General features: G+C 39.1%; 1 protein-coding gene across 2 annotated transcripts; it reads right to left on the bottom strand.

The window, feature by feature from the left end:
* Positions 1-70,080: 70,080 nt before the first annotated feature.
* Positions 70,081-140,494, bottom strand: Ibtk (inhibitor of Bruton tyrosine kinase). 2 transcript variants are annotated; one of them, XM_004660392.2, is made up of 28 exons: positions 140,351-140,494; positions 131,384-132,069; positions 127,601-127,697; positions 126,241-126,365; positions 124,943-125,053; positions 123,106-123,276; positions 121,282-121,399; positions 121,018-121,198; positions 119,016-119,139; positions 116,429-116,606; positions 114,346-114,523; positions 112,571-113,173; positions 111,693-111,779; positions 110,879-110,961; positions 110,756-110,793; positions 110,235-110,331; positions 103,314-103,415; positions 100,241-100,358; positions 97,434-97,494; positions 96,858-96,979; positions 93,758-93,870; positions 89,791-89,939; positions 87,538-87,698; positions 84,801-84,893; positions 84,092-84,235; positions 82,754-82,903; positions 72,093-72,222; positions 70,081-71,021 (listed from the first exon to the last, which is right to left on the bottom strand). In XM_004660392.2, the coding sequence occupies exons 2-28, from the start codon at positions 131,702-131,704 to the stop codon at positions 70,890-70,892; spliced, it is 3,987 nt and encodes a 1,328-aa protein (XP_004660449.2). In that variant the 5' UTR covers positions 131,705-132,069; positions 140,351-140,494; the 3' UTR covers positions 70,081-70,889. The 2 variants fall into 2 exon arrangements, with proteins under 2 accessions (XP_004660449.2, XP_045016193.1); XM_045160258.1 differs by having other exon boundaries at positions 114,346-114,520.
* Between the last annotated feature and the right edge of the window lie 3,685 nt (positions 140,495-144,179).

The raw sequence follows: 144,179 nt of genomic DNA, 5'->3' as shown, positions 1-144,179 counted from the left end.
TGAAATCATTTTATTTCCAATATCTTTATTTTCTTTGAACACTACATTTAATCAAGTCATCTCCTTTTCAGTAAAAATATACCATTTCCCTCCATATATTATCCCCAGTAGTTTTTCCATTGTAATTCTAGGAAATATGTTTTAATTTAGCTTCTCATTTATTTGTTAACATTATTTAAGAAGCACATGCCAATTAACCTATTAATATATGTTCACACATGCACACAAATGTAATATACATACACACATATATACATAGATATGTATATGTTAAATATACATAGATATAAAAATAAATGTAAACACCACCCAGATCAAGATATGAATATTTTCAGTACCCCAGATTAAATGTTCCCCAATAAACATTTATTAAACTCATCAATGAGATACTCATCTGTTTTAAAATGTTTTGGTCTATTATCTCTTCAAATAATCCTTATTTTCCATTCTCTTCTCTGCTCTGAGATTCCATTGAATGCTTATTACCTTTAGGTTGGGTCTTACATATCTCTTATATTTGATTCTATTTGCTCCATCCATTTTTTCCTTGCTATGCTTTAAATGGATATTTCTATGAACTTCACTCATTGTTCTTTCTTCTGTGTCTAAGCTGCTATTAATGCCATTACCTGTAAAGTCACTACTGTAGAAGTGATATTTCCTTGCCTTCTATGGTCTTGGTTACCTTTATTATATAGTGAAACATTGTGTAAAAGTTCTATAAAGGATATAGGGCTGTTACTTTCCCAGAGTATGTATCCTTTTCTCCATTAGATAGATGGAATGTTTTAAAACTAAGAGGTTGGGACTGGAAAGATGGCTCAGCAGTTAAGACACTTACCAGAAAAGCTTAACAACCCAGGGTTCAATTACCTAATACCCATGTAACACCAGATGTACAAAGTGGTTCCTGTCTGTATCTGGAGTTTGTCTGCAATGGCTAACGGCTCTGTTGCAGCCATTCTCCCACCCCCCTCTCTCTTCCTTCTCTCTTCTTGCAAATAAGAAGTATTTAAAATATAATTTGTTTTAGGTTGCTAGGTTGTGGGGGGTATTCTCATCAGTGTGATGTAGCCACTGATGAGTTTGGCAATTCAGGTGAAAATGCAAGTGACCCTAATTAAACTCACTAGGTCTCAAAAAAAAAAAAAAAAAGACACCAGACATCAAAGCATCAAAGTAGAAGTAAGATTACTTCAAAGTGAGAAGTGGGAAGAAAAATGGGTTCAGCAGGAGGATTGGGGGAATGTAATGGGTAAGAATTTAAAATAAAATAATAATTATTTTTATGCCTGCTATTATACATAGTATAATAGCTAGTTGTGTCAAAGAAGACCGATAAGGAGATGACTGTCATTAGAAACAAGATTTGTTATTCACGGGTCCCGAGAGAAGGGACCACATCATATGGAGAAGCAAAACAGGAGGCATGTGGTACCACATGGAGACCTGTTCCCTGTTTTTTAATCCACAGCCAATATTTGCTAACTTTACATATGCATTAGAAAAGGGTTTCTGTCACTACTAACTGGTAAGAAGTGGTTTGTAATACTGTGATGGATAGTAATTGACTGTTTTGATGAAACATTTAAATTGTAAACTAGCTAAGGTTATCTTAAAAAGATTCTCCATATAAGGTGCTTACCTGAAAAACCTAACAGTCCAGGTTTGATTCCCCAGTACCCACATAAAGCCAGATGCACAAAGTGGCACATGTGTCTGGAGTTCATTTGCAGCAGCTGGAGGCCCTGGCATACCCATTCTCTCTGTCTCTCTTTTCTCTCTTCTTTCTCTCCTCTTCTCTTCATTTCTCTTCTATCTTTCTCTCTCTCCTTACAAACAAATAAATATTTCAAAAAGCCATTCTCTGCTTTTAAAAGGAGTAGATAGATAAACCCACTAAGAAGGTCTATCCCTTTCTTCCATAGGTATGGGACTTAAATACCGCTGTGCCTAGCTGTGAACCACAGAGAATTCTGTTCCCTGATAAGACAGCAGATGAGCAAATGTTATACACAGATCATCTATAAGGATGGGAGAACACTACCTCTCGGATTGGGGCACTAGTCTCTGATAATCTCTCCCTATCTGTGATGTCAGAGCCCCTCTTTTCCACAAAGCTTTTTACTGACATTTTTATGCATGTACATAATGTATTTTTACCTTTCTGATATCTTTACTTTTTATATGTCTTATCAATGACTTCCCTAAATATAAATACACCATAATCATAAGCCTCTCCCACCATCTTGCCTTTCCCCTCCCAACCCCCCTTCATCGAATCCAATCCCTTTTTCTTTCTACCTAGTTTCTCTTCTGTTCTGATGTCATCATTGTTTCCTCCTATTATGCAGGTCTTGTGGAGGTAATGTCAGCCACTGTGAGGTCATGAATAATAAAGGCCCCTTTGTGTCTGGAAGATAATTTCATAAGCACTCTTCTCCTTCCTTTGGCTCTTACGTTGTTTCCGCCACCTCTTCTGCAATGGTCCCTGGAGGGCATGATAGAGACGCATCACTTAGCAATGAAGACTCCACTGTCACTTCTCAGCACTGTGCTGAGTTTTGAGTTGCCCCAGTGCTCACTGCCATCTGAAAAAAGAGATTTCTCTAACCAAAGGTGAGTAGCATTAATCTATGCAGAGCTCCTCTTGAGAGATTAAGAACTGGGAATAGGCTGGATGCAGTATTCCACCGCCACAGGCCGAGGAAGAGAGCTGACCAGCTCTGGTCCCTGCAGCTTTTGTAGCATCCACATTTGACAGCAACAGATGAAGAGGCCGGAAGGTGAGAGCAGCGAGTGGCGTCTTTAGTGTCACATGGTAGGCATTAGTATCATGATATCAAATTCCTTAGTTCCATAAGTGTTACAGCTCTTTCTTCTCCTCCTTTTTCTCTCTTTGGAACAATCTTGCCTGGAACACAGTGCATAGTATAGGCTGATGTTGAACTCATGATACTCCTGCCTTGGCCTCCCAAGTATGAGCATAACGGGTGTGCACCACCAAGCCTGGTGACAAGTCTTACAGCTCTTGTTGGACCCAGGAATTCAGGATTGCTTCGCCCTTGGCAGCAGCTAGTAGCACAACTCTAGGAAGCCTGGAATTGAGATTTCTTGGCCTTTGACACTTGCCCATTTTACAGTTCCTGTCTCTGAGGTGTTTGCCACCTGTGGTCCTAAAGGCCTGATGGCTTTCTAGAACTCTTTCTGCAACTAGGGCCTACAGTTTCACCTACTGGCTCCCAACAGCCTTCAATCCTCCTTTAGCCCAAGCTGTCCATCCTCCCACTTCTGTTTGCTTGACCTGTCCTGGCCACCCTCAAACTGTCCATCTGCTTCCTTAAACTTTTGGGATGCTGGCTAGCGTCCCAAGTTCACTGCTCAGCCTGCTGACTGCTCAGCCACTCCTGCCACTTTCTGCTGCTCCTTTCTTGCAATGCAGGCCACACTACTGACGGGAGATGAGAAAAGACCACTTAAAAGAACTTTCTCGGGTCCTAATGTAGCATGATGAGAGACAGCACAGGAAAGGATCTCTCAGCCAACACCCTAGGTAAGCCTGAACAGCCTTCTTTTGTAGCCAGAAATGTAGTATTTGGACCAATCACAGCATACCTTACATGCAAATGAAGGTTTAGGTTTGCATCAATCACAACATACCATGTATACAAAGGAGGTTTGAATTTGCACCAATCAAAGGCACCTCTTTAGCACTAGTCACAGTCCCTACGCTCCTCTTGAAAGATTAAGAACTGGGAATAGGCTGGATGCTGGATGCAGCTAAGCCAACAGTAGAGGTACTACCTCTCTGGCCTAGATAGGTATTCTGGCTGCAGGGTAATCTCTAGAACTCATTAAAGTCTGTGATAGCAAAAAAGACAATGTAAACTGAACCAGTCCTCCTAGGGCTGTAGCTTCTGGAGCCAGAGCAGTATGCGATGCTCACTGTGCAGTTTCTCAAGGCATCCATGAAGGGTTCTCAGCTCCTGATATCATGGGGTGGGTAGAGGCAGCCAGGATAGTAAGGGACACTCCAACAGTTTCTAATTTGGGGAAGAAACTGCCTCATCCTCCAACATCTTGCCTTATTTAGAAGAAAATGAACATCAAAGGAGTGTTTTTATAAGTACAGAAAGCACCTACCATTAACACTCAAAAGTATCTTATCAGATTTTAATAATTTTACTGGAGGGGTGTTTTGAGGTAGGGTCTTGCTCTAGCCCAGGGTGACCTGGCATTCACTAAGAGTCTCAGGGTGTCCTTGAACTTATTAGATCCTCTTACCGCTGCATCCTGAGAGCTGGTATTAAAGGCATGCATCACCACACCCAGCAAATTTTAATAATGTGTAAAACCTGCCCAGTGTCCCAGAGAGAGTCAGTTCCCTCCCTCTTTCTCAGCTAGGGCTTAGCAAGTAATTCTGATATCATGAGAGCATAATTTGGTTGGGTGTCATATAGTACAATAAATAATCTTTATTATGTATTAATAATAGCACTTTCAGGCACTGTTCCTTAGCAGAAGCTAGAAAATTCTCTCAAAAGCTCAGATTAGTTTTATGGAACAGAAGGCAAAATTGAAGATATTATTTAGGCATATGTATAACCATTTTAAATTCAATAATTTTTGAAATGTAAAGAAGAAAAGGGTTTGTAGGTCATGGGTCATACAAAACAGACTTCTGGTAGGATTTGGTCTATGGAGCATAGTTTGCTGATCCCTGTGCTAAGCATTTTGCATATATTTACTCATTTAATCATTTAGCCTCTTAAAAAGTAAGCATTATTGTACCCCTATTTGGAGATTGGCAGTGGTGCTTAGTGATGGAGTACTTGCCTAATATAAATGAGACCCTATGTTCCAAAACCCACACAAAGAAAGAAAGGAGAGAAGAAGGAGGGAGAGAGGGAAGGAAGGAAGGAAAAAGAGAAGGGAAGAAAGAAAAGAAAGAGAGAAGGAGGGAAAGGAAGGGAGAAGGAAGCAAAAGGGGAGAATGGAAGAAGGTGGAAGGAAGGAAAGAATAAAGGAAGGAAGGGAGATGAAACCTGGAGAAACCACAAGCTAATCTATTTTAGAAGAGAGAAAATGGCAGCAGAGAAGTTGGTTCTTTCTGAGCCCAGACAGCTACCTGCTATGAGTAGAGAGTAAACAGTGAGATCTGGTATAATGGATGCTTTTTCTCCTTGCACATTTCCTTGTTTTGAAAGTCCATGTGCCACTTTTCTCTCTAAAGGAAAAGAGAGATTGATTGGAATGTCCCTATTGTTGAATAAACTTTCTGTCATTAAAATTTTGAACCACTGAGAAACAAAAGGGATTCACATGAAGATATGGAGGGAGTGTGTAGTTTTTTTCCCACCCATTACTACCTTTCATAACCCTCTCAGCCTCCGTAACTTCACTATGCTCTCAACCAGGTGCAAAGTGCCAACATCAGACATAGGTTAGTAATAGGTCACAGAAAGAATAGAATAGAGGACTCTATTCCCTTAAGATGGACAGGAAGGAACTGTGCAAAATAATGAAGGTTTTATCAAGGATCTCTCAGTGCCAGTAATAATACAACCTCACTCATGTGTCCAAGTGGCACATCCCGGTTGTTTATCTTTATATAACTGAGGATTTGCACTTATGCATTGGAGAAAGGACACAAAGACTGACAACACAGGGATTGCCTTGAGTCCCAAGTCCTAGCACCAGTGAAAGGGCCTTATAGGACAATATTCTGAAAATGTTAGATACTTTTATACTTTTCCTGGCTAATGGCACAATGATTCTACATCATTGCTAACCTCATTCTTAGCTCCTATTGTTTGTGTGTGTGTGTGTGTGTGTGTGTGTGTGTGTGTACATGTGCATGCATGTGGAGACCAGGTTGATGTCATGTGTCTTCCTAGATTTCTCTCTACCTTATTGACTGAGGTATGTTCTCATTTCAATCAAAAGCTTTCTGGTTTCACTAGAGTAGCCAGCCAGCTTGTCACAGGGATTCCCTCTCTCCACTTCCCAAGTACTGGAATTATTGGTGGGTCACCACATACACCTGTTATTTATGTGGGTGCTAGGATTCTGACCTCCAATCCTCACCCTTGTATGGCAAGTGTCTTATCTCCTGGTCCCTTTCCCCAACCCTTCATCCCTGGCTCTTTAATCATCAGCAAAACCAAGTAGAAATAGCTTTGTATTTTGTATCCTCAAATCAGAAACCCTTTGGCTAGGCAAACCATCACTCTGGGAGCATTTCAAAAACGTTAAACACATTGTGAACACAGCTTATTTGGCACGGCCAGGCAATGAGGATTCTAGTTTAATTATAGACAATATTCTGAGTATGACAGTGAGGAACCACATAATCTATCTGAGGATTTCAAACTTTAAATAATTTCCAATAATCAATAGCTTTGGCTTAAATACATCCTCTAAGCAAAAAGTACTATGTACCATAGAATCACACAAACCTTACTGACATGCTTCCTGTACAAAGATTACTTGATCCTAAAATCATGCTAAATAATTCTACTATTCAGTTGCCACATGGGATTAACCCATCTTAGTTGGAAGATCTTTGTGGATATTAGAATCATATGAACACACAACCATTTAAATCAGAATTAGCTGAATGTCAACAACATTGGATTGTCCAAATTACTCTGAATGAAGAGTTTTTAATTAAAATAGTGAATACTTACTGTATTATTATTATTAAAATTCTCTGGCACAGGAAACTTCCTCTACTTTGATATTTTGATATATATCTACTAAGAACTGTAAGACTTGGAACCCCTCAGGTCTTGATTGTAGAATATGTACCCGGTGGTGGTTGGTGTCTTGCTATCTAAGCCTACAATGCCTGCATGCTCCCGGGTGGCAGGAAGGGTAAAGAATCACAGCTAGCAAGGAGCTCTGTGAGCCTTCCTGCTGCCACCCCTACAAGACACCAACGATCCAGTCAGTGTGACTTCTGTAGAACATGGCTCCAAGACACAGTAACCTGGGACTGAGAGACGGGGAGATGGGGAACCCTAGTACTTGGGCTGCTGCCTGTGAGAACTGAATAGACTGGGAGATGGAAGCCGACAATACCCTGCAAACATGCAGACAATTAGATTCCCTTGAACCAGTGATTTTCCTAAATAGGGTATCATCTTACTGTAAAGTAACACATATGCTACTCACACTTTGGTAGGTAATAAGAATGTGAGACGTGGGTTTTTTTTCTAGCATTAAAAAATGAAAGATGGGGGTGGGAGGGAGGGAATTACCATGGGATTTTTTTTAGAATCATGGAAAATGCTAATAAAAATTTAAAAAAATAATGAAAGATACTTCCTCCAGACACATATGCCAAAAAATACTCCATTGTGTCATCTCACTTATATGTGAGATATAAAAATATCAAAATCATAGAAGCAGAGAATGAAATGTCTATCTGAAGCTGGCAGGTTGCAGGGGCTTTGAGTCCTGTTGGTGAAAGGACACAAAAATTTCACTGAGATAGGAGAAGTGAGCTCATGTATTTGTATGGCTATAGTTAATAACAATGTTTTATTAGAGAATCTGTGTGCTCCCTACAAAATAACTACGTGTGGTAATACATGTGTGTGTTAGCCTCATTTAGCCCTTGAACGAGATGTAGACTTTCCAAATACCACTTTTGTCAATTTAAAAACTAAAATCAGCTCAACACATGATGTGTCCATACGAAGCATCTTGTTAATAATAATAATAAACATGAAAAAGAAAAAAAACTAAAATCAATTCTTTTGGTACCCATTAACATTAAACATCTGATAGATACACTCTGCCAGTCCTATTGTCCTATTTTCTTTTTGCTTTTCTGCAACAGTAACAAGGAAGAGGTTAGATCGCAAGTTTGTGAACTGAGCATGAGGTACTGAGGTGCCACATTGGCTCTGTGACCTTATTTTGAAATCTTTCTGAGGACTCTTTGGTAGACATTATGTAATATGTTTTGTAAAATGAACCAACTTACCAAAACTGAGAACTAGAACAGTTTGCTTTTTCATTTCTTTCAGAGAGATTGTGAGGAATTACAAGTTCCTACTTCCAGCACAATGGGACTTTTCACGCAGGCACCGAGTGCAAGCGACCTCGGAGAGCGCTGTCCAAGGCCACTATTTTCTTTAGAAGAGACGAGTGAAGTTCATGATAATTGCCCCCTCCCCAAAGGAACCCAAACCAAACCACCCAGTTTACCTTCCCTCCGGAGAACCTGCGTCAGTGGAATACAAATATTTACCTAAATGAAAGTGAAAAGGAACCTGAGACTGCTTCCGGGTGTGGGTCAAAGCTGGGCCAAAGAGCTGTGCAATGACAATGCTGCGGTCATGAGCCCCGGGAGGCCGTGCGACTTACAGGACGCGGGTGTTCCGAGTGCGAGCTGGCATGAATGTCGCGTAAGTAAATAACAGGAAAGGTCTAAGAATACCCAGCGAAGATTTCACAGGATTTTCTTCTTTTACTCCTCTATTTTATGATATTGGGAATTTTCTGAGCATTTGGCTCTGCCAGATAACTGCAAAGACATGTTTGCCTCCCCCTCACAGGTCAGCTGACACTAATCTAGGGCAAATAATGCAGTTTGGATGATATTTAGGCTGGGGCACAGAGGGCCTTAAGGATCCTCAAATAGAAAACTGCCACTTGACAGAGTCAGGGCCTCTGGGAGGGAGGGTGATCTAGCCCTCCAGAGCCACCAGATCCCCCTGGAACCCTGTACTCTGCATTGTCCAAAATGGAGTTCCCATGTCACCCTTAATGGGTTACACAGCTCTCAATAGCAACCCACACTTTGGCACTCAAGACTCCACGACTGAGTAGTAGGGTAAGTGTTTTTCACTGGGAACATGCCTAATTGTCAAAAGCACCTTTCATCATCCTCATGGTACAGGAGGGAAAGGGCTTAGAGGGTCCCTGGCCCATAGTCACACAGGTTCAGAGGGGGAGAGCTGGGATGTTCTTGCCCACCCTGCTCTCCTGATCCGTACTCCCTCCTACACACAAGACTACTGTTTCCCCTGAGGACACAAATAACATTTGTTAAGCCCTGTGTCCTGATTTTGATTTGGAAATTGTAACCACTGAAGCAAAAGAACTCAAGAAATGTAGCTAATGAGAAGCAGGTAGACTGTGCAAAAGAGAAGTTATTGCCTCTCCTTGTTCCTCTATTTTTTCTGGTAGAGCTCATGACTCCTATCCAAAGACCCTGTGTCTCTTTGTAAAATAAAACCAATAATGAAGTTTTCCACCTACTTTTGCTGTGAGAGTCAAAATAGATTTTATATAGATTGCTTAGCATGGGCCTTCATGAAATCCATGATTATGACCTTACTATTAGTGTTGGTATCAATTTTGCCATGGAAAAGAAAGCTGAATGTGTGCAGAGAACTGCTTTGGTCTCATAACAATCCAAGAAGACACAAAACAGAACAGCCATATGTCAAGGGGATTCACACAGACTTTTAAACTACAAGTCTAAAGATAATTAAGACCTGTGTTGTGTTATAAATCCCAGGAAACCCATTCTGTGTTCTCCTAATTAAATTCTTCCAAGGCTCCTCTGAACCCACATAGTCACACGGAACTGATTAGTAATACAAGAGTGAACCAATAGAAGAACTAGACTCCGATATATTGGAATCCAGTGGTTGCCAATCTGTCAGCTCTAAAATTCATTTATACATGTAAAGAAAAATCTTAGGGCTGGAGCAATGGCTCAGCAGTTAAGACACTTCCTGCAAAACCTAACTACTGGGCTTTGGTTCCCCAGTACCCACATAAAGCCAGGTGCACAAAGTGGCACATGCATCTGGAGTTTGTTTTCTCCAGGGCTAGATGCCCTGGAATGCCCATTTATTTATATTCATTCATTCATATTCCCTCCCTCCCTCCCTCCCTTCCCCCCCCCCTCTGCAAAGAAAATAAATTTTAAAAAACTTATTAGTTCAGATCACTTAGTTGGGTTGTTTTACTTTCTATCTTATTGTTTCACTTATTATTCTTGGGGATTGGGCCATGCTCATTTATTTTACTTGTCATTTCATGTAAACATTCAGTCTTTTAGAATTCCTAGCACAGTGATATGTGAAAGAGGATGCATGACAAAGAATTAATTAATGTAAAGTTAGGTAACACTTTCTCAAACTCCATTAGGGAAATTGCTCTCCGATCTCCTCAAATTGAAAAAGCTGTGTTTTCAGAATTTGAGGTACTAAAGGGAAAAGCGATTCACCCAGAGACATAGCAAAACTCCCCCAAATACTAAGCTGCCTATGCTACCAACTCAGTCTATGTGTAGCCAGGGGCCCTCCTGGGCTTCCCTTTAATACTCCTTGTCCAGTGAAGATGCTTGGGATACAAACAGTACCCATACCTGAAAACAGGAATTGAACTCCTCGGAGATAAGAGTCTCTGCCTCCCACTAGGGAAGCACCACAGACCAGCCGTGGATGGTGGGAAGTTGATCTTTGGTAGAGAAGAGGGGAAATAGTTAATATTTGTTACCTGGAAGCTTTTTTTTTTGGGGGGGGGGGTTTCGAGGTAGGGTCTTACTATGTAGTCTCAAGGTGGCCTCCAACTCACAGCGATCCTCTTGCCTCTGCCTCCCCAGTGCTGGGATTAAATGCATGCGCTTGCGCCACCACGCCCTGCTACCTGGAAGTTAATTCCAGTGATGGAAACTACTGTTAGTCTATCTCACTAACCAGCATTTTACTTGTTTCCCTCAGGACAAAAGGGCTCACTAGAACCTTCCAGAATCCTGAAGGGGCTTCCCACAGAACTCATCCAAGTAAAGTGTACCTAAGCCCCATATGAATTCGACCATCATGAATATTGCGACACCAGCCCTCCCCATTCTCTTTCCATATGATGTGGTGACATGAGGGATTCCTCACGCACTAGCTTAGTACTGCCAAAGACAAATTGAGAAGTTTATAGCTGTTCATATTACTTAGGCTTAAAACCTCACAGTACACTTTCCACTGTTCTTTCATTATGTCCCTTAAGGTGCGACATGGGCCCAGTGATCACTGGATGTCATAGGGTCAAGAAATGGCTGATATCCAAGATGAATTGAAATACATGGAAAGTAAGAAGGAGATAAAGTCTCAGTTGAACTAGAAATCAGAAGTTTACATTTGAGATTGGAACAGACTGAGGTATGAAGTAACTGCAAACGATGCAAGATTATGAATTCTAGACAAGATATTATAATAGAGTGGGAAAGGAATATTGGAAATATTGGGTCAGGGAGTATTTAAGATAACATAAAATAATTTTCATTTTGGTGTGTTTTTTTGATACTCTAATAAAACATCTAAGGCAGGTTATGATTTACACAGATTTATTCACACTTTGGAAGGTTCAGCAGCGTGCTGTAGCTGACTCACACATGTGGGAGAACATGGGAGTGGAAACAGTCACCTGGGCAGGCAGGAAGCCACGGTGCCACCCACAAAGTTCAGGGACTGAAGAGATGGCTCAGCAGCTAAGGTGCATGTCTGCAAAGCCTAATGACCCATGTCCAACTCCCCAGTATCCATGTAAAGCTAAATGTACTAAGTGGCACATGCATCTGGAGATTGTTTGCAGTGGCTGGAGGCTGTGGTGCACCCATTCTCTCTGTCTGTCTGTCTGTCTCTCTCTCTCTCTCTCTCTCTCTCTCTCTCTCTCTCTCTCTCTGCTTGCCAATAAATAAATAAAATAAAAATAGTTTTTAAAAATGCCCAGTGTGATGGCACACACCTTTAATCCTAACACTTAAGAGGCTGAGGTAGGAGGATTGCTGTGAGTTTGAAGCCAACCTGAGTCTACACAGTGAATTACAGACCAGTGTAGGCTAAAATAAGACCCTACCATGAAAAAAATTTAAAAAGAAAAGAATTAAGTTCCATGTGATGACAATGTGCTGTCCTGAAACTGCCTCAGAGCTCCACAGAAACTTCCTTAATTACATCCAGAGCATTCCCTCAGTGACCTAAGGAGCTCCCAGTGGACCTCAACTCAAAGGTCCACAGCACCTCCACAGCACTCACACTGACTAAGTTGCCAACACTTGAACCCTCGGGTGAAACAGTCAAACCATACGCAAACCATGGCAAGCTCCTTTTCAGTTTAAACTTTTGGTAAATCAACCCCTTCAAGTTGTAGTTCGTGATGGCTCTGAGTTATTAGGATAAATAATGCTTACCCGTGCCAAAATTGAGGTTTCCATCTGAAGAGTATAACATGGCAACTATTTTACATTTATTTCATTTTTGCCATAAAATTGCAAAAAGTTTGCATATAAGCCCTTCCAGTGTTCTGTAAATCTTTGCAATTTTTCTAGATCTGGAATTCCTGGAAAAATAAAGTGTTCTGTGGTTCACATCCACATGCTGCTCAGTTTTGAACAGATTAAGGAAAAATTGTTTGGAATTTGCAAAATCTGTTAAATATTTTCTTTAAAGCTGGGCAATATGTTGGAATAGATTTCTAAAGTATCATCAGGAATCATATAATAATTTAAAATGTTTACTATCAGGGAAATTCAAATTAAAGCTACTTTGAAATTTCATCTGTCCAGTCAGAATGGTTATCATAAGGAAAATGAATGAGAACAAATGCTGATGAGGTTATGGGGTAGGGGGACACTCTTCTTCACTGCTGGTGAAAATGTAAGCTGGTACAGCTGATACAGGCATTTTGTGTTCCCTGTATGCCAGTGCACCAATAACTTGGTGTGTTCCTTGATCCTTGTCCTATGAATTCAAAGAATGAAATCCACCAACCAGAGGATAAGGTTCAGAAAGATTTTACTATAAAGCTTTAGGAAGATAAGGAGAAGGGGTCTTAAGCCTAGACCATAAGAGAAGGAAGGAAGGTGGAGCTCTTGCCCAGAGAGAGAAGAGGAGGTTTGAGATGAGCATCCTGCCTTGAGACTCAGATCTGTTGGGTTTTTATTTTATTTTACTGGGAATGGCTACATGAGGAAGACCAGGTCGGCAGGTTGTTATGGATAAGGACCAGATTTTACAGCATTGCCAGTAATCTAAGAAAGGATCAGAATTTCTGTCCCCTAGGAAGGGTGAAAGTTTAATCTAGAAGTCTTTCTTGGAGGGTGTAACATCCAGGTTTCTGCAAGTTTAGTAACATTTCCTGCTTTTAGTCAAGGAATAAAAATCCATTCACATTTGGGGTTCTGTTACCCTGACTGCCTAGCCAACTTATGCCTCATGTCATTCCCCCCTTATTAGGGGATTGGGACAAGACAGATCTGGCTACTTCAAGCTGAATGGGGCCATGGGGTGTGGCAGTTAGGGCTACCTCTCATAGACTTAATGAAAATCAATGTGAGTGTTTCTCAAAAAGCTAAAAATTGAACTATCATATTCCCAAGCTATAGCACCCCAAACCATCTACCTAAAGGACTCAATCTCCTACCACAGAGATACTTGCACATCTGTGTTCACTGCAATTCTATCCTACTGACAAAAGCTAGAAAGAGAAATAAAACTAGATTCCCATCAACTGATGACTACATCAGGAAAATGTGGTACATACTCATAATGGAATTTTATTCAGCTGTGGAGAAAAATGAAATTATAAAATTTTCAGGAAAGCAAATGTAATTGGAAAAGATTATACTAATTATCCCAGGCCCAGAAATAGAAAAATCACTTGGTGGATCTCATATGCAGATCTAGTTTTAATGTGTAGATATAAGTAGATGAGGGTGTGAGAGAATAAGTAGTCTACAAACCTAGATAGACAATAAGAGGGGAATAAGAGGTGATGGTAAGTATGGGAACAGAAAGAAAACTGTGATATGGGGAGGGCACAAGGGGAGAGGGGAAGGATAAGAAAAGTAGTAGGGAAACAAAAAAAAAAAACAAAACAAAATTTGTTTGAAATGCAACATCATAAAACCTAATTCTTTGTATATGATAAAAATAAATAAGGAAAACAGAAAAATATTTACCTATAGTGGTACCTTTAGATTTATTATCCTATTCTATCTTTAAACTACAAAATGAGATAAACTTTATTGCCTCCATGAAAAGAAAATCAAAGCCTTTATATCAACTCTCTTTTACAAAAAAAAAAAAAAAAAAATCTTTTGGCACTTGCCTGCAAATCCTAATGACCTGGATTTGATTTCCCAGTACCCATGTAAAGCCAGATGCACAAAGTGGTACAAGCATCTAGAGTTCAATTGCAATGTTAGAGGAGCTGGTACACTCCATACTCTTCCCCCTTCTCCCTCTCTCTTTCTCTTTCTCTCTCTCTCTCTCTCTCTCTCTCTCTCTCTCTCTCTCTCTCCTTACAAATAAAAAAATTTAAAACATCATTCAAAATATTTTTATTTATTTATTTGCAAGAGGGAGGGAGAGGGAGAGTCAGTGTGTGTGTGGAGCCTGCTAGGGTCTCTTGCCACTGCAAACACTAACTGCTGTGACACACAGAGCCAATCCCTGAAGGGGAGCCAACACAGCCCTCCGAGTCCATTCTCTTTTTACCATTTTTAAGTACATATATATTTTTATTTATTTATTTGAGAAAGAGATAGAAAGAGGCAGGTAGAAAGAGAGAGAATGGGTGTGACAAGGCTCCAGCCACTACAAATGAACTCCAGATACATGTAGCACTTTGTGCACCTGGCTTATATGGATCCTGGGGAATGAAACCTGGGTCCTTTGGCTTTGCAGGCAAGTGCCTTAGCCACTAAGCCATCTCTCTAGCCCTCTCTTTGCCATTTTTAAGTTGACACCTAAATGTTCCACCAGTGTGGAGATAATGACAAGCAGTGTACAGCTAGTCTCTTCGGCAGAATATCCATTGTTGTTAACCTTACTAGTAACTCATGCTCCTATAAACAACCCCCCCACACACACCAGGAGGCTCCTGTAAGCAATAATAATGAAACTAACTGGGACACACATACATGACATGAAAGTAGAATGGGCAGGTTGGGATGAGGAAGAGTCAGTGGGAGTGGCACAAGGACACAATTGTAACTAGAACTGAACATTATTTGAAATATACATGTATATGAAAATATACAAATTAAACCCACTATTATGTATAATTCATAAAAAAGAGCAGTCTTGCTGGGCATAGTGGCACACACCTTTAATTCTCTCATTCAAGAGGCAGAGGTAGGAGGATCACTGTGAGTCCATGGCCAACCCAAGACTACATAGTGAATTCCAGGACAGCCTGAGCTAGAACGAGACCCTACCTCAAAAAAAAAAAAAAAAAGTCTTAAACTTGATGGAATATGGAGTGAACTCTGATGAGCATTTCACAGGGGAAAAAAAAGTTGTCAAAAAATGAGAAAAGATCTCCGTTCTACCAGAAGAGATTTAGAAGTAAGAGGGTTATCCAAAGAAACTGAGTGTTAAAGGGATGGAAATGACAGTTGTCATTAAAACAGAGTTCCAGACGCCCTCTTGTTTGCTACTATCTTCTTTATACTGGAGGGTAGGGTCAGGCATTCACAGACCCTTCGGCAGAGGGTGGGACTCGTAGCGTGATAGATGAAGCGCATGCAGCCCTGTCATACGCTACCTGAGCACCCGTTCCCTTTTGGACTCTTCCACTACTGAGATTAACAGGGAGTTTTATCACCTTCCTCTCTCTCTCTCTCTCTCTCTCTCCCTCTCTCTCTCTCTCTCTCTCTCTCTCTCTCTCTCTCTCTCTCTCTCGATAAATAGCTTAGATTTATCTCCAACTCCCAGAAGCAGATATTCTTCCCTGCTCTTTGCAGGTGTGCTTTTTCCTTAGACCCTCTTTCCGAGACAGGAAACTGCTGAACGAAGCCAGTCCAAGGGCAGCCGCACAGTGCTGGGGGCAGTGTGGAGGCCCCTTTGGAAGTAAAGGACTTACTTCCCAGCTACTGGGAATGCTGATGGAAGATGTTCTTTCATTGTCAGCTCTCTTGAAGGATAGCCTGTGAACTGCTTCCAGAACATTCACATAACAGTGTGGTAAGACAAAGAGCTGGCTCTCTTTCTGCTCCTGAAAATTCCAAAGAGCCATCCCAGTGTGGGCGCAGGCTCTCGTGGGGAGAGCAGAGACTGCATGAGGATGACTTTTTAGTTCACCTTCTCCCACTGCCCCGCGTGGTCCCTATCCTGTCAATGGCCTAATAGCAGGAAATTGTGAGTGTCCTATCCATTGTCTTAAGTGGAAACAATTCCTGATTAGCAAGCTACATGAAAAGAGGTAACAGCCTGATTTGGCTCATGGGCTATAGTTTACTTTAGTAAATTGTATCAGCTCTAAGAACCTTAATATAAAATTATGTCATTTAATGCCTATCTCCATAATTATTTTTTTATTTTTATTTATTTATGATAGAGAATGGGTGTGCCAAGGCCTTTAACCACTTCAAATGAACCCCAGATGCATGCGCCACCATGTGCATCTGGCTTACTGGGTACTAGAGATTCCAACCTTGGTTCTTAGGCTTATAGACAAGTGCTTTAACTGCTAAGCCATCTCTCTAGCCCCCTAAGTAAAATTTAAATCTGAACTTGTTTACAATTAAGTCATTGAGGGGCAAACCCATAATGCTAGCAGCTTGGGACTATTAAGCAAAACCATTCTCACAAATTAATATATACTTAATCTCTGTGCAATATTCGGTTGTTTGAAATAAAGGAAGACTGCTTTGTTGGTCTGAGGGTCAAATATTCTTGAAGTGACATGTATAAGTCACCTGATATGATAACATTATGAACAACTAGATATAAAAGTTTGGACCTATTATAGAGAGTAATTTTCTACAATTTTCATTCTAAGTTTTACAGACTGGTAGCAGTCTTCAAAGAGAAAGAATAATACACACACACACACACACACACACACACACACACTCCTAACTTGCCACTGAAATCAGGCTACATGGAAAGGGATCTCTAAGCACATTCTTCAGGATACCCTGTATCTACTGAACAACTATTGAGATCTCAAGTCAGCTACTCTGACCATAAAAATAGATAAAACAGATAAATAGATAAAAGTAGATATTTCACTCCTGTTGTCCATCATTTTCCATGTGTAGAAGACCCAGCAATACACAGTGTTATCACCCTAGAAATGGAGGACTTAATAATGTGAATTATGTTACTCTGAGTGGGTGAGGGAGGGAGAAGCTCTGGAACCAGCTGGACCTCCCCACTGCTCTGACTTGTGGTCTGCCTCCTGCCCAGGTTTTATGTAAGGTATGAACATAAACATTTTTCTTAAGAGAGTCTTTGACATTGATTCCTGATCAAAGATGATTTCTTTGAAAATGGAATTTATTTTCAGTTTTCAAATTCTAATTGGTTTCATATTAAAACAACAGTTTTTTTTTTTCATAGAATATAGCACTCAGACCAAAACATTCTGAACCAGAATTCTAAGGATTTAGAAAAGGAATGTGATTTAACTTAAGATTTCCTTTTTTTTTTTTTTTCCACTGCTCTATTGTAGGTACAATCACTTTAGAAGAATTTACTGTTGATCCCTTAATGATATGTGAAGGAAAATCAGTAAGGATGGAGTTAGGTCTGATTCTTTTAACCATGAATACTCTCCGTTCAAAGCTATAAATGACCTTGTGAAACCATCACCACAAAGACTATGGTTAAACTGAAAATAATGCAATATAATTTGAAGGGGATGGATAGCTGTGGTTGAGATAAGAATTTGGGTTCTTTATTGAATGTTTATAGACAAAGGCCACTAAAGAGCCAATCACTATAGTCTCCGGCAAACCTTCTCCAACTTCTCTAGCTTTACAACTCATGCACAATGCTGACCAAAAGACCAAGACACAATTAACTTCATAGTCCATGACTGCCAAAAATCTTATCTGTCCCATATCTTATCCCCCTAAAGTTATTCCTTCATATTCACTTGCTTGTGGCATTTGATGTGGTACCATCTTCACTTGAACCTAAAACATGGAGCATCAGGAACAAAGCGGAGATTCTTAAAGGACCGAGAGGAATAAGGAGTTGAGCACTACATGTGATTTGCTCTTAAAGCGGTTTATAAGGTCCTTCTTTCATCCTTATTCATGGCCAACCACAATAGCTCAGATCTAAGGGATGATAGGACTCCAGGAAAAACTGTCGGTGGGGAGTACTGGTGACATTACTAGATTTCTATAGTGCTCTATGAATCAGCTATTTAATTCTATACAGAGCACAATTGTGTTCTACTCAAAAGAAAAGAATCTTGGTCGTATAACAAAATTACGTAAGGACACTCACCATTCTCTATCCCACTTCACTGTGATAATTTCAAACATGAATTGAGCAATCATGCCTTGTGTGAAAGGATGTATGATTTGAAACAGTGATATTGCCTGGTTATTTAATTATAAAGTCAACTTATGAACTGAAATGGTGAAATACAGAAGAAACCTGAGTTACAGAGTAACCATGGAAGTTGAGGAACAGACAATAGAGGACCCTGGGCTCTGAGCTCTCTTGATCCCATGTCCCCCAGGATGAATATTTCTCTCACTGCGGAATATGCAATTATATAGTACCTCTTCTTCCTTTCTTACTAATGAGAGATTAATTTTGTTTAGAGGATCAGTGTGTTAAGGATAAACCCACAGATACACACTCATATGCACACACTCACATTTGTACTACCAGATATCTATATGACACTGTTGTGATCAGTAAGATATAAGTGGTGGCTGACTGGTGTGTTCCTGGGTCCTGTGTAGTGGAACCCTTTTACTCTTCACCTTCTTTCTTACCTCATTTGGTGGTAGAGAAGCTATCTTACAGCCATGAAGAAGAGAAGGTGAGATAACGATGGTCAGGGAGAAAGAGTCCTGGGCTACTTCCTGTGGACTGGGTTCAATGTGCATCATTCTGATCATTGAAGCCAAAGGACATCTCTGGTTGGCATACTCCTCTCACTGGGTGAGGAGCAGAGACTTTTCTTCAGCTTAACTGGCCAGTCACATGCTGGTAAACTAAAAGCTGATTCAAACACTCATCTATTTTCAGGGCATCCATTGTATTTTTATTTAGTTAGTTAGTTTTGGTCTATGCTATTGCACTCTTGTTTCCCCAAGGGAGATCTAATACTTTGGGTATTTTTCTATAATTTCTATAATTTGAACATATGGTAGAAATTCTTAAAAATGAATCCCTTCACATTTCAAATGACAAACTTTTCACATACAAAGTAAGCCTGGGGGCTCTTCCAGAAAGAGAGGGTGAGGACAAGTGTTAGAGGCCTGCAAACTGGACTGTGAAGATACCAGTCCACATGATAACCCCAATGAGTGGGTTGAAAGAAAGGCTTTTGAGACAAAAAGGATACTTTGAACAAAAGCATGAACACAGTCAACTTCAGCTTGGCAAACCAAAGGTTATACAAAAAGCCATAGTTATTTATGTATGTTTCTGTATGTGGTAAGCTATTAAAATTGAACATAATAAAATATTGGTTTGTGAAAAATACATTTATGCAATTATCTACAAGCAGAAATATAATATATAGGTAATCAAAATGGTAACTGATGAAACAGGAAAAGGTAAGTATCCTGTGGTGAGAATGAAGAATAACATTGGTCATGTGTCTACATACCTACAATTAGAGAAATGAACCAGAACCTAAGGATCACACCTATCTGACTGTCCCCACCTCTCAGTTACTGGTGAAGTCATTGCTGCCAGGCCAGGCAAGGTTTCCAGAGGTTTGGGATGCATGTGAGTATGAAATATGATTTATCCAATGTTTCCTAGCTCAAGAGAGCACTGAAAGAGTTGTCCAGAATCCAAGTCAAAGTGTCTCTCCAGAGAGTCCAGGCATGGACAGAGGCGGTGCCTATGGCCTCCAGATGAACAGAGCTCAATGGGAATTGGGGCCCAACTCTGAAGAGATACCCTGAGGGGTTTTTAGACTGTCAAAGATTTCACCCGTAAGAGTGGTGGGGAAAATAAGTTAAGGGCCTATAATTGGCCTAAACAACCACAACTTCTTAGCCCAAGAAGTGAAATAGAAAACTCACTCTGTGTTCATATGCTGTTCTCATAGTTCTCACACACAATCCATTTCCAGCAGAACAGCAGGAGAGACATTGCACTGCACTAAAGAGAGCATAACTTTATCTCAAACTTGTACCAACTCTAGGGCCTCGATCTGCCATGGCAGAAAGGCATTAGCCAGGACCCAGATAAACTGGAGTCCTTCCTGTAACCCTACACTTCTTACAGCATGTTCTAGATAACAAGAAGATATGAAGAATGCATTTAGCAACAAAGTGAGGACTTCTACTGTGGAGTTATGCATGCCAAGGGTGTTGCGGGGTATTGTGCTTTCAGGCATAAAGTTCTTGGATCACGTTTGCCGCTCTGAGAGTGAGGATGTGGTTAGTTATGCAATCACCCATTGCAATCTGAGAGGCACCATGGTGCACAGGAGCCCCAGAAGGCCAGCATAATTTTACTAGCTGTGTCACCTCTGAAAAACCATTCCACTGAGCCTCAGTTTCCCATCCTATAAAATGAGAGTCATGCTACTTTGTCATAATTGTGATAACTATTAGAAATATGTTAAACATTTATACAAATGCACATCTTTAAAAAACCACATTGCCGGGCGTGGTGGCACACGCCTTTAATCCCAGCACTCGGGAGGCAGAGGTAGGAGGATCGCCGTGAGTTCGAGGCCACCCTGAGACTATATAGTGAATTCCAGGTCAGCCTGGGCTAGAGTGAGACCCTACCTCGAAAAACAAAAAAAAAAAACAACAAAAAAAAAACCACATTAAGATAATGTTAAAAAAATATACTGAGGGCTGGAGGGATGGCTTAGTGGTTAAGGCGTTTGCCTGCAAAGCCAAAGGACCCAGGTTTCATTCCCCAGGACCCACAATAGCAGATGCACAAAGGGCACACACATCTGGAGTTCGTGTGCAGTGGCTGTAGGCCCTGGCATGCCCATTCTCCCTCCCCCCTCTCTCTCTTGCTGTCAAATAAATAAATAACAATAAAATATTGTAAATATATATATATTGGATCCCATTCCTGACTTCCACAGAGACTGCTAAACACCCAGATAAACCTTGGAGTCAAATAAAATGCTGATGATTCACAGGTCCATTCATCCACTAAACCTACCTTCTAAGTTCAGAGCCCTATCTCACTACCTCACAAGCCTCAAACTCAAAATGTCAAAGATGTAAGTCAAAGCCTGTTCACTCCAGTGTGTTCTTTCTTAATGAACGAGATCGCCAACCATCCAATGTCAGGCGCCAACAATCTTAAAGTTATTCTGCCTGCCTCCACCAGTGACTCTAGAATTCTGTTTCTACAAATAAGATTTGTGTCTACCCCACCATCATCACCTTAGTTTCTTGTTTCTTCCAGTTCCTCATAACCCTTCATTAGTCCTTTATTGTTGCTGCAAAGAACATCTTTCTAAAGTTTAAATCCAATGATGACACACATCAATTCTTCAATCATTTGCTATGGTTCACAGTACAAAGCCAAAGGCCTGTAGCAAAGCTCATAACCCTTTCAAAAGTTTTACCATTCTCCTCTCAAAGTTCTATGCACCTAGCTCTCTTCTGGATACCAAATCCAGATACATTAGTTTTCATTTCTCCCAATCAACCATGTCTCCAGCTATATGAATTATTAAAATAAATGCTAGCTCTGGAATAATATTACTACTGAATTACTACTGAGCTTATGCTTATAGGTCTTTAAAGAAGCCTTGAAGTATTTGTCTCACTTTGTCTTGTCTTTCTCCTGTCTTGTTCTATGGTGCTGGGAATAGAACCCAGAGTTAAATAAGTGCTCTACCACTGAGCTACATTCATATTCCATGGCTTGATCACCTCTTCTAGTAAACCACTTCACCATGTACATACACACACACACACACACACACAGCCTTCCCTCTTCAACGGGCCAGATGAGCTCCCTAAGGGCAAGCTTTCTTTGTTTTTTTTTTTTCCTCCAACAACTCATTCTGCCCCAGGAACAGAGGGTTGCCTCTTACCATAACCAGGTATTAAAGGCTGGGGAGACCCATCCTCAAAAGAAATTTTCTTTTGAATCCCTGCCCAGACAGGAAAAGGATCTCTTTAATTAGGTATGACCTTGAAGTTGGCCAGCAGATGAATAGACACAGGTCAACGTTTTAATAAAAGGCCCTCGCGTAGACTAATGGCATTTTGAAAGAATGTACACAGCTATGTGGTTATCCTTCAACTTCAAGGTGGAGAACAACTACAGCAAGCTGGAGAAGGTTCCTCTTCCACTAATGGCCAGAAGTCACTGAGAGAGTTTGCTGGAAAGGCCCAAAGCAGATCTGGCCCTGTGAGTATAAGTGAAAAGCCCAGCTTCGTCAGAAGAGCCAAAGAAGGACCAAAGCTGTGTGCAATAGCCCTTCTCTTACCACAAGGAACGTTCCTTTTCCCATCTCTGAAAAGCAACAAAACACCTTTTCCTAGGGTACTTTTGTTCTGGGGGAGACCACAAGGAGAGTCTTGAATGCTTGCTTAGAAACCGACCCTTGCTTAGCAAATTAAAGAAACCTATTTGACTATCTCAATTTCTTCAAGAATCGTTACTAAGCTGATAAATATTATGGATATTCTGATATAAAAATATTACTAGAAATCCCAGGAACTGTGTCCCCTCCACATTAGGCCTTGCTGTCTGAGGAGGAGCCATCTCTACCCTAGGAACTGTTCTGCCTGCCCAAATCACAGCCACAACCCTCAGCAAACACGCACAGAACCTTCCGCTCCAGGAAGCATGCTGGTATCAAAATTAGCACGAAGCTCCCATTTTCATCTTAAAGTGGATAAATAACCTGCCTGGATTATTCTTTACAGGAAGTGAGAGGGAAATCTGTTCCATTGTGGGGGTGGAGTGTGTTTTCTTTCTATTTCTACTTGGTCAGTTGCATTTCTGTCAGGAGGAACAGAGATGCCCGCCCAAACACGGCCTCATAAGCAAGTGCACGCCTCGCCATTCTGCCAGCTGCAAACTATGGAAATAAGTTATTTGTAGCTGCATCTCCTTGTAGATACATTAGCAAATTCTTAGCAGCCTGACTGTCTTTGCTTTAGCCTTCATCTGCCATCAGTAACTCTCCTTATCAAGATATTCTAGAGGTAAAGAGAAGGAAAACCCAAAGGAGGTAAAGAGGCCATTGCTTGTTGAAAATATATCACTCAGAAAATACTTGAGTTCAAAATAATTTGGGAATTGCCCAGATTAGTTCCAATTTTACCTGGAGTTTATGAAATGTATTGGGGAATGCAAAGGACTAGAGTTTCTCTTGTGTTATTGTTTTTATTTGTTTGCTATTATTACTTAGGGTTGCCAGTCTTAGCAAATAAAAACAGAGGATTCCAATCTAGCTAAGTTTGGATTTCAAATAAACAAAGAATTCTTTTTGGTATAAGTATGATACAGGTAATCATTGAGACATACATACACTAAAAATGTAATCACTGTTTCTGTAATATTCACATTTAACTTGATTTCTCTTTTATTTGCAACCCTAAATATATTGTTTAAGGACATAAATGTTTAAAACAAAAGAAAAATAAAAATGTGCAGCATATACAACATGCTAGCAACAGTTCTCTCCCGTAGGGAGGGGGGATTTCTTCGTTATCTACATTAACTTTAAATCTATTGCTATCACTCTTATATGTGAAAACAAAATGAAAATAATATTTTTTAATATCTGCATCAGGCAACATGGTGGCTTACACCCAGTGCTCTGGAGGCTGAAGTAGGTGGATTGCCATGGAGTCAAGGCCAGCTTGGTTTATATACATAGTAAGCTAAGGACAGACTGGGCTACCGAGTGAAACCATATCCCAAAGAAACAAAATGCAAATAAACACAAAGGGTCTGCATCATCAGGCTCATAGTTTCCAAGTTGGCTTTGAACGTGGATAGTACCTCAGCTCCTCTTCAAGACGGTAGGCAGGGTCAGTGGCTGAGGCTCTATAGTTTCCATCTGGAGCTCATGCAAAGGAACTTTACTCTTAGAAGAAAATATGTATAACCCTCATGAAACATTCCAGCAAATGAAAGCACAGAAGTGAATTGCAAACGGGGGTGACTTTCAAAGTGAAGTAGAGAATAGCAAGTTGTTTTTATTTAAACCATCAAGGCATGTGAATTTAAAATGTATGAGTTCACATTTCCTGATTTCCATTAATTCTTATGCTTGAATTTGCATCAAATACATTTTCTTTAAATTTGTTCACTGCTGTGTAAGTACTTGGTCAAAGCGAAGCAAATTTAGCAAATTTCATAGCCACAAGCAAGGAAAACTCTCCTCACTTCACACACCATAACTAATCCCACTGAGACATTGTAAACTATTCAGGTTCATGAATATTTGAGTGAAGTTGCTTTATTGCTAATATTAAAACCTCATGCTATTCTTTCAATGACATAATGAGCAGCATCAAAGAAATTGCATTAATGGTGCACTGAGGTTAAAATCAGGCGCCAAATTTATTTAGATTTACATCCTTTTACATTATTTTCACTTCATGGAATAATTCGTTAAAATTCCATGGTCTCTGTGTTTTATAAATCACCCTAAGAAATGGTTCCTCATGAATGTTGAGATTCTTTGTATGTTTACATGGCTAATGATGATTAGATATTATTAAAAATTTACATGACAAATATTAAGATATTTGTGGTAATTACTGGTTCTCATTCAGAGTCATTTTTGTCATGAGAGATGCCTTAAATAGTCTATGAAGCAAAACAAGATGCTAAGCACAGACCTGCCTTTTAAGAGAACCCTGGGTCAACTTCTGATTTTCACTGATTAGCTTCTGACCTATTTCTGGGCTCACAGTCATAGATCAGAAGTTAGCAAAGAGCCAATAGGGAACATTAGGGGTGAGAGAACTATTCAGTTGTGGCTTTTGGGGGTATTTCCATTTTTATTTTTGATATCTTCAAGCTTCATTATTCTAAGATAAGACTTATTTAGGAACAAGGTATGAAAATAAAAGGGAAGGACATTTGCTGGGGAGAGTTTTCCTGATGACACCAAAGCTCATCTCACCTCTCAAATATACAGGAGAAACAGCATCGCCTTGACAATCTAATGACAGAAGAGTGTGCCTGCTCTCCTGCATATACAACGAGGGGACAGTACTCCAGCTCTTTATATGATGAATACTCTGTCTTTCTGAAGTTCAGAGTGTTAAACAGACATCTGCTTTGTTCAGCATATAGACTTGATGCCCAAAGTCCAAGGTTTCTGCAAATCTATTGTTGGGCATGTGTTGTCACTATTTCAGCATTAGAGGATGGCATAAGCCCAGGTCTGTCCAAATTTGCAGTGAATATGTTGTCTAGTATGAACTAGTGGAGCACCTAAAAAGGGGAGTTCACCCCTTCCCAAGCCTCTCCCTATAATTGGAATACCCTGATGGTTCACCCTCAGTCACTGAGCTGTGGTTTGGCACTATGGGATTCTGCCCAGTTCTGGGAAGAATTACTATGGAAGGACCAGCCCTGGACTCTTATCCCAAACTATGGCCACCAATACTACAAACTAATATCACAAAACCTCCAATAGCCGTGTAGTTCCAGGGTAGGACCAACCACACTCCCATGGGCTGCATTTTGCTGTGGTAGAGTCATGGCACAGAATAGTGCAACCAGCAACAGGAAACTGTGGCAAGAGTAAGAAAGAATCATACAGACTAGGGCCACCTGACTCCTCACGTAGCAGAGCTGCCCCATAGGCACTCTGAGGATGGGGTACCAAGGATGTGCTGAGTTAAGTTTCATTAAGTTCTAATGAAAGTCCTAGGCTTCCCTACCCTCTCCCATGGAGCATCTTACTTCACACTATGCTACTTGAAACTGAGGCAGAATGAAGCAATGTCAGTCTCTGTGACCCCAAAGTTGGTTCCAAGTTGGATCATTCCTGAGTCTCAGCTATAAGGACCTGCACAGTCTCAAGAATGCAGTCAGGGGCTGGAGAGATGGCTTAGCGGTTAAGTGCTTGCCTGTGAAGCCTAGGGACCCCAGTTCGAGGCTCAGTTCCCCAGGTCCCACGTTAGCCAGATGCATAAGGGGGCGCACGTGTCTGGAGTTCGTTTGCAGAGGCTGGAAGCCCTGGCGTGCCCATTCTCTCTCTCTCCCTCTATCTGTCTTTCTCTCTGTGTCTGTCGCTCTCAAATAAATAAATAAATATTTAAAAAAAAAAAAAAGAATGCAGTCAGACCCTTGCCACAATTAGTAGTCATGCAGGTCAGAGCACGAGTATGTTTCACTTTATCTACCTTCTGCTGCAGACCAATCTAGAGGCTCCATCTATGAGCACCAGTTTGGGGATAACTGTGCTGTCTGAGATGGTTGAAAGAGCTCTTTGGTCACAAAAACTGGTACTAAGATAGATCATACCTGAGGCTCACACTTGCAGGGAGGGATGCTTGAAATTTAAGTCTGTCACACTAGTGATGTCAGGGAAGTCTAGACTTTCCATTCATTGACTTTGACCTAAGTATTGGGGTTCTACCTGGTGCCAGTTCTCATCACTGAGAACGTACTTCTGAGCTACCAGTCACAGCCCTAGGCTAGCTTTCATGACCTGCTCCCCAGCAGGTAGAGTCTTACTCTCGCTCTGCTGTTTGAAGTAGAGGTGGTGGTGGTGAAGGCAGGAAGCCACCAGGTTGATGTAGTTGTGGTGACTCAGTTTGTGGGTACTGGCTTGATGTTAGGGATTTGTAGGCTTTCCACCGGCATGGAGATTGCCATGGTGAGACTGCTTTCCAGCTTCAAGACTAAAACCTGAATTTAATTCCACTTTCCTCCCACATCAGAAGCCTCTCTCACATATGTTTGGAGTTGGGGAAAGGCTGACATAGGAAAGTGCCCCTCCCGTGTTGTTCAATGCATCTTTTCATTATAGGAAGGTCCTGTACCATGGTCTCTTACCTGGCTTCCTTAGCTCGTGTGAAGGTAGCTTGTTAGTCGAATCACAGTTCATACTGGTTTGCTTGTGGGAAAACCATCACTGAAAAGTCAACTGTCATTTTGCTCTGCCTGATCTGTTGGAGGACTTGGGAAAAGGTATGTGTGCCGAGGGCGGGGAGGTAGGAGGCCAGCATCAAAGGTCTACTGCAGTTCTAGCGCAGGAAACTGAACTTGCATAGACCCCAGTGGAGACAGCTAGACCACATGCTCAAGACTACAGGATTGTAAGGAGCCAGGCAAAGATTATCAACCCACTTCCTATGCTGGGAAACAATGCCTGAGCCTAGGGGCTTTAGGAAGAAGTGCATTCAGAAGCCCAATGCTGAAGGCTTCCTTTGCTCAGTCTTTGGAGAGAGTGCCTTTGCCTGTGCCACATGTGCTGATAGTATGACTACAAAAGCTTGTATGTGAGGGAGACGTCGCATGATGAAACACGAACCCAAGGGTTTCATGGGTCAGGCTTTCTCTTTAGAAAAACTTATTAGGGGCTGGGAGAGAGATCTCAACTGCAAAAGGTGCTTTCTTACAAAGTTTGACATCCCAAGTTCAATTCTGCAGTACCTATGTAAATCCAGATGCACAAGGTGGCGCCTGCATCTGGAGTTCATTTGCAGTGGTGAGAGGCTATCAATCATCATCTATCACTCTCTCCTTGCAAATAAATAAACATAATTTTTTTAATTAGCAGGATACAAAACATTTTCATAACAGTATTATCAAACAATTTTTTGTTTCCCTTTTTCCCCTTATCCCCTCTTGTCTGCCCCTCAACTTAAACATTTTTAAACTTTCATACTACATGTTTCCTCCTTATCACCACCTCCTTTTTTTCTCTCATAGTCTACTACTTCAGTTCATAGCCTATATTCAGTTTTGTAACCACATATTTACATACGTATAAACATTAAAAGTTAGGATCCATATATGAGAGAGTACATGCAATCTGTATCTTTTGGGGTTTGAGTTAGTTCACTTGGTATAATTGTTTCCAATTCCATCTGTTTTCTGAAAATTTCATAGTTCAATTTTCTTTACAGCCGAGTAAAACCCTATTGTGTACAAATACAACATTTTCATCATCCAGTCATCATTTGATGGATATTGGAACTTTATGTTAAACAAGAACAATAAACATTGAAAACATAGGCAATACATTGAAAGTTGTAAGTATAGGCTTGCTGTATTTTTATAAAACCATGCTCATTATCATTACATAATATAACCAAGGTCATCTTAGAACAACATTCTTCCCTTCTGGGAGCAATGCCTCCAATGGCCAAGTTATTTTTCAATTACCTGTATGCTTTTTTTTAAGTTTCTATTTATTTATTTGAGAGAGAGAGAGAGATACATAAGTAGGCAAACAGAGAGAGAGAGAGAGAGAGAGAGAATGGGCGTGCCAGGTCCTCCAGCCACTGCTAACAAACTCCAGATGCATGTGCCCCTTTTGCATCTGGCTTATCTGTGTCCTAGGTAGTCAAACCTGGATCCTTTGGCTTTGCAGGCAAGCACCTTAACCACAAAACCATCTCTCCAGCGCATGCTGTATGTTTTAAAGGTCATACCATATCCCAACATCTCCAAACTAGGTCTCAATGTTCCAGCACATAAACTTTTGAGGGATTCATTCAAACTATTTCCAAACTATACACAAAGATATCCACATGCCTCAGGTTTAGCATGAAACTAGAACAATGCCAAAAAGCCTTATTCTTTTTTATGTATTTATTTATGAGACAGGAGGGCAGAGAATGGGCATGCCAGGGCCTCTAGCCACTGCAAACAAACTCCAGACACATGTGCCACCTTGTGCATCTGGTGGCTTACATGGGTTTTGGGGAGTCAAACCTGGGTCCTTTCACTTCACAGGCAAGTGCCTTAACTCCTAAGCCATCTCTCCATCCCAAAAATACATTATTCTTGAACATGTCATGTAGACATGGGTACTGAGCAGTGAACAATTTGGACATATGAATAATAACCAACAGTAACTATACAGTTAAAACCTACTGCTATCTCAGAGCTTGAAAATGGAGTCTGATACTTACCCATCTAGTGCTGGAAGGCACTACATGAACTTCCAGGGGAAAGTGGCCAACATCTGTCTGAGAAACTCAAGATCTAAGCTACTCAGAAGCAAACAACCTAATGTGATGCTCACACAAGTGCAACAGTGGCATACACCCATGGTGGGTAACCAACTATTCTTGGATTGGCTAACAGAACCACTTAGTAGAAAGGAACCCATATCTGGAACTGCAAAACAAGTCAGAAGCAAATCCAGATAATGATTTTGCTTTACAATATCAAGCTCCCACTAATCTTGGGCTATAGGAGGGTCTACACCCATTAAATTCTTTCTAAATTAATAATGGTTATGCCATTTAACCTGTGCTGACTTCACTCTTGATTGGAGAATCTGCTTCTCTTTTTCAGATTGGAGTAGGACCTGAGGAGATAAATGACCCATCACACTTCACTCAACACCTACCAAACCAGAGATCTAGAGGCTCCCAAGAGCCTATCACTAAGGTAGACTTACAATGCACCCAACATGCCTCAGGGAATTTTATGGAAGAGGGGGGCAGAAAGATTTTTAGAGCTACAAGCTGGGACATTATGCACTGAGACATTGCCTCTTCCCCATAACTGACTGCTGCCCCCACAACACCCAACCCACAATCCCCATGGGAATAACCTGCATCCCCAGTGGGGAAGGCCCCATCAGAAAAGGGGCAGGAATGAGGGAAAGGATGGTACCAACATGTGTTGTTTATACACTAAGTATGTCCATAACTAATAAAGATAAATTAAAAAAAAAATAAAATGGAATCTGGTCAAAATAAGATGTAGAAAGTAATGACAAAGATTCTGACTTGTTTCGCAGTTCCAACTATGGGTTCCATTCCACTGAGCTGATCAGTTAGCCAAATCTGTGTGCCACGATTGCACTTGTGTGAGCCTCACTTCAGGTTGTTGGCTGCTTAGTAGCTTAGACCATGTGTTGCTTAGACAGATACTCATCATTTTCCCCCAGTTGCTTAAGTAGCACCTTCTGTCACTAGATGTGCTGACGCTTTTCCAGCTTCCAGCGATGTCACTCCATGTTACGTGCTAACAGCATATGACGCCTTCTGCATTAGGATCTTACCACTAACCTTTGGTAGGTCATCAAGTACTCTGACAGAAATCTGTATTCTTTTGGGAAACTGTGTAGGTATCTCTGATCAAGAGCTCATTGTGAATGATAACCACCTGCTGGTACTGGGAGTTACAGGTCAGCGCCCAAGAATTTCCTGTGGAAATTTTTATACCCTTAAAAATGCCAATGTATACTACTATTTTCTGAGTACATATCTATTATTTCTCAGTAGGATAGCATTTTCAAACTTTCCAAAATTTGAGACAATTCTTTTTATTTTCTAGGAATGTGCCAGAAAGGTAGCAGTAACAAAGGCGCACATTCACACACATGCGCGCACACACACACACAAATCTCAAAGGTTATGATAACAGTATTTTACTTCCTGCTCGCTTTGCATGGGTAGGTTGTAATTGGCTGTAGCTCTATACAACAGTTCATGCACTTATGGATCCTTATCCCTTCCAGGGTGTGAGTGTGCATGCTGCGTGTGAGCGCATGTGTTCGTGTTGGTGTTTGAGGTTGGGAAGTAATGGAACCAAGGAACAGTCCTAAGGCTTTGGTTGGAAGTAGCGAGTGGTGACTCACGTGCCATTTCACTGGCCAAATAAAGTCACATGGCTAAACTGGTATAAATCGGGTGGAGATCCAGAGTGCAGTCAGCAGAAGTGATTCTGGTAACCTACTTTAAAAGGCTTGTATATTAGGGTCACAGAAGATGGGACTCTCTCTGAGCTAGAACACCCCATATTCTCCCATGATAGAGGAAGGCATCAAAATCATAAAGCAATGCAAAATTGGACCTTGATGACGTCTTGGATTTCCTCACATATTTGACATGTACGTTTGTCTTCCCTTTTGAGAAAACAGCAAACAAAAATATAATGTTATAATTTTTGAAAATTAACCCTATTTTTTAAAAAAAACCTTATTATTGACCAGTTGAATAATTCTAGACAATATACTATGATAACTCCCTCCCCTCCCCCACTTTCCCCTTCACAAATCCACTCTCCATGATATCCCCTCCCCCTCTCAATTATTCTCTCATTTGTTTTTGACATCAGCATCTTTTCCTCCTATTATCATGGTCTTGTGTAGGCATTGCCAGGCACTGACAGGTCACAGATATCAAGGCTGATTTCTGTCTGAACAGTTGCATTGTAAGGAGTCCTACCCTTCCTTTGGCTCTTACATTCTTCCCACCACCTCTTCTGCAATGGACCCTGAACCTTGGAAGGTGTGATAAAGATATTTCAGTGCTGAGTGCTCTCCTTTTCTCAGCACTATGATGACTTTTGGGTAAACCCAGTTGTCACTGCCATCTGAAAAGAGAAGCTTCTGTAACCAAAAGTGAGAGTAGCATTAATATATGGGTATGAGAATTAAAAAAAAAAAAATGCTTACAGGGCAGTTAGGTGAGAATAATATACGAATTTAGCCAGATAAGAGCAGGTGTTACACTAAGACATAGCCAAGAGGAAAGAGAAGCCTTCTTCTCTAAGAATGGAACAGGACCGCTTGGTTTTCTTCCCTGTACTCTTCTTGCCCAATACCATACATGATACATTTGTGTAGACCACAGGGCCCGGCATTCTCTAGCGCAGCTCCTCTTTCTCAGGGCAATGGAAGCTTTTCCACGCGGCCTTGCCAATGTGTCACTGCAGATGTGTCTGGATGACTTGATGAAAAGCAAACAGTTCCATCTGAATAATGACTTGACTCTGGACCATCTCTGATCTGCTTACAAAATTGGTGAATTTTTTGGTATCCCAGTGATAAGACACAGCATGCTCTTGTTGCTCACGTGAAGTCAGACAGGGAAGCACAAATTAATGACTGGGGTTTTCTTTACCCCCAGAGATAACTTGTTCCACATAAAAAAGTAAAATAAAAATAACCAGCATGGTAATTACTAATTTGCTAGTTAGTCACTGATCTTAAACTCCATTGCTGGTTAAAACCTAAAGCCATATGGAATGTCTTTAATGATAGTCCCCACACTACTCCATCCCAACAAATCCATATCAAACACTTCAGGAGAAAGGGTGACTGAAGTGAACTTTCCTTCTTCAAGAGTACCTTTATGCCCATGGCCTGAGGCTGCTGGTCCACTTCAAATCCTGATCGTAACTGCTTTGACTCTAGCTCACTCACTATTGTCCCAACCAAGATATATATATATAGCAGCATAATATACATTCATTACTTTGTAGTTCTAATAATATGACCATATATTATATGTCGCTACAGAGTGTTTTATATTTATAATAACATATACAAATACATCATATCTGCTGCTATACAAGACTCATGATTTGGAGAAAATTATATATATAGAAAAACATAATATAAACTATATAATACTTAAGTGGAAAATTACATATCTCACCCCACTCTTTATAAATTATATTGGCATCTTATGTACAGTTATTTAAATCCAAAAAAAAAACTGTACACTAAGAGAGGCAGAGAACAGGACTGAAGTCTTGTATTTGAACTAAACATCTTCAACGTAGTTTGGTGACTTGAGAATGTGTAGTTTTCTTTTTTCTGAATTGTGCTTTGAACAACCTAACTAACGTGCTTTACATTTCCTTTCTCGCAATACAGAGGAGCTAATCTGGAGTTGACTCCACCCAGATGAAACCGATCTTTTTCCTTGGCCTCCTGTCATGAGCATAGGCAGCCACCATGCAGGCAGGGCTGAGGGACAAGCTGGCTCTTCAGAACTGAGCAGCCAGGGAAGCCACATGGAAAAGAAGCTGCATTTAAGTCCCCAGGTGGCTTTATGCAAAACAAGCTGTTTGTACATTACCTAAACCAAGCACAATCACAGCAGTGTGTTCACAAAACAATAACCCACGCTCTTTCCTCCTCCACATGGTTTCATAATAGTCTAATTAACTTAAATTATTTTGTTATCTAAAACCTGTAATTGAGGCGGAATAGGAACCTCCCACTGAATTAGAACTAGAAGTCACAACTAATTATCTTGAAATATCATGTAGTTTCTCAACTTTATGCTCAATTATAAAACTGTCCAGAAAAAATGGAAAATGATATTTTTATCCATCAGCTAGTTATTGAGAATATGTACTTTAGTTATAGCTTTGGATAAGTCCTAAAATTATTTTTCCAGCTTTCGACAAAGGTTTCTTAGTCAAAAAAATAAATAAATAAAGTAAATTTAACCAAAGAAGAAAAAGTAGGAATTGTGTCCATGAAAAGCACAGATGTGAACTAATTTGGCCGTAACAAATAGGTTCTCTTGGGCTGGGGCTAGGGATGTATCTCAGTGGAAAAGTGTTTGCCTAGCATTCATGAGACCTAGGTTCAATCCTCAGAATTGGGGGTGAGGTAAGAAAATAGGTTCTCTGTGCTAGAACAGAAACAATGTAGGTCCTTGGGTTATCAATATTTCAGGTAGATTTTTAAATTTTCCTTTTTAACAAAATGAGCTTTAGAGAACCTGAATCTAGTTGCTTGCAACTAAAATAAACTGATAGCAAGAAAAAAAAATAATAATTGCACTCCCTCACCTCTCCAATACCATTTATGCTTAATAAATTTTTCAAAACTTAACAAAGCAAACCTTTACAAAATGATGTTTAATAATTTTCTAATAAGTAATTTTGTAAATCTATGAAGAGAAAGATTAACTTTCCAAGAGCCTAATAAAGAAAATTCAGAAATAAAGGGATTATTTTTTAAAATTAGTATCTAGTCATTGTACAAAATAATAGTTTTCACTATGCCACTTTTTTGGGGGGTTGAGGTAGGGTCTCATTGTAGCCCAGGCTAAACTGGAATTCATTCTGAAGTCTCAGGGTGGCCTCAAACTCATGACAATCCTTCTACCTCAGCCTCCCAAGTGCTGGGATTAAAGGTGTGCACCACAATGCCTGGCCACTATGACATTTTCATATATGTATATATGTACTTTGATCTCTTCACCTCCTCATTACTCTCCTCTGCCTTCCTCCCCTCCTATGGACCTCTTTCTTCTTCCCAAACAGTCTCTCATATTTTCATGTCTTGTTTTTGTTTTTTTTTTAATCTAGATTCTACATATGGAAGAACATTGATACTTGTCTTTCTTAGTCTGGTTTATTTCTTTTAACATGAAAATCTCCAATTCATACATTTTCCTACAAATGGGATAATTTCATTCTTTCTTACTTCTGAATAGAACTCCATTGGTCCATTTCTTTTATCCATTCTTCTGTTGGTACACATTTTGGCAGATTCCATAACTTTCTTGGCAAATAAGGCTCATTTGATTAGGACTCAAAAAATAAAATTAACCATGTCCATCTCCTTTTTTCACATTCAAATCTCTGCTCTCTCCCTAGACAATGGAAGTGCCTCTGTCCCTATGAATTATCTCTGTTATTCTCTAGAACCCATTTCTTTTCTAACTGGTTATTTGTTGGGAGCCGTGCTAGCTTCGTCAGGCTTTGCTGCGTCAGCTTGTTTACTGCTTTTGCATCCTAATCGTTTGCACACGAGCATATGACGTTATCCTAACATGGCTGCTCACCTATCCCGATTGGGTGATGCAAAGTCGTCTGATAAGACGTAAGCCAATCAGACAACGCTTCACATCTACATGACCACAAGTGTATAAGCTTGGCGCTCCGTAGGGTCGGGGTCCTTCTCTCTATCAGCTAGGAGCTCCCAATAAAGTGTGCTTGAGAAGAATCCTGTTGTTGTCGTTCTTCCTGCTGGCGGGAGGGGCGCAACAGTTATTTCTTCTGCAATTATTTCTTCTTGTCTTCATTATTCTCCTCTAGATTATTTGATCCACACATAGACATGTTCAAGTTTTCCTGATTCAAACATACAACCAGAAGGCTAGAAAAATGGCTTAGTGGTTAAGGCACTTGCCTGCAAAGCCTAAGGGCCCATGGTTGACTCCCCAGATCCCACTTAAGGCAGACACACAAGGTGACACAAGCACACAAGGTCGCACTTGTATACAAGGTGGTGCAAGCATACGGAGTTCAATATAGTGGCTGGAGGCCCTGGCATACCAATTCCCTCTCTCTCTCTCTCTCTCTCCCTCATAAAGAAGGCCTGCCTATTGGGCTTGCCTCAAAAAATAAAATTACAAACACCAACAGCAGTCCATGCAAACTCCCCAGGACTCCACAATGGCCTCTATACCTGGCTCTCCACTCAGCATCTCTTCTTAGAAAAAGTTCTCAAAGCTTGGGTGCATTTACCCTTCTCTTCCAAAACTTTTCCCTCCAGCCTCCTCCAGCCAGTTTCTCATCCCACTACTCTAGAGACACATTAACACACCCTACGTTCATTTCCAAGGATCGTCTGTCTGTCTGCATGTTAGCAAACTCCCAAGAACTCTCAAACAGGTGACCTCTCCCCTCCTGAGGAACTGCCCTCTTTATAGTCTGTGATTCCATCATGTCTGCTGGTTTCTTGTCTCCATGTACTCTTCCTCCTTGGCCAAGTCTGTAAGGTGATAATTCTCATAATTCAGTCTTCCTTCTCTATATTTTTCTTATTGGTACATTCCAACCAGCTCCATGGCTTCAAATACTATTTATAAACTAATGACTCAGGCAGGAGTCATTATTTAGGGCTGTCATAACCAAAAAAATCAAATTCTTTCCTAAATACTATAAGAGGGTTACTGTCATACATAACTGGAAAATCCAGAAGCAAAGTGGTCCTTGAGGTTCAATGATGCCATAAAGGGACTAATTCCATTCCAGCCCTCTGTCTTGCCTCCAATGATATTGGGTCCTTCCTCAAGGAAGTGTCCCTTATGGTGACAAAGTGACCGCAGCAGTTCCCCATTTCACATCTGCAAATTCTGCAATCCACCATGATCAGGATGTGTGATTTTTGGTAGCTTTCTTGGTGCTCCCGAAGAGCAAGACGCAATTTTTTTTTTCCTCAGAATATTCTAGAAAATGAGACTAAGCATGATTGGTTTGTCTAAATTTTTTAACAGACCTACTCTTAATTTTATTCCTTTGGACAGGGTAATGCCATGTAGAATCCCTTAACTCTATATTATGTGAATTAATGACCATGTAGGAAAAGAAGGAATACCCTGTTTGAGAAGGGACAATCAAACCATGCCAGTCTCCACATAAATTCAGTATCCACAAATATCTTGATGTCACAGTGGTGTTGAGAAAGAAAAAAAATGGTATAGAGGAGAACACTGTCTCCTCATAATCATTTCCAAGTTTGTCTGTTTCACATCTCCATGTGAAGTGGCCAAACTAGACCTCCCTCACTCTCACTGTCATTGTGGATTTGGTGAATTCTCCAACATTCCCAATAAATCCTAACACCTGTCCCTTTGCTAATGACCAGAATTTAGAGATTATCTTGATTTTGACTTTTTGCTTCTCCTTACCTCATCATCTATTCCATCAATGAGTTATATTGGCCCCACAGCCTATATCCATACTAAAGCTACATTTCTCAGTCTTCATTATCCAAAGTATTTCTATCATGTAGCCTTTACTCTGTTTCCTTGGGACCTGAAAAGAATTTCAGGCTAAGTGTTGAGTGAGATATAAACACTAATAGTGACGCAAAAAGACAGTTGCCTATAGAGAGATGAATAGACTTTTAATATAATTTTTCTCAAGATGGTCACATCAAAAAGCACACATTTGGGCTTGAGAGATGGCTCAGTGAGTAAAATGCTTCCCATACAAGCACAAGAATACGAGCTCAGACTCTGCACATCCTGTAGTGCAGCTCTGGGGAGGTGGAGACAGGTGGACCTCTAGGGTTTGCTGAATAGCTACTTAGTCTAGCCAATTGGTGAGATGTAGGTTCAGTGTAAAAACTTGTCTCCAAAAAATAAGGTAAAGACGTGGGGAGATGACTCAAGAGTTAAATGTGCTTGCCTACAATGCCTGACTGCATGGGTTTGATTCCCTAGTACCAATATAAAGCCAGATGCACAAAGTGCTACATGCATCTGGAGTTCACGTGCAGTGGCAAGAGATCCTAGTGTGCTCCTTCCCTGTGTCTTTCTCTCATTTTTGCGCCCTCTCTCTCTCTCTCTCTCTCTCTCTCTCTCTCTCTCTCTTTCTCCTTGCAAATAAATAACATTTTAATATTTTAAATTTAAGTGGTTGAGAGCAACTGAGGAAACACTGGAAAATGACGCCTGAACTCCCCATGATGCATGTAATGCACCCACATACACACACACACACACCTCACACATAATTGACTCTAGCTTTAATTAAATAAATAAACATACATTCAAATTATTTTGAATACAAAAATAATGGTGGCACACATCCTTAATCCCAGTACTTGGGAGGCAGAGGTAGGAGAATTGTAAGTTCAAGGCCAGCCTGGGCTACAAAGTGAATTCTGGGTCAACCTGAGTGAGAGTGAGACTCTACCTCAAACCCTTATCCCTGCACCCCCCCCCCACAAAAAAATTCATTTAACAGTTGTTAAAGAGGCCATCTTTTCTCCAGTGTAAGCTTTTGGCTCCTTTATTGAAAGATAGGTGGGTAGAGATACGTGGATTTCCTACTAGGTCTTTGTTTCTGTTCCATTGGTCTATGCGTCTTGTTTATGTGTCAATGCCATTCCTTTATTCTACTTTTGTCTGTCAGGCTCTGGAGCCACCACATCCAACCTAACAGTTAAATAAAATAATTTTAAATATTTTATTTATTTATTTGAGAGAGGGGTTGGGGAGGAGAAAATGGGTGCACCAGGGCCCCTAACCACTGCAAATGAACTCCAGACACATGTGCCACAATGTGCATGGCTTACATGGGAATGGGGGATTGAACCTGGTTCTTTAGCCTTTGCAGGCAAGTGCCTTAACTACTAAGACATCTCTGCAGCCCTAAATGAAATCTTAACAAAATTATTACAGTTCGATCTCAAAAAAAGAATAAGAAAAAAATTAGTTCTGATCCTTCATCTTCTCCCTAGCCTAAATACCAACCAATAAGACTGAGAAAGAGTTATCTTTTCAACCTTGTTTCTGACATCAATGCTCCCAGGAGAATAATGTCCTGCTCTGTGACATAGCAGTGACATCGGATGTGTACTTTGAGGTCCTCTGGTTGAGGATAGAAGACAGAACCTGAGAGGAAATGATGAGGAGAGAACATTCCTGCAGAGACCCACAAACATACAAATAGGGCCTCACAAGCAAAGCTACAAACAATCTCCTGTTCCCCTCCTTCCGTCTTCTAGGAGAGCTCTCTCATACCTAATGCTTCTCAAGGGTGTGGGGCGAGAAAGATGAGGCAATTGGACATTGTGACAAGCCTGGAGCCCTAAAGCCTCAGAGCCCTATATTATGATGCTCATTTCCTATTTTTGTTTTCCAAAGAGAATTAAGATCATGCCATTCAAACACTCACTGGCTTACCCTTCTATTTGAGGTGGACAAGCGGTAGCAATGGAGACAGAAAGAGATGCTTTGGGGATATATTTTGCAAGTAGATTGACATATATTGTGGTTGGAGGAATAACAAATAAAAAAAGAACTAAGAATTACCCTGAGGTTTTTTTTTTTGTTTGTTTTTTTGTTTTTTTTTTTTCCTTTGAGTAACTAAGTTTCTTTGGGTAACTACCACTGACTGGGAAAGAGAAATATAGTCAGGAGATAGGATTGTGAAGAACAGAAATTAAAAGTTCTGTTCTTGGCCATGTGAATTTTGCAGTGTCTTTAATGGCTTGAGAATACAGGCCCTGCAGTTTCCAACACTGACCTTAGGCTGACACAGCCTCATATCAGGGGACCACCACCACTGTCCACAGTGTCTCCCCAGGGGCAAGCCGTTGAGGTCCTCACGGACCACAACTATTCTTCTTGCCAGCAATTGTCATTTAATATTTCAAGCTTGCTGCATTCTATCACTCTATTACTGTATCTGAATTCCCACACCCAGCTTACCTCCTCATGTCTGTTCCCACTGCTCTATATTTCCTCTAATCACTAGCACAAAAAAAGAACAGAATTGCATAACATCTATTTGCTGTATCCATCATGATGCAAGGAATAACTCAACAGAGGATGAAAATTTAGTGCTCTGAAGTATGATGAGTTCAACTTCCTTTAGGTCTTTCCTTTTTGGATCTAACATCAGCATTGTTTCTGCATACAACAATAACTCTAAGTGGTATTGTCCTCCTAACATTGGGTTTTCTTGACCACAGAAATAAAGCATGACAACAGCTAATGCTGAAAAGGTACTAGCAGAAGTCGGATTGCTCAGAGCTCCAGGTCACACATCAAAACTAGTTCCAGAATCTGGAAAAGTCTCAGTTCATCCAGGTCAGCCCAATGTTTCCAGCTCGTTTGTTAAGGTGAATAAGTAAATAGAAATTGCTGAAGTTCCTTTAGGAAAGGTTCTCAGGAGAAGAGGTCCTTCACTAATGTTGGAAGAGGGTGGCGACCCCAGCCAGAGAAAGAATGGGAGAAGGTACTCGTCGAAAGTGTTTTGGGCTGAGTTAAGGTTAAAGCCCATCGGATCAGCAGCTCAGGTAGAGGTGAGCCTAGGGAGGTGAGGACACCTACATGTGCCCTTGTAGTGTTCAGCGGGAATCAATACATGCTGTGGGCAGAGATTGGAATTTCACACCCGAGAAAACAGGAAGTGACACAATTATAATCAACCCTAATTGAATAGTCAGAATCAGAAACACTTCCATATTGCTTTACAGTGCTTCCCCCCCATATGAAACTAATTTGTATTGTGCAACTCAGTCTTCTGACTTAGAAACATTTCATTTTTTAGAAATTAATAAAAATATTTATAGCTTGACTAAACTAATTCAAAACATATAGCAGGCACATGCTCTGTCATAGGCTCTCGGCTGCAGCTGCAGGAGCGGAGGCTTGTCTCTGAGCCTATATCGGCTCGGTGAGAGGACCGCTGTTCAAGCAGCTCTCTCTTCATGAGGACCATGGTGCTGACCACGTCAGAGCCTTTGTGCTCATTAGGTAACTGACTCACAGGGAGATGAAATGGTCTCCTGTCACATTTTCTTAAGGCCATACCTAGACTTTCTTGAGGCATCTGGGCCCCCAGCAAGATCTTGAGTTCATCCCAGGATGAGGTATCTTTTTGATCTGACCCAGCCAAGTATTTCACAGTTCACTTCCTAATATAAGAAAAACTTGGAAAGCAGCTATGTTCACCACTATACTACCAATCCTGCACCACCCGAAAAAAAAAGAAAAGAAAAACTTAGTCCTCACACTTATTTAAAAAAAAAATAAACTAAACTTCGTCCTGAAAAAAAAAAAATGTAATTAAATAAAAAAGTTGGGAAAATATTTCCTTTCTTGAGCTAAGAAAATTTAAAATTGCCTGAATATCACAGTCAGGTTGAACATTATCGGACACTGCCAGGCACAGGCTGGAGCCTTCAGGAAAGGGGCCTGAGCTTCCAGGCAGGGCTAAGGAACCCCAGGCTACAGGAGGCCACTCCCTCTCCCAGCCCAGCACACCTGAACTTAGGCTCTGCCCAGAGCCCTGTGACCTTTAGCTAGTTGCCTAGGAAACTCATTATCAGCCTTCACACAGCCCATCACCTGACCACCTAGATCACCTGACCCTCCCTCCACACCCCCCATTGACTAGTGCTGTAATGAATGTCCCCATATACTAATTAGACATAAAAAATAAGCTTGGTATGTCCAATCTCCTTAGGACCCTTCCCCCCACCCTCAGATGTTTATAAACCCATTTCACTGACAATAAACTGAGAAAGCTGTTCAACTTTCTCCCAGGAGAGTTTCTCTCATCATGCATGCACTCGCCCACCCCTGGTTGTCTGGATGCTTTCAGGGGAACCGCAGCCGGCCCCCAGAGCAAGAATCCAAGAACCCACAGAACATTAGGAATCATGGCCAATGCAGAACAGCTGCCACACTTCCCCGGCCCACCTGAAGCAGACATCACACATTGCTACCTCTTAGTGATTATCATTTCTTTCTTCAGCATGTAACTGTGACAACACAAACTCCTTGCATCTCCAGAGAAGATAATCCTGGGCTGGGGAGATGGATCAGCAGTTAAGGTGCTTTCCTGCAAAGCCTAACAACCTGAGTTCAATTCCCCAGTACCCATCATAAAGCCAGATGTAAAAAGTGGTGCTCGCAGCTGGAGTTAGTTTGAAGTGGCACTATGCCCTGGTGTGCCCATCGTCTCTCTCTCTCTCTCTCTCTCTCTCTCTCTCTCTCTCTCTCTCTCTCTGCCTGCAAATAAATCAATATTTTTTAAAGAAAGATAATCATCAATTGTAGGTGTACTAGACAAACTCATATTCCTGATTTCACTGGCAATGCTTTTGATAGAACAACATTGTCATAAATTAGGGAAGGCACACAGGAGAAATAATTTGTTTGTTCCAAAATGTACCAAGAGGAAAGGAAAATGTCAGAGGAGTGAGGACAGGAGGCCATTAGGAAATGGGAACAGCCACTAATCACATTTGCTTGGAGTATTTCTTTAGGCAGATGTTGATTTCACACTGTGCATTTGATACACATATGTCCCTTGATAAAAGCAAAGGGAACACAATTATAAAGTCCAACATTGTCATCACCATAAAGATATATGCAAATTATAGTCTTAAAATAAGAGCCTGAGAGGACTGGATCTTTTCACCCACACACAAGAAATTTCTTTGTTATGTTCTCATTATTTAACTGCACTATCTCCAGTGAAGTAAGCAAGAGGTTCCTACAGAGTTCAATGTTGTGGACCATGACATTTAATAGATGAGAAATCCCCCCCCACACACCGCTCCCGCCCGCAACAAGCTAAATGAGCCATTGCATTGAGACTGGGCAGAAAATAGCCTGCAATGAGTCATACAACATACTATGGCACAAGAGATGACTCACCAGGGCCTAGGGAAAACAAGTCGGAGCGATTCCTCGTGTACCCCAGGAAACTCAGTCGCATTGGGCAGGGTGAATGGATCTGCGTCACACAGCCACAGAGCTTTGGAATGAGGACATAGTGAAGGAGATTCTAGGAGGGTCAGCACAGAGGGGCAGCTCATTTTGTGGTGGTGGTACTGTCATGGCTGCTTGTTTTTGGAGGCAGGGGTGCAGTGTGTGTGGAGGAGAAACTGCTGCACTGAAGTGTAGGCTGTGGAATGACCTAGCCAAAAGGCTGCGTAGCTAGCATCACATAAAACATTTGTAATCAGTTTGGTTGTATGCTACCTAGAGGCAGCATTCCCTCCTCAGTGCTAAATTTAAACTATTCCTGTCATTTCAGACTCTTTAATGAAATCTGTTTTGCATAGGATGTCTGTCTTGGAAAGAATATGTGACACCTCCCCCAACACCAACTTGAAGGGAATTTAAAACATCAGTCTTCTATCTCTATTTCCTTACATGCACTCACACATGCACACACAGACACACACACACCCCAAACTTCCCCTAAAGGAAAAATAACTTCAAGACTGAAGTGACAATGATGTCCTGTGAAAGACAAGACAAGGACATGAGAAGAAGGCATCTCACTGACTCATACAAAAGCCCCAGGGGCACTGTTTTCCTCAGCTTCCTTTTAAGCAAAGAGGGACAGAAAATATGGTATTATCAATGTTCCACAGAACCACAGCTGCAGTAGACTCAAGGGAATCCAGGATTGCCCCTCTGCTCATCAAGCTATATTATAAATAAGCTGATAGACCCGACAGAGCTAAAACCCTAATGGGAACTCTTTAGTGTGTGCACATGTGCAAGCGCACACACAGACATGCACACAGAGGAGTCAAGATCCCCTATGAAAATATTGATAGTTTGTGAGTCTACCCTGCTTTGTGTGTAAATGTTAAAATAAACTTTAAAACCGTCTGGTGGGGCTGGAGAGGTGGCTTAGCGGTTAAGCGCTTGCCTGTGAAGCCTAAGGACCCCGGTTCGAGGCTCGGTTCCCCAGGTCCCACATTAGCCAGATGCACAAGGGGGCGCATGCGTCTGGAGTTCGTTTGCAGAGGCTGGAAGCCCTGGCGCGCCCATTCTCTCTCTCCCCCTCTATCTGTCTTTCTCTCTGTGTCTGTCGCTCTCAAATAAATAAATTAAAAAAAAATTAAAAAAAAACCTTCTGGTGTTTCTTGGTGAAATTTAAAACCAAAGTTAATACTGTAACATCCCTACCCTTATCTCAGCTATAGATTCAAAGACTATTTTAAGACATTCAAAAATAAGTTTAAGCAAATCCCAGGAAGAGTTCTAGTTCAGAGACCAAAGATGATCACTCTTTACAATTGGTAAATGAGCAGCTTGTGTGCATCTATTATAGCCCACAGGCACACCACATCTTTAACTTTTCCCATATGCCCTGGTTTTGCATGGTGACAATGCTACTGCTTACCACAGTTCTTTACCCCATCTGGAAATAGACAAAGAATTGGATGCTATTTCTAGAATGCCAGGAAAGATGCCTAGGGCACTGGCCAATTAGTAACAGTGTTAACAAATGTCTACAAGTGCAAAGAAGCGTTAGCGAGCCTTCTGCAGTGTGAGTGAACCCCTTCCCTCCCCGGCTGCGGCTCAGGGAAAGTAGCTGACCAGGGCAGGCATCCACATGCCTCCTGTGAGGTGCAAAGATGAAGCAGTTCAGCAGGAGATCCTCATCAAGATAGCTCGGCGAGAATGGAAGAGCCTTTGTCTCTGGTAGGCCCAAAGGAGAAGATCCTGTGAAGCTATCCACAGAGACTCCAAAACAATTGGGCTGCCTGGGCTTGAGAGATTCTAGTGGAATCTTATCCAAACTAATGAATCCACTACGAGCTTAGGCATTGTGGTGGAACTTGAGTAGCTAATGTTGATAAAAGGAAGGTAGGATCAAATCATGGGGGAATGCTGGTTATTCATAGGAAGCTCTGCAATCCTACCTCACTTCAGGTGTCCAGATGTCCTCTTCTTAAACAATCCACCCTGATCAACACACAGAAAAACACCGACAGTCCTCATTACCTAACAAACACCAAAAATATCCTGAAGTCCTCAACATCCAAACCAATATTCTTCATTTTCCTGGAATTCTACCATGGTTTTCATCTGTGTTAAATATTACTGAAATACCTCATGCCCTTACATATTTTGGGATGCATGCTTTTCTATCTAAAAGATGCTTTCTAAGAAGTTGAGCATTACTAAAATATGGTATATGTCAGTAATGAGCTTGTGAAGGCAAATACCATATCACCATGTGACAAACAGTATGTGCAGTACAAGATCAATAATTAAGTCAGCTACAGAACAAATCCACATCTGTGAAAATAAAAAGACATTTTACATTAATGAACCGAAGGGCCCTCTTGGTTCTAGCCTACAAATTGATGTGCTCATTACAAACATCTTCCAGGTGGATTTAATGAAATAAAAGTTATCTTAGGGAAAGTGTGTTAGCATGAGACAGCTCCCTATCTCCTGTCAATTAAAGTCTTTACTCTGGGACTGGAGAGATGGCTTAGTGGTTAAGGTGCTTGCCTATGAAGCCTAAGGACTCATGTTGGACTCTCCAGATGCCACATTAGCCAGACACACAAAGGTGAAACAAGCTCAAGGTCGTGCATGCCCACTAGATGACACAAAAGTCTGGAGTTTGATTGCAGTGGTTGAGGCCCTGGTGTGCCACTTCTCTCTCCCTTCTGTCTCTCACTCTCTTGCTTCCATAGATAGATAGATAGATAGATAGATAGATAGATAGATAGATAGATAGATAGATAGATAGATAGATAGATAGATATCTTTACTCAGTACTCAGGATGTTTGATTGATTACTTATTGATCTGAAGAATGTTTACAGAATTCATATTTTGAGTAAAGCATGAACTAGTTAGCAAAGCCAACTAATCCCAACTCAGTCACTCAAATCTTTTAGAACATACTTAAAAATGTTTTGCAGGCAACTCATGAAACCAAACCATCAGAGTCAAATATAAATCTAGGCACAACTCCTAAGCATATGCTTTTCCTAATTAAAAAAATATTTTCTCATCTCTTCTATTGATACAGGAAATACTTTCAGGTCTTCTGACAGAAATCTATGATACTGGCTAATTCTTTTAGGTTTCCAGAACTGGGGCCATTATTCTAGAATCATTCTATTTTAGAATATAAATGTGGAACAATAAATAGTGCTACATTAGAAAAATCTCAAAGAGCTTGGCCTTATGTAAAAAGTAACTCTGGTGCTAATTTACTGAAGTAAGTGATTCTTCGTGGATAATCACAGTACAAGGCAGGAAAGAGCATACTAGATCTGGAAATCCTCTGCAGTACAATTATACCCATGCCCCAAAGCTTGGGCTCCTGCTGAACCATTCACACCACACACTTGCTACAGTTTGATCATGTAATACTGAGGAGTGGAGCCTGTAGGACGTGACTGGGACACAAGAACTTTTCTTTCATGCGTGGTCTAAGCCATTGATGGACTAATGGGTTATTTCAGTGGTGATTTTGTTATTTTTTTTAAAAAGGGAGTTTTCCCAATTGCTCTGTCTCACCATGTGATAACCCTCTGCAATGTTAAGATGCAGCAAGAAGCCCTTGCCAGATGCCAGCCCCATACCTTTGTATATATCACCCTCCTAAAACATGAGCTCAAATAAGCCTCTATAAGTGACCCAGACCTGGGAATTCTGTTACAGCAACAGAAAATGGACTAAGACAATACTAATCCACTATGTGAAACTAAATTCTGAACTGAAATTAGTGGATAAAATATTTACTAATTAAAATCCCAACCTTTATAACTATTAATGCCATTCTTAAAATATAACTACTACAATACCTAGGAGCACATAATTGTATTATAATACAAATACCTATGAGAAATAAATGCCAATTTGTTTTTCCTGCTTTTACATTTAATGAAGGTCATACAAATTACATAGTTTTCCATGTCAACCCAAGATGTTGAAATACCATTTATTCAGTAGCATATAAATACTGTGGACAATTTGTCAATTTGATTTTTGTCTCTAATAATAAAATAGACACATGGAAAGCCTTTGGCCTACCTTGCAATGTGTTTACAAGCTATCCCAATGGGTGTTACCTATGAGCAGTAATGAAAATACACAGGCTGTCTAAAAGTGAAGTGGAGCTTACTTACTTATTTAGTTTCCAGGCAGTAAAAAAAAAAAAAAAAGCAGTCTGAGAGTTTTAGGGCTGCATCAGGGTGGTTGTGGGGTAACATAACAAATTGTTTTAGCCATTTAGTGGTTCTGGTAGACCATTCCATTCTTCTCCTGTCCTGCTTATGACTTCCTTCATGAATTCACTCCCTGTCCTCCCTCCTCTCCACAGAATAACGAGGACACCCATAGTGAGAGTTCAGACACATTTCATTCTAAAGATATGCTTCTCCCTGTGCAAAGAGTATAGATCCAGTACTGAACATTTCTAATACCAAACAGGAATAGATCTTTGAGTCCCACCCATGTGAGGGCATAAAGATATTAAGGAGGGCAAGTGAAGGCCATAGAGCTTTTCTATACAAAACACACTTCTCAACGGAGTGGGAAGGAAGGCACACAATAGACCAGTCAATGTTTCACAGAATCATTCAGAAGTGGGCATGGACTTTCACAATTACTGGAAACACTGGGCCTACTCCAGTATCCTTGGTACAGGAAAGGACAGAAGGGAAAAGTCATCCATCCCTGCTATTGTTTTGGAAAGGAAACAAGAGCTGCTTCTTAAGCCCTTGTGTCAGCACAGCTCAAGTACGGGGCTCCTGTGTTATTTCCCAAGCTTTTCTTCCTTAAAGAAAAGAAAAGAAAAAAAAAAGAGGAGATAAAGCACTTATACTCAGTAAACCCCACATCCAAAGAAACAAAGTGACTTTCGTCACCATGTGTGGTTTGATTTCATCTAAGTACAGCCTTCCATTTCTTAGTAAATCAGTGTCTTAGTTCTCTGAGAAGAAGGCGAGTACTTTGCAGTCACTTAATTGAAAGCATGTGGAAGAGAGGAAGTAAAGCAAGGCTCCTTGGGAGGAGAAAATCCCTGCTTTACCTTTGCCTCTGGCTTGATTTCCGTGGTCTGCATTCACTAGCCCTCATTTTCTGTGAGCTCTGTCTCGGTGAAGCTTTGAGACTCTGTCTCTCTACCTCTGAGGTGCACCAGCAGCATCTGGCAATGTCACACGAACCAGCATAGGGTTCCCTGGCTCAGACTGCTCCTGAGGAAATCAGTTGCTGCCAGAACCCCTTCAGTCTGCCTCACCCAAAACTTGCTCTTTTCCTTCTTTAGTGTGGCCAGGTTTTCAGTATTGGGTCTCAGCCAAGGTCGTACTTTCATTTTTTCCATGAGTTTCCCTGTCCAGTAGGCTCTTGGCTCTCAAAGACAGACATAATGTAGTTAATGGAGTTGGCCCCAATGGTTCTTGCCAGCAAGTATAGAGAGCCATCTCTGGTTCCCTGTACTCTTGACAAAATATGGGCTCCTCCTTGGGTATCTCTATTTCCATTCTCTGGCTCTAAGACTCCCTGGACATAGTATCTGAAGCACTGTTTCCTCTCTTACCTGAGGACTGTGTAACTTGTGTCCAGGACAAGTGGCAATAATCCCCACTATTTTAGAACTCTCTGTAGAGAAGCAAAGTCTCACAACTTGTCATTCTGAAATTATTATAGTGTCATACAAGAAGCAGGTAATCTTTTTTAAGATCTATTTTTATTTATTAGAGACAGAGAGAGGGAGAGAGGGAGTGAGAATGAGCACTCCAGGGCCTTAAGCCACTGCAAATGAACACCAGCCACATGGGCCCCCTTGTGCATCTGGCTTATGTGGGACCTGGAGAATCAAACCTGGGTCCTTAGGCTTCGCAGGCATGCCCCTTAACCTCTAAGCCATATCTCTAGCCAAAAAGCAGGTAATCTTCAGCAAGCTTCCTAAATTGTACTATCCAGAGTAAAGCTGCAGCATGAGGTCACACAGACACGGTGATGCAGTGTAACATCCAAACCAGGGAAGTTGAATCAGTCTCTTACTGTTAACCTGACTTCACACCATGCTGTTTGCATTTTTTATCCTGTACTCATTTTATGTAATTTTGTAGCTTATGAGTTTTTTGTATATAACCTCTAGAGAATGATTCCGTCATCATGGGGGCATTCTTTTGGGGTATTTATTTGTATTTTTGACCCCTCTTCACTCCAGAATCTGTCCCCTGGCAACCACAGACCTGTTTTCTTCCTCTATAGTTTTGAGAACGTTATTTAAAACTTAGATAGTATACAATCCTTTGGTATTATTTTTTTCACCATGTAAAGACTGCTTGAGGTCTATCCAGATTGGTACCATATATAATAGTTCATTCCCTTTTATTGCTGAGTATCCCACTGTAAGAGAGGATCAAAGTTTGGTGAGTGTGAGAATGTAGAGATTTTTTCCCCCATCTCACAAGGAAATTACACTGTTCTCCAACTAAGTAAATTAATAGTGGCAGAGGCTGAGACTAAGTCACCCTTAAAGCAAGGGATTTGGGTTGAGAGGGATTTGGGCAGTTTCCACCATTTTTCTACAACCTAATCTATTATGAACATTCATGTACAGGTTTTGTGTGAGTACAGATTTTTACTTTATTAAGGATAAATGTCCAAGAATATGATTGCTGGATCACAGGAAAGGGACACAATCGGTTCTGCAAAAAGTGTCCAAGTATTTTCCAGAATTTCTGGATCATGTTACATGCCCACCAGCAAATAAGAGACTAACTTTCTCCATGTCCTTACCAATACTTGATGCTTTCACTGTTTCTTGTTTTACTTTAGCTATTCTAGTGTATGCTCCCCACACTCTGTTTTTAAAAATATTTTATTTATTTGATAGAGGAAGAGAGAGAGAGGTAGGAAAGCAGATAGAGAGAATGGTCAGGCCAGGGCCTCCAGCCACTGCAAACAAACTCCAGACACATGCACCACCTTGTGCATTTGGCTCATGTGGGTCCTGGGGAATTGAACCCGGGTTCTTAAGCTTTGTAGGCAAGTGCCTTAACTGCTGAGCAATCTCTCCAGGCCTCTCACTGTGGTTTCAATTGGTATTTTTCCACAGGTTAATGCTCAACATGACTTATTTGCCACCTGTATCCTCTTACATGCTGAAATATCAGTTGTCTTTTGTTTGTTTTACCACTGGATTATTATATAGTCCTTTATATATTTTTCAACTTGTGACTTAATCTTTCATGCTCATATATTTTGCTACACACACATTTTCAAACCAATTGATTTTTTTTCTTTTCTTTTTCTTTCTTTGTTGTTTTTGGTTTTGTTTTTTAAGGTCGGGACTTGCTCTAGCCCAGACTGACTTGGAACTCACAGTGATCCTCCTACCTCAGCCTCCACAATGCTGGGAACAAAGGCATGCACCACCATGCCTAGCACTTCTTTTTTTCATTTTTAAATAATGCTTTTGGTGTTGTGGCTAGCTATTCATTTAGAAGAGAAACTAGCAGCATACATTTATATGTGTTTGATTTATGCCTAAAGAAATTGGAAAGGCATCTAATATAATAATGGTGGGGAAACATGTGGTATTAACTGGAGGTTTGGGCAGGGATAGAGGTGTGAATTTCATCTTTTTATACTATTTGATTTTTGAATTATAGGAATGTGTTAATTTTAAAAATAGAGCCTCGTCTTTGGAGTCAGATCAGTTTCAATACAAGCTCCACATGTTAGTTGCTGGTGTTTGGAAAAATAAAATAACTTTTCTCATCTGTAAAATTAAATGTAAAAATAGATGAGGGTTTAGCAATATTATGAAAATTAAATGATATGTGCAAACACAGCTGAATTTTGAAACATGAATCTAGGCAACTTTTATATTGTAATATAAAATAGATCAAATTGTTTTCTGTTACATCACAGTTGGCTCTAGTGACATAGCCCTCTGCTTATATAGGCTGGTTTGGGCCAAAGAATTATATTGGCTGCACTTGTAATCACTATTTCAACAACTACTGCTTCTCTGACAAGTACCTTTACACTTACAATAAACTGTGCTGTTTATATTACTGAGCACTTGTTAGTTCTAATCATGGAAGTATTGTTCCTGACCTATTCCAGGCTGACCTGGAATTCACTATGTATTCTCAGGGTGGCCTCAAACTCATGGTGAGCCTACCTATGCCTTCTGAGTGCTGGGATAAAAGTCATGCACCACCTTGCCTGGCTTGATTTTTCACTTTTAATGGTTTATCCTGAAAAGTTTGGCATAACAAAGTCCAAACTGGTTACTATACACCAAAATAAATTTGTTTTCATTACATCTCAGTAAGATCCTAGTACTTATTGCCTACACAGCTTTTATAGAATATAACACATTATTTCTTGCCACCTTCACGTCAAGGATAAGTTCCTGCCTTTGAGTCTTACCTTCTACAGAATAGCCACTTAACCAAATGTTGGGTAATGAACGTGATGATATAATTAACTAAAAATCCACAGTTCTGTACATACATCCAACATGACATCCTCCTTTCAGCCTTTTCCCCTAGAAGTTTTCCATTTCTAATATGAATGGAAAAATGACTCAAATGCACTATTCTATTATACAGTAATAGCACCAAAGTAATGAGAAAACCTAGGCTTCTCACTGCTGTTATTCTTAGAATAAAAAGGAAATTTACTTTTTCTTTCCAGTTTACTGGTATTTCCATTTTACTAGGCTGGAAATAAAAGAAATACTAGAATTATAAAAAAAAAAATGAGGGCTTTCTTATTGATAAACATAATTAAATAATTTATCTAAAAAATGTTCAAATCCCTTTAATGATATAGTAGCAAACAACATTTTAAAGATATAATAGCTACTAACTCTAATAACTTATATTAAATAAATATTCAATTAAGTTAATTACTAAGACAATACTGTGATATCTTCATAGAACTATATGTAATATTTGCACATAAAGTATATTAAGAAGAGCTAGGCATAATAGTACATACCTATAATCCCAGTACTTGGGAATCAGGAAGATAGTGAATTTGAGACTACCTGGTCTACATACAGAGAGACCTTGTCTACAGACCAAAATTAAAAGTTTTAAAAAAAATCATAAAGGGCAAAAATTAAAAGGGAAATAGGGTGTGAGTTGCATTGCATGATAGCACTCATCTTTAATCCCAGCCCTTGGGAGGCAGAGATAGGAGGATCTCTGTGAGTTCATGGCCAGCCTGAGACTACATAGTGAATTCAGGTCAGCCTGGGCTAGAGTGAGACCCTACCTCAGAACAACAACAGCAACAAAAAAAGTTTATGTTAAAACATTTAATAATGTAGGGCTGGAGAGATGGCCTAGCAGTTGAGCGCTTGCCTGTGAAGCCTAAGGACCCCGGTTCGAGGCTCGGTTCCCCAGGTCCCACGTTAGCCAGATGCACAAGGGGGCACACACGTCTGGAGTTCATTTACAGAGGCTGGAAGCCCTGGCGCGCCCATTCTCTCTCTCTTCCTCTATCTGTCTTCCTCTCTGTGTCTGTCGCTCTCAAATAAATAAATAAATAAATAAATAAAATTAAAAAAAAACATTTAATAATGTTATGCCCTTGTTGCTCTGAACTTGAGTAAGATGCTTTTCTGGTTTATTTTTTAAAATGTACTTTTGTATTGTTATTTATGAGAGAGAGAGGACATGAATGGGCACACCAGGGCCTCTAGCCACTACAAATATTCTCCAGATGCATGCTCATCTGGTTTACATGGGTCCGGGGGAATTGAACCTGAGTTGTTTGGCTTTACAGGCAAGTGCCTTAACCACTAAGCCATTCCTCCAGCCCTTTTCTGGTTTATTTTGATTTTATAAGTTTGTTCATAGTATTTGCTGTGGCTTTCCTGTCCTGATAAGAAGTAAGCTTGGTTTTATGTTTGTAATTCTTTATTCATTTAAAATTTTTAATTATTGGAGATGGGGACGCTGGCTCTTCTGGACCAAATTTGATTTCCCAGCCATCTATGTAAGCCAGATACAAAGAGTGGCACATGTATATGGAGTTCATTTGCAGCAGCAAGAGGCCCTAGTGCACCCATACACATTCTCTCCCTCTTGGTCTCTAATAAGCAAATGACAATACATTTTTTAAATTCAGTTGTTAAATCTGACTCTCATGTGTCCACCCTAGTTTTGTACTGTTTTAGAGTATCCATTTCTCAGTTTATAGATGCAGAGCTTTCTCATATGAATTTAAAGATGCTAATCAGATTCTTCGACATTTTCTCCTGCTCTTTTAGTTGTTGTCAAGTGATTTTGTTAAAAAAAAATGTTTTTGGAAAGTGGTTTCTTTTCATGTTAAAGTGATTAGCGACCCTTGGCTGTCCATACATCAGAAAGAGTAAGGTCACAAATGCTGAAGTTCTAGGAAAAGAGAAGGAGAGGAAGCTGGGGCATGCCTTTCAGTTGGTCAACCTTACTTCTTCAAGCAGAAGAACCAGGTGGGTTTTTATCATAGAGCTCACAGGGTCTCTCTCACAACACTATGCCAGTTGGTAGATTTTGAGTGCAGGAAGAAGACAGGGTCCTACAGATGATCCATCTGCAGGTCCATGTGCCTGGTGAACTAATGCCTCTGAAGCTCACTTTCTTGGAGCATAAACCTCTTGTATACTTAGCTAGTGGGAACAGAGTTTCAAGACAGCAGAAATGTAGCAACTCTTTACACACGCTATCACTAAAGCCTGTTTTTCCAACACCTAGTGGCGCTGGTGCATCTGTTGATCCCTCTGGGGTTATATGAAGTCAGACCTGATTGAGTCTCTTTGTATCTCTTCGTGTTTCTACAGTGGCTGGATTTGTCCCACCTTCACTACCAAGTGATCGTCATCCATCTAACACTATCGGTTAGCCATAGAAATGCTTCCTGTGTCATCAAGGAAAAAAAGCTATTTGCTTGTTTTTCTTGTCTGGGGGTGATTTATTTATTTGTTTATGTGTGTTTGTCATGTATGTATGCTTGTGTCTGTGCAAGAACACATGCATTGTGTGAACGTGTGTTTAGACCAGAGGAAAACTGTGCGTTTCCTTCCTCAGGAACACTACCCACCTTTTTGGAGACAGGGTCTCTCATTAGACTGGAACTAACAATTAGGCCAGACTGGCTGACCATTGAGCACCAAAGATCTGTCTGTCTCTGTCTCCCTTAAGATGGGATTACAGATGTGCACCACCATGCCCAGCATTTTCACATGGGTTCTGGGGATGGAACTTGGTCCTCGTGCTTATAAGGCAGGAACTTTACCAATCTCCCCAGAACTCTTGAGGATTTTAAAGGCAAGTCTGAAGGTGTCTATGCTCTGATGCATGCGAGCATGTGTGTATGTCTGTAAATCTCACTGCACTCTAATCTATGCCTCTAAATTGTCACATAACCTCCAAAATCCTTTTCTCATCATTTCAGTGTAAAAATGAAGGATTTTTTAAGCCAGGTTTAAAAAAGATATTACTCATTATTATCCATTTCAAATGCCATTTCTTTTTTAAAGTAGTGTATTTATCAAATTTTATCATTTTGGAGATCCAAATACATCTGAAACTGAGCTCCATAGCCAAAGCACATTTAAACATTTTGCAAAATACTTGCATTGCAAACTCATATTCAAAATAAGAATTGGAGAAAAGGAGCCAGAAGTTCAAGCAGTTTGGCTGTACACAGGAACTGACCCCAGATGCAGATGAAAGCAAATACTGGGGAGACCCAAGTCCCATCAAAATGTTAAGACTAGAAATCCCAGTACTTGGCACTGGATAAGTCATCCCTATCACACCAACGAGGGCTCAGGGAATATTACAGAGGAAGGGGCAGCTCAAATATGAGAGTGCTGTTCTCACTGCTAGCCAGGGCACCATCTCTAGAGATGGCAGTGTACCTTGAAGAGACTCAACAAAGCAGAGAAATCAGAGGCTTCCAGGGAGAGCTCAACAGTAAAGAAGATTTCTTTCACACCCCCAAGGCTCAAGGACCATTGAGGAAGACAGTGTGGAGAGAAGGAAAACCCCTAGGGTGCAGAGTACTTTGGGGCACTGACCTTATGACACAACTGACTGGTGCACTTATAACCCCACAGTGGTGACTGACACCCCCAGAAAAGTCTGCATGATTCTGAGTCAATCAACATTTTGACATGGAGGACAGAGGGGAGAGCAGAAAAAAGAATAAAGGGGCAGCATCATGGTCAAATTATTGTATGCTCATATATTAAAGTTCTCAATAAAAAGACTGAAAATTAAAAACAGCCCAAGAATTCACAAATGTATGCAGTGCTTCATTTTCTTTGTAAATTGAATTTAAACTTAGAGATGATTAGACAAGATATGGGATCTAAAAGCATATAGTCATAGTTAAATTGTTTGAAATATGAATGAAGAGAAATATTTTTAAGCTAACTACCTGATTATTTGGCAATTGGTGGCTTGTCTGAAATGTGTGAAAATGAATTTGGCCCTACAGTTTCCCCCATACAGTTTTAATCTGAAATATTTAACTTTCATTTTCTAGTAATAATGTAGCTGGACACAACCTTTGCTTTTGTAAAGGAAGTTGCAAATATTTAAGATTACTAAAGTTGGGTTTTTTTTTTGTTTTGTTTTGTTTTGTTTTGTTTTTTTTTTTGCTTTTTGTTTTTGTTTCTGTTTTTTGAGGTAGGGTCTCACTGTGGCCCAGGCTGACATGGAATTCACTCTGTATTCTCAGGGTGGCCTCGAACTCACAGCGATCCTCCTACCTCTGCTGAGTTCTGGGACTAAAGGTGTGTGCCACCATGCCCAGGATTACTAAAGTTTTAAAGCACCCAAGAAAAGTTCAAAATCACTTTAGGTTTATTGATTATTTAAGATTTAAAAATAAAAGTAAACAATTTATAGACTCCCTCCCTTCACCATCAACTAATAAAAATTCTTCCCTGTCTGGTAATAAATTAAACATGAGTCTTCATAATTTGCACAGCAAACGTTTTCCACTCTCCTCCAGTTGCCATGCCCCAATACACTTCTGAGACCTATCTCTGGCCACAAGGTATGTACATATCTTTCCTTTTCTTTCACTTCAAAATACCTCTGTCAGCATGCATCAGGATCACCTGGGGTCTTATTAAAATAGGGCTCCACTGCAGAAGGTTCTGATTCAATCAATAAAAATAGGGTTAAACTCAAGAATGTCTTTCTTGGGCTGCAGTGATGGCTTAGCAGTTAAGATGCTTGCTTAAGAAGCCTAAGAAGTCAGGTCTGATTGGACCCAGGTTTGATCCCCCAGAACCTACATAAGCCATATGCACAGGGTAATGAATGCATTTAGAATTTGTTTGAAGTGGCTAGAGGCTCTGGTGCGCCCATTCTCCCTCCCTCCCTCTCTCTCTCTCTCTCTCTCTCTCTCTCTCTCTCTCTCTCCCTCATAAATAAATTAATAAAAATAAAAGAATGCTTCTATCATAAGTTCCCAGTGAGGTCAGTATTGCTGACCTAGGGGCCAAACTTTGAGAACTACTTGTGTTTGTTTAGTATGAAAAATAAATAGAATTTCTCTCCTAAGAAACATAAACAGTGTTTCTCTTCTTCCCAACAAGTTCTACATTGTACACTTTGTCCCGTTGCCATTCCCATTCTGCCATTACCTTCTGTTTCCAGCATCCCCCATCTTTCCCCACATCATTTCTTCCATCCAGTTGCAAAAACCTCTAACTTGTTGAACATATAATGTGCTCCATTTAGCCTCTGTCTTAAGACACTCATGCATCACTTACAGAACAAATTTTGTTACAAAACATCCTTGAAACAAATGCCCGACATTCCCTTCTTTTCTTCTACATTTAGATAAATTTTTGAATCAGTTAAGGCTCCTAACAGAAAATAGATGCCACTCCCCATGTGGGCAAAGTGTAAGTTTCTCAATGAAGTGTAGACAGATTATAAGGAAATGACAACAGACATTACAGTAAGCTGTAGTAGGACCAATGGGAAATTCTTTGCCATTTCTGGGTATGAATTTTAGGAAATATTACCAAACCCTCAAGAGTACTGTGTGAAAAGATCCATTTGATAGGAGCTGTGACCTTCCCATGAGTGTGACATTTAGCAATATCACAGAGTTGAGGAACAGGAGAAAGAGTTCTTTTCCTTTGTACCAATTTGCCAATATTGTGCTAGTGCTTTAAAATGACCAAAGAACAGATGCCAGAGAGGAACCAGATGTCCAGACAAAGAACTAGGTTTCATCCTCCCAAGACAGCACAGTTGTATGGAGGAAAAATGGAGAATGGGTCTGAAGGGCAACATAGTTCACTCGTTTTGTTTCTCAACACTTGTGTTTGTCTTGTATTTAGGTAATAAGTCTGTATTCTGTGGTAGGTTGAGTGTGAGATGTCCTCACAGCCTCATGTGTTTATGATGATTAAGCCTTACACTTAATCCCCAGCTTGTGGAATCTTCAGGAGGTGGAGCTGTACTGGATGTGGTATGTCATCGGATTAGTCCTGCCACGGGGTGCTGAGAGTTGGCTCTCTCTAGCTGCTATATTCCAACTAACGTGACAACATGAGGTGCTCCAGGTGTCATTCTTCCCTGCCGTAGTGAAACTTCCCCTCAAAACTTTAAAGTGAAGAGCTGAAATCAACTTTTCCATAAGTTGCTTCTATTTGGGTGTTTTGTTCCAGCAATGAGAAGGAAACTACTACATACCCTCAACACAGGAAAAATTCATATATGGTCCTGTAAGGCTGACTTTATTATTCTTCTCAGGCATATGTGGAACATTGTCCAGAACAGATCACATATTCAACTCAATAAATTTTAAAGAATGAAACTAATATATTTTCTCCAAACTTAACAAAATTAAATTAGAAATCAATATTTAAAAATATATTTGAAGGCTGGAGAGTTGGCTTATCAGTTAGTGCATTTGATTACCAGGTACCCACGTAAGCCAGATGCACAGGGTCATACATGCATCTGGAGTTCATTTGCATTGCCAAGAAGTCCCAGTGTGCCCACTCTCACCCCCCTCTCTCTCTGTCTCTTCCCAGTCCCCCCCCCTCTCAAATAAGTAAAATTAAATTTAAATTTAAAAATATATCTTAGAACTGGAGAGATGGTTTAGCAGTTAAGGAGCTGGCCTATGAAGTCTAAGGATCCAGGTTCAATTCCGCAGAACCCATATAAGACAGATGCTCATGGTGTTGCATGCACCTGGAGTTCATTTGTAGTGGACAGAGGCCCTGGCAAGCCAATTCTCACTCTCTTTCCCTCTCCCTCCCTCTCTCTAAAAATTAATACTTATAGCTATAGATATTTGAAACTAATTGTGGTGGCATCTACCTAGAATTCTAGCACTCAAGAGGCAGAGGTAGGAAATGAAATGAAGTTAGAAAATATTTTTAACAGTGAAAATAAAAATGAGACATATAAAATGTATAAGATGCAGGTAAAGCAACACATAGAGGAAAAATCATAGCTTTAAAATGCTTTCATTGGGGGAGCTTGAGAGGTGGTTTAGCAGTTAAGGCATGTATCTGGGAAGCCTAAGGACTCAGGTTCAAGTCCCCAGCACTCTTATAAGAAAGATACACAAGGTGGCACATATGTCTGGAGTTTGTTTTCACTGACTACAGACCCTGGCACATGCATATTCTCTCTCTCTCCCCCTCTCTATCAAATAAATAAATAAATAAAATATATACGTATATATTTTTCTTGCATATATCTATTTTTATAGACAACTTCTATACTTACAGATAAACCATGGTATTTCCCTAGTCTCCCCTCCCCTACTTTCTCCTTCATAACTCTGCTATCTGTCATATCTCCTCCCTCTCTCCATTAGTCTCTCTTTTAACATGATATCATCATATTTTTCTCCTATTTATAAGGGTCTTGTGTGGGTATCACTAGGCACTGCAAGGCCTTGGATATCGAGGCCAAATACTGTCCAGACAGTTGTATGTAAGGAGTGATATACTTCGTTGACTCTTACATTCTTTCTGCCACCTCTTCCACAATGGACCCTGAGCCTTGGAGGGGGTGAGATGTTTCAGTGCTGGACACTCCTCCGTCCCTTCTTCTCAGCACTATGTTGCCTTTTGGGCCATCCAGTGGGCACTGCCATCTGAAAAGAGAAGCTTCTCTAACCAGAAGTGTGAGTAGCATTAATATATGAGTATGAACATTAAGTGTACTGCTTTCAGGGCAGTTGGTGACAGTAATGTATGCATTTATCCAGACATGAGCAGGCTTTATACTCCTAAGGCTCATGACCTCCTCTGCCATAGGCTTTGCTTAGGTTTTCAGCACCAGGCATGCATTCCCTCCCATGGAATGGGCCTTCAGTCTAATTAGAGAGCAGTTGGTTTCCCCCAGAGCAGACATGCCACTCTTGCACTTGTTCATTCATTTGGCCTGTCTGGCCAAACTTGAGGTTTCCAGTGTCCACTGTTTTCACTGCTGATGACTTCTGTCTCCCATAAGGCTGCATACAGTGTAGCTTTTTCCAGCTTTCAGTTGGCTGGGCTTCAGGGAGGTTTTCTGCTCAGCAATAACTTGATTTCTCTGTGACTTTGCCACTCAGGCATATGAAGTCTTCAGCAATAGGGTCTTACTATCTCTTTCTCATGGGGAACCAAGGGTCTTGGCAATAGCATGTAATGTTTTAGAGGCAACAGGCACCTCCCTGGCAGACAATGCACAGGAAGGTATCCGATCCCAAGCACTGAAAATTTTCTAGTAACAATCTGTGGCTTCTAAATGTGCCATTATTTAAGAAAGTAGATTTTCATATATCTTATTCAGGATATCTTAAAATTTGATTGGCACTCCCCTCCCACTTCTTTTGTACAATCTCTTCCCCTGACCTTGCATAGGCCTTTCTCCTCCCTGTAATCACGACAGGCTATTTGCTGCTAAGTAGGTTAGACCATGAGTTGCTTGGACAGATATTGGTTATTTTCCCTCAGTCTCCCATGTAGCACATTCTGGCACTAGACACGCTGACTGTCTGGGGACTGACTCTCTTCCAGCTTCCAGCCATGCCATTACATTTTATGTGTCAACCACATAAGATGTCTTCAGCAGTAGGGTATTACCACTAACCTTCGGTTGGTCATCAAGTACTCTGACAGAAATCTGTCTTTCTTTTAGGAAACCTTGTAGGTCTCTCTGATCAAAAGCTCATTGTGGATGATAGCCACATGCTGGTACTGGGAGTTACAGGTCAGTGCCCACTAAGAAAAGAAGGAAAAAGATAACTAATATACAAGAGCTAGAGAGAAGAGAGAGAGAGATGACAAGAAGCTGTAGAAGATTAAAGTTAGTCTTCATCATACCCTCTCCATTGTCTTGTGGGTCAAGTGTTCCCTCTAAAGGCCTGAAGGCTCAGCCATTTGGTCTGCCCCTTAGGATGTAGAATTTTATGGTACCATTGCCATTTGGGTCTAGATTTTTGTTTACCACCCCCTCCCTTCCCCTCCCCTCCCTTCCCACCCATCCTATTGTCTAGTCCATGAGAAGCTTGTTGGGTATGTAAGGCATCTTGGGTAGATTCAGGTTAGGTGCTATAGATGAGTAAGACAATGTGGCAATTTTTTTTTTTTTTTTCTGTGATTGGGTAAGTTCACTGAGAATGATCTGTTCCAGGTTCAACCATTTTTCCTCAAATTTCACTGTGTCATTTTTTCTTACTGCTGTATAGAATTCCATTGTATAGATATACCACATCTTAGTTATCCATTCTTCTAGTGATGGACATCTGGGTTGATTCCAGCTTTTAGCTATTATTATGAATTGAGCCACTACAAACATGGTTGAGCAAATCTCTCTGGCCTGTGGTTTGAAGGTTTTAGGGTAGATGCCCAGTAAGGGAATAACTGGGTCTGTTGATATCTCTATAGTCAGCTTTTCAGGAGTCTCCAGATTGCTTTCCAAAGTGGTTGTACCATCCTACATTCCCACCAACACTGGATGAGTATTCCTACTTCTCCACATTTATTTTCATTTGATTTTTTTGATGTTTTCTATCCTTACTGGGGTAAGGTAGAATCTCATTGTTGTTTTAAGTTGCATTTCTCTGATGATTAGGGATGATGAACATTTTCTTAAGTGTGTGTTTGCCATTTCTTTCTCTGTGAACTGCCTGTTCAGTTCTTTGCCCCATTTTGTGAGTGGGATGTTTGATTTTTACTATTTAGATTTTTAAGTTCTTTGTAGATTCTAGAGATTAGGCCTCTGTCAGTTGGATAACCATAAAATATTTTTTTTTCCCATTCTGTGGGTAATCTATTGGCATTGCTTATTGTATGCTTGTCTGTAAAGAAACTCTTCAGCTTCATGTGATCCCATTGGTTGAGTGACTGTTGAAGAACGTGAGCTACTGGGATTTTGTTCAGGAAGTCTTTTTCCATTCCTGTATCATGGAAAGTACTTCCTATATTTTCTTCCAGTAGTAGTTGCTTTTCTGGTCTTATATTGAGGTCTTTGATCCATTTGAACTTGAGTGTAGTGCATGGAAAAATGTGTTGATCAAGTTTCAATTTCCTGCATATGCTTATCCAGTTTGTCTATCACAATTTGTTGAAGATGCTGTCTTTTTTCCAGCCTATATTATTAGGGCCTTTGTCAAATATCAAGTAGCTACAGTTGCTTGACCCAACATCTGGGTCCTCAAGTCTATTCCATTTAATACCAGTACCATGCTGTTTTTATTACTATGGCTTTGTAATGTAGCTTTAGATCAGGTATGGTGATACCTCCAGAAGTATTTATTTTGCTGAGGATAGGTTTGGATATGCGAAGCCTTCTGCCTTTCCATGTGAAATTTGAGATCATTTTTTTCTATCTCTGTGAAGTACACTGTAGGGATTTTAATTGGAATTGCTTGAAATATGTATATTGCCTTTGGTTGGATTGTCATCTTCACAATGTTAATTCTGCCTATCCAGGAGCATGGGAGGTCTTACCATTTTCTCAAGTCCTCCTCAATTTCTTTTTTGAGAGTTTTTATGTTTTTGTTGTATAGATCTTTCACTTCCTTGGTTAACGTTATTCTAGGGTATTTTTTGCTGTTGTCGCTATTGAAAATGGGACTATGTCCCTTATTTTTTTCTCTGTATCTTTGTCATTTGCATATATAAAGGCTACTGATTTTTGTGCATTGACTTTGAATCCTGCTACTTTGCTATAGGAGTTAATCACCTTCAGGAGTTTTGGGATGGAGTCTCTCGGGTCTCTTACATATGCAATCATGTCACCAGTGAATAGAGCTAACTTAACTTCTTCCCTTCCAAATTGTATCTCTTTTATTTCCTTCTCCTCTCTTATTGCTTGAGCTAGGACTTCCAGTACTATATTGAAGAGCAGAGGTGAGAGTAGACATCCCTGTCTTGTTCCTGATCTTAATGGGAATTCCTCCAGTCTCTCCATTAAGTATTATTTGGGCTTTAGGAGCTTTGTATATAGCTTTTATTATGTTAAGATATGAATGGATCATGCCAATTCTCTCTAATATTTTGATCATGAAGTGATATTGTATTTTGTCAAAGTCCTTTTCTGCATCTATCAAAATGATCATGTGGTTTTTGTGTTTAACCTTGTTTATGTGGCATATTGCATTGACAGATTTCCATATGTTGAACCACCCCTGTGTTCCTGAGATGAACCCCACTTGGTCAAGGTGGATAATGCTTTTGATGTGTTGTTGGATTCGGTTTGTGAGGATTTTGTTCAGGATCTTTGCATCTAAGTTCATCAGGGAAATAGGCTGGTAGTTTTCTTTTCTTGTGGCATCTTTGCCTGGTTTTGAAATTAGAGTGATGCTAGCTTCATAAAAGGAGTTGGGTAGCTTTCCCTGTTCTCCAATTGTGTGGCACAGTTTTAGGAAGATTGGTTTGAGTTCTTCCATGAAGATTTGATAGAATTCAGCTGAGAAGCCATCTGGTCCTGGACTCTTCTTTTTGGGGAAGATTTTTAAATTACTTTTTCAATCTCAATGATTGTGATAGGTTCATTTAGGAGATTAATCTGCTCTGAGTTTAGCTTTGATAGATGTTATGCATCCAGGAATTTATCCATCTCCTCCACATTATCCAGTTTTGTGGAATAGAGGTTTTTGAAATAAGTCCTGATGATTCTCCCAATTTCACTTACGTCAGTTGTGATCTCTCCTTTTTCATTTTGTTAATTTGAAGCATCTCTTTTTTTTTTCTGCTTGACCAAATTGGCTAAGGGTTTGTCAATCTTGTTTATTTTTTCAAAGAACCAGCTCTTTGTTTTTTCAATTGTCTTAATTGTTTTCTTAGTTTCCAATCCATTAATTTCTGCTCTGATTTTAATTATTTCTTTCCTCCTGGAGCTCGTTGGGTTGGATTTTTCTTGCTTTTCCAGTGCCTTTAGGTGGATGGTTAGGTTACTGATTTGGGATCTCTCTGTCTTTTTTATGAAGGCATTGAGTGCTATGAATTTTCCCCTGAGGAACACCTTCACTGTGTCCTGTAAGTTTTGGTATGATGTGTTTTCATCGTCATTCAATTCTAGAAATTTTGCAATTTCATCCACTATCCATTTATTGTTTAAAAGTGTGCTGTTCAGTTTCCAGGTGCCATTGGGATTCTTGGTGGGTCTTTTTTTGTTAATTCCTAGCAATATAGCATTGTGATCTGATATCATGCAAGGAATTATGTCAATCTTCCTAAATATGTGGAGGCAGGCTTTGTGACCCAGTATATGGTCTATTTTAGAGAATGTTCCATGGGTTGCTGAGAAGAATGTGTAGTCTGTGGATTTAGAATGGAAAGTTCTGTAGATGTCCATTAGGTCTAAGTGATCTATGGTTTTGTTGAGCTGTCTTACTTCCCTGTTGAGTTTCTGTTTGGATGATCTATTACTGTTAATGGTATACTGAAGTCCCCAACTATGATGTTGTTGGTGCTTATTTCTGTTTTATTGTCAAGTAGGTTTTGGTTTATGAATTGTGATGCCCCTATGTTTGGTGCATACAGATTTATGATTGTAATATCCTCCTGATGGATTGTTCCCTTGATAAGAAGGAAGTGGCCTTCTTTGTCTTTTTTGATTATTTTTGGTTTGAAGTCTATTTTATCTGATATTGACATAGCTACACCTGCTTGTTTCTTATTCCCATTTGCTTGGAGTATTGTTTTCCACTCTTTTACCCTGAGGAGGTGTCTGTCTTTAGTAGTGAGGTGGGTTTTTTGAAGGCAACAGATTGAGGGGTCTATTTTTTTGATCCATCTTGTTAGCTTGTGTCTCTTGATGGGTGAATTAAGACCATTGATATTTAGGGTAATGACTATGAGATTTGATTTGATCCCTGCCATATTGTGATGGTATATGCGGTTTGGTGGTTTCATGGACTTTGAAGTTTTTGTGCCTACTCTGAATTTTGTTATTGTGATCTGCTTCTTGTAGGCATTTGAGGTTGATTGTTTCTTCTCTGTGAAGCATTTCCTGAAATACTCGCTGTAGGTTTGGTTTTGTGTTCATGTAATTGCAAAGCTGAATTTTGTCATGGAAAGTTTTTCTTTCACCATCCATTATGAGGGATACTTTTGTTGGGTAGAGTAGTTTGGATTTGAAGCCATAGGTTCTTAGACTTTGCATTCCAGGCCCTTCTGGCTTTCAGGGATTCCATTGAGAAGTCTGGCATAATTCTGATGGGGTTACCTTTTAAAGTGGTGTGCTGTTTTTCCCTAGCTGCTTTTATGATTTTCTCTTTAATGTCTATGTTTAGAGTCTTAATGGCAATATGTCTTGGAGAGTTTCTCCTTTGGTCCAGTCTGTTTGGAGTTCTGTTGGCTTCTTGTATCTTGATGGGGCTTTCTTTTAAGAGACTGGGGAAGTTTTCTTCAATTATTTTGTTAAATAAATTCTCCATGCTTTTGGTCTGAAGTTCTTCTCCTTTTGGTATTCCAATGATCCTGATATTAGGATGTTTAAGCCTATCCCATAATTCCCTCATATTTTGTTCACAGGAACTTTTGAACTTACTGAAATTTTTGAACTCTAGAACTGTTTCTTCCAGCTTGTCTTCCAGATCAGTGTTTCTATCCTCCACATATATATGAGAGAGCTTCTAGAGAGTTTTAGACTTGTTCAATTAGGTTTGTATTTTCTTCTATTTTTATATGTATGATTTCCATCCCTATGTAAAGCTCCCTTTTCATATCATTTTCTGATTTTCTTGATGCTTTTTGGAATTCATCCTTGCTTTTCCTTATATCTTCATTTAGTATCACCAGCTGATTTTTGAGGTCCTCTTTTTTTTTCACTCTCCCTCATATCTCTTAACTATCTTTGAACTCCTTCCATTCTCTTATCTATTAGGTCTAGTCTAATGATGGCAGCATCCACACAATTATCGGTCCTTTATTTAATTTTTTTTTGTAAGTTCTACCAGTAGCTTAGTCAGGGTTACATTGCTCATAGCTTCATTTTGGTGTTCTGATCCTAATGATTCTTCTATATTTTGATTAGAGATGTTCATTGTGGGACTAGGTGATCTATCTGGATTTTCTTGCATTTGATTTCTCATGTTATTTCTTTTGTGCTGTGGTCTGCCCATTGCAGTGTATGGGCTCAAGCACAATGGGAATCTGAAGAAGCTTGAGGCTGTTGCCAAGCAGCCTGGGCTTTGGCTCTCATTTGCCAAAGCCCCCTGAGTTCCTGCCTGGCTGGGGCACCAAAGTTGCTTGAGCTCTCAGGGGGTAATGTGCCAAAGCTGCCTGAGCTCCTTCTAGAAGGGACACTCAGGCACCAAGCACTGAAGCAGCCCAAACTCTGGTGTGGTGGAACACTGGGACCCGGAAGCAGTCTGCGTTCCCCCACAACAGGACAATGGTAGTCGGTGGGTGTGGGAGACAGGAAGGGGATGGCACCTGAGCTAGCATAAGTGACAGAGCAGTCTGGCTCACATGTGAAGTTGGAAATTGGCCTGGGCTCTCACATGTGAATGTGAGGCGGCCAGAACAGTAAGTAGGAAATGGATGGTGCAGACTAAACTTCCACAAGCGTGATCAGCCATTTAAGTTGATCAAGGGAGCCTGAGCTACAATGGGCTTGCAGGCATAGCCTGGCCAAGGTCACTCATGGGCAGTGCTAGCAGGCAATCAACCCCGTGCAGTGAGGCTAGTGGAAATATGTTGGCCTGGGACTCTTTTCCTACAGTAAGTGCAGGAGTTTCCTGATGTTGGGACTGTGGTGGTGGCTGCTTGGGGGGTGGGGGCGGGCTACCCACCCGTCCGCAAGGGAGTCAGTGATTCCCTGTTTTTTCCCCTCTGTGCTCTCCCACTGGCAATCTATTGGAGATTGCTCTCCCCTAAAAGACCCAGTGAACCCTTAAACGACCCAGTGAACCCTTATTGTTTTGCCTTTCTTTCCAGGGAATGTGCGGCACAGTTAGGTGGTCACCATCTTGGCCAGAAGTCTTTTCACCATCTGTATTTTTTTCTGGTGAGAACTCTCTATTTAGTTCCTTAGCCCATTTTTTGATTGGGTTGCTTGATTTCTTGTTCTGTTTTTTGAGTTCTTTGTATATTCTGGATATTAATCCTCTGTCATATGTATAACTGGCAAAAAAATTTCTCCCTTCTATAGGTTGTCTCTTTGCTCTATTCAGTGTCCTTTGCTGTACAAAAGCTTTGTTATTTCATGAGATCCCAGTAGTTGATTAGTGGTTTTATTTTCTGAGCATTTGGGGTTATATTCAGAAAGTCATTACAAGTCATTACCTATGCCAATGTTGAAGGGTTTCCCTACCTTTTCCTCTAGCAATTTCAAAGTTTCAGGTCTGATATTAAGGTCCCTGATCCACTTGGATTTGATTCCTGTACATGGAAAAGACAAGGATCTCTTTTCATCTTTCTACATATACATATGTAGTTTTCCCAGCACCACTTGTTGAAGAGGCTGTCTTTTCTCCAGTGAATATTTTTGGCATTTTTGTCAAAAATCAGATGGCTATAGCTGCCTGGATAACATCTGAGTCCTCTATTCTGTTTCATTAATCTACACGTCTGTCTTTCTGCTAATACCATGCTGTTTTTGTTACTATGGCTTTGTAATATAGCTTAAAATCGGGTATGGTGATACACTGGCTTTATTTTTGTTGCTCAAAATCATTTTGGCTATTTGAGGGTTTTTTGTGCTTCCAAATGAAATTTAGGATTTTTTTTTTCCTATTCCTGTGACGAACACCATTGGAATTTTAATGGGGATTGTATTAAATGTGTAGATTGCTTTTGGTTAAGATTGACATTTTTCACAATATTGATTCTTCCAATCCAAGAACATGGGATGTCTTTCCATTTCCTTGTGTCTTCTTCAATTTCTTGCTTGAGTGTTTTAAGGTTCTCATTATAGAGATCCTTCACTTCCTTGCTTAAGTTTATTCCAAGGTACTTTATTTATTTATTTATTTAGAGGCAATTGTGAATGGCAGAGATTCCCTGATTTCATTCTCTGCACATTTGTTGTTAATGTATAGGAAAGCTACTGATTTTTATGTATTTATTTTGTATACTGCTACATTGTTAAAAGTGTTTATCAGCTCTAACAGTTTGCTGGTAAAGTTTTTAGGGTCTTTATTTTATGTATAGAATCATATCATCTGCAAAGTGATAATTTGATCTCTTCCTTTCCAATTAGTATCCTTTTTGTGAGTGTCTCTTGCCTTATTGCTATAGCTAAGACTCCCAGTACTATATTTAATAAAAGTGGGTACATTGGACACCCTTGTTTTGTTCCTAAATTTAGTGGAAAAGCTTCAAGTTTTTCACCATTTAGTATTACATTGCCTGTAGGTTTGTCATAAATAGCTTTTATTATGTTGACATATGTTCCTTCTACTCCCAGTTTCTGTAATACTTTTGCCATGAAAGGATACTGGATTTTGTCGAATGACTTTTCTGCATCTGTTGAGATGATCATGTGATTATTTTTCTTCAGATGATTTATATGATGTATTACATTTATTGATCTGTATATGTTGAACCACCCCTGCATCCCTAGGATAAAGCCAACTTGGCCAGGGTGAATAATGTTTTTGATATTCTTGTATTGTTTGCTAATATTTTGTTCAGAATTTTTGCATCTATGTTCATGAGGAAGATTATTGATCTGTAATTTTCCCTTTTTGTTCTGTCTTTGCCTGGTTTTGGTATGAGGGTGATGCTAGCTTCACAGAAAGAGTTCAGTAGAATTCCTTCCTTTTCTATTTTTTTTTTTTTAATTTATTTATTTGAGAGCAACAGACAGAGAGAGAAAGAGGCAGATAGGGAGAGAGAGAGAGAGAGAGAGAGAGAATGGGCACGCCAGGGCCTCCAGCCACTGCAAACGAACTCCAGACGCGTGCGCCTCCTTGTGCATCTGGCTAACGTGGGACCTGGAGAATCGAGCCTCAAACCGCAGTCCTTAGGCTTCACAGGCAAGCGCTTAACCACTAAGCCATATCTCCAGCCCTCCTTTTCTATTTTATGGAAAAGTTTAAGAAGCATTGGTATCAGTTGTCCATGAAGGTCTGGTAAAATTCACCAGTGAATCCATCTGGGCTTGGGCTTTTTCTAGTTGTGAGACTTTTTATAATTGTGTGGATCTCTGTACTTGTTATAGGTCTATATAAATGGTTTATTTCATCTTGATTTAATTTTGGTAGGTCATATGAAACAAGGAAATCATCCATTTCTTTCTGATTTTCAAATTAGAGGCATATGTAATCCTGTATTCTGTTTGCCAGTATTTTGTTCAGAATTTTTACTACTATGCTTATGAGGGAGATTGGTCTGTAATTTTACTTTTTTGTTCTGCCTTTGCCTGGGTTTGGTATGAGGGTGATGCTGGCTTCACAGGAGTTCAGTAGAATTCCTTCACTTTCTATTTTATGGAAAAGTTTGAGAAGCATTGGTGTTAGTTCTTCCATGAAGGTCTGGTAAAATAAACCAGTGAATCCAGAGTGGATGCCACCTTCCAACATGGACAAAAGAGGCATCCAGCTTCACAGATTGAGCAGCCACTGGGTTCTCATCCTCTTCAGCATGCAGGAGCAATTGCTGAACTACCTACCCTATGCCAGATAAGCCAACCATGTTAAGTTCCCTTTTGTAATATATATTTATTCCATTGGTCCTGTTCCTCTAGAAATTCTAATACAGGTGACTTATAGGTATTGGTACCAACATAGCTGAACACCATGTCAGGAAAAAATATATAGGCTTTAGCAGGAATGTCTTGGGTCACTTATCACTGGTTAATTCATGAAAAGTGGTCATTTGTCTTCAGGAAAACATCTCTGCATTGATAAATCTGGAAGCTCTGTATTTCTTTGCCTTGGCTACACTGCTATAGACAAATGGCCAGTTCAAAGAGGAGTTTGCCGCAGCTGTAGGGACTGGACCACCCAGGCAGCCCTCCATTCTCATGCACCACCTTTCCTGAATTAATATAAACTTCCTGAAGGGAACCAACAAAGCTTATGCAGTTCTAACATTCATGAAATAGCTACCAGTCCCTTTGTCATGGAAAATACACCCACACCTCCAGAAGAGCTACAGGCAACCAGCCCACCTATGGCTACCCACAACTTCCTTAACTGACTGCTTATTGCTGTCCCATGTAAAGCAGGATTTTCTGAATTGTTTTAGATGAAGACTTTAAAATTGAATGGAGAGTCCACATCCTAGCATTCTGTTAACAAATTTTATTTCACTTGACTAGTATTCTTCTTGATTTTACAATTTCAAGCACGATCCCCCTTCTGATGCTCCTTCACCCTAGTATTCCAACCAAATGTCACTTCTCCAGACTCAAGGTATATACTTGGCAGTCAGTCTTAAAAGGCCTCTCCATTCCACTCATCACTTATGCTGGGTTCCTACACATTCTCCTCAGTTTCACATGTTTTCCCTGGGGCTCTGGGATTAGAAAAGAATGAGCTGCTATGGGAAAATGGTTCTTGTTAGAAACACTCTCGTCATTCTTCTCCTGGAAGCCAAGCAGTATGTCAGAATCACTGATAAAGAAATGCACTTCACAGAAGGGCCAAGGGTTCATTTCCTTCGAGCAGAAGCACTTCTGTTTTTTCCAGATGAACTTTACCTAGTAGCTCACTACAGAAAACAGATGGTACAAATGCTCTGGTTACAATCTGTAAAGGCCCAGAGCCTTACCGGCTCTCAGCCAGGCCCTTCCTTTACAGCCATCATTTGCACTGTCTTTAAAGATGGCAAAGCCACAGAGTATCAGAGAGAGCTTCAGAAGGCTTCTTACCATAACCACAATTAAAAAAATCATAAAATCCAATTTTTTCAAATATATAAAAAACTTTACGTAGATTTGCTTTTGGAAAATTTGTTTGTAGCAGTTTAGGCATGAAAAGACATTGGCTTCTTCACATACCAGCTATTAGTTTAGTGTAGCTTATCAGAGGTATCACATGAACATCCCTCAATACGCATGAGTACAAGGACAAGGCACAAGAACACAGTAGTAGTGAAACGATCGTTCATTTTATTGCACATTTGCTTCCTTTGATGCTTCTGGGTCAAGCTAAACTACAATATTGTTAGTTTTTGCCATATCCCCATTCACTGAATTTAGCAGGAACTGCTTCATGTTCCCCCAGACTTCCTTTCTAGAACTAGAACATCAACTTTCCAATTTATCTACAACCAGGAGCACAGATCTCACAATTGTAATTTACACTCAAAAAAGGGGGGAGGGGCTGGAGATTGGAGAGATGGCTTAGTGGTTAAGGCGCTTGCCTGCAAAGCCTAAGGACCCAGGTTTGACTCTCCAGATCCCATGTAAGCCAGATGCACAAAGGTTTAGGCAAGTGAAAGGTTGCACATGCCCACTAGGTGGCACAAGCATCTGGAGTTCTATTTCAGTGGCTGAGGCCCTGGTGTGCCAATTCGCTCTCTGTAAAATAAAGATAAAAAAAAAAACCCAGTATACAATTATTACATGTACACATACAATTCAGGCTCACAAAACAGCTGGTTATACAATAATTTAAAGATAATCTTAAACCAACTCTCTTCCAAATTAATCAATTCTTCTATGTATAAGCATTTGTATTAGAAAATTTTAACACCTTAAAAGATTATTTCACAATTAGGCTTTCTAATGTCTTCCCCTCCCCCATACTGAAAATCCACATTGATTCCAAGTCTTCTAAATAGATTATCTAGGACTAAAACTGATCAGAACAGCTAAGATTCTTATTTTCTTCCTGCTGCACTCTATACTTAACTCAACAGAGATGATGAATGTGGTTTTCAAACTTGAATATGGCACTCAAGCAGGTCAAGCTTTACAAAGACCTACTACAGAACAACCTGATGAAAAAGCCAACAAGAGACAAAAACAACATTATGGCAATTAGTGGGTAAGAAGTCATGATGGAGGCTCCTACTTTTAGCTCATGAAAGTCACATTAATAAGCAAAATGACAATAGGATTTTTAATGAATCATTCTTCTATCCTACACTTCACTCATCTTTTCCTTTTTAAGATTACTTGGAAGAAAGGATCCTATTTATCCTTAACCTAGTAAGATTTTCCTCTGACACATTTCACACAGAAAGTGACTAAGATCAAAAGTCTGGTATTATAAACAAACTGCAGCAACCAAAGTACAGCCATGCTTGTTTTGAGGAGAAGGATGTGCTGCCAAATCTTCAGGAAGCCTTTGGCACAGCAGTCACCTTCCCAGGAGCTGCATCACACTCCAGACAGCTAGCAACCATGCTTGTTCCACATAGGGACGGCCAGGGGACCCTGTGGTGTTCTTTCAACGACAACAAACTCATCTGGGTTGCCAAATGCCTCATAGAAAACCAGAAGATCTTGTATCGCACGCTCCTCAACCTGAAAGGAGGGAAGGAAAGGAAAACAACTTGCTTTAGTCTTTAAGTAGAAAGCAGGCTCGTTTCACAACTTCCTCTTGAGGACCTATGATTTTCCACAGACGCAGTACAGCAGAAGCAAAAATATACTTTGTGATTTCTTTGGCAAGGAGAAACCAGGAAGCCTGAGCTACAACAATCAAAAGTCCATTCTCCCTAGAATATGAATATATATATATATTTGTTTTTCGAGGTAGGGTCTCACTCTGGTCCAGGCTGACCTGAAATTAACTCTGGAGTCTCAGGGTGGCCTTGAACTCATGGAGATCTTCCTGCCTCTGCCTCCTGAGTGTTGGGATTAAAGTCGTGCACCACCACGCCCAGCTTAGAATATGAATCTTAACTAGGAGGAAAAATTTAAACTGAAAATAATTGTTGAGAAGCTCTGATTTCAGCAGGTACATCCTACCTGGCCCTGGCTGGTCCTGTACCATGCTTGACATCATGCTTCCAAACTCTCCAGGGTAATTATGGCTTTGTCTCTTTCCAGGATGCTGCTCTAATTTATCACCTTTTTTTTTCTGTCTGTGAAATCTAAACATTTCTTAAATGAATTCTCTTTTCCTTAAGTTAGCCAAAGCTAATGTCTTTTCTACAATCTTATTGATCTAGAAAGTACGAATAGCACCAAGTATTAGCAAATCCTCTTATTATTTTTAAAACATAAAACAATCCAAAGTATTATTAAAACTAAAAATATACACTTCTTCACAATTTGTTAGTTCTAATTTAATTATCATGAGTATTTTCTATTCGTTACACTGTTAGATGTCTCAGCCTACTTTTATAAACATTTAAATTTTAATTTGGTAAGCCTAGTCATGTGTTCAGAATAAACAAACACTTTTTTAAAGGTACAAGGATGAGTCAGGCATGTTGGTAACTCATGTCTGTAATCCCAGTATTACAAAGCAGAGGCAGGAGAATTGCTACAAGTTTTATATAAAATGAGACCTTATCCCAAAAAAGGAAGTGGAGATAGAGAAGGATAAAATGCAGGACAGCTCCTACCTAAGTCAAACCCATGACTTACCTGAATCAGGGCCAAGGGCTTTTCCCGACTTCTGATGAGAGCCGCTTCTTGCTGCAGCTCTTCCTCCACGATGGACGCAAATGTCACAGGCGCTGCAGTGGGAGCTGCGGTCAGTGAAGAAAGCCAGGGGCTGCAAGGACAGAATGCTGAGTTTTGCTCATCTCACAGTTTTGTGATGCAAAGTTTCCTCAGAAATACTCGTCTCACAGTTTTGTGATGCAAAATTTCCTCAGAAATACTCATTAGCAACACTTTTTGGGAGGAGGAGGTTTTATATTTTTCCCCCTATAACCACTACAAAAATGGATCTGCAAACTCTTGCAGAGATTACAGAATGAGGTAAAAGATAAAGAAAAGGGGAATTACTCTTTTATATAAATTAAGAATTATAAAGACAATTTTAGAGAATTCTTCCAAAAAATGGGATGGAACAGAAGAAAAGTAACTCACACTTTGGAGAAAAGAGAATTCAAATAACATATTTTCCTGATCCCAACTACCCTACTGTCAAGTTCTCAGCGTCCTCTTTCAGTGCTAAGGCTCAGCTCAGCACTGGTGGCCCGCAGGCAAATCAGTCAGCCTTACTCAGGACTGTGGGATGGCGGTGCATGCAGCAGGTGACTACTCTCTGCTCGGCAAGCTCCATGAGCCGAACTTCTGCAAAGCAACGCCACAACCGACCAGAAATGTGAGCTTCTGGCAACATCAATAAAGCTGCAAAGAACCTGAAGCTCCAGCCTCAGGATACACATTAATGGGTGCATTCAGACCTAGTTTTAAAACTAGCAGGGAACAAAATAATCTATAGAGAATTAAATAGCAGAGGAAGATACTGCTTTTCCTAATGATCCTCACCTAGCCATTTATGATACTCAAACATACTTAGAAGAACAGAGGGCTTTGTGGAAAATGGTCTGCATCAATATACCATGAATAAAAATGATAAATTAAAAATTAGCACTGAGTTATAAAATACATGGAAATCAAATAATTACCAAATTGTGGGGGAGGGGGGGTGACTAGCATACCTCAATAAGCTATATATTACAAATAAGACACAATCCCAAAATACTGATAAACCAGATGAGGAAAAGAAAAGCATAAAATGGCACACAAGGCAAAAGCATCTAAGACGCTATCAGACAAATCAAAGTGTAATTGATGAAAAGAACAGTAAAACCCAAAATGTTTTAGTCATTTGAGAAGGTCTCAGAAAGAACTCAAGAAATCAATAAGAAAGGGGCATTGGGGTGAGAACCATTCTAGTATGGAAAAAAACAAGCAAGCAAACAGAATAATATAAAGACTGGACAAACTGTAGTATTTTAGAGCTACAGTGGTCCCTAGAGATTATCTAGACTAACCAAGTGGCTTGTTTCCTCAGTGAGCAAACTGTAGCCTAGATGGGCAAACTTCATGAGCAAGACCTTAAATATTAGCTTCCCAACTCATTTATGCACATTTATTGAGCATGTCTCAGGACTACAGAAGGTGATGAAAATCAGATCAATTAAAAATTAATTCCCTAAAAAATTAAATTAATTCCCTTTCCTCAATAAATTCTAGTAGAAATCTAAAAAATGCCATGCTTATGCAACAGCAGAAACAAGTGATGCATGTGAACTGTAGCTGGAATCTGCGTGCACGTGTACAGAGAGCCGTGGTGCACGGGAGAAAGCGGCGCAGTGCAGGACTACAGGCACTGTGCCCTTCAAGAAAATGACACTGAGGCCGAAGACGGCAGCTGTAAGATCACTTTGGTTGTACAAATAACATGCACCTGTACAAGATGTTGATGGCATACAGGCAGTCTTTTCCCTATAATTAAAAAATAAAAATAAAAATGACCAGGTTGAGGGGCAAGTGAGGGTAAGCTTAAAGGTAAAACTGAAGTTAGACATAGCAGGGATGGAGTATACAATATACTGAGAGCTACAATGCTTAGCCTGGAGTATAGGGAGAAGCTTTGCTGAGAGCCCAACTACTTTTTCACGCATCATCTCACTTACTGCTGGTGAAAAGTGTGTGTGTCATTTCCACTATATACATCAGGAAACTCACACTCAAGGAATCTAATGTACTTTGCCTGACTCACAAATATGGTTTAAGCTACAGCAAGATCATTCATATCCAGGTCTCTTTCAGTCAAGCACACATGTTTTATTTCCCCTATTCTGGAGCACATTCCATTCAAATATCTACTCTTGTTTTATGGATTGTCTCAATATCACCTTTCTTGCCTACAGACCTTCAATGCCCACCTTAAAGCCACCCATCCTGTGTTGTTATTGTTTGCATGTCTGTCTTCAGTACCAGGTAAATCTTTTAGGGCAGGTGTTTCATCTTTCTACCTCAGTACCCTTGTTTATGAACAAGTAATTACAGAAAAGATGAATAAAATAGAAAAGCCAGTTTATTTTTCTTTGTTTCTCTTTAACACTGGATAAAACACAAGAGGGGTTTGCTTTGTTTTCAAAGTTCCCTTGTGTTTTGAATTGCTAATAATAACTTTTTCTTCTAGATATAGGTATTTTCATATTACTTTCCTCATTACTATGTCAAAATACCTAACAAATCAATAAGGAAGGGTTTATTCTGCTCAGTTTGAGTGTGTAGTCCAGCATGAACAAGAAGGCATGGCAACTGGTCATATTGTATCCATAGTCAGGAAGCAGAGAGAGGGATGCTGGTGCTAGCTGTCTTCCTTGTATTCAGTGTAGGGTTCCAGTCCATGGAATAGTGCTACCCATACTTAGGTTGGGGCTTCCCACCTCAATTAACTCAATCTAGAAAGTTCCTTACAAGCATACTCAGAGGGGTACCTCTTGGTGAATCTAGATCCTGTCAAGCTGACAATATTAACCATCACAAGTTCATCCTCTTCAACTCAACACCCAAACATATCACTTTCAAAGCGGAACTTTTCACCCCTTATTCCCATTGGTCCACAGCTATCTCATAATGCAAAATACATTCAGTCCTAACTTCAAAAGTCCCCATAGTCTTTAACAGTCCCAACACTGTTCAGTAGTAAGTGCAGAGTCTCTCTTAGCTGTGAGTTCCTATATCACCAAAAAAATACATAATTCCAACATAAAATAGCACAGAGTAAACATTCCCATTCCAAAAGGGAGGGGTGGGGGCATGAAGGAGCAAGGAGCAAACAGCAGATCTTACAGCATCCTGCTCAGCATGTGGGACTCATGATGGAATTATCTGGACTCCAAAGGGCTGGGGTAGTCCCACCCCTGCAGCCTTGCTCTCTGCAGCACAAAGCAGTTCCCTTGGGCCAGCTCCACCCAATGCCTGCAGCTTTCCACAGTGGACTCTATGGTTCTTGAGTCTCTACTGCAACTTAGAACGCACCCTCACAGCTTCACAGTATAGCTTCTCAGGGCCTCCAGTCCTCATTGACACTGCTTGGCCTAACACCTTCTTTAAGAACTTTGACATAATCCTTTACTTGTATGATTAATATTCACTAATAGAAAGGGTAATAGGTCTAAGGAGATATTAAATAGAGGCCTTCCTTATCAAATCAAAACAAAGTAAACTTAAGTATAGCAACCTATCTATGTAATATTTCAGAATTTATGAAGCATGACATTGTCTCAAAAACCAAACCAAGAAAAATGAAACTCCCCAGAACATTCTGTAATTCAAGATTATAAAATTTCCTCCTGCCAGGCATGGTTGCACACACCTTTAATCCCAGCACTCGGGAGGCAGAGGAAGGAGAATCACCATGAGTTCAAGACCGCCCTGAGACTACATAATGAATTCCAGGTCAGCCTGAGCTAGAGTGAGACCCTACCTAAAAAACAAAACAAACAAACAAAAAAAAAATCCTCCATTTTTTTTCTGAAATAGTCTCACCTTGCCTCTCACATTAATTTCATATTTAATCCACCTAGAATTATCTTTATGGATACCGTGAAGTAAACATTCTATATACTCTTTTCTATCCCAGAGTATAGCCCATAACAGTTCATGTCCTACCATAAACCTAGTTCACATGGAATTAAAAAAAAAAAAAAAAACACTTTTTTACTAACTAGAAACACAGCTAACATTTTCTTATCTAGAATCACAAAAGAAATGAAAGGAAAATGAAAAAGAATCCATGAGGAATAAGAAACTCAAAGACTTTACACAAATCTTCCTTTTCTACATTTTAACAACCCCAAATGACCTTGCTTTTCATGCCCTATTCTTGGGGACAAAAATAAAAGAAAATTGAATCATAATTTCTAAAACTGAAACAAAATATATGACTTGTAGCTTTCTGAAGATGAGCCATAATCCCTACCAGTCTAACTCCCAAGGATCACCAGCATCTTGTCTTTCTCCATTCTCAGTTTCCTAGGTCTATGCTGTCTTGTCTCTGCTTTGCATTTCTTCTTTAAAAACCCCATTCCATGTTCTGATACCAATGCCAATGAAAGGTATCAGTAATGAAACGATCAGTTTTTCCTATTACCCACATGATCACATAGTAAACACATGTCTAAAAGTGAATATACAAGTGTCCAGAGACTCAAATAGCACACACTATTATTTCTTTTTTTAAATAATTTTTTGATTATTTTTACTTATTTGAGAACGAGAGAGAGAGAGAGAGAGAGAAAGAATGGGCATGCCAGGGCCTCCAGCCACTGCACACGAACTCCAGACGTGTGCGCCCCCTTGTGCATCTGGCTTACGTGGGTCCTGGGGAAATCGAGCCTGAACCGGAGTTCTTAGGCTTCACAGGCAAGTGCTTAACCGCTAAGCTATCTCTCCAGCCCACACACCGTTATTTCTTATTGAAGCTATTCCTAATAAGGCTAGTACATGGTTATTTTTCCTTCTCTGAACCACTCTCTTGACAATTACACATTACTTTGTGAGTTGCCAGTGCTGATGTATTGTAATTTCATTCTTGCCCTGTCATCTCACCTCCAAGTATGTATATTTGGATTTACTAATGATACTGCAAACCCATAGCAGTAACATATACACACATACCAGAAGCCAGAAAAATGCATACCTGTCACTTATGCCATCATTTGGTAAATAAATATTTTACATTGGCTACAATGTTTTGCATTTCCCTTTTAGAAAAACTCAATAAAATACATATTTTCTCTGATGAAATAAAACATGAAACTCAAGCTATGTTTCCCTTTCTAGTACCATTATGATAGCCACAGCTATCTTAAAAATTAGTTCCCATGCCAACCATAAAGCTACAGATACACATCCAAACGCATCAAACTTCCAAAGCAAAGTAACAGATAACAGCATCCTTTGTACAAGACTCCCGATGTTATAGCACACTCTAGTGATCAACTATGAAACCACAGAACTGTTATATTGAGTTCCAGAACCAACAGCAACTTATTCAAAGACAAAATTTAAATGCCAATATATACTGTTAGTATTTAAAATGTAAATATTACAAGCATACATTTAATTTCCATACTTTCAAATTTAAACATTTATGACACCCAATATAATTCAGTAGATATTCAATAAGCTACCACTACATACTGTGAACCATCCTAAGCTCTGGTGATACAAAGATACATCTTCATGCTCTCATGCCATCAACATGAAAACACATGCAGAGCACACACATTCCAGACTCACTCATGATGGGTATAATTATCGAAGGTAGATGAAGCGCCACAGAAATACGTAATGGAAAACTGACTCATGAAAGGAAGTCCAGGTATACTAAAAGAAGAATTGGAGCCAGAGACTTGAAGGGTGAGGTGGGGCACGCAGGGAAGTGCACTTAGGAACACAGGGAGGGTGAAGAAGACTGGATATGAGAGCACTTTGCAAAGTAAAGTGACAGAGGAGCCATACTATCCAGATCTTGCAGGTCATATGAAGAATTCTGGCTTTGATCCTAAAGGCAACAAGCTTTATATTTTAAGAAAGAACACAATGGCTGAACAGATTGGAGGAAAGGGAAGACAGACAATGGCAAGACTAGTCATGAGGGCCAATGTGGTGATAAAGGTGAAAGAGCACAGTGGTAAGAGCAAATGTAATACTCTTGGAGATGAAGTTTAAATATACTAAAGAGATATTTAAAGCTCACAGTTGCCATGTTTTGATGACAAACTATTGGAAAAACAGGTGTCAAAGACTGGCAGATGATACTTATGAAGGAAATACTATCAGGAAGAATGGGCTGTTTTATGTTAGGTCTGTGTTTAACTTTGGTTTTAAGCAAGTTAGGAAATCTTAAGTTTGGCTTCAAACATAAAATAGGATGTGTTGCTGGAGATCCAAGCAGGATGAAGAGGTCAGGAAGACAGGTGGGTAACAGGGTGTGAGCTCAGATGACACAGGGCCGCAGTCTTTAGAATATATCCGATTACAAAACATATACTCATAATATGGATTTTAATAAAGTACATAAAATGAGATAATGATGTGCATTTAAACTTCTGGTATAATGAGTCATACAGAAAGTACAAGATGATGACAATGGAAAGGTCACTATTAGCCTGTCCTGTTTCAATTCAGGGATGGGACTAGAATCCAAAATGAATACGAAGTAGGAAGGAACGGAGAGCTCTTTTGAGAATTCTGGCCAAGAGGAATTGTGAGATCAGCAATGGGAAAGCTACTGCCAGAATCAAGCATGGAGGCTGAGTGAGGGACTCACTGTTCCTCTCAGACCATGTCAGAGCATATCAAAACCCAGATGGGGGGATGGAGAGATGGCTTAGCAGGTAAGGCACTTGCCTGAGAAGCCTAAAGCCCCAAGTTCGACTCCCCAGAACCCATGTAAGCACATGCATCTGAAGTTCACTTGCAGAGGTGCATGTATTCTCTCTCTCTCACTCTGCCTCTCTCTCTCCCGTTCTCTCTCAAATAATAAAAATATTCTTTAAAAAAAAAAAAAAGCCAGATGGAAAGAGGGTAGTTCAAAGGAAAGGGCTGACTCTGCACAAGAATGGAAAGCAGTGATCAACAGTTTAAGGATTCTGAAGTAGAAAGAAGTACTGGAAGGTAATGATCATCATAATTTTAACTCATCAATTTGTATGCAAAAAGGCTTAAGTTGGCTTACCCATTTGAGACTACTCCCAACTTGAGAGCTTTATGTTATATGTTCATACAATAAATCTTTCTTACCCTAAAAAAGGGTTGTTCTTTTTTTATATTGGAGCTCAATTAAAGATCCTTATTTAAAAAGGGAATTCCACTACTAAAACTATTTGAGAAGTCAAGGAAATAGTGATTATTTAATCCTTTCTGATCTCTAATTTCCTGTCCTATAAAACAATGGCTCAGAAACTGTGCTTCTAAATGCACCCATCTTTAACAAGAAAGCCAGGCAGGCCGAGTGTAGTGACACACGTGGGAAGCAGAGGTAGGAGGATCACCGAAAGTTTGAGGCCACCCTGAGACTACATAGTGAATTCCAGGTAGCTACAGCAAGACCCTACCTCTAAAAAAACAAAAAAAAAAACAAAAAAAAAAAAGAAAGAAGGAAAAAGAAAAAAGTCAGGCAGAGGCAGATACCATATCAACAATAAATATGCACGTAAACATTTCACCCAAGCCAAAAGTTCCCAAACAGTTGCACGAAGATTTTGGTAGCTCCTCCAGAGCTATGTGCAGAACAGGTACATTGAGACTCCTTGGCTCAATCAGAAGTTCATATCACTAGAATTGAACATGAGATTTCTTTTGTTGTTGTTGTTGTCTTTTTTTCTTTTTTTTTTTAATTATTTATTTATTTATTTGAGAGCGACAGACACAGAGAGAAAGACAGATAGAGGAAGAGAGAGAGAATGGGCGCGCCAGGGCTTCCAGCCTCTGCGAACGAACTCCAGACGTGCGCGCCCCCTTGTGCATCTGGCTAACGTGGGACCTGGGGAACCAAGCCTCAAACCGGGGTCCTTAGGCTTCACAGGCAAGCGCTTAACCGCTAAGCCATCTCTCCAGCCCTTCTTTTCTTTTCTTTTCTTTTCTATTTTTTTTTTTTTTTTGAGATAGTTTCACATGGAGGTCCAGGCAGTTTTAAAGCTAACTATGTAGCCCAGCCTGGTCAAATTTATGAAAATCCTCCTGCCTCAGCCTCTCAAGTGCTGTGTAAGCATAAGGACCTGAGTTCAATCCCCACCACCCACACAAAAAAGCCTGACATGGCCATGCATTCCTGTAAGCCCAGTGATGAGCGGGGCAGAGGCAGCAGGGTCACAGGGGCTTGGTGGTTGGCCAGCCTACCAGAAATCAACGAGTTCTGAGTTCAGTGAGACACTCTGTCTCAAGGCAACAGGGCAGAGAAGTGATAGACAAAGACACATGACATCTTCCTCTGGCCTGCACACATCTGTAAATATGCGTGCACACACACAGAAAAAGAACCTCTCTACTAGATGAGCATTTTGCCAGATCCAGAAGGCAAATTACAGAAGTAAGAAATTAACATATCAAGTTGAAACATTTTTCTAATTAGCCTTCTAATATACTTAAAGCATGCTGTACTTTAAGTCCAATTAAGAAGTTACAACAGGGCTGGAGAGATGGCTTAGCGGTTAAGCGCTTGCCTGTGAAGCCTAAGGACCCCAGTTCGAGGCTCGTCCCAGGTCCCACGTTAGCCAGATGCACAAGGGGGCGCATGCGTCTGGAGTTCGTTTGCAGAGGCTGGAAGCCCTGGCGCGCCCATTCTCTCTCTCCCTCTATCTGTCTTTCTCTCTGTGTCTGTCGCTCTTAAATAAATAAATAGATAAATAAATAAATAAATAAAAAGTTACAACAAAGTGTGATGATGCACGCCTATAGTTCCAGTATCTAGGAAACAGAGGCAGGGGGATCAGTAATTCAAGGTCATCATCAGCCTACATACTGAATTAGAAGTCACCATGTGTTACACTGAGATTTCATCATTTTCTTTAAAAGCCAAAAGAAGAAGAAGAAGAAAAAAAATTACATATTAGGTTGTAGAATGTACTTTTATTAAAATGTTATTTTTAAACTATGAACAGATTGTCTTGTATTGTGCAGGCATTTAAAATACAAATAGCTTTAGGGGACCCAGGTTTGATTCCTCAGTACCCATGTGAGCCAGATGCACAAGGTGGCACATGTGTCTGGAGTTCGTGTGCAGTGGCTGGAGGCCCATGTGAGCCCATTCTCTATCTGCCCTCTCCATCTAACTCAAATAAATAAATAAAATAATTTAAAATACAAACAACTTTTAAAACCAGCATGGAAAGTAGGCAGAGTAGTGGGGTATGGTGGCATGTCAGTCATCTCAGCACTCTGGAGGCTGAAGCTGGAAGATCTAAAGTTCAAGGTGGTATAAGGAGTTCCAGACTACCCTGACCTATGAGATTCTGACTCAAAAAAAAACAAGAAAAAATTAAGGCAGGCGTGGTAATGCACGTCTTTAATCCCAGCACTCAGGAGGCAGAGGTAGGAAGATCGCCATAAATTCAAGGCCACCCTGAGAATACATAGTGATTTCTAGTTCAGCCTGGGCTAGAGTGAGACCCTACCTCAAAAAAACAAAACAAACAAATTAAATAAGTAAAAATATCTCAAGTAAAAACTGAAAACAGGTTGGGGAGATGGGTCAGCAGTTAAAGTTACTTGCTTGCAAAGTGACACATAAGTCTGGAGTCAATGGCAGTAACAGAGGCCCTGGCACACCCATATATTCTCTCTCTCCTACTCAAATGAATAAAATACTTGGGGGGGGAAAAAAAACCCTGGAAACCTCCAAAAGCTTAATAACAGATAAGTAGATGAGAGACTGTGGTATATCCATACAATGACACACTCTTCAGAAATGCAATCAATTATGGATACACGTAATACCACTGATGAGTCACCAAATAACCACACTGACCAGAAGACAAACCATATGAAGAACAACCTGCACAGTCCCACTGACACAATTTAAAATATACAACGTACTGACAAAAACAAACGGAAGTGACTAGGGCCAAGAGGCATAAACACAGTTCTGAGAACAATTATGTTCATTTGCTTGAATATTCTAAGAATTTCATGGGTGTAAGTATATGCTAAAACTTCAAGTTGTATGCTAATACAAGCAGTTTAGTATAAACCAAATACTTCAAAACTTCTACAAAAACCATACTGAGGCAGATGTGGTGGCACATGCCTTTAATCTTAGCACTCAGGAAGAAGAGAAAGGAAGGAGGATCACCATGAGTTCAAGACCACCCTGAGACTACACAGTGAATTCCAGGTCAGCCTGGACTAGAGTGAAACCCTACCTTGACAAACAACAACAACAAAAAAAAAATACTGAGAGGGAGAGGATGCAGACATACCAATTTTAATTCCAAATGTACAAAACGATATAGTCTTCCTCATATATTTTTTTTTACTTTATTTTTATTTATTTGAAAGAGAGAGAAAAAAAATCAGCAGATGGAGAGAATGGGCACATCAGGGCCTTCAGCCCTGCAAACGAACTTCAGACCCATGTGCCACTTTGTGCATCTGGCTTACATGGGTCCTGGAGAATCAAACCTGGGTTCTCTGGTTTCACAGGCAAGTGCCTAAACCACTAAACCATCTCTCCAGGACCCTCATGCATTTTTTTAAAGATCATTTCAGAACATAAAGCCACTAAAAATATTTTAAGGTAAAAAATATATTAGTCTTTAGTTTACTACCTTACAACTTTTGGAGTCTGAGAATCTTCAGTTCTTCTATAACAAACTTTTTTGACATGATCTGCTGAACTATGACTGGTCATAGATGTTTTCTCTTCCTGTAAGAAATCCCGGAAAGACGTGGATGAAGCTGAATGTAGAAAAGGTGCCCTGCAAAAGAAGCAAAAGGTCCGGTAAGACACCGTATGCAAAGGTACTGCTGGAGCTTACAAGAGACAATAAAGAATATCAAGCAAAACCTTTACAATGACATAACTACAGTTTCCGACATGATGTGGGAACTTGTCATCAGTTGTAAGCCAATCAAAATGGATGAAATCAGAAAGAGCAATTTGATAGATGCCAACACTGGAGATAAACCTAAAGCCAGCTACCAATATTCTTCTTAGTCCTACTGAGAAAACAGGCTCTCTTGTCCTTCCTGTCTCTTCCCACTACCCATGAACCTTTCCTCTAGAATTGGGTTCCACACACTATCATATGAGTCACAAAGAAAAGGGGACTGAGGGCTGGACAGATGGCTTAGCGTTTAAGGTTTTTGCCTGCAAAGCCAAAGGACCTCGGTTTGATTCCCCAGGACCCACATAAGCTAGATGCACAAGGTGGTGCATGCGTCTGGCGTTCATTTGCAGTGGATGGAGGCCCTAGAGCACCCATTTTCTTTCTTTCTCTCTCTGTATGTGTGTGTCTGCCTCTCTTACTCTCTCAAATAAATAAAAGAATATTTTTTTAAAGGGGACTGAAAGAAATCAGGAAATGAAACTTATCTTAAATTTCTCAGAATTATTTATCTGACCTCTTTGCAGAATGCACCCATTAATGCTTCTACATGGAAAAATTGTGGTGGAGAAGACTTACCTGATACAACATAAAGCTAAGAGCACTACTTGGAAAAATGAGAAGCACCTTCCAACTCAGCCACATAAACATATTTACAATTCAGGGGAAGGATACAGAGAATAGAGAGCTGAAAATAAAGTGTGCTTTTATAAAATTTACCTTTAGTGTGCTTTATTTCATATTAAAAAGTGAAACTCTAAAATTCTTTAAAATCACAGTCACAAGAGAAAACATAAAATACCAAGAAAACTTGTTATGAACAAATGACAAATAAATTCACATTTGAAAACAATAATGTGTATGTCAATAAATCCAAAATTAAAACAAGAATAAAGAACAATGTATTTGTTTCCCAAGTCCCAATGTTTAAATAAAAAATGAACAAAATAATTAAATATTTTAAAACCCTTAGAAGTACAAGCAAATAAAAATTAAGAAGCTAAGAAGTACCTTAAAAGCTAAGACAAGATCTATACAATTTGAATATTAAGAGCGTACCATGCATTCACTGGCTTGGGGGATTTTGAAGGAGTAGTTAAAACTGTTTCCATGCTATTCATTCCTGAATTGTTTTCTTTAGTAGTCAATGCAATCATTTTTCTTTGCTTCTGAGAAAGTTTAGCTCCATGAGAAATAATTTTGCTAAAAAATTAAATTAGATTAAGCCAATTATTTCTACTGGTTTCACTGCTTTAAAAAAGTACAATTTTGCAAGAATCATAATGCTACAAATGAAACCACTTAGTGTTAATTTCTGCTCAATGACAGTTTTAGGTAAAGTTGTTTTCTATCTCATTGGTTATTGGGCTGAAATGCCCCTGTATTTCAATAGTGATAATATTAGTTTATACTACCAATGATCGAGTAATACTAATCTACAGGACTCTCCTATAGCACTTTTCAAGGGGAACTTACATCCCAAGGCTTAAGCCTTCTGCTTTCTTTGGAAATAGATCACAGTGATCACTGTGGTGACCAGTTACTGGCATGTAATACACATTCCAAAAGAGCTGGTTTCCAAATTCAACAATCAAGACATTACTAATAAATACTACAGACATGTTTACAGTACTACAAAAGGGCTTATAATTATTATATCAATGCATAAAAATAAAGGAAAGATCCAGACCCTGTTCTTTAGAGTAGAAATATAACACTGCATGATATTTTTAAATTTTTTCTTTTGAATGATTTTTTTTCAACCAACCCTAAATTTGACTTTGGCATTGCTCCACATCTTTGTCGACTTTCTTCTATTTCCATGATGGTTCTAAGATCCACAACTGGAGGACTAGCAGGACTAAAAGAGAGAAAAACAAATACAAAGTCTTCATTTACCTATAAGCCTAATGTCAAACTTAACTGAAGCTGGGTATTATTTGTAAGGCTGAAAATGAGCAATAATTAATTTACAATCTAAGTAATAACTGACATTTATTTTTGGGCTATAGCCAACTTTAAAGAGTATTTTGAATGAAAGCTACTTTACATATGCATATATAGCAACTAAAGTGCTTATGGGCTCATAAAGTTAAAATGACTGGAATTCTACTAAGTAAGAAACAGAAAGTCAAACAGTCTTAGAAAGATTCTTAGATTATCTACATGAAGCACAAAAGCTCATTGAAGTTAATTAAATTCTGATACTTTGGGTCAAATAAAGTTTTGAAAATTATATTCTTCTTTGTCTATTTTTTAAATTTTTTATTGACAGCTTCCATAATGATAGACAATAAAGCATGATAATTCCCTCCCCTCTCCCACCTTCCCCCTCACAAATCCATTCTCCATCATATCCCCTCTCCCTCTCAACTAGTCTCTCTAAATGTTGATGTCACTGTATTTCCCTCCTATTATGAAGGTGTTATGTAGGTAGTGCCAGGCCTGTGAAGTACTATTTTTAATATTATCCAATATTAACAGAAAGATCCTTTTCAGAAACTGTGGGGGGATGCTCAACTATAGTGGCCACCCACCAGGGGGAATTGTGCCCTAAGAAAAAGATTGCACAATCCCTATAAATACTTTCTGATCTAAGTGAAATCTATAATGGAGCTAAAAAGAAGTCAAATTATTACATATTAAAGGGAATCATGTCCTATAATTTTCTTTTAGTAATTAATTATTCCTACTAGATAATAAGTCATATTTGTAAGTGTGCTAATATTGAAAATACTGATGTTAAACACTTTGTTGGTGGGTATGGCACTAAAACAAGACAGGCAACTTTCACTGTTGGCTTTCTTTCTTTTTTCTTTTTGGTTTTTCAGGGTAGGGTCTCACTCTAGCTCAGGCTAACCTGGAATTCACTATGTAATCTCAGGGTGGCCTTGAACTCGTGTTGATACTCCTACCTCTGCCTCTCAAGGGCTGGGATTAAAGGCATGCGCCACCATACCCAGCTCACTGTTGGCTTTATATCAAGCTATTCTTCAAGCATGTTAAACAAGATCCCTACCATTATTAACTAGAAAATGCTTTCAGGTATTTCTACAAGTTGGGTATCTTCACTCTCTGTCTCTTTCCAAATAGCTAAAATTTAATTAAGGGGGCTGGAGAGATGGCTAGTGGTTAAGCTGCTTACCTGTGAAGCCTAAGGACCCAGGTTCAATTCTCCATAAGACATATAAGACAGATGTACATGGTGGCGTATGCATCTGGAGTTCGTTTGCAGGGGCTAGAGGCCCTAGCATGCCCATTCTGTTTCTATCTGCCTCCCTCTTTCAAATAAATAAATAAATAAATAAATGGGCAAATAAATAAATAAAAAGAATCTTAAAACCCAACACTAATTTCTGAGCAAACTTTAGACCATGAAGCAATACAAACTGGAGCATCATAATACAAATGTAAAAACAATGTACTTAAAAAAAAAACCTAAATATATGGTCCAAATGTTATTTATAAGCCGATCAATAGTTTGAGCCTGCCATCGACCCCAGTGGTACACGGAGCTGTTGTCATCCCAAATGGGAGAGAAGTAAAACACTAGCTGGACAAGCACCTGAAAGAACACTGCATTCTCTTTAAAATCTACTCTGTCATGTGACTTTTGTTTATTTTTATTTATTTTTGTGAGAGCAACAGAGAGAGAGAGAATGGGTGCGCCAGGGCTTCTAGACACTGCAACGAACTTCAGATGCGTGCACCCCCTTGTACATCTGGTTAACGTGGGTCCTGGGTAATTGCGCCTTGAACCGGGGTCCTTAGGCTACACAGGCAAGCACTTAACCACTAAGCCATCTCTCCAGCCCAATGCCATGTGACTTCTAAACATACGAAAACTATTTATAAAATAGGAAAGGCAAGTTGAAGAACAGTGTAATGGTAAATGATAATACTCAGAAAGTTAACTGTAAACAATACAAACAATACATTTTAGTCAGACTTAAAAATCCTCTTAGGCACTCCAATACATAAAGCATACATGCAAATGAGAAAATGGACTTCCTGAGAGGAGGTTGGCGGTTTTGGTTTTTAAATTTTAAATGATACACAAAAATTTTACATACATGGTATACAGTGTGATGTTTAATTTATCACTCTTTATGGTGAAAACATTAAAACCCCTGTTTCTAGCCTTCAATTATTTTAAATAGAATATTAAAAACACCAGAAATTCTTCCTCCCAATTCTAACTTACTAAGTTACTTTCCTCTTTATCTCCCTTGAGTGAGTTTTACTACTAGATGCAAACAGAACCTTGCTGATATTAAGGCATATGCATCTAGAGAGAGAGATGTAGTGCCTGCTACCATTCTCTGACAATACTATACAGGCAACTAAATTTTGTCTCAAGTGCCCATTTAACTGTCTAGCAATTTTTATACATTTAGGTGTTTTCTGTTTGGCAAGTTAGTTAGTGTTCCTCAATAAAAATATCTGTTTAGCTACAGATACTGGGTCATTTCTCAGAGAGGTAAAGAACAAAATGAAAAGCCTACCTGCAAGAGCCAGCAGCCCAACTGGAAGAACCTGCAGCATCAGCTCTGTCACTGGGGATGCACTGGGGAGCAGACTTAAATGTGGGGGATTTTTCCCACAGCTTTAAATCTTCCCTAGGACACGGAGGAGGTATGCCATTCACATATGGTTTAGCTTTCCCCTGTGGGAACCAAACAACAACAACAAAAAAATCATAGTATAGCTGGCACCAAATTCAATTAAAAATCTTATGATATCTAGCATTTGCAGTTCAATCTATGTTGTTCTACAGTTTATTTCTTTCTCCAAATTTCAAACAACAGCATTCACTGTAACCTAGACACTGTGAGCTTAAGAGAATAACTTTCATGGAATTAAAAGTACACAGTGAGCTAGACAGATGGCCTACCAGTTAAGGTGCTTTGCTTTTAAAATTAATGTCTTTGGCTGGAGAGATGGCTTGGTGGTCAAGGCATTTGCCTGCAAAGCCAAAGGACCCAGGTTCGATTCCCTAGGTCCCACATTAGCCAGATACACAAGGAGGCACACACATGTGGAGTTCATTTGCAGTGACTGGAGACCCTGGCACACCCACTCTCTCTCTCTCTTTTTCTGTCAAATAAATATAAATAAATAAATAGAAATAAAATATTTTAAGATTAATGCCTGTTACTTTAGATATGAAACAAAAACACTTAAATATTGTTACTATAAGAATAGGACAAGAAGGCTGGAGAGATGGCTTAGCGGTTAAGCGCTTGCCTGTGAAGCCTAAGGACCCCGGTTCGAGGCTCGGTTCCCCAGGTCCCACGTTAGCCACAAGGGGGTGCACGCATCTGGAGTTCGTTTGCGGTGGCTGGAAGCCCTGGCGTGCCCATTCTCTCTCTCTCTCCCTCTATCTGTCTTTCTCTGTGTCTGTCATTCTCAAATAAATAAATAAAAAATGAACAAAAAATATTTTAAAAAAAAAGAATAGGACAAGAAAGGCTTAAAAAATGGTATGTTCATTGCCAGGATATATTTTTGTATTCTTTCATGATATTCACAAAATGTCTTCAATGTTCCTTAAACTTAAGTTGTCTTTCAGATTAACCTTATGTGATTAACATTTTTCCCAAATTTCCATATTAAAAAGAAAGGGAAAAAAATCACTCCTTAAGACTTAAAATACTCTGCCAAGAAGCAAGAATAAATTTCTACTGTCTCAACTAGAAAGTCCAAAATGTTTCATGAATGTGTAAATGTTATAGAAAAAAATTATACTATATCTAGTTAGCTAAACATTTTCCAACCCATGAAGAAAAATTTTGGAATAAAATATTACGTTAAACACCTTGCTATCTTCATCCTTCTACAGATACATATCCAGTTTTCCCAGCACCATTTGCTGAAGAGGCTGTCTTTTCTCCAGTGAGTATTTTGGCATTACCTGACACTACCTACATAAGACCATCATAAGAGAAAAGATCAGGACATCAAAAGAAAAGAGAGACTGATTGAGATGGAGAGGAGATATGATGGAGAATGGAATTTCAGTGGGGAAAGTGGTGGGGGGAGTGAGGATATTACCATGGGGTATTTTTTATAATCATGGAAAATGTTAATAAAAATTGAGAAAAAAAAAACCACCTTGCTATCATTAATGATAGCTAGACTAGCAGAACCCTATCATTCCAGCTTGTTCTGGTCCAGTTAACACTAATAAAAGAGACTGAAGTATTTGAAGTTAGGCTTAACTTCAAAAATCACTGTCCTCTGACAAATTTTAACAGGCTCTAAACAGCCACCTCTCAAAATACATCTCAACCACATTAATAAATTTGCAATTTAACTAAAATTCTGTCTTGCAATGCCTATAGTGTTACTATGCTATATATAAACATATTTTACTTGAATAAACAATTAGAAGTAGTATTCATGAAGGACTCAAAACCACCACTGAAATCTGTAAAATTAGACAGATTACCCAAATTAGAGAGAACACCAGTAACATTATCATTTTTCTTGAGAGCTTTAATACATGAACACATTGCACACTAATCATACTGACACCAGGTTATACTCTTATGGCCCCTCTGCCTACATCAATTCCACCCAGGGCCCTCCTCAGTGGGGTTATTAACTACCTATATTAGTTTTCCCTCTCATAAGCCAACCACAAGAATGGTTTAAAGTAAGAGCAAATTAAAAAACAAAACAAAACTAAAAACTACAGGTAACTGTGTACATATCTGAAAATTTAAGGTAAGGAAAGAGTGCTTTACAAAACAAACCTCCATCTTATCTGAATGCAAGCCTGCTGTAAAATCAGGGGACTGTAAATCTCTGGGACTACCCACTCCTGCATAGCTTCCTTCAGAATCTGATGTCAATAGTTCTGGAAAAGATTCCACAGAATTGGTCTTACCAGACTTCAATAATCCTAAAACATAAAATAAAATTTAAAAAAACCTTTAACATACAAATATTAAACATACATACACTATGCATTATAGTCAGTGAGCCAAATGGAAAACAAAAAGCTTGCATTTATAAAGATTTTAATAAGACTTATATCCACCAAACTAAAATCTTAAAATTCAAATGAAGGTGAGAGATATGAGTTACATGAAGAGTTATTATCAGAACCCGCTGACTATGTGATGAACCTGAGCAACATAGTTCTTTGTAAACTACTTTGAAGAAATAGTTTTATTCCTTCCTTGCAAGGCATAAGAAGAAATTAATAAGCTACATTCCCCTCCCCTTCCTTCTTTCATTTCTCTCTCCACACAGTAGTCACAGTACTCTTGCAGAAAGGGAATGGCTCCCTTCTGTGGGAGAAGAACCAATATGTACTCTTTCTGCCTCTTATGACTCGCCCAAAGCAGAGGTTCCCACAGAGACTAAACACAGCCTGTCTGAAAGTAGGGATGTTCACATTTTGTTTGATAATTTTGTCAAAAATCTTCATCAGCGGGCTGGAGACATGGCTCAGTGATTAAGGCATTGCCTGCAAAGCCTAACAACACAGGTTCAATTCCCCAGAACTCACATAAAGCCAGATGCACAAAGTGGCACATGTATCTGAAGTTTGTTTGCAGTGGCTAGAGGCCCTGGCATACCCATTCTCTCTCTTCTATTTTTTTTTCTCTCTCTCTCTTTGCTTGCAAATACCAAATAAATAAATAATCTCCATCAGCTGAGAGCTATTTTCAATGAACTTCCCACCTGAGATGAAATAGTTTGTCACCATTTCTTCATGTTACTTGGGCAGCCTAAATGCCTGTAAGTTATACTTGGTTCATTAGCAAACCAGACTCATATCAAATATAAGCAAAATATAAACTAAACATTTGCTTAATTTCAGCTGACCACTTCACCATTTCACAATATCAGAATCAAGAAGGGCCAAAATAAACTTCAAGATACAGATGTCACAAATTATAAAAGTAATGTGCTTCCTTAGTTCAGCAGGCAGTGCATCAGTTCCATGTCATAAAAGTTGTAGAATGGACTGAAAGTCACATGAAATACTATTATCTTTACAGTCAAGCCAATGTTGTTCCCTTGGAATAAACTGCCAGCACAACTACATGCGGCTGCTATCATTCCTAAAGTATGGAAAGTAATAACATCTAATCTTTCTCCACACTATCATCTTAGTACCTAGGGCAAATTTTCATAATGACATTACATTTGAAAACTACATGAACAGATATAATCTAGATTACTGCTTGAATGACTGAAGTAGCCAGCAATTACTTTTGGTCGAAACATGTTAACATGATCACTGGTGTCACTCTAAGGATCATCACGTTAAGCCTTCACACAACAAACTGCTTCTGGTGAAATTTACCTGGTTTTTGTTGTTGTTGTTTTTTATAATCAGGTCTTCTAGGACCTCAGTTAAGTTTAATCCTATAAGCATCACTTGGTTGAGTGATAGAAAACAAGGCACATCAAAAGTATAAGGAACCCGAATCAAGAGGGTACATTTTTTTCTTTTTGTTACTACAACAGATCACTTAAGTTTTCTAAGCTTGTTTCCTGAGGCTTAAAGTAAAGGACATAAAATATTTCTTTAATGATGTTGCTTCTAGCTGTGATACTATAAGTTTTTAACACATACTCATGTTAATAATACTATTTAAAACAAATCAAATATCTACTTCTGGGCTGGAGAGATGACTTAGTGATTAAGACATTTGCCTGCAAAGCCAAAGGATGCTGGCTCGACTCTCCAAGACCCACATAAGACAAATGCACAAAGGGGTGCACATGTCTGGAGTTTGTTTGCAGTAGCTGGAGGCCCTGGTGCACCCATTCTCTGTCTCTCTTTCTCCCCCTCCTTCTTTGTCTCAAATAAATAAATAAATAAAATATATTTTAAAATACTAAAAGAAAAAAAATCTACTTCCAAAAGTCATTTAGGTGCCTGAAAATCCTATTTCATGACCACCTATTCATTTACTCATCTCTTGGCCACACTAGCTCCTTCTCTTAGGGCCCAGAGGCAACAGAGATAACACAGAATTAAACATTAAAAGAACTCACACTTGGAACAATCTTAGGATGTGTCTTTCTCACTTATTATGTCTCCCGACACTAGCCTTCAGAGCTTCATAAGTCAATTTAGGTAATTATCTAGCCTTTTAAATACCTTTTGTGTTATTTAAAATAATAAGTGATATTATTCCCTTGAACTTAATCAAATATGTCAAGTGCCTCATTTGTAATAATTAAAAAAAGAAAATAACCATCTATTTGCCCTGTGTAGCACTTATCTTTTTCTAAGGGACAAAAACAATGTAGTTATTTGTGCAAGGCAGGTTGATTACGACACACACTACTCATTTTCAAAAGCCAGAGTACAGTCTGTTATTTCATTGACAAACTATACTTTTTATCTAAAGAGGGTATTAAAATTTACAAAATAAAGATAGAACATGACTAGACTGCGGAGCAATCCATCATACAACCAGGCTAAGTTTCTGAATCAACAGCAGAAAACAAAAAGGTACCATGGATACTGTTCTAGTCAGGATATATCAACAAGCAGACAGTGCTGATCTTGACAGACTACAAGGCTGTTTAAAGGCTAAAACACAAAGTTATAACAACACTGATAATGGGAGGGGGAGCAAACCGTAAATGATAATGGGGGAAGTGATCAAAATCCATTATAGCATGCCTTTAATCCCAGCACTTGGGAGGCAGAGGTAGGAGGATCGCTGTGAGTTCGAGGCCACCCTGAGACTCCATAGTGATTCCAGGTCAGCCTGGGCTAGAGTGAGATCCTACCTCGAAAAACAAAAACAAAACAAAACAACAACAACAAAAATCCATTATATACATAAATAAAATTGTCAAAAATAAATTAATTTTAAAAAGTGAAAACAACACTGCTGAGTGAATAAGGAAATCCAAATAGTGAACCTAATACTAGATAATACTAATGAATGACATTAATGGTACAATAATGGTATTGTGGTTTTACAGAACAATGTTCTTAGAGGAGATTCCAATTAAAATGTTCAGGGCAAATGTATCACATCTATAACATATTCTAAGTAGAATGGTTTAAAACTGTTTCTCTATTAATATCTATAGTAATATCCACACATATACTTTCTTGTGTAGGTAGAATGTTTGGAGATATCCCTACCCTCATTTTCTATACTACTGCACCGAGTGGCCTTTCTAAAGCATCCCTTTTCTCCCGTTACACTGTGTTTTAAAAGCTCATTAGTTGGCACACACAGTCAATAGAATAAAAGGCAAATTCTACAGTTTGGCATGTCAGAGCCTCCAACATCTGACTCTATGTAACCTATCTCTCATCTGCACCCACTCTTGGGGTGAGCCATTCTGAAAGACATACACAAGAAATGCTCAGGTCGTTCCACTGCCTCTACAGGAGAGCCCAATGGCCCGCTGCTTAGTATGACCAAGTTTCCTTTTCAGATCACTTATCAAGAATTCGTCAGGATCCATCTTGGGCATCAGTTTCCTCCAAGAGCTCTTCTTGGATCTCAGGCTAGATGGGCTAAGCTCTCTTGCCATCAATGAAACATCAATCAGAGTCCATTATATCACAATGCACTACCATTGTCTGTAACCCCAGTAAGAACCATATTCTATTCTAGTAGCCCCAGCAGATCACATGTAATAGTATTTATAATGCCAAATCAGTCAGACAGTGAGTAGGACCATCAAAGATTAAGACTGAAAATACGTGTGAAATCCCATTCCACTAACCTGTAGATGGTGGACTCTGAATAATATCTGAAAGGTTATAACCTCCAGAACTATCTGAGCGCTTCCGGGGCTTCTTTCTAGCCTTTGTTTTTGCCTTCTTAAACATAGTTTCCCTAAGAAAATTAAAAATAAATATCATTTTAAAAAATAATGAAAATCAAAGGTAAAAAAGAACTATGCATTTAACCATGAGAATAGTTATATCAAACCAAAACTTTGCATGCACACACACACAGACAAGTAAAGGCCTAATTACCTTTGTAAATTACATTACATTCATCTACACAGACCCAAGCACATCACTCCACTCAGCATCAGTGTGATCTACCACTTTTCAACCCAAGCATTTCTATGAATGTTTAAAGCAAGATGGCAAAAATGAATATTCTCTGGAAAGTACAACACTGGCTTCAGCCACTGCATGCCATGACACTGTGCGTGGCTAAGAGCCTCACTTAGGACTACAATGTGGCCAAGGACATGATCAGGTTGAGGCCCAGCCATTGCTGTGGATACAACACCAGGCACAACAGGGCCAAGGAGACTTGATATGAAATGTAACCTTTGCTGCATATAAGCAGCAATCTACAGAGCTACTCTGAGGGCAAAGAGGCCCTCAAGTTCACCAGACCAAGGGTGAGGACACAGTATCTGGGCCAGCATGAAATGAAAGAGGTGAGCAAAGTCCTGGTTGCCGTGAGGAATATTTGCCAAGAAATACTGAGCCGTCCTTCCACCCCCGCATAATACAATCTTCATAAAAAATGTATAAAGTTGCACACACATTATTGTTAGTCAAAATCTTCAACCTGAAACATTTGGTTATAATTTTTAAAGCATTTTGGAGAATGTTTACTTTTTTGAAGTACTACAAATTAAGAAAGGGAAAAGAATGTATCTGTGAGGGCAACAACTACCTTATTTTAAAAAAAAAATATTGGGTCTGTCATATACTTCATCCACTTACAAATATTAGCTGTGAATACTATTACTTTATAGAGGATAACCCAAGCTATTTATACCAATGTTAGTAATTCTATTGTAATTATGTAACCAACTGATGTGGACCTAAAATGCTGATAGGATATTCAAATAGCCAGGCAACATATTTTGTTCATCAGTCTTTGTAGATCACTACTCATGAAACATCCCCACAGAATCATATGCTGAAAGTGGTCCCAGTTATAGCTGTGCTCAGAGGTAGGGCACGAGAGATGACTGGGTGAGGTTCTAACTTCATCAATGGGTATCCCATGATGAGTGATTCATAGCTCAATAGTATACTCAGCAGTAGGGTCATCAAATACAGGTCAAGGGAGGCATGTTTTTGAGGGGCACATTTTGTCCTTGACCCCTTGTCACTCTGCGCTTCATGGCCATGAGAAATAAGCACTTTACTCTGCTATAGCCTCCCAGCTGATATTCTCCCTCCTCAATTAAGGCCACAAAAACAATGGAGCCAGCTGTCCATAGACTGAAATTCTAAAATGAGTGAAATAAACCTTTTCTCCTTTGCATTATTTTTCTCAGCTACACTGTCACAACACCAAAAAGGCGGCTGATAAGAGTCACCACCTATGGAAGCAGTCGAGTTCTCGAGAGAAGACTCCTCTGAAAGTAGTTCCTCTTTGGTGGATGGTGCATTCTGCTCTAGCTTACCTTTCCTCAGAGGACAAATCCGCAGTCTTCCACGAGATGGAGGAGGGGCAATGATTTGGCTGTATGGGGCTCAGAAGGGGCGAGAGATCTATCACTCCTGAAACCCTAGTGCTGGTCCTGGTCTTCATGTACCCAGAACCATTAATTCCTTAGTGTTTCTAAAATTGGTACATTTTTTTTCCTGTTTTAAGTCATTACTATTCAGCAACTACTTTCAAGTTGCCACAATTATTTACATCTCCTAAGTACTATCTGCTCCTTTCCAATTCGCTATTCCAGTAGAGTATGTCTTTTATTAAAAAAAAAAAAAAGTTTTACTGGGGCTAGAGAGATAATTCAGCAGTTAAGGCACCTGCCTGTAAAGCCTAATGAACAAGGTCCAATTCCCCAGTACTCACATAAAGACAGTGGCTCAAAGTAGTACATGCACCTGGAGTTCATCTGCAGCAGCTGGCCCATTCTCTCTGACTATCTCTCTTCTATCTCTCTCTATTTGCAAATAAATAAATAAAAATATTTTTTAAATTTAGGAAGATGAGCTGGTGATGGTGTAGTGGTTAAAGTGCTTGCCTGCAAAGCCTAAGAACCCATGTTGGACTCTCCAGCTCCCACATAAGCCAGATGTACAAAGGTGAAGTAAGCACAAGGTCATATATGCCCATCATGTAGCACAAATGTTTGGAGTTCAATTACAGTGGCTGAGGCCCTGATGCGCCAATTCTCTCTGTCTCTCTCTCAAGAAAAATTAATAATATACTAAAATAAAAAGATAGAAAGAGGGTTGGAGAGATGGCTTAGCAGTTCGGCATTTGCCTGTGAAGCCTAAAAACCTGGGTTTGAGGCTTGATTCCCCAGGACCCATGTTAGCCAGATGCACAAGGGGGCATATGCATCTGGAGTTCATTTGCAGTGGCTGGAGGCCCTGGCGTGCCCATTCTCCCCCCCCCCCCCACCTCTTTCTCTGTATGCTGCTCTCAAATAAATAAAATGAACAAAAAAAAAATCTTAAAAAAAAAAAGATAGAGATTGAGTGCATTAGGGCCACCTGCCATATGTATGTGTCACTTTGTGCATCTGGCTTTATTTACATGGGTACTGAGGAATCACCTTTGACTGCTGAGCCATTTCTCCAGCCCCAATAAGCCTCCTTAACCCCTATTATAATCTCAGCAAATATATGAAGAAGGGAAGGTAAGATAACTGCCTTAACTTACCCAGTATGTCTAACCTGAATACTACAGCACTTTTACACATATATGTTAATTTTTTAGAACTAAATATATTTATTATATATATCTACTTTGTATTATACCAACACTATGAAGGAATATACATACATATGTCACAGTCCCTCAATTTCTTATTGCAGTGTCAATATAAATGTCTCTTTAAGACTATGAGAAGGAAGCTAAAAAAGAAAGGAAGAAAGAAAAGAGCTTACAAATAATTTTGCTCAGTACTTATTTCTTCTTTCAAAAACACATCTCCGTCTTCTACTTCTAAAGAGCTAATGTCTGGTCCACCTTGATATGGAGTAATGACTCTTCTCTCCATTGCTGGAATCTACAGAATTAAAGATGTCATTTCTTCAATAAAAATTTGTAAAGATTCAAAAAAACAGGTATTAGTATGTAGTGACATTAACTAGAAAAAGTGTAAAATGCCTATTGTCTTCCTAATTCTACATGGGTAACAGCAGGTAAAAACAGCTCTACTTTATTGGTAAGTGCAGATTAGCCCACTTCTTAGGAGGTATATGACCCCATGTTCTCTACTGCCCTATTAGTGAGTCATATTCACTTACAAAAGAATGACCAAAGATATTAATGTTACTAATGAATATCATCAATTTTGTTACAGATATCAGTGGGGTCTGTGTTCTCATTTCTAGGAGATCCTAATGTATTCTCATTTCCCAGGAAATAATGCCACTGTCATGTCTGGTTTAATTTGCTGCTTTCATGTTAATATTAAACATTACAGCCACTAGACTTCACCAGGGAAACATAAATCATACCATTTTTCGGTAAAATACAGAAAGATCCTTCAAAACATCATCACTTAAAACATCAAGAGACCTGAAAGAAAATGCAATTTTATCTTAAGATTCAAGTGGTTTAGTGGCTAACAATATTTTTCAAATATGTACCAGATATTTCAAGTTGCCAAATCCATAACTAAGTCTATATTCCAGCTTCTGTATATACTCATTGCTAAAATTCCTTTTGGAAATACATGTAACTATGTTATAGTTTTCTAGTAAAAAGCAAACATACAAATATATTAATGAAATGAAAGCAACCCTTATGAATAAAAGCACAAAGAATCTTTTCACCTGTAACACAAAAGCAAGTATTTATTTTCTATCTTTTATTTTCCACCAATAATGACCCGTAACCATAGAAGAAGCACTATATTAAATGTAACAATGGCTTACATACAAAGGCACTCAGATTCTGTCTAGAATTTTCACAGCTACCCATTGCCTGCATGGCCCTGAGCAAGTTGCCATACTTCTATGAATGCTAGTATCTTTATGCATAAAGTTTTCACTATAACAGCAATCTACTTTTAAGGTCAATTTCAAGGCTCAATAGGTGCTTTAAGCAACACTGAATTTTTTGGCATGCATATGTGTGTATACATGTTTGTATGTGTAAGGGTGCATGTGTGTGAAGGTGTGTACACATGTACATATGCATGTGGAGGCAAGATGTCAACATCAGCTGCCCTCTTCAGTTGTGTGCCACCTTATCTTTTGAGATAGTGTCTCTCCCTGAACCTGGAGCTCACCAATTTGGCTAAATTAACTAGCCAGTAAGCCCTTGGAATCTACTCTTGTCTTCTCAGAACTGGGATCAAAGACATGCACCATAACACCCAGCTGTTTTACACAGGTACCAGGGTCCAAACTCAGGTCTCCCTGCCTGGGTAGCAAGTACTTTACCTACTGAGCTATCTTCCCCAACCCTATCAGTGAAAAGGCGCACGCGGGCTCGTGCGTGCGTGTGCGTGTGTGTGTGTGTGTGTGTGTGTGTGTGTGTGTGTAGTTTTTAAACTATTTCTACAACCAGCACAATTTGCATATTGAAATCTGTACAAATGTTTTGAACACTGTGGTGCTGACTGAATTTTGGTGAATCATTCCTTTTCTTAATATCTTTGCACATGTCATTTATACCTTAAGTGAACACACACCTAATTACAGACAGTCTGTATACTTCTTTATTATAAGCTGTTATAGGTAAACTGATACCGCAGCAGGTGCCATCTTCAGCGGCTCAGCAGACACATCTGTCTGAGCACAGTGGCTGAAAAATATGACACATCATTTTCCAATATAGTGTTTCAGGAATAGTTGACATTTGTTTTATTTCCGGCTGACTCTTCCCTGACACACTTTAAAAAATTAATCTGACAATACTGAATAATAGATTTTCTCTCAATGAAATCACTACAGCAATGGCAACAATGAGATGAAGGCCAGAAACCTAGCCCATTTCTGACTCGCAAATGTCTAACATTCAAAACATTAGAGTGCATTTAAAGCATTTTGCACAAAATAATAAAGCTTCAATGGCAAAACAACTTTTGTCTAAACTAAGTCCTATTTGGCAGTTAGCAACATTAGTGACTCAGCTCCAGAAAGAAACAGCAGACACCTGTATTTACATCAAGTTTTAGAATCAGGTAAAGATAATCCTGACTGACTGAAAAGTAAATAAGAAAGCTGCTACCATCTACAACTACACAGATGGAGGTATTTTCAATTCCCCCCCCCCCCCCAAATAAGAAAGGACAAACTTCCATCTGTCTTCTCATCTGTAGTGCAAGGATATGCACAAAAGCTACTTCATAAGGTTTTCCTGAGATGAAATAACCTATACAGCACTTTGAGAAAAATGCTTACTACACAGTAATCATTAACTACTACTAAATATATATATATGTGTGTGTGTGTGTGTGTGTGTGTGTGTGTGTGTGTGTGTGTATTATAATCATTGTTAGTACAGTTACAGCTAAAGCAAAACCCAGAAATAAACTAGATGATAAAGCCTTAATATGGAAGCTGACAAAAGCATTCCAACCTCAAGTATGTATGTTCACAAATATCATGTTTTCATCCTATTTCCCCCTTTGGTGTGCACATGTATATACAGTATTGTGGGTGTGTGCATATTTCGTGTGCACAACATATTCACATTGTGTGCAAATGTGTACGCTGCATAAGCATGCATGTGTAGGCAGAGGAAGACACGAGGTGAACTCCTCTACTGCTCTTCTGCCCTGTGTCCTGGAAACAGGCTCTCTCACTGAACCAGGAGCTCATGCTACTTTTCCAGTTAGACTGACTGACCAGGAAGCCCCAATGATAATCCTGTCTCTGCTATCCTTAGCACTGGGGTTACAGGCATGCATGACCAGGCCTGGTTTTTACATGGGAGCTGGGATTGAACTCAGGGAAAAGCAAGTGCTCTTATCCAAGCCATCTCCCTGGTCCCTTACTTTTTAAGTATAAATTTTCATAAAGAAAAAAATCATTGCTAGCCAGTCATGGTGGTATCCACTTCTGAGTGTGCTCCCAGTTTAGGCCACAGAGTAAAACACTGTCTCAATAACAAAAAGCAAAAACAAGGTTAAAATCAGTTCAAGTTTCCAAGATACCTCTAATTTTACAATTTTTGACTCCTAAATCATTGGCAATTATTAAAATCTTTCCATCCAGGTAAATGTTTAAATTCAGTATTAAATTGGAGTATCTTCTCCTACTCTATATAAATATGTGCTTTTGCAAAAGTCATACAGCGTATGCACCCAACACACCTTGCTTCAAGTAGAGCTGCCATATTCAGTCCAATAAACTGTAAGCAAGACAGTTTCAGTTGTTCAGCATTGTACATTGCTGCAAACTCCAGCAGCATAGCAGCATTCTTAAGGGTAACTACACAAAGAAAAAGATTTGCAAAATTAGATGAAAAGCACATTAACTGCTGTAAATGAAACGTACATATTTCTACAGTAGTAAGGCTACATAATCTTGAAAAGGAGAACTATTTCTTAAATAAAAAAAAAAGCAAAACTGGGACAAATATAAAACTTATTTTCCATCAAGGACGCCAAAGTATTTCAATAAGCTGCATCCAAGGGGGGAAAAAAAAACACCTCACATACACAAAAATTTTAAAGAAAACAAAATACAAAAGGATGTCAGTATCATGGGAAAGAAGGAATAGAAGTGACACACTTCCTCCAACAACTTTCATCACTGCACAATATCACTTATGTAGTACAGAAAAGCTAGTCACTCCTCTATAGAACTACAAAAGAAACTCAGTGTACACTTGTTATTCCACCAACCCAGAGGCTGAGGGAGGAGTTCAACCTGAGCAAGATAGCAAGATCCTGTCTCTGTCTCTGTCTGTCTGTGTGTCTGTCTGTCTGTCTCTCTCTCTCTCACTATATATATATATACACACACACACACACACACACACACACACACACACATATATACACACACATACATATATATATACATATATACATTATATATATATACACACACACACACAAACATACATACATACACACACACACTTATATATATGTTAACAGATATTAAGACTAAGAGAATTTCTAAAATAATTCTATAAAATTCTGTCTAATCTATCAGAATTTATACAGATACACACTGGTGGTTTGATTCGGGTGCCCCCATAAACTTAAATGTTCTGAATGCTAGGTTTCCAGCTAATGGAGATTAGGGAATTAACACCTCCTAAAAGCAGTGTATTGTTGGGGGTCGGCTTATGAGTATTATAACCAGTGTTCCCTTGCCAGTGTTTGGCACACTCTCCTGTTCCTGTTGTCCACCTTATGTTGGCCAGGGGTGATGTTCAACCTCTGCTCATGCAACCATTTACCCCTACCATCATGGAGCTTCCCCCCAACTCTTTAAGCCAAAATATACCCTTTCCCCCCGCCCCATACACACAAGCTGCTCTTGGTTGGGTGATTTCTGCCAGCAATGTGAACCTAACTGCAACATAAACATACACACAAACAAAATAAAATATATCTAAATCTTACTACAGGATTGTCCCTGCCAGTGCAGAATTTGATACCTGTACAAAAATCTAAACTGAGAAATAATTCTAGTAATTTTGTATATAAAGTACTGTTTTGTTAGAGGCTCTACAAGATTGTTCTCTCTATATAGCATGTAACCAGAACTTCCTAAGCCTCTGCTTTTTTTTAAACTTACACGGAATCTCTACCAACAGAGGAACATTGCTCCTCCTTTACACCCATTTTCTTCTATCTCTTTTCTTTCCCCCTGAACGCTCCCAAAAGTTTTAACTCCAGTCAGTAATGGTCTGTCTAATGTCCTGACTAACATGATACTGCAACCCACACTGACCATCACATAAAACTAGCAAAAATAGATCATATAAAAACTTTTCTAGGGCTGGAGACATGTCTTTTTGGTTAAGGTAACTGCCTGCAAAGCCTAAGGATCCAGGTTTAATTCCTCTGTACCCATGTAAGCCAGATGCATAAGGTGGCACATGTATCTAGAGTTCACTTGCAGGAGCTAGAGGCCCTGGAATGCTCATTCTCTTTCTCTCTCTCTCTCTTTCTCTTTCACTCTTTCCCAAATATATAAAAATGTTAAAAAATTTAAAAATAACTTTTCTAGAACTGCTTGGCTATAAATAATGAGCTGCATGTCACCAGTGTACAGAGAACAGATTTTTAAGGAACGCTTCTTGTGCTAGGGAAGTAATGATCAATAAAGCCAACTGTGCAGCAAGGTCCATGCAGAATATAAAAAAGATTGGGAAAGTGAGTCCACCATGTGGAACAATCACCTAAATGAATATATTGTATCTATTCTATGCAGGGTATTTTATTTTATGTTCTTTTCCTCCCTGTTTACTAAAAGAAAAGCAGGGCTACTGTTTTTGTTGTTGTTGTTGTTTTGTTTTTCTTTAACCAAGAAGAGATAATCATAGCACTCAAGAAAGTAGTGAGAAAACCAAGCTATGCAAATTCCCATCAAGTATAAAAAGGAAAATTATGACAGAAACTCTTACTACATTTCACAAACAGCAATGAAGCAAAATAAATATTAGAAAGCCAAAAGCCTTGCAGGGTAGACTAAGGAGATGCAACTTTCATGCTAGAAAAAGCAGTCAGGGGGAAGAGCCAATTGCTCCCCGCAGGAAAGTTAATGAGAGCAGACTAGAGAAACAACATCTCCAGATTATTGGGGCACTGCATAGGAGGGGTGGGTATCACAGACCCTCAACTCCCATGGTGACAATGAGATCAAAAGGGGGAAGAATGTAATCAACATGGTTGGAATTAATCATTTTGACAGTTTGAAGAATTTGTGTATAAAGGCAACAACAAAAACCTTGGATTTCAAAGGGAAACAACCATGTGATTAACTGAAATAACAAACATAAAAGTACTGAAAGGCTTTCTGAGATGCAGTAATGGAAGAGCTGCACAGCACTTCTACCTGATAGCAGAGCACGGGAAGGTATACACAAAGACACAACCACGGGAGGAGTAAACCTACATTTTGCTTTCAAACTCTAAAATCCATAAATAACTTCATAACTTCTTTATTATTTGTGGTTTTACATCTCAATAAAAATATATTTCTAGTAAAACATACTTATTTTTACATACTTCTGAGAAGAGTTTGTACTTACAAATAAATACATGTAATTATCTAAATGTGTTAAAACTTTTTAAAGGCATAAAAAACAGCATATTTTGTCACAGTGGAATAATAAAGTCAATAAAATAATATAAAGCCCACATAATGTAATAATCCTGGATCAATCTGAAAACATACTAATATTTCTAGTTTCAAATTACTTACGTTTTTCAGTTAATGCTACTTCGCACATCTCCTTTAACCGAGGTATGAGAAGCTGGTCTGCCACTACAAGAACACTACAAATAAAGTCCACGTTTTGAGATTCTAAGAAAAAAAAAAGAGAAATATTAATTTGTTACTCTACAACCATCATAACTAATTTTAAAGAAGACATTAGGACAAAGAGCATTGTGATTATTTTCTGTATGTTGGGATGGCAACGATGACAAATAATAAGCACATCAGAATATTTCCACCATCCAGGAGGAAAACTAAAAAACACATGCCAAATGCCTGGGCTCACCTTGGTACCATAAAATGCCCAAGTTGCAAGTAATCATTTCACTCAAAAAGGCTACCAGAATGCCTAATTGTTTATAATCTTCTGTTTGTTAAGAGAACTATTCCTCAAGCAAATACAAGGACAAGTCAAATCTCAGCTCCACACACACATTCCTATATATATGGGGCACTCATAAGATTTTACTTAAAACAGGATTTGTCATCTAATGATATTTTTAAAAAACTATAGGAATTCCTTAATTTTAAAAACTTCTTTATTCAAAGTACTTCCAATAAATGGCCTTGAACTACTGCCCATAAGTAACTTGCAAATAAAACAGAAAGGAAAAAAATCCACAGAAATAAGGTAATGTAGAAAAAAAGAAGGGTTAAAGAGAAAAATAAAAAGAACATAGTTTTTAAACAAAGGAGTTACAGTCACTGAAAATGACAAATGAGAATTTCTGAAAATCCTTTCCTCTGTATGGTGGTTTGAATGAAACTGTCCCTTATAGACTGCCATGTTTGAACACTTAATTCCCAGTTGGTGGAGCTATTTTGGAAGGTAATAGAATCTGAAGAAAATGTCACTGGGAGTTGGGCCTTGGGGTTCTACGTACTGCCCCGCCTGCTGTTCTTGTTCTGTCCCCACTTGTTCCCTGCTGACCTGGTGATATGGTGCTGGCCTCCTGCTCCCATCATGCCATCCCTGCCAGAAAGAAATTCTTTCCTTCCCTAAGTTGCTTCTGGTCAGATACTTTGTCCCAGTAACAAGAAAGTAACTGATGTGGAAGACTGGTGCTGAAAAATAAGGCCACTGCTGTGACAGGCCTAACCATGCATGACTCACATAAGAAAAAACAGCCAAGAGAACCCCTAAAGAAGTCAAGATTTTAGACTAACTAGATACTTTAAATTATCTCTTTTAAATATATTCAGGAACCTAAAGTAAAGAGTATTTTTTTACTTTTTTAAATTTATTTATTTGAGAAAGAGATATAGAAATAGGCAGGGGGAGAGAGAGAGAATAGGTGTACCAGGGCTTCCAGCCACTGCACACGAACTCCAGATGTGTGTACCCCTTGTGCATCTGGTTTAACGTGAGTGTCCTGGGGAATCGAACCTGGGACCTTTGGCTTTGCAGGCAAGCATCTTAACTGCTAAGCCATCTCTCCAGCCCCAGCAAACAGTATTTTTAACAATGATCTAATATATACAGAACAGAAATAAAGAGTGACAAAGAACAAGGCAGAGAATGCTATAGACAGCACCAAGCATGTTAAGATACACAGGAAAGACCCAGAAGACAAAGGGGGAATAGGATAGAAGAATATTTTAAAATAAAAATGCCACAAATTTAATGAAAAGGATCAACAGATAAGTCCAAAATGCAGCACAATAAACTCCAACCAAGCTAAGTGAAAAGAGATCAGTAAGAGGCACAGCATAATCAAACTGCTGAACAATAACAAAATACAAAATATTCAAAGCAGTGGGAGAGAAATAACTAATACACAAAGGATCCTCAATAAGATTAAGGCCCAAGTTTTCATCAGAAACCATGGAGACCAGCTTGCAATGGGACAGCACACTGATAAAAATGAAAGAGAAAGACAGTGAAGCAGTTCTACTACCATTTCTTCATGGCAAAAGAACTTGAGATATTTTGGGGTTAACAAAGAAAATCTGTCATAAGGAAAGCTCTCCTCGCAAGAAATACAAATAGGAAAGAAAGCCAGGCATGGTAGTTCATATTCCTAATTCCATTACTTGAAAAACTGAAGACTGCCGTGATGTAGAGGCCAGCCTGGCTACACACTGCATTCAAGGCCAGCCTTTGCTACAGAATGAAAACCTGTCTCAAAAAACACATCAAAAAATACACACACACACACACACACACACACACACACACACACACTTTTAAAGAAATAATTTGGGCTGAAATGAGAGTATCTGACAATAACTCAAAACTACACCATGAAAATGCAGAATACCAATAAACATTACTATATACACAAAACAATGTATATTTTCTTTGTAACAATTATTTCCAAATGCATAGCAATCACAAACCTGTACTAATAGGCACAAATAAACAAAGAGGTAATTCAAATGGAGGCTACCCAAAGAGTAGGGAGGAGAGGCATTTAAGACGTAACACTCTGAAGTAATTCTGATATATAATCCCAAGAAAGAAAGATAGAGAAGGAGGGAGAGGGGGAAGAAGGGGAGAATTGGGTATGGTGACACATGCCTTTAATCCCAGCACCTGGGAGGCAGAGACAGGAGGATTGCTGTGAGTTCAAGGTTAGCCTGAGACTACATAATGAATTCCAGGTCAGCCTGGGCTAGAGTGAGAGCCTACCTCAAAAAATTGGAAATTTACTAAAAAAAGGAAAGAAAAATCTAAGAAAATCACGTTTAAAAATATAATAAAAGAAACCATAAAGGCCTTTTAACAATAAAAAAAATAGATATTTAACACAAAAGACAGCAGCAATAGGGTATCAGGGAATTAAAAGACTTCAAATAAATAACCTACCTGTACTTTAATAAAGTAGACAAAGGACAAATGAACTCAGTGGAAGAAAGAGAACAAAGACTTGGCTGGGATGAGTGGAATATAGCACGAAAGACTTCTAGGATAACCATTAAAACTTAAGGTTGATTTTCTTTTCAAAAAACCATTAAAATGGACAAAAATTTCACTAGAAAGACCAATTAAAAGAAAACAGTATCTAAATTATTGAAATCAGGAAGGAAAAGAGTAATTTTGTAAGCAACCAGCCAAAAATAAAAATGATAACAGAATACTATGAACTGTGAATAGATTTGTAAGTGGACTAATTTGATAGCCCAGATGAAATGAACAAATTTATAGAAAAACACAAACTACTAAAATTTACTCAAGACAGGCTGCAGCCAAGTATTACATGGTTAGGCTTTATCCCACCCTCTCCAGGGCCCTTCTTACCAGAGGATCTCACCATGCTACTATTGAGGGTTATATCTTTTAGTCTGTTATCTAGGAGGAAGGTTTCTATGGTACCAATTTATTTTGGATTTAAAACATTTGGCTCTGGGGCTGGAGAGATGGCTTAGCAGTTAAGCGCTTGCCTGTGAAGCCTAAGGACCCCGGTTTGAGGCTCGGTTCCCCAGGTCCCACGTTAGCCAGATGCACAAGGGGGCGCACACATCTGGAGTTCGTTTGCAGAGGCTGGAAGCCCTGGTGCACCCATAAAAAAAAAAAAAAAAAAAAAAAATTTGGCTCTGGCTTGTAGCTCCCAGTAACAGAAATCAGTTACAACCCACACTGAGCTGTTGATCAGATTGACCTATGAAATCCCCAAAACAAGACAGGTTTCTGTCAAAGCACTTGATTACCCACCTGAGGTAAAAGGTAAAGACACTATTTCTGGAGACACCACATGCTGCCGAGAGACACATCGAGAGATTCAGCTGAATCTTGAAGGAAGGCAGTTTCCAGATGGTTATCCCATATAGTACTGCAAAGTGCTAATGAGCTGCTGGCCAGCAACATTGTCACCAAGCAAGGAATACTGCTATATGAAAGCAACCAACCTGATAAGACGTACACACCTGTGCAATGGTGTCACCCAGCGTAGGTGAGATACCAATGGCTTTCTGATTGGCTAAGAGATCCACTCAGTGGAAAGGAACCCACAGCTGGAACTGGGAACAGAGTCCAAGATTATGGACTCCAATAACTTCCACTAGTTTTTTTTTTTTGGGGGGGGGGAGCAAAAGAGAGGCTATACCCATTAAAATCTCTCTAAACAATGTTTATCCCTTTAAACCTATGCTGATCTCACTCTCCTTTGGACAATCTTTTTTTTTTTTTTTTCCTGTTTCAGAAGGTAGCGAGAACCAAGCACAACCAAAATCTATCAACAAGAAAGGAGAGCTGATCATATTTCATGGCCTCTCAGTGCCCAACACTAATTACCCAAGACCTTTATAATAGGAGGAAAAGATGATGGCATCAAAATAAAAGAGGGGCCAGTGGGAAGGGGGAAGGGATTTGATGGAGGATAGATTTGAGAGTACAATAGGGGTGGGGAAGGGAAATATCATGGTTTATTGTCTATACTTATGGGAGCTGTCAATAAAGTTTTTAAAAATTTAATCAAGATTAAAAAACTGAATACACTTACAATGCATAAAGGGATTTAATTAGTAATCAAAAACTGTTCACAGTGCGAAATCCAGGTAAAACCATTATCACCCACTCTTCCTACACTTCAGAAAGTAAATGAAGAGTACTAACCAACGTGTTTAGCAAGGACAATAACTATCCCAATACTCACATAAAGCAGTAAGGCTCTTATAGGGAAACTAAGACTAACATACAGAACACAGCAGCATACAGAATAAGCATGTTCAAGTGAAATCACCCTAGAATTTTACATGTGAAAATCAGCCACTATAAAACACAAGCATGAAATAACAAATAAAGAGATATAATCATCTCAAGAGACACAAACCGATCTGACCAAATCTCTTATCTACTTGTGTGAACAAAGCAGGAATAGAAAGGCTCACCCTCAGTGTAACAAACAGCTACAAAAACCTCACAGCTAGTATCATCACTAACGGTGAAAGCCTACATGCCTTCCTTCTTTTTTTTTTTTTTAATTATTTATTTATTTATTTGAGAGCGACAGACACAGAGAGAAAGACAGATAGAGGGAGAGAGAGAATGGGCGCGCCAGGGCTTCCAGCCTCTGCAAACGAACTCCAGACGCGTGCGCCCCCTTGTGCATCTGGCTAACGTGGGACCTGGGGAACCGAGCCTCTAACCGGGGTCCTTAGGCTTCACAGGCAAGTGCTTAACCGCTAAGCCATCTCTCCAGCCATGCCTTCCTTTTAAGAACACAAGGCAGCCACTCTTCTACTTTTACCCAGCAGAGCCTAAGAGCTTTTGAAAATCAGAGCAGTTAGGGAAGACAATGAAACAACAGAAATAAAAGCATCTGATTCTAAAGACTTGCAGACGCTTCTTACATATATCAGACGTTCTAAGGAATCCACTAAGAAACTGTTAGGTCTAGGGAAAGAATTCAGCATGATCAATGAATCAGAACCAGGTCCAATAATAATTACTAGCAAAGATGAATCCAAAAAAAAAAAAAAAAAAAGAAAAGAAGAAAAAAGAAAAATACTTCCATCTAAAATAGTGGGGAAAAAAATCCAGGGAATGATTTCAACAAAAGAAGTTTAAGGCAATGCCTAGGAAGCTTTAACAATTATTGACAAAAAGTAAAGACATGGTAGCCAGGTGTGGTAGTGCACACCTTTAATTCCGGCACTCGGGAGGCACAGGTAGGAGGATCGCTGAGACTTGGAGGCCACCCTGATATGACATAAGGTCAGCCTGAGCAAGAGTGAGACCCTACCTCAAAAAAATAAATAAATAAAGACATGTAAAGACACCTAGTATTTGGCACTCATGAACTAAAGACAGTACTGCTGAAATGGTAATTATCTACACATTCATCTACAGATGCAACATCACCCCTACCTAAATCCCAACCACTTTTTAAAAATTGACTAAACCCAAACTTTGCATATATAGGTAAACATCCTGAATGCTCACAACAAACCTGAAAGAATATAGTTAAGTATCCATTCCCTACCTTCAAAATCTACGTCCAAGCAATGAAATGCAGCAGTGTGGTCCTGGCATGAGGGGCCATGTGTGTATCAATGGAAAGAGTTGGAAGACCAGAAATAAAACCTTACATTTATGTACACCTGATTTCTGACAAATAATTCACTGAGGAGGTCTTTTCAGTAAATGGTGCTAGAATACTTAGATAAATATGTAAAAGAAACTCTTGCCCCACAACACATCTAAAACTTAACATTAACTCAACTATAGGAGGGATTGGCAGGAATCAGAAGTGAAGGAAATGGGATAGTGATCAAAATTATAAACTTGAAGTTATATGATCAATAAGTAAATTGTGGAGACTTAACATAATGTATTATGACTACTGAAAAACCGTTACTTTAAAATCTTAAAACATTCCTACTCTACACCAAAAGGTGTTCATATAAGGTGATGCCTATGTTAATTAACCTAATTGTGTGAACACTTCATAATGTATTTATATATATATAAACATTCTGCCATTATGACCCTAAATAAAAATTTTTTTGCTAATACACACTAGAAACTAAAATCCTAATGGTAAAATGAGTATTACAGGATACTTCAAACAACTCCAACTAAAGACATTGGAAAATAAACATGGTATTTTGCCTACAATGCACACAAAGACAATCTCTTCATAAATTTTCAGCTCTTAGGAAGAACTTGGGCAACAAACAACATAAGGAGAGAATTTGTCAAAAAACATATTCCATGTTGTCAACTCATTTATCTTAGCCACTGAAGTAACCAGAGAAATGGAACTCCTAAATCTAACCTCAACCAGTGCGTGCAAAGCTCAACATTCCAAGGGCAGTGAAAACTTTGCTGTTAATCATTTCCACTGTGAATATTAAATCAAGCCTCTGATTTATTTCAAGTAGCGGAGAATTAAAATTCATGTTGATTTTACCATTATTCAATGCTAGCCGAAATACCTATGCTCCCCTAACTCATCTTAGTACCTTTGATCACCACAGCTTCATCAGTATAGAGGTAGTCCAAGATGACTTTCAGAATCTCAGAACGTATTGGCATTTCTAGAGCCGCACAACTGGAAGCCTAATGAGTACCAGAAGATAAAAGAAAATCATTACTGTTATACAAGTACTGTATATTAATTTGGAATACTGATATGAAAACCTTGGGGCAGGAAATCAAAATACTTGAATATGAAATTTATAAAACAGAGCCAAAGTAAGACATCTAATTATAAAAAAATGAGAAAAGCATAAAAAATTAGAAAACAAGGCATACCCTGGTACTCCTAATACCTATCTAAATAATAATGGTCAATTTTTGAGTTAAGAAATATTTTGCTAACAAGTTTAGCTTCTAAATGTTGGTATTTTCTGTCAGACTTAAGTATAAATTCAATAAAAATGAAAAACTGACCTAAAACAGCAACTTCCTAGTCTGAATTTCTTAATAATTGTCCCAAAATATAGACTGTAGTTATAGCCTAGGAATTTTGTTGAAATCTTACCTCAATCCATGAGCTACTCAGCATGCTATGAAAATATTCTGAAAGAAAACAAGAGCACTCACTGAGAACAAGGGCATAAAAAACAGCAAAAGCAAACCCACAGGTAGCTAAGTATGTACCTACCGAGTCTAGCACAGAGGACACACTTATGACAAGGAAATTCCTTTCCATCCACAGATTTCATGGTAACGTCACAAAGAAATGAACTGAAAATAAAGAGCAGTTTCCTGGTATAATTAGCAAATAAAACATTACAGGATTGGGCTTGACTTGAGTTTTTTTTAGTTAAAAAGTTCATCCCAAGAAAGACAGTAATAGTCATATCATAAATGAAATATTTGAAAAAGGAACAGAATACAATGTTTCCTTTGGTTTTTTTCTTTTTTATTCCAAGCAGGTATCAATGACAGTTAAGTGTTGTTGTATTTAAAGCTCTTTAATTCTCATTTATACAAGTTATTCTATGCTTAGCACATTTAATAACATCTCCAGATTCTCTTTCTTCAAATCTGTTCACCTATATGCTAACACAAAATATTTAATAATAAACATTTAGGATACTATATTAATTCATGAAAAAATTACACTAAATAATAGTGATAATGACAATACCTAAGTAGCGTGGTTGAGGAGGGTTTGTATAAAAAACGTACTTATAACAAGATACAAAATTCAAGTGAGAGGAAACAAAAATTAACAACTCCTTTCTTCACTAGAAAATAATCAAAATAATGAATGCTGCCAATGGCTTACTGAGCCATTAATGTTTTATCCATGAACTCAACAGCTCCCCAACATTCCTGCAATGAGGAAGACTAGAAAAGGTAACAGGTATCTACCTCTACATTGTGCTTCACATGAGGTAAGAACAGCTGTATTTCCACAGCTGCATACCAAAATCTGTGTACCTAAAGTTGATACTCATTTACTAACTTACCATTTTTTCTGATTCAGCTTCAGTTTGTTACCAGTTTTCTTGGCAATAACGTTAATTTTTTCATTTTCAAATCTGACTCCATCTAACCTACCAAGAAAAAAAATATAAATTAGAAATAGATTATTCCCTTTCTGAGATAAAGACAACAAAAAAATCCATTAAATAATCTTACAACTATATTATCTTCTAAAAATTATTTCAACAACTCTCATCACAAAGTATAATAATAAATCATGTTTACTTGAATTTTAATTAGATTCAACATGTTTAGTATCATTATTGACAAGACAAAAATCAAATGTATAGTGCAAAGTCCTTCATTATTTTCACATTATTTTCAGTATCAGTTAAAAGGAAACATGACACACACTCCTCTCTCCATGCTCACCCCACATGAAAGGTTTACCACAAGGAACTAAACCTTTCAAAAGAGCTGGGGGAAGAGACTCCAATGCTGTATGACAAAAGCTTTACCATCACTATAAACACCATCCCCACTATTTTACATACACAGAAATGGAGGTGCAAAGAAATCTGCCCCAGCCAATAAGAGCAGAGCTAAGAAGCAAATACTATATAGATCTAATAGCAAAGATCTTTCTAGCATACCACACTACGTGCCACTCCAGATCCTGTCCCACACACATACAACATTAAAATCTGCTAACAGCCTTCCAGTCCTTTAATTTGCCAATCAAGAAGTCCCCTAGTGATAACTCTACTAGAAAACAGAGAAGAGGGGGACAAACATCCAAGCACTTCTCCCAAACAAGAGAGAGAGAAAGAGGAAAGATGGAAAAAAGGAAAGGGAAGAACATTTAAAAGGAAGGATCATGAGAAAGTACATATAGGAAGGACATATAGGAAGGAAATCCTACCTGCTACTCAGATTGCCAAGGCCAAATTTCTTTGCCACACTTTGCAGCATCCTTACAGGGTCATCATCACCAACACCTTTGCCTTTCTTAGAAGATTTGGATTTGCTTTTTTGCTTCTCACTAGCTGTATGAGACGGACTACTTTTGTAAACCTCAAACGTGGACTTCTGATTATCATGCTCGTGGCAGTCTGTCTTATCCATGTGAGAATTCAGGGTGCCCTGACATTCTACTGGCTTTCTGCTAAACAGTATTCTTGGTTTGAAGCCATGAGTTAAGAAGTCACAGGTATCTGTGTACATGAACTGCAAAAGGTACTCAAACAAATCAGGATGAACTTTCTCCACCACAAAGAGATGGCATCCTGCTGAATCTTCATCTTTGCGGTAAATATCTGTAAATTCTAACGCGGTGCCATCTGAAAGAAACAACTTCTGGAAAAAGTCAGAACGCACTGCCAAAATGTACTTATGTGCGGGGAAGAGTCTATTGCCCACGTGAAATGTCACATCATGAATGCTGTCCATTTCATCTGTTTCCTTCAGAAGGTGGCCAAACTCTTCAAAAAAGGATGAGGAAGACACAACTGGAATTTCATAAAGGCTAAAAATGAAAAAAGAATAACTATTACTTTGAAGAAAACAGAGGAAAGCATCTCTCACTGATTCCCCTGAAAATGAAATATTTGTTATTTATTAAACTTAGAAATGTTTAAATTTGGTATTTTCTAAATATAATATCACATCTAAACACTGAATTATATTTCTTTTTATGTAACTTTATATAACTAAAAATATTCAACAATGAGTGAAGTTTCTAAACTTTTCATCTTTTAGGTAACTTATTTTACAAGTGAAGGAAAATAAACTAAAAGCTAAGTAAACTTCAGGTCACAGGTCAAAGAGCTAGTTAAGACATTCAACTGAAAATACATACATATCAACTTACAACAATCTGCTGGTTCTTTCAGGATTGCAAGAATATAATGACACCCTCCCTACATGCATTTTGTCCTACCAGTAATGGGTAGAAATCTGCCTTGGAATGAGGAATTTCCCTGCAAATGACTTTCAGAGTTAAAAGTGGGAGCTTGCCAGGATGGATAGTCACCCTAATTCAATGCCTTCTTCCATCTTTAACAATGCCACTGGTGCTTGTCCTACCCTCTAATGGGACTTGGGACCTTTGCTCTGATATTCTGCCCCACAGACATCCACACCACCTAGTTTTGTCTAGTCTCATCACATCCAAGGATCAGAAGTCCCCACACACTGGCTACAAAATAGTTATAACACAGTTTTCAGAATCTGAGAAATTTAAGTATACTGTACAACACTAAAGACAGACTTTGTGGGCTGGAGAGATGGGCTGACAGTTAAGTCATTTGCCTGCAAAGCCAAAGGATCCCCATTCAATTCTCCAGGACCCATGTAAGCCAGATGCACAAGGGGGCACATGCTTCTGGAGTTCGTGTGCAGTGGCTGGAGGCCCTGGTGTGCCCATTCTCTCTCTACACCTATTTCTCTCAAATAAATAAATAAATATCTTTTTTTTAAAAAAAAGATAAGACTTTGTGTATGTATCTATACATAAATATGTGTAGGTACCTCTTTCTTATTTTCAGTATCAGTTAAAAGGAAAATTCATCTTTCCTAGTATAAGTAGTCCCTTTGGATTATCATGATAATGTCTCTATAACACAGGAGCTAATAAGAAAACAACAATACCTAGTGATTATTCCTTCTAAAAATAAAATGTATTAAAGACAATGATACCTTGTTTTAGGGTCTGACTGTAGGACTGCAAAGTTGCATCCACTTGGATCTGTGCTGACACTAACAGCTCTATGGGCAAAAGTAAGTTTCTCAAGTCGAATTCTTTCATACACACTATTTGTATCAGAGACACAAGAAACATCTGATGAGGTGTGATGTAGGTTTGACAAAATATCTGCTAAAAAGAAAATAAACAAACTCCCATTAATCAAGGCTTTACTGAAATTCTTAAAGAGATTTAGGAGCAACTAAAACTAAAAATAAAATGCAAAATTAAAACACGTAGCTTGTACACATTAAGCCCCTTTATAAACTGGCATCCTTTCCTTCAACACCAGGTTATGGACTCCATATTTGTTACATTACACAGGGAATTGTCAGTATTAGGCACAATGTCATCTCTCAACAAATACATCCTCCATACTGCAACCTAAGCTGTCTTTCAAGAATGCAAATCTATACATATTAGCACTGTATGAACTTGATGTCTTTATAAACTGCCTATTCATTTGCTCTCTTCCCTTCCTTCCACTGATTCTGCAAGTACCCGGACGACAACATTCTACAGTGATCATCAGTCTATCCATCATGAAACAAAAGCAATCAGACAGACAAGCCCCCTACTTATTAAATATATAATCTAGTAGGATAGCTAGGCACTTAACAAATGACTGTATCATTACAAGTCAAATCCAGGCTATGAAAACAAAACACAGGGCTGAAGAGATGGCTTAGCAGTTAAAGCACTTGCCTGCGAAGCCTGAGGACCCAGGTTTGATTCCCTAGTACCAATGTAAGCCAGATGCACAGAAAGGAACATGCATCTGGAGTTCATTTGCAGTGGCTTAAGGCCCTGGCATGCCCATTCTCCCTCCCTCCCTCCCTCCCTTTCCTACCTTCTCTCCCTCTCTCAAATAAGTAAAATAAAAAAAGAAAGAAAAATGAAAACAAAATACAGTGCTGCCAGGTAGACAGCCTATGTAAAGAGATGCTCCAGCTATAGTGTGAAGAATTTCTAAAGAACAAATACAAAGAATTTGTACTATTGTAAAATTTAAAGACGACAGAGATTAAGGAGGGGGCAATCAACCTGGAGAACAAAGGAAAGATTTCAGAAACATCTGAGAGAAGCTAACAGCACTTGGTGACTGATTAGATTCATGGGAATAGGGTACCAAAGGCAGCCTTCACTAAGATGTAAAACTCTGAAAAGCAAATGTGCAAAGATGACTTCCATCTCAGATCAATAAAATGAGGATAGTAAAATTCTAAAGACTTGCCAATATCTTACAACAAACCTGTGTTCTAGTTATGCTCTTGGATTTAATCTATTTTAATCTATTTTAGTCTCAGGAGTTTACTAAGCTCCCCTAACACTCAGTATTCCAATTTCTGTGTTCTCAAGTACATGTCAGTATCTGTTTCCTTAAACTATATATACCTATAAGTATACATATATGTCTTTTGCCATTATAAGCTTGCCATTGACTGGGAACAGAAGCTCATCTTATTTATTTTTGTATAATTAAAATGTTGCCCATCTCCAGGTCTCACAGCCAGACACAAAGTGATGCAAGCATGCAATGTCGCACATGTGCACAAGGGGGTACAAGCATCTGACGTTTGTTCACAGTGGCTAAAAGGCCCTGGTATGCCCATTCTCTCTCTCTCTCTCTCTCTCTCTCTCTCTCTCTCTGTGTGTGTCTCTTTCTCCTTCTCTTTGTCTCTCTCTCTCAAAAATTAATAAATAATAAACAAATCAACAAATTATGCCAAATTCATCCCCTTTAGCTTTATAATTTTGAGTAATATACTGAGTAATCATAAACGTCAATATTCTTTCAGCATTAATAACTGATTTATTCTCTCAACAGATGACACAATGAAGGGCTATGTAAGTGGAACATGTCAAATACTAAAGATGACTTCTGCCATTACTGAACTTACAGTCTAATAGAAGAGGGTCATTAAACATTAATCCTGAGACAAAGACACAAATGCCTAAAGGTCAAACCTTATCATGTGGATCAAATTAAAGGTTAACTAAAAGGTACTTGTGCACTGTCCACATACACAGACTCACCTTTCTTTTCAGAATTCTTCCGTTTTTCTTCAAACCATTTCCCTTTAAATCCTTCCCCATCCTGTGTGACAAACAGAATTTCATTTCTATTTAAAGCAATATCAGAAATTAAGACCTGCCGTGGATAGGCCCATCGACATTGCTTCAGAGAACTGCTGATTGATCTCCAGCAAAACACCTAAAATAAAACCATATCACCATGTAAGTCAACATGGCATCAAAACAACCAAATCTAACCCCAGAAAACTGTACTGTAAAAATAAAAGCTCTAACTGGTACACTTCAGTGATCACTCTTTGACAACAAGGGTAGATACTACAAAAAGATAATTTTAAGGAACTATGCCTTTCAGGAAGTACCTTAATCACACATCAAGTATTAAAATTTATTTCTTCCAGGTACGGTAATGCACACTATTAATCCCAGCACTCAGGAGGCAGAGGTAAAAGGATTATTGTGAACCCCAGGTCAGCCTGGGCTAGAGTGGAATGCTATCTCAAACCCCCAGCCCACAGATAAGTTATTTCAGTGTAACACCATCTTAACAATTTCCAGTATGACTTGTTTGGAATCAACAGTTCTGCTAGAGTGATAAAAGAACTAAAACAGAGATGTAGGTCTATTGTAGTTAGCTATTTAAAAGAAGGCTGTAAATACTCAATGTAAGTCCAACTGTACTCTCTACTCTCAAGAATAAAAAGTGGACATATACACTTGGTTATATAACTGAAACAAATCTCAAGATACAGGACTGGAGAGATGGTCTAGTGGTTAAGGCACTTGCCTGCAAAACCAAAGGACCCAGGTTCAATTCCCCAGGACCCATGTAAGCCATCAGATGCACAAGGTGCTGCATGCGTCTGAAGCTTGTTTGCAGCAGCTGTCTTGTTCTCTTTCTCTCTCTCATAAATAAATAAATAAATAAATATTTAAAAAGAAAGAGAGAGAGAGGGAGGGTACCAAATGATGCATGCCCAAGTCATAAAAAAAAAGATTCAGTACACTCTATTAAAATCATCCATAACAGTAATTTACACACCAGTAGGTTGATGTTTAATCTTTTTATTATTATTGGACTTTGTTCTGTTTTGTTTTTAGAAAGGATGATGTTTTTGAGGCAGCACTTACTATGCAACCCAGGATGGACTCTGGCTTGTAATCTCTCATTTTTAATATACATATAGTTAATGTATTTGTTTGAGAAAGTATGGATGGACTAGGGCCTCTTGTCACTACAAATGAACTCCAGGCACATATGCAACTTTGTGCACCTATGCTGTATGTATGTACTTGGGAATAGAACCCAGGCAAAGCTTTCCAAGCAAGCAGCTTTCACTGCTAAGTCATTTCTCCAGCCTAGCTTGTAATCTTTCTACCTTAGCCTCCTGGCATTATAGGCAGTACTATAATGCCCAACTAAAGCGTGTGTAAAGGGACAGCCTGTGGTGCTGAAGATCAACTCAGAGCCTAGAACCTGCCAGGTAAACATTCTAGTACTGAGAAACATCCAACTATAAGCAGTTCTTCAATTATTAAAATGTGATTTTATACCACTTTTTTTCTTTTTGATTTTTCGAGGTGGAGTCTCACTCTAGCCCAGGCTTACCTATTGTTCACTATGTAACTATGGGATGAAAGGCGTGCGCCACCTTGCCCAGCTTACACCACTTAATTTTTAAACCTCATAAAACACCTTATCATGTCTTTACTGTATAAGACAGAAAGATACTTGCCTAGCCATAGCATATAACTTTTCAGTGCTACTACAAAACAATGAATATTTTAAATATAATTTTACATTTAAATATATTTAGATTATGCTATATTTAAATACAAAATATTTATGTAATTTTCAATATGCATTAAGTATATATTTAAATTATCAGTTTTATCAGAAAGCATACATAAACATTTGCGCAGGGAATAAAAAAAATTTAAGACAAGAGACCTGGGTGTGGTAGCACATGCCTTTAATCCCATCACTAGGGAGGCAGAGGTAGGAGGATCACTGTGAGTTCCAGGCCACACAGAGACTACATAATGAATTCCATGTCAGTCTGGACTAGTTAGAGACACTACCTTGTAAAACAAAACAAAACAAAGAAAAAAAAAGAGGGAGAGAGATAAGAGGTTCTTTATATATTAGTGATCACAAATATACCATCCCTTATATGATTATAATACCTATAAACATACAGGTAACCTATACATTAATATAAAATTATATCTGAGAAAAAATCTTTTACAATTATGCAAAAAGTATTTAAATATTGCCTGTTCACTGTCATGAGTAGCTATATGACATACCTCTTACCTCTGCAATACAATACTGTTTATCAATATTTGGTTTAGAGTAAGTGAAGTTTTAAATTACAGCTTAACAGCCGTTACTTTCAATACCAAATTAAATACTATCCTCCTCTGATATCTTAGCTTTACATGAATTAATGCAGAGGAATATGAAAGGAGGGAAACTGAGTCAAAAGAAACTATTACTAACATGGCACTACATTTTCACAATATCGTGCCTCCCATACCTATCAAGTGAAAATAAGATTACTACACTTTAACATAAATATATACCCACCCTTCCAGCTCCATCCATTGCAAGAATGCAGATTTTCTGACCCCCATTTTCTTTCAAATGTTCAGGATCAACCTTGTATTCCATGTGGCCCCCAGACACAAGAACTTTTTTCAAATTCAGTTGTCTGTGTGGAAAAAACAAATCCTAAGTTAGTGTTTTCTAAAACACAAGTGCTTAATCTTAAAGCAATAATGATTCAAACAACAGTCAACAGAGAGTTATGGTACAAGGTCAAGTCCTGACTAGCATAACCCCTCCTTTCCCCTATCACGCAGCTTTCACATCCTCTGGTAAGTACCTTCTCCTCCATTCTCTGCTCACATAGCAAATACCTAAACCCAACTTGGTATGTACATATTCATTTAAAATTTAAATAACTGAGAAAACTATCACCTCCTAAGTGTACCTACACCCTAAAAATCTGATTTTATGTATATCTGACATCTGCATTGTATAATGTGAAACTGCTGCTACTCCAATGATTTCCCTACCTTTCAGAAAGTTTACTTGCATTAAAAACAATCCTTTACTATAGTAACATGTACTACTCAGGAGTTTTTAAAAACATTTTTAGTAATGAAGCTGTTTTTTTTTCTTTTAGAAAAAAAAAGATTAAAAAAAAAACAATCCTTTCCAACATTACTATGTTATGAATCTAGTAACTAAAGAATAATCTTGATGAAAACTTGGATACAACTTATATTTATATAACCTAATGTTATATATACATATACATATATATATATATATATATATATATATATAAAAGAAAGTTTTATAAATGACAATAATTAGCCTAATATTCCATAATGCACCTCATACCTATTTAATTAGTTCTAAGAAACATGTGTTCACAATTTCAAGATTATATAACTTAAATACAACACACAATTAACTGTCAAAAGTAACTTGTTATACAGAGAAGATAAAATTATGACAAACTGATGCTTGGCAGTTTCTGTGCATGCTAACTTCACAGGTGTCACTTGATGGTGCAGTTCCTATCTCTTTTACTAAAAGAATGCTTCATGGCTTTAAATGTACACTAACTGCTTTATAAGACACACAGCTATACTTCTGAAGTCTTGCCCACAACTACTTCCACAAGTTGGCCTATCTTCTTTCCAGGAACTAGTTATATTTTTACAAAGACAATTCTGTATTTGTACTTACTGCTCTTATAGCATAATATAATGAAATACTGTCTAAACTAATGAAGTATTAGTCTGAAAAGAAAACATATTTTCTACAAAAGTTGAATACTTTGGCAAGACATAAATATGTAGCAATGTATTCTTATCATCAAATCAGATGTGGATAAATCAAACACTAAAAACTGAAATGCATTAAAGATTCAGGAGTACTTCCTAATATTTTTAAGCATGTGCTTCTTGTCTCACTGAAAATGAAATCAGAGGTGAAACACTGTGAATATGTTCATAAATGAATAGGGAACTACTGTCATGCCCTTCCAAGTGTGTTGGATTCTCTACACTCTGTAATTGCCCAGAGCAGGGACACTTTACTGTGTGCAACCAAAACAGCTTTTACACAACAATAGGACAAGCAGTAGAAAGAGAAAATATGCCAGTTAGATGGAAACCCTGGGCCTGGAATGAAGGCTTAGGGTACACAATATTTTCTTTTTAAATAGTGTGGAAGATGTAAAAGTCTACAGATGAATTCACAATAGTGTCATAAACCAAAAATTATGATTACTCTAGTTCTATATACTGATGCGTAAGAGAAAAAAAATGCCTTACAGGTCACATTTAACTTGTAATTCAGAAATCTTAATTGACAATTTACAAAGAAATCTTACATTTATGCATTGAGTCCTTGCCAGAAAACAAAAGTCACCAAAGGAAACATTCCTCACTTCTCCCTCCATTCCATTGCTCACTTAGCCTCTCCTGAGCACAGTACAAAGCAGGTATTGGGGAATTAGCTAGAACATTCCAACTCATATTAAGGTTATGTTTCTTTTTAAGAATGTACATACTTGGACGCTATCTTCTTGCACTGATAGTCTGCAAGTAAGTAAACATCTCCCCTTGTGGTGACACATACGGTGGCCCCATCACTTGCAGCAACCAAGGAGAGAGTGATGTCCTTATGATGGAGGGCAGAGACTTGACGAGGGCAGACAACACACTTCTCTCCATTGGGATCTAGTAAGTAACCTACAAAATTAAAAAAACAATCATGAAATATCTGTTGAAAGGTCCCAATTTGTTTTAACAGATATTGCCATGAGAGTTCTTACCCAGCTGTCCACCATTTAGTCCCATGGTATAAACAGCTTCTCGAGTCCACAGCACGGTATGAAACCTGCCTGCTGCCACTCCAGCAACAGTCCTTCCTTTCAGATACTTGGCCTGCACCTGTTCAAAACAACGAAGAACACTGCAGGTTACTACTAATCTACGACCCAACACAACATTGTCAAAGGTAACAAATACACCACATACTTGCTGCCACTGCTTCTAAATGGTCGTCACTACTAGCAGCCCTCACCATTCACAGAGACCCCACATCCTCGGAGTACAGCACACTCTAATAGTCACTTCAGTTAGGAGTTTTAACAAAGAAAATAGGCACAGAACAAAAACCAAATGATTATAACTTTGGCTTTTTGTTTTTTTGTTTTTTTTGTTTGTTTGTTTTTGTTTTTTTGGTTTTTCGAGGTAAGGTCTCACTCTAGCCCAGGCTGACCTGGAATTCACTATGGAGTCTCAGGGTGGCCTCGAACTCACGGCGATCCTCCTACCTCTGCCTCCCGAGTGCTGGGATTAAAGGCGTGCGCCACCACGCCCGGCTTTTTTTTTTTTTTTAAATAAGCAGTATGTATAACTGCCATTCTTAGCAAACAGCAAATTTTTTTGGTGTTTTTTTTTGGGGGGGGGGTGCTCCAAGGTAAAGTCTCACTCTGGCCCAAGCTGACCTGGAATTCATTCTGTAGTCTCAGCATGGCCTCGAGCTCATGGTAATCTTCCTACCTCTGCCTCCTGAGTGCTAGAATTAAAGGTGTATGCCACCATACCCAGCTTACAGTCATTTTTAAATCGACCTATCCAGGGTCTCAAAGAATCAGCACCATGAACATCCTGCTCATGTGATTTTTCGCTATGAAGGACTGCCTTGCACACTACGGGAGGCAGCACTCCCTACGGTCTGGAGTGTGCCGCCATCCCACCATCAAAGCTGCCCCGTGAGAAAACAACATGTATCCTCAGAAACCAGGACTCCAAAGGAGCCAACAATGAGAAAAAGGAGAGTGGAATCTATATGCCATTCCTAAATTAGTCCACCACATACAGAGTAGAATGGAAAACAAGGATCTTCTTGAATGTATCAGATCAGAAACTGAGAAACTGTCCCCTTAGTAACCCAGATGATTAAAGAGGCAGACTTAAAAACCACCATTGGCCTAACAATGACTTTACATGTAGAGGATGAAACCAGTAAGACAAGATATCTAAGAACCAATAAGCTGTGAGCTGTAGGCCTCTCTGTCACAGGTGATGACCTGAATCCTAATTTAGAGCAGAGTCCACTTCCAACAAGGTTCCTGAAGCTGGAGAAAGGGTGCCCTATGATAAGAATGGGAAGGTGGAACAAAGAATAGTGGATTTTGGACCCATTAAACCCTCACATCAACTTACCAGGCAGGAACAGGCATCAAGAAGTGGAGTAAACGTGCGGCTTCTTGGGTGTCTCACTTGCATATGTCTATGTTATATTGATAAATTTCCTACATTTTTTTCTTAAGGAATACCAAAGAATTACTTAAGCTTCAACCCCCCAAAAATCTGGGGCTGGGAATCAAGCTAAGTAGTAGAATGTCAACCCACATCTCCAAAACAAGAAAAAGAAAACCTAAAATCAGTCAGGTTCCATCTAGAGTAATCAGGCTCATCTCCCAGGACTTGTAGTAAGATGGCTTTCTCTGGTGCAAGTCTACACATACATAGGCACAGACATCACTGAAGATGAGGTTAACGAAGTACATTCAGCTACTCTACCAATAAGCCGTCCCATGTGTCTTACAGCAAACAGTTCACTTTATTGTTCCACAAGAGTTGTTTACCTGTCTCGGTACATTACAACTGGAAGGAGGAGGAATAATTCCTAACTGGTGAAAAACATTGAGACCAAAGGTATAAACACATCCATCTTCCGTTAATACAACGGTGTGATCCTTAGCTGCTGCTACTTGGGAACAATTATGACCACTCAGTCCTTCCACAAGCCTGGGAACCTAGAAAACAAAATTAACTTCACTACAATACAAAAGCCCATAACAACTATTTATATAAAAATGCAAATAAAATCTATTCATACTAATCCAAAATGGTATAACTGGGCTGGAGAGATGGCTTAGCAGTTAAGAGTTTGCCTGTGAAGCCTAAAGACCCTGGTTTGAGGCTTGATTCCTCAGGACCCACGTAAGCCAGATGCACAAGGTGAAGCATGCATCTGGAGTTTGTTTGCAGTGGCTGGAAGCCCTAGCACACCCATTCTCTCTCTCTGCCTCTTTCTCTGTCACTCTCAAATAAAAAAATAAAAATAAACAAAATAGTATAACTGAAATATGGCTGCATCTACCTTATGCAAACACTCCATTTCATTGAAGGGCAGGCAAGTTTACAATTGTTGGTCACTGGTTTATAAACAAGAAGTATAAGCCCAGTAAGAAATTTCATTGAAATAGTTCAAATGATTTTGAAACCCTTACCATATTCTAAGTGCAAATTTAGTTGGCATGAATAATGTAAAAGGGACCTTTTCAAAGTGCTAAGTAGAACACGGAGAGGTAGGGAGGAATATAGATAGCTTCCCTTTAGTAAAGTAACCTGTTCTAATGTAGATCTTCTCTTACTAGATATTTGATCTCAATCAAATTTATAAGTCTTCTGTATTTTACCTGAAAATAACCTAAGCAACCAATAAAGGACTGTTATCCATGCATGGAATGAAGACAAAAACCTTTGCACCTCATGGGGCTACAGTGAGGCCAACATTAAAGTTTCCTTCAAAATACTCTTTAGCGCATATAAATATACAACTAATCTTCTCAAAAAAAAATCCCAAAATTAGCTTATGGAGCCAATTTTCTAATATGCAATAAACTAGGCTTAATCTAATAACCACTAAATTTCAATAGGATAAAAATCAATTTTAGAATTCTATTATGAAAACATATTTTCACACTTCTTTTTAGACCACACACATCTTTTGTTGTTGTGTTGTTATATTATTTTTTTTCGATGCAGCGTCTCACCCTAGCCCAGGCTGACCTGGAATTCACTATATAGTCTCAGGGTGGCCTCAAACTCGAAGCAATCCTCCCACCTCTGCCTCCTGCATGCAGGGATTAAACGTATGTACCACCACACCCAGATAGACCATACATATCTTAATGAAACATTTAAAATAAACAAAGACCTAGACTTTAGGAAAGGAGTATTATAATTAGTTTACCCAAAATATTTCAAATCTATATACAATAACTATATACATATACTTTCCTGGATGCTTTCTATAAGCCAAATATTTTTCTTAGATACTTTTATTTTGTATATAAGTCCTAAATTTGAAATTATTTTTAAAAATTAATTTTTAAAAGACTATTATTGACTATTTTTCCCTTATACTTGGGGAAACTTTTTTGTTTTGTTTTGTTTTGTTTTGCTTTGTTTTTTTTCGAGGTTAGGTCTCACTCTAGCTCAGGCTGTCCTAGACTTCACTATATAGTCTCAGAGTGGCCTCAAACTCATGAATAGCCTCCTACCTCTGCCTCCCAAGTGCTGGGATTAAAGGTGTGCTTCACCATGCCCAGCAGGGAAAACCTTTAATTAACTAATACTTCCAGTTAATCAATCAAAACTTTCCTGAAGTTTACTGGGAAATGACATTTCAATTACCAAGCATGTCTGTTCATCGCCATGACCTAAGCGTCCTCCAGGACCATGACCACAGGTGTATACCTGTCCTTTCTGAGACAGGAACACTGAATGAAATTTGCAAAGCACCACCTGAGGGAAAACAAGAGACTATTATCAAACTTCTCTAGGAAAAAAAATCCTTAATTTATTGTTTTAAAAGTTGAATATTGCTACTTGTGTAAACTAGATGGTGGGTTCAGGATGATTCACTATGCTATTTCTTCTAAACTTACCTAATAGAAATGAAAATATGCACGCTTTATTTTATATTACGCCCACACACTCACATGAGAAAAGTAGAAAAAAAGACTGCTAAGTAGGAGATTAAATAAAAGAAAACATAGGCATCTAGTCTTTAATAACTAAAGTAACTGTCCCTTGTTTTCCAACTTAATAAAATACAGACAACAAGTGCTGAGAGAGGGCAATATGAAGCAGAAAGATGATCAAGCAGTGATACATATTATCAGTAAAAGTAGGAGAAACATCTAAACTTGAGTACTCCTAAACACAGTAATTTTATGGATGCACTGGGTGGGAGAGGGGGTTAATATTAAATAATATTACATGGCCTTAAATAACTTTACATTTATTTTCAAATATTTCTATGTCCTACTTCTCTTCTCCTTATGCGCTTTGTTCCCAGCACTCTGTCCACTTCAGCACACATATGGCACCCACATTATGAAAAATCAGTCCACCATTAGAGACAGTATCAAGAAACCAGCAATAGCTGCAAATGCACCTGTGCTTCCTAACCCACAGGTGATGTTTCAAATGCACCTGTGCCTCCTAACCCACAGGTGATGTTTCAAATGTGCCTGTGCCTCCTAACCCACAGGTGATGTTTCAAATGCACCAGTGCCTCCTAACCCACAGGTGATGTTTCAAATGTGCCTGTGCCTCCTAACCCACAGGTGATGTTTCAAATGCGCCTGTGCCTCCTAACCCACAGGTGATGTTTCAAATGCACCTGTGCCTCCTAACCCACAGGTGATGTTTCAAATGCGCCTGTGCCTCCTAACCCACAGGTGATGTTTCAAATGTGATCAAACTTCTTAACATCTCACCTTCCCAGAGTATTTTATACAGTGTAAATATGACTAATGCTAACAAAATAAAAAAATAGAAGTAATAAATTCTGATAGGTTCCTTCATTAAAATGCTACTGAACCTTCAAAAGGGTTGAAATTAGCATAATCCAAATGAAACCTGAGCTATCAAATTCAATGACATTTTATTATCTATGAAAGAATACAGATGACAGTTCAAAGTACCTGCTTGATGTAGACGCCACCCCTGGAAAAGAGATCCACCAATTCTGGGTGATGCTTGCTGTTCTGGCTTCCATGACCCAGGGTGAAGTTTGTGTTGTCACCCCAAGTGTATACCTCTGTAGGATCTAAAATGGAAATTTAGCTGCTCACCTTTTAAATTGTAAAATTAATATCAGCTCAGCCTAACTCTAGATATACACTAATAAGCATATTTTCTAAAACATGATCCTTGACAGGAATTAACTTAGCTACCATATTTACAAAGATTCTAATACTTTTAAAATTTTGAATCTATTAATACAATATACAATTCTGAGAATTCCTAGAAATCAAAAAATCCACATCATAATAAAAAAATAAAAGCCTGCCTTCACTGTAAGCAATCAAAACAGTTGTTCCTTGATTTTAGCAGCTAAAATTTAAATGCCAAATAAGTAAATTATCACCTGCCACAGCTACTTGGTTTCCATGAGAATATATATAGCTATTTCCAGTGTGAGATTTCATTATCCATGTTTTAAGGCTCTAATAAAGCAGTATTACTTTTCCACAAAAGTATTTCATTTTTTTTAAATAAGAGGAAGCATTGAGACAGGATCTCTGTAGCCAGGAAAGCCTCAAATTCACTAGGTAGCTATCCTGCCTCCAACTCCTGAGTAGAGGGATCACAGGTGTGCATACCACACCTTTCAACAGTTTGTCCCTGAGACAAAAATCATACTAGTGATTAGGTAAGAGCCCACTAAACTGATAGAATACTTCATCACAGTCAAGTTTATGATAAATTATTTTTATTCTGGAAGGCCAAGACAGTGTTAGAATGAAATTATAACTGTCATGTAAAATATAGTATCTAAAGTAAAAATAGAACTGATGAATTATGAGTGTGTTCTTGCTCAACTTAGATACAAACTGTGAAGGAACCCCATTTAAATCTTTCCTCTGTTCCTCTCATTTTCAATTACCAAAACCCAACAGGCAAAGAAATTGGAAGAAGTGAAAATAAAATGTATAGGCAAAATAATTACTTTCATTCTTCCATGTTTCCGTTCTTTTTCTATCTACTTCAAATGCGCATATCATCTAGACCTATATTTTAAATGACTTCAAAGTAGTAACAGTTCTAACAGTCTTCCCATTTTAGGTTGCATTTTTATTCTTTCAGATATACATGTGAGTGGAAACTTAAAATACAAAATGAAATAAACTGTTCTAAATACAAAATTAATAAGAACCATAGAAGCTTTTGGCAGATATCCACATGCAAATAAATTCTCCTTAATATTTTACTTAGAATAAAATTTTATTAAGATTTTTCCAAGTTATACCTTAATGGGATATATCTGTGGAATTGTCTTACCAGTATTTTTGAATACCACATGAGTTGGTCTATCCTTCATTAAAAGATCCAAAGGTGACAATCCTTCTTTATCTTGTAAATACAGACTGACACCATGCTAGAAAGATCACAGTACATATATAATAAGTTTACCCATAATCAGTAAATGTTCATTCTTAAATATCAAAGTCAAACCATCAAGGCCATAAATATACTGAAAAAGACAATCATTTAATAACAATTATTTATCATAGTCACACATATATTCCTTACATAGAAAAGAACTAAGAAAAAAACCAAACATCCAATTCTTGGCAGAATGAAAAAGAACCAGAAAATAGAAATAAAATAAAAATATTTTAAACCAGCTGGGCGTGGTGGCGCACGCCTTTAATCCCAGCACTCGGGAGGCAGAGGTAGGAGGATTGCTGTGAGTTAAAGGCCACCCTGAGACTCCAGAGTGAATCCAGGTCAGCGTGGGCTAGAGTGAGACCCTGCCTCGAAAAACAAAAACAAAAAAATATTTTAAACCAAAGTAGAAGTGACAGCTTTCCAAGGTAAATACCATACAGTCTGGCCCACGGCAGAAGACCTGAGCCTGCCCACAGCACTGCTCATAGGTGGAAGAACCTTTCAGAGGCAGGGCTGAGTACATGTCCTTGAGTGACTACTGGTATACCATGTAGAGCAAAATGGGACTAGTCTCTTTCTTTCAGAGGTATGGTTGAATGGGTCTCCTTACATGACTGGTGGTATACCACAAAGAGCAATCAATATGGGACACTAGTCTCTTTCTTTCAGAGGTATGGCTAAGTGGGTATCCTTATACAACTGGTGGTGTACCATGAAGGGCATTATGGGATGCTAGTCTTTCTTTCTTTTGCTCTACAGATGTCTTAAGGCCAGTTGTGAGTTCATCAGTTTCCTGACCTTGAAATACACAGGGCCAAAGCATTGTGACTGATCAGTCTTGTGACTGGCTCCAAAAATGTAGTAAAAAACAAACACTTCTTCCTTATCAGTTCATTTATCTCAAGTATTTTGTTACAGAAAAGTAACAAGCACAGCAGGACAGGTTTGATGGCCCAGAGGACCCTATTTGGGGGACTTGATTATGTGGGCATGCATGTTTGCAACAAATACACCTTTCATAGCCTGGCCACATGTCTTTAAATTTTAAGAGTTGCAATGACTCCAAGTAATGATGGCATAATACATAAGATCAGCCTCAAATTCTGTGTCTAATAATGATGTTAAGACAATTCATTCTTAGGCAGGGCACACACCTTTAATCCTAGCACTTAATGAGACTCTATCTCAAAAAAGGTTTTGCTCTGGTTTGTTAGTGTGACAACAGGAAGGCACAGCAGCAGAAGCAAAGCTGGTCACTGGTCACAGTCAGGAAGCAGAGACAGAAAGAAAGTGGAGCTGGGCTAGAAAACCACAAGGCCTGCTCCCAGTGACCCTCTTGCTCTGGCAATGTCCACCTCCTAAGGCTCCTCAACCTCCCCAAACAGCACCACCAGCTGCGGACCAGGTACTCAAATACATGAGCCTATGGGGACATCTGACATTTAAACACAACAGATTGTCTGAGCAAAGCCTTACAGTATGAGAATATTAAATAGTCAAAAATAGTTTTGTGAAGGAAAGTTTTATCCCTGGAATTCACTCATTGTTGGGTATCTGTCACTTCTCAGTAAGGCTTTGATAATAGGAAAAGACTATCACGCTAAGGGCAAGGTGGCCAAAGCACAATTTCCTGGCTTTCTGTAGCAATAACACGCTCACATTCACATGATAATAGAAAGGAAGGCCAAACTTCAGAGCAGGACCACAACTATTCCACTCTGAAAACCCAAATGTGGACACATGACAATCTCATGGATAAAAGAAGCCCAAGGGCTCTCTCAAGCTAAACGTCATTAGCAGTGATCTACTGTCTCAGGGAGAAGGGGAAGATTGGAGCCAAATCATGCTTTAACTTTTACTAATCTAATTTTTCCTACAAAGGGGATTATCTAAGTGAATTCAAAAGATAAAAGTTTTAGGATAAAAGAATAATTTCCTATTAACAAACTTAAGAAAAGAGTTTACTGGTGCTCTTTGCAGGAGGGAATGAGAAAGAACTATAACTATCCGCCACTGTTTACTGTTGCTGCTGGTATTACCAGTGTATGTGCATACGTGTATGTACGGGCATGTGCGTGTGAGGTCAGGAGACAACCTGGGGGGTCAGTTCTCTCCTTCCTCCTGGAGACAAGGAATTTCTGTTTCTGAACTTTGCTTCTGTGAGGTGAGGCCACAAGCTTCAGCATTCTAATTCCACCTCCCAGTGCCATAAGAGCATTGGGATAATGACACAAGTTTCACTTGGTGTCTGACTTTAAATGGGTACTGCGTACTCCAGGGAGTAGACTTTGGAACAAGTACCTTTATCTACTGAACCATGGTCTTCAGGCCCTACCTATTATCTCCCTTTATAGATTAAAAACTGAAGTTTCATATTTGGGACACAATAAGAAGTATGCTAAGACAATTTAGCTTTAAAAAAAGGCTATACTGATATCTATATATTAAAAGTAATCTGGATATGTATATTACAAAAGTTATGCAAATAATTTTTTAAAACTCTAAAAGAGATAGATACTAAAGGTAAGCTTCCTTCAAGTTCCTTAAAGACAGAAAAACTTGTTCAGTTCTTTACTGAGGCCAGCATAAATATGAAAAACATGTGTACAAAACAAAACTATTCAGTTTAGACCTCATGAATTCTGGTGTTTTTAAACTTGTACTCATTTGTACAGTGACAATGTGTACACCTCAAAACACTTCATTATTTGACTATTTATATAACAAGTGTAGAATTAATTTACTGACTGAGAAACTTTATAAGTTAAGCTGATTTTAAATTATCAAATTTTTAGAACTATAAACATTTTATCTAGCTAAATAAGAAATGAATGTGTTCTCCAAAATCATAATTGTTATCCCTAAGTAATCCCTAACAAATAGTGTCTTTGTAAAGTAGTTAGTAATAATTTAAAAGCAAGTCATCTTTTATCAATACTAGAAAGTGCTATTTAAAAAATTGTAAAAGAGATATCATTAGACTGGGGCAGCATAAACAACAGTAAGTTCCGAGGTAAGCAAAGCCTGACCAAAGCCCAAATAACCTGTTCTTCCCATTGACTATGGGGCCACAGCAGCAATCTCTATTCTTCTTTGGAGGAGGGGTGTTTACACAAATGCTTGTTTGTTCGTTTCTTATGGTGCTGGGTGTAAAGCCAAGTGCCTTTAGCATGTTGGGCAAGCACTCTACCACTGAGCTAAGTACTCTGGCTAAACCCTTCCGGTTCTAGATGCTGCCAAATTTATGAATTATTCTTTATTCAGACAGACTCTATTCAATGTATTTCATCTAAAAGTTTTTCCTTTCAGTAATATATAGTGCTGATTAAGTGATGAAATATCTGAATTATTTTAAAATATGGAATATCCACAAAACATAAAATTGGACAGTAGCTTAAGACATTGTAAACTTTGATGTATGTTTAAATTTTCACATCATAAAAAGCTAAAAAGGGCTACAGAGATGACTCAATGGTTAAAGGTGCTTGACTGCATAAAAACCTAAATAAATAGGATTAATTCCTATTTTAATTCCTAAGTTTTAATAATATAGCCATTAAACAAGAGGTAAGAACAAATGTAACTCCTTCTTATAACATGCACCCACCATATGAGAAACACTAAGAAAAACAGATTTCTATGTAAGTTTTAAATAAAAAATAGTGCACTTGCCTTCAGCAGAGACCAAACACAATCAATATGTCCATAAAAAATGCTTCTATGCAATGCCGTCCAGCCAGACTCCTTGTCCTTCACCAGCAGGTCCACCCCCTTCTCAATTAGCCAGTCCAACACTGCCTTCTTTCCACAGGAGGAAACCAGGTGGAGGGCATTCCTGCCAAAGGCATCTCTGATGGTAGCAGCATTGTAACAGTGACTGCACAGAAAGGTCTTGATCTGGTTGTCATTTCCCTTTGTCACCACAGCAAGGACATCCAGGGCATGCTTCAGGGAACGACATTTTGACGTGCAGTCAGGGATGACAGAATTCATCCTACCTGTTTTAACAATGCTTAGTTCTTCAGAATATACACTGAAGACTAATTTTAAAAAATGAAAAATCCAGACACAAAGGTGCTATGCAAGAATTATGGAGAAGAAATGACCCTTTGGGAATACAATTTAAATAGTCACAACAATAGTATAAAACTATGTATCTTTGTATAATCTTTTGGCACTGAAATCGAAAATTATAAATAGTTCTATAAAGTCATATCAAATACAAGTTCTTCACTTTAAAAAAAAAAATCCCAGTTTATAAATTATTCCTAGAGTCAAGCACCAAGGGGGAGTGAAGAGGGGAACTCCCCCCTCCACACAGGCTGATTCTTTCAAATATCCATAATTGCGAGGGTGACCTATAAGGAAAGGAAAAGAAAAATTTTAAAATCTCTCTAACTTTACCATGAAACTAAGTCCACATTTAATGCTCTTAATTCCCATTTTTTAAAAAGTCCTTTAAATTTTTTGTTTATACTATCTATTTTATCGATTTCTACAAGTGACCTTTATAGCTCCTTTTATCAACTCTTGCTCAGGTTGACCTGCAATTCACAATATAGTCCCAGGGTGACCTCGAACTCACGTTGATCCTCCTACCTCTGCCTCCCGAGTACTGGGATTAAAGGTGTGTGCCACCACACCTGGCTCCTTTTTTCCACTCTTAAACTTGTCTGTACCTATAGTTTACCTCTGTCCACCTAGGGTCCTCATTCTTTATTCTCTATACTTTTATGCCCTACAAGCTATATTCCCAGGATTAAAACACATTTAAATCTGCTATATTCAAGAAAATTCTGTTCCCCCTAAACTAACAAACATTAACAGAACAATAACCAGTACTCTCACCAATTACTCAGGTTTCACTAAATGGCAGACATTGTGTTTTCTTATCTGGAAGATCCTTTGCCACAGGATAAAATAATTAACCTAAGGGTATTAAAACATTTGATAGCTATCTAGAAAGAAATTACTTTAGACACTTTATACCTTATACAAATATAAACCCTAGGTGGCTCAAAGATAAACATAAAAAATGAAACTATAAATATATACTAAATGAAACAAAGGAGACTGTTTTCATAATCACAATGTACAAAAGGTCTAGTATAATCTGAATTCCAAAAGTCTCAAAAGGTAAAAGAACACTCAATAGAATTTTGAAAACTACATATTTTTTAAAAAACAAAATAATAATATTTCCTAATATATAAACTACTAAATTTTCCTTGCTCTATAATATTTGGAAACAGAAAAAAAATAGTCACAAGACTCTTTTATTTATTCTTTTTTTTGATTTTTTTGTTTTTTCGAGGTAGGGTCTCGCTCTAACCCAGGCTGATCTGGAATTCACTATGTAATCTCAGAGTGGCCTTGAACTCATGGCAATCCTCCTACCTCTGCCTCCCAAGTGCTGGGATTAAAGGCGTGTGCCACCACATCCAGCTAGTTATAAGACTTTAGAGAAACTTGCATGAGTACACTATATGAACAGAGGAAAGTTCTGTATATCACATATGGACACAAAATATTCCCATTATGTATTTTCCACATTTACTTCAAATCCCAATGAGAGTCAATACTCTGATATCTAAATAGTTTTCAGACATTAATTATTCTGGTTCCCCATCTAGAAATGAGAGCACTGATTACTAATTCTAACTACTAATTAGTAGAAGCAGTTCTGTTTCTACTAATCTATAGTTTTTCATTGAACACATTCCTTATAAAAATCACACCTGTCCCAGGAATGTTTATTTGAATCAAAAACAAAACAATGAAAGTGTTCAGTATTTAACTGGGATAAAGAAGAAAGAAATAAAGCTTCAAATCGTTTAAAATAATAACACTGAAAACATCACACAGGGAAAAATAATTAGGTCAGTATTTTCATTTCCTGAGGTTCTAAAACCCAGTACCTTTTATTTCCCATGGTTATATGGAAAATATCTAAAAGGAACTTTTAATCACTCAAACCCTACATGAAGAAATTAAGGTACAGCAGAGAACTCTATAATCACTACACAGTATTTAAAAAGATGAAAAATAAATATTAAATATAAATATTACATATACCATATTAGTATAAATACAATGTACATACAGAACATTATGAACATGAGTATGGAGAATTAAGATCTAGGATTTCCTAGTTATAGTCTGCATTCAAATGCAGCCAAGCCAGCTATGCCCTTCAAGTCTTCATTCTTCACCTGAAATGGGAGATAATGCCACCAACCTAACAGGGTTCCTGGCACTAAATATGCATAAAATAGGGCTCTCATTACTATTCCTCAGTGATAAAAAGCTAACAAATTTTACTCCCCACACACACAGGAGTTCCATTATCACTGCTACCTGCAGTTACTAATGACCTCTACCTAGATTCCTGTGGATACTTTCAGTTCTTATCTTACTACTTCCCTCTTTAAAATCTTTGCAACATATTCTCTTCATGAGTCTAGAAATAGATCCTGAAAAGAGGGGAAGGCAGTAAGCATATACTCCTCTTACCACTCCTTCTTAGGACGCAAGTTCTTACCATGCCTTCCAAAGCTAGGCATCTCTCAATTCTATCTCCAAGCCTCTCTTTCTATGCTCTCCATTGATACTGTCAATGCTTTTCATATTTTTAGTTGTACCCTACATTCTCATAATCCCTGAATCTTTGTTCTATACACACCTCTTTAATTCTAAGCCTGTATTTATAATATCTATTGATTTTTATATCTTAAAATCATTTTTAAATGTGAAGAAAAAATATATTTACTAAGTACTTAAATACATTTTGAATATTATATATCACAGAGACATCTAAGTATTTTAGACAAAAAAAAAAAATAAAACCTGCAGATTCAGAGATAATACTTAGATACATGTCTAAACCAGTTTAACAATTGCATTGAATGAACAAAATTTTTTGGCTGGGCATAGTGGCGCATGCCTTTAATCACAGCACTCGGGAGGCAGAGGTAGGAGGATCGCCAAGAGTTCGAGGCCACCCTGAGACTACATAGTTAATTCCAGGTCAGCCTGGACCAGAGTGAGACCCTAGCTCAAAAAAAAAAAAATTATTTTTTTGGTAATACAGTGCCTACAAGGGTCACATAGCTAGACAGAGGAGAGTGATTTCATATAAGCAAATGATAAATATATATTACCAACATGTGGTCAAGATAAAAGAAGTGACAAGGGCTGGAGAGATCATTTTGTACTTAAGATGCTTGCCTACACAGCCTAAGGACCCAGGTTTGATTCCCCAGTACCCACATAAGCCAGATACACAAGATGGCACATGCATCTGGAGTTTGTTTACAGTGCTAAAGGAGTGCCCAATTTCTCTTTCTCTCTCTCTCTCTCTTTCCTCTCTCTCAAATAAATAAATAGGTTTTTAAAAAATTAAAGAAGTGACACACATGAATAGAGAATAAAGAAGGATACAAGGGAGATTCCCCACAGACTTGTATCAGTTACTTTCTCATTGCTGGAACAAAATGTATCAGTTACTTTCTCATTGCTGGAACAAAATACCCAACCAGAAGCAGCTTAAGGAAGGGAAGGGTTTATTTCAGCTTATAGGTTCAAGTTTCACCATGAGAGGAGGGGGACACAGAAAGAGTATGACTACAGCGGCCCATAAACAAGGAGGAAGGAGAGGGTGACAAACTTCCGCCAACAAGGCTCCACAACCTAATCACTCCGTAACCTTCCAAAATAGCACCACCTTGGTTGGGACCAAGTATTCAAACACATGGAGCTATAAGGCTCATTTTACATTCAAACCACAGTTCACCTCTGGCACCCATAAGCTCACAGTCATCTCATGATGCAAAATGCATTTGAGTCCACAGTTAACGGTCCTCACAGTCTTACCCAACACGGTTCAAAATTCCACAGCCTCAAGCATCACCTGATACTCAAGACTGTCCCAGCTCATTTAGTCTGAGACAGTAAAATAAATCACAAGTTACAAACTTCGAAACAGAACGGCACAAAGTAAACAATTCCATTACAAAGAAGAAGAAAGGGCCATAGCAAGAAAAACTGGGCCAAAGCAAGACTGAAAACCAGCATGGCAAACATCCAACCCTACAGCTCCATATCCATTAGCCCTACTCCTCCAGCTGTGCTGCCTGTAGCCTCTCTGCTGGAGAAGATCTGCCATGAGCCATAGCTTTTCTTGGCAGACATCCACGTCCTGACATATAAAAATTCTGCAGTCTACATTGCAACTTATGGTTCACCTGCACAGCTTCATGCCATCCCTCAGAGCTCCTTCCAGAGACTTTGATCCTGGCTCCCACTTACTAGCCTCAGCAGCTCTCTGAAACCATGGGGCAACTCATGACTCCCTATATCTTGTATGTTTACTTCGTTCAAAGCCAGTGTCATATGGATCTACTGCCAAGTTCTACCATCAGCTAGGGATGAGGCCTAGCCTTGGACTACAGCTACAGCAGCCTCCATGTGCTGACCTTGGGGAGCAGAGACCTTCCTTCAGCAATGTCCATCAAGTCTTTTTCTTTCAAAGAATTCACATTCTTACCAGCTTGAGCCTTCAGTGGATTGGGTCTTACCTTCAGGGCATCCTTCCTACTCCCAGGGCAGAGTAGTTGGTTTATCCTTAACAGTGGTGGTCACTTTAATAAGTACAGCCAATGTAGCCACAATTTCTGTGCCTGGGGCTTCAACTTTGCTTATATTTCTTTCTGTGCCAAATTTGGTATTTTTCATATCTTTCTGCTCTGTATTTTACTCTTTCATTATATATCTGAATAAGAGCAGCAGAAAGTAGCCAAAAAACAGACGTAGTGCTTTTTGTCTTGAAATTTCCTCTGCCAAACACATTAGCCCATTACTTTGAAAATACAATTTTGCTCACAATTTCAGGACATGGACATAGTACAGCAAGTTTTTTTTTGCCAGAATACCATATGAACTGGCCCTAGCTCAGTTTCCAATAGTCTAGTTCCCTTCTGAAACTTCATTATGAGCCAAGCATCCACAAATTACATTTCTCTCAGCCTTCCATACTACCATCTGAATGGCCAACTAAACTACTTATATCATTGTAAGGCTTCTCTAAACTTCTAAATCCTTCCATATTCCTCCCTCAAACCAGTTCCAAAAGACTAAAACCATATAGTCAGGTTTACCACAGCAACACTCTAAGCACCAATTTTCTGTATCAACTACTTTCTCACTGCTGGGACAAAATACCCAGCCAAAAGCAGCTTAAGGAAATAAAGGATTTATATCTGCTTACAGTTTCCAGAAGTTTCATCATGGTAGGGAAAGCACGGCAGGAGTAGGAAGGCAGCAACACATCAATAGGAACAGGAGGAAATAAAGAAAGCTGCAAGCAGTACTCAGCAGGACACCTCAAAGGTCACCACCAGTGACACACTTCCTCCAGCAAGTCTCCACCTCAGAACTTTCCCACACAATGCCACCTTACTGGGGATCAGCAATCAAACACATGAGGCTATAAAGGTCATTTTACATTCAAACCCTACTAAAACTTAAAAGATGTGTATATTTGCCTACTAAATTCAAGAGACTACTCAACGACAACATTAAAAGTACAAGAATCATCTTGGTTCATTCTAAAAAAAAAAAAAAAAAAACTACAAGTAGTTCAGAACACAAAGGAATGAGGTTAGTAAGTCTATACAAGCAAGGATAGGTTAGATACTAGACAGCCCCTTGTACCTGAAAATAGGCAATTCAAAGACATGTTCAGGATCCTGAATGGACACAATGTGGCAATAACTTCCAGGCTGCTAACTTGCAAGAGAAGCTAAACAAGTGGAATAGGGTCAATACTTTATAAAAGAGAGAAATTCAATAAGCCTAAACAAGGAATAAACAGACAAAATTATACATGAAGTTTCGTTCATACATAACGAACATGACTGTTGACAGAAAAATAAGTAGCAAAGTATACTAGCCAGCTACAGGTGATGTTTCAATCCTAACAACTATCCCACTACTGAGGTTTTAGCTGAAGTTGGTCCTTAAACAATGGCTCACAGTCCTTATACTCATCCATTAAGGTTAGGAGCTCAATTACCTTTTTAGGACACAAATCTGATCATGCCATTCCTTAACATTACCCAAGACCAAAATGAAATAATATAACACACATGCTAAACACATGCTTGGGAAGTCAGGAAAAGAACTCTTGTTAGGCCTAGGGACTGTGTAGCAGACTGAAATCTTAATATCTGTGCTAGATACCTGGGTACAGCACTATCTAGCTAAGGTTCCTGGGCACATCACTTAAGTTTCTTTAAGCTTCAACATAATAATTCATAAAAAGAACATAAAAACTATCTCCTGACTTGTTCTGAAAGTGAAATAAGACAATTCAATCACATGGTAGCCTAACAGAAGTCAGAAAAAAGCATGTGTTGGTGAACCAGCCAGAAAATGTCAAAAGTGCATTAGAGCCCTTTATACTTGGAAGGCTTTTCATCCTAATCTTTAAACAACTACCACTTCCTTGCTGCTTACAAACATACGACCTACCATCTTGGGAAAATATGGTGTTTTTTAAGCCTTGTGACTGACCCTACAAATTACCTACCTTCAACTGACTATGAGGAAATGGTCTATTTCAAACCACACTAAAAGAATACTCTAGATGCTGCCTATTCTACCTATCAAGCTGAGCTCTCAAAATGAAGTTAGGCATCTTCAATAAGAAATAGTACGGCTGGGGGGTTGGAAGGATGGTTTAGCAGTTAAGGCAGTTGCCTGCAAAGCCAAAGGACCCAGGTTCGATTTCCCAGGACCCACTTTAGCCAGATGCACAAGGGGGACACACATCTGGAGTTTGTTGGCAGTAGCTAGAGGCTCTGGCATGTCCATTTTCTATCTCTTTCTCTCCCTCTTTCTCTATCAAATGAATAAATAAAATTTTTTTTTTTTTTTTTAAGAAAGTACAGCAGGAGCTGGAGAGATGGATTGCAGTTAAGGCGCTTGTTTGCCTGAGATGCCCAAGGGCCCATGTTCGACTCTCCAGATCCCAGTAAGCCAGATGCACAAAGGTGAGGCAAGCACACGGTGGCACATGCCAACTAGGTGGCACAAGTGTCTAGAGTTCAATTAGGGTGGCTGAGGCCCTAGCAAGCCAATTCTTTCTCTCACCCTCCCTCTCTCTCTAAATTAAAAAAAAAAATTAAATTAAAAAAAATACTTTACTCCCTAAAAGATTAAGTCTGTACATGTCATTGTGCCAAGTGTGAGGGAAGGACTGAAGAGACAGAAAAGGGACACTTCCTGTGGCTCGTTTAAAAAGAAAAAAAGAAATAGTGCAATATAGTACTGGGTTGGTACATCTAAAACTATGGGCAAGTAACTTAAGCTCCATAATCCTCAATTTCTGTGAAATGACAATAACTTGCCTTGTAGATGTAAGTCTTGCCTACACAAAATAATTTTTAGCTCCTTAAAAGAGAGGGAAGAATGTTGCATTTCTTCATAATTCTCACAAAATATAGTTATATTCAATAAGTAACCTTACCATTTTATTGAGATCTTTGAAACTGAAATATTTTTGACATAGACTTGTGTCTTTGTTAAATTAAAATAAATGCTATAAGATGCAGATTATACCTCATATTGAAGGAATTTCAAAAATTATTTCTGTAAGCCCTAAAAACACACTAATAATACAAGCACTTAGAACCTTAGGACATGAATAATTTACCTCTATTAATATTGTATTCTATTCCAATGTTTTTCTCAAATACTGCCTGTCTACCTGGAAACTTCAGCTCAACACTTTACAGTATAATATCTATCTAGTTTTAAAAGAGAAAAAAGTTATACAAATTTTGATTTCTCTGGATGTGGCAAAGAATCATTCCCCTATGACAGTCTACTAGTTTACAGTTATCAAGTAATAATGCAACTGCTTAATAGAAACATTCATTTATAGTCTCCTGAATTTTATAATACGGAGATATTCCATCCTTGCAATATTTGTGATGAATTTCTAATCCAAATGCCTTGTTTTGAGGTGTAAAAAAACAAGTGCTACTCCATCTTTGCTTCCTGAAATCTATCCCTTCGGCCTAACACAAGTGATGCGTTCTACGACTATGTTGGGAAACAAGGGTCTTAAGTTACTTATTTCCCAAGTGAAGTAGAATTTTTTTTTTTTTCAACTTGGTAGCTAGGAACAAAAAGCCTCTCCATCCTCTTTCTCTTCAATCCCACCCACCCGTCAAAAAAGAGCCAGTGCCTTGTTAGACAGGAGTCAATTCCCGCTTCTCTAAAGTTGCTTAACCCCAGAATAGACTCAAAGTTTGTGAACTCCACCGAGAGGGATGAGGGGCGTGGGCGCGTGTAGGAACAGGTCGGAGGGAAGTGACACCAGCGGGCAGACGGAACCAGAAGCGCAACGTCGCCGGAGGGCGTGTCGGGCCGAAGTGCAACGTTGCACGGCGCCTCGACAGGCCATTCATTAGCCGAGGGGAGGCGGCGGCGGCGGCCCCGGGCCCCCCGCGCGGCGCGAAGCTCGCAGCCCGTACGCGGCAGCCCCCCTCCCGGGTCCCCGCGCCTCCGTTCCGGGCTGCGGGGTGGGGGTCGCCCGGGGCCCCCGCCCGCGGCGCCGGGTCCCGGCTCACCCACCGGTCGCTAGATGAAAGTGCGCCGGTGCTCTCGGCGGGGCGCGCGCACGGCCGCGCACGAACTCATCCTCAGTGACCGCGGCCCGCGACGGCGAAGGGCGCCAGGAGCAGCGGACGCTCCTCACACCGGGACAGCTCCGGAAGCGGCGGCACCTACACCGCGACTGCCAGCACCCGGAGGAACCCGGAGGACCTGGGCCAGGGTGGGCGGGACGACGGAATAAGACGGGCGCCGATTGGCTGCGGCTCGTGTATGCCTCACGGTGATTGGTCCACGCTGGCTCAGCACGCCCTAGCGTGGCAGCACCCCAAGCTTGTGGCCTTTCCCGGGCATCCGGGAGGATCTTGACCCGCTGGCCTTGAGGCCGCAGGCGCTGGCTGGAGGCGAGGCGAAAAGGCTGTGGCCTGACAAGGCGAGCTGGCGGTGGAGTGCCCCCCCTAGGGGTTAGCCGTCCTCCCCATAGAAATGACTACTAGCAGCTGGGGACGTAGAATGGAGAATGGGTCTGGGGCGAAGACAGGAGAAGCCGAAAGCACAGGCATCTTGCACAGGAAAGTTTCCTCCTCTAACGCTACCTGTGGGGTGACTGGAAAACCAAAGACATCTGTCTCCCAGGGTCCCAACCCCGCAGGCCTGCGGCTCTGTGTGCCAGGATTTTCTGTCTATTACCCATTGGTCCGAAGGCATCATGGCCCTTTTGGATCGCCTCTTGTGTGACCAGCTGCCGAACTGGGTCATGCCACTCGGTGCCTGACACTAGGCTTCCTTCTACTGAATCTAAGGGCCTTTTTTAAAGTGACTCACTGGACGCTATTAGAGAGGAAAGCAAACGGATAATCAAGTGCTGAATGGGAAATACTGCTGCTGGATGCCTGATAGGCAAGGAGCCTGGTAAACATTTGTTCAGGGTGGAGTAGCATGACTCAACAAACACTAGCAGTCCGAAGTTGTGTGTTGTACAACCCACTTGCACTCTGATCTGTGAGAGTTGGACTAGCTGTCTTCTGAGAGCAGATTCAGTTTGACTCTGTTCTGTGGCCTTTTTGTAGGAGGTTAAGTTACTAGATCTAAGCTACCCACTGATTAGTGAAAGACAAGGAAAATAAACTCACCTCCTTTGTTGTCCATCCTGGTACAACATTCTTTGCTTTCTACTTCTTCTTCTTTTTTAATGCTGCAACACAGTCTGTAATGTAAAACACTGATTAGGAAAGAAGATGTATATGATAATATTCCATGAACAAAAGATGTTAGTAATGGCAACAAAGCTAATGTAAATAAATTCATTGACCCGAGTTCAAATCCTGTCTGCCCCTCACTTTAGCTTTTTTTGAGGCCTTCATTTCCTCATGTACAAAATGGAAACAATGCATTGTGCTGTGGTGAAAATATAGTGATGAGCTATGTAGCCCTTAGCCAAGTGCATAGCATATGATAACATCATAAACATTGTTAATTGTCATAAAGTATTTCCTTATCAGCTGAATTATTCCAAGCATTCATTCATCACAAAATTACCAGGTCTCAAACATGTGTGAGCATCGGGGAGCCAAAATGTTCATACACCCATTATCCTATACATAAGGATAAATTGTGGGCTTGGCATAAGGGCCCATTGTTACAGTGGCGCGTAGCCCGCACAAGGGTTCAGTCCCCAGCACTGCATAAAACTGGGTTGTGTGGCACATGGCAGTATTCCCATCATTCTGAAAGTGGAGATAGGAGGATCAGAAGTTCAAGGTCATCCTCAGCTACATAGTGAGTTCCAAGCCATCCTGGAATATGAGACCTGTCTCATAAGTAGGTAAATAGATGACAGATAGATAGATAATAGTTAGAAGAATTAAAAAAAAATAAATAGAAACTTTTACAAGTATATCCAAAGACTATATTATCAATTGCATCTGACTTCCCAGGGAAATGTCAGTTGCTTTTAAGGTGAGTAATGAAGAGAAGATAACTAGATAAAGCAGAAAAGAATGTTCAAGAGCTGGAGAAGTGGTTCAGTGGTTAAGGCACTTACCTGCAAAGCCTAAAAACCCAGGTTAAATTCCCTAATGCCCACATACAGCCAGATGCACAAAGTGTCTCATGTTTCTGGAGTTTGTTTGCAGTGGTTAGAGACCCTGGTGCACCTATTCTCTCCCTCCCTCCCTCCCTCCCTCCCCCCCCCCTCTGTCTCATACTCTCTTTTTCTCTCCTTGTAAACAAATAGGTTATATTTTTTTAAAAGAAAGAACATTCCAGGTCAAAGAATGTAGGGGTATTTCCTCTTTTCCATGGAAAAGTAGATCTTTTAAAGGAACTGAATATTTCCATGACAAAATATTGAAATACATATGAAATAGTATAAATGAAATACAATAATAACTAGCAAAAAGGATAAATACAATACAATTAAATGAAAAATGCATTGTAGATTTGACTAATCAAGAAAAATTAAAATCAGCCATTTTACTTTTTAAAGCATTGTCATGTTTAGACATAAAAGATCCACTAGATTGACAAAGACCTAAAGGAGTTATCTGTGTGGCAGGATTGGGTAACCCCTAGTTTCCATCATTCTGAGTTTTTAAATTTTGCATTGCAATAATTGTGCATTACTTGAGTTATTGAAAAGTTAAAGTTTGGAAAAATAATTGGCTAGAATTTATAAAGCAAACTAAAGGGAAGAAATAACACTAAAGATGGCTTTAGAAGACATTGCTGATCAAGAGGGTGGAAATAGGCCAAGAACAGTCCTAGAATGAGGAGTGGAGCACTGCTGAACCACTGCATCTGTGGTCAGATCTCTTAAGACCGCTCCTTCACAATCAAAAATCCTAGCCCCTCGTGTGTTCTGTGTTGCCTTTAAAGTTGTCCCCATGGATGAGGAAAGAAAATGCTGCTCCTGCTTTGGCCAGTGGTGGCAGAGAGAATGTGAGGACTCGAGTGAACCTCCACACCTGACTAGCTTCTACAGGAATGGTGCTTTTATGGAGGCCAGCAGTGCACCTGGTGGAAAACCAGACTGGAACCTTAGAGTTTACCCTTATTTCCAGAGCATTAGGCTCCCTGGTGCCTCCCTGGGCTGTGCCACATGGGAAGACAGCACTAACTCAAGAACAAAAATTCTAAAGATTCTGCTGGTTTGGGTTAGCCGTGAGGAATGTCATGACTGCCCATCTCTATCAGAGTCATGGACAAGGCAGAATGAGAAAGGCTGCAATGGGCAGATAAAACCAACAATGGGCTGATTTTGTCCTCTTGACTCAAAGGGCTTTCTTCTGCGACCCTGAATAATCAATCTGAACTCTTCAAATCGCCCTATAGAGGGAGCCATGTCCTCACAAACCAGAAAAGCCTTCTCTAATGGCTTCTCTGTACAAAGTTCTCATTAATAATGTGTCATACTCGCATTTGAAATTTGTGGATATTACATGGGTTCACTAGAAGGTAATGCCATGGAGGCAAACTTCCTGGTTATAAAATTTCACTCCCATTACTAACTGTGAGACTTCAGGCAACTTATGTAAACCCCTCTCACCTTCACACGCTCTTCACCATGTAAGTACATCTTTCATTAAGTTCTTGTAAAGTTTATTTTTGGGGCTTTGTGCATAGTATGAGTGGTGGTGGTGGTGGTGAGTATGTGTGTGTTGTATGCATGTGTGTGTGCTAATATGGTGCCCTGTATGCTTGCCTGCCCTGGCTGGAGGTCAGTTGTCCCTCTCCACTCACCCACCTGATTGTTCCTTGCAGTGGAGTCTGTTACTGACTTCAGAGCTTGCAGTTTCATGAGCCCCAGTGATTCTCTGGTCTCCTTTTCCCACAGAACAAGAGTTATAGG

Source organism: Jaculus jaculus, chromosome 10, assembly GCF_020740685.1.
Source record: "Jaculus jaculus isolate mJacJac1 chromosome 10, mJacJac1.mat.Y.cur, whole genome shotgun sequence".
NCBI lineage: Eukaryota > Metazoa > Chordata > Mammalia > Rodentia > Dipodidae > Jaculus > Jaculus jaculus.
Note: the sequence above shows the minus strand (reverse complement) of the source record. Positions and strands in the feature narration are given on the sequence as shown.

What these genes read in the sequence shown, in the direction of transcription:
- Ibtk (XM_004660392.2), bottom strand. Translation starts at nt 131,704, where the DNA reads ATGAATTCTGTCATCCCTGACTGCACGTCAAAATGTCGTTCCCTGAAG. An exon ending in GCGATGAACAGACATGCTTG is followed by an intron (nt 123,277 to 124,942) that starts GTAATTGAAATG and finishes TTTGTTTTCTAG; the next exon opens with GTTCCCAGGCTTGTGGAAGG. An exon ending in AGCCCTTGGCCCTGATTCAG is followed by an intron (nt 71,022 to 72,092) that starts GTAAGTCATGGG and finishes CCCTCCTTTCAG; the next exon opens with GTTGAGGAGCGTGCGATACA.